The sequence below is a fragment of the Aquila chrysaetos genome, chromosome 12 (assembly GCF_900496995.4).
Source record: "Aquila chrysaetos chrysaetos chromosome 12, bAquChr1.4, whole genome shotgun sequence".
Taxonomy (NCBI): Eukaryota; Metazoa; Chordata; class Aves; order Accipitriformes; family Accipitridae; genus Aquila; species Aquila chrysaetos.
Genome location: NC_044015.1, coordinates 13,186,197 through 13,330,375, shown reverse-complemented (window position 1 = coordinate 13,330,375; position 144,179 = coordinate 13,186,197). Strand labels below are relative to the sequence as shown.

Sequence of the window (144,179 nt, the reverse complement as noted above, 5' to 3'; positions counted from 1 at the left end):
TGCGCTAAAGAGAAGCTGCCACAGTCACAGCACCCTCCACTGGGGTAAACTGGAGTAATTAAAGCAGTTTTAATGCCTATTTACACAAGCAAAGAATCTGGCTCTAACACTGGCTGTCAAAAAAAGAAAGGTGGAGGTGGTGAAATTACATAATTCCATAAAAAGCTGTTACAAACTACTGAAGTGCTGGTGCTGAAATATCTAATTATCCATCAGTATATTAACCTCTTTGCTCACAGATGTCAAGGTGTGAAATGGAAGCAGTGCATTAGGTGCAGTCACATGTTCCCCGAGCCCCTACCAACATGTAAAATTGAGTCACTGCCAGTAGATGAGTTCACATTTTAATTTGCTATGAAGGTTCAGATCATGTGTTCTCCTCTGCAAAACCCCCAAAAAGGGTTAGCCAAAGCTTTCTGCAGAAAAAAATGTATTGACAGAAAGCCTTTGGAACAAGGGAAAAGCAGAAAGAGCTTTAATGGCATGAGTACAAGTTGGATAACCCAAAACACAAGTTACACAGGCTGCTGAGTTGAGGAAGCCCAACCTCAGCTCAGCTCTCCCATGTCCAGACTATAATATTCTTGATCTTAAGCACTGTTTCTCTTCATATATTTCCTGGGAAAAAGTCTGCAGTTAAGATCTAAATAAGATAACCTAAGATAACCTTAACTGATGAAGAGGTAAGACTTAATAATTTCTTAACTATTACCAATGTTTCTATAATTCCCATACGTTATTGAGATTTAAGGGGCAAGGGTTATTTTGCTCTTTTTTTTTTTCTTAATTAGACAAAGCAGACAATTTGTACTTTATAATTTTCCCCTTGCCAACAGAAGACCTTTGAACAACAATTGCTTCTTCCAGTTCTCTCCATTTTACCTACAAACTCAAAGCTGACTTTCCTCTACTGCTGACAAAGTGAACTTGAGCAGTGGGAAGCCAGTAAATCTCAAACAGCAGTGATGCTTTATGTACCTTAAGTACTGTAAGATTAAAAATGTGGTTTTATCACAGTGTGATACCAACGTTAATAACTAGTCTGGAGCAAGAATTCAAAGCTTTCAGTATTCTATAATTGAAAGTAGCCCAATCGCACATGGACTTATCTAGGAACAGAGGAGCTCAGATCATCTTAGTCAGTATTTCACTCAAATAGGAAAGCCTGAGAAGGGCAGTGAAACATCACTCAGTCATGTACTACCAAGAGTGGCACAACAAATATGGGGTTTGCATTAGCAAATGAAGCTACATGCAAGTAACTATCAGACACCATCTGATTACAAAGTGAGGCATGCAGAAAATTTCATTTGTGGCACTTGGTGAAAGCAGAGAGAACATTAAAATTTTAAATTTTCAGCCCACCAACAATAATTTTACCTGCAAATACATCTTCAGTTGTCACAGAACCAAGCAATTATTTTTCTTTTAGCTTTTTTATTATTGTTTCTCCTTTTCAATAGGCTTTTGTAAGACAGTTATTTCATAAGTCTTAATTGTTGTTTCATTTTATATTTTGTCTGAACCCAATAGCTAATAACTACATCATGTTACAAAACAGCTGTCTCTCACAAGCATGGCTACAGACACTGCACATCACACTACAGAACTGGCATTCAGCTGAAGTCATCACATATCAAAAGGATGCAGAGCAACAGGAGCAAGAGAGACTTGAGGAATTACAGAGCAGGGCCTCGAGTACGTGTACACAGATGCACACAGCCTGGGAAGCCACCTGGAGGAACCACAGCTCCATGTGTGGTTACCAAGCTACAGCATCATTGGAGTAACAGACACAGGGTGGGACACTGCATGACTGGAGTGAGGGATGGACACAAGCTCGTCAGGAAAGAGAGGCAGGGATGATGAAGAGGCCAGTTGGCCTCCACATGAGGGAGCAGGTTGGATGTCATACCTCTGCTAAGGGATGGAGGATGGCTAGGTGAGAGATGTGGGTCAGAGGCAGAGGAGAGGCCAGTGGGGGTGACACTGTGGTGGGACCACCCGATCAGGGTGAGGAAATGAAAGAAAGCTTCCTTAAATAACTTGAAGAAGTTTTGACCCTGGTTCTTTAAGGGGACTTTAACTTCCCTGACATCTGCTGGAAAGCCAACATGGTGGGAGACAAGTGGTCAAGAAGATATGTAGAGGGTGTCAGGTATAACTGCCTGACACCGGTCCTGGAGCAGCCAGTGGGGCTGCTGCACAACTGAGTTTGCTGTTCACCAGCAAGGAAGCTCTGTTTGGGAATGGGATAATCCAAGGCAGCCTTGGCTGTAGTGACCATGAAATAGTGGGGATCATGATCCAGAGGGGAGAGAGAGGAAGGAGAGTAGCAGAGCAGACACCCGGGCTTCAGGAACACAGACTTTCGTTTATTCAAGGAACTGGTATTTGGGATCCCATGGGAGGCAGCTCTGAAGAGAGAGAGAGCGCTCAGGAAATCTGGCAGAGCTTTAAGGTCAGCTTCCTCCAAGTGTGAGAATGGTCCATCCCAAAACTCAGGAAAGCATGTGGATCTAATCAGGACACTGGTTTGGCTAAACTGGGAATTCACAATGGGGCTCCTACACTAAAAGACAGCACGCAGGAGCTGGGAGCAGGGGCAGGCTACAAAGGAGGACACCTTGAACATTGCCCAGGCATGCAGCGATGGCATTAACAACATCAAAGCTCACCTTGAGCTGGGGCTGCCTGGCTCGCCCATGCTGCTCCCTGGCTAGGATGATGGATAGGCCCTGGTGAAGCAGCCATTCCCTGTCGGCTCCCTGGGGAGGTGCTGCACCCTGAGAGGCACTTGTGGGGAAGACAAGAGGCAACGGGCCTCATCTGAAACAAGAGAGGTTCAGGTCAGAGGTGAGGAACAGCTTTTCCTCCATGAGGACAGCCCAGTCATGGCACAGGCTGCCCAGTGAGGTTGCACCATCACCATTCTTGGAGGTTAGCAAGTCCCATCTGGATCAAACCCTGAGCAGCCTGGTCTGACCCCAGAGCTGCCCCTGCTTTGAGCAGGAGGTTGGACAGGCACCTCCTGAGGTCACCTCTAACCTGAGTTATCCTGTGATCTACACTTAAGTTTATCATATCACAGAACATATTCCTGAATACAAACCTAAATTGAACATATCCTATAAAGCAGAAACTATACAGATGCTTTTTGAAGTTGATCAAAAAGTTTGGTCTGGGCTTTCATATGCCAGTAGAAAGTAAACTGCATAACACATGAGAAAGGTCTGTATCACCATCGTAAGACACACACAGGGCACCTAAAGTGTTATGACTTTCCCTCTTGTTTTCCCAGGAAAATCGCCTCTTGCACATAAAACACAAGATGTGGAAATTAACTTTGCACACTAAAAAGCTTTTTTTCAAACTTTATGCTGGATTAACCTATCTTATCTTCCCAGATATGAAGTCTCCCGCCAGATCTGTGATAACACCCTGCATACATACCCGCTAAATCTCCTGGCATGACATGTGTACGACTTTGCTGGCCTGCCTTGACTGTACACTTGTTTTCACAAACCTTTCGGGCCTTTTCAGGCTTTGTCTCTGTGTTCTTATGCCAGGTCTGATACAGCACTTTGAATTCAGTAGCTCCACTCAAATGTTGGTCACAATAGTCTGCATCACCCCTTCTGCAAAAAAAAGGGCACATAGGTTTGAGATATACATGTTTAATTTTAAATTTTAAGTGAAGATATTTCTTCAGCCTTGTAAGTAAAAATTATGTCATCAATAATGTCATCATTATTCCCTCATGTATATTCTTTCCAGTGAGCTCTACTAGTAAGGTGGGGAAGACAAACCTATCCAGTTTGCTAAGCAGAACAAACACTTGAATTCCAATAATTCCTTTAAAATCTCTACACTGCATATAATTCACTTAAGAATATGGAGATGCACGACATGAAAAGAGCAGGAGAAGCCAAACAACCACCAGCAAGAGCAATTTGAAAACTACACAACATTAATCTGGATGGCAACACTATTTTCGCATCTCCTTTTTAGCTGTTGCTACTATTAAACTTAGACAGAATCTGAAATGATTTCCAATAAAAGCAACACTTTCATATCTGCTCTAGAGTTCCATTAAATTGGGACCACTTTCAGTGATGGAACTGCAAGTTAATTCTTTTTATTTTCCTTAATTCCTTAATTGATTGCACCTAGAAGACAAGGTCTTTTCAGCATGCCTTGTGCATTATGCTCCAGTGGCAGGCGATGCATCCCGCTGTTCTACCACTGCTCCAAAACTGCTATCTCGCTCCAACACATGGTTCTTCCCCAGACTTTTCTGGGACTTGTACTGCTGTTGCACACTTTGCTACTCCCTTAGTCTCTAGTTCTTGTACTATATCAGGAGAAGTGCATCTCCTTTTACTTTTAGGGATTAACTAAAGCATAAAACAATCAGAAATGTAGACGCTGCTCTTTCGCAGCTGCAACCAGCTGGAAGTTGTTGATTCTGTTCATAAAGACCACGTGTCTGCAGTTGCCTCGTACAGATAGCAGCTGATTTTCTCTGTTAGAAGACATCAGAAAGCAGAACAGCAATGAACTGTGAATAATATGTCATTATATATAATGCACCAATTCTCAGGAGAAATGGACATATTTGGATCTAACAAAAATATCAGAATGTCATTTTAATAGCTTTTGGTTACTATTTCATCTCCCTCTCTCCCAGTACACACATCTGCACCTGACCTTAAAAGATCATAAAAATGTCAAGGACACAAAACTGTGCTCTCTCTGTGTTCACAGGTATGGGTCTAAATCAACTCTACGGTTACAATTACTTCTGAACAACAACAACAGAAGTCTCTTGACACAAACTGTTACCATTTTTTATTTTCCAAATCAGCCTAAATACAATCTAACGTATAGGACTCAATGCTACCTACAAGTAGCATTGGCTTTCTGTAGCTTTGTGTAAATGGCTTTCTGTGCATATACATTGCTCATTTCCTGCATGGATTTTCTGGTACTCTGTTTCATTTGTGCAAAGAAGACTAAGCACATGTTTCTGTTCCAGATCAGTCTACAGAGGAGGAGGATGCAGCGAGGGGAGCTTCAGTATATAGGGAAAAAGAGCAATTCACTCCTCCTTCCTAAATCATAATGAAGCTAGGTAGATGTAACGCAACATAAACTCAGGCAAATTCTGAAACTTCTGATGAAAGAAACCTAAGAGTATCAACCAGAAACTTGCCAGAGACCCACAGTAATAAAAAAAAAAAAAAAAAAAAAAAAAAAAAAATCAACTTATACAGACAATTATACTTTTTTTAAAAGTAAGAATATTTAAATGTAGTGGGTAACTGTCCTCGGGTGGAATTGCAGGAGTATTATTATTCAGCCATAATTTCATTCAAAAAGTCTAGTAACACCTCTTGATTTAAATGCTATACATCATTCTGCTTTTATTTTACAGTTGCTGGAAATGCCATCATAAGAAAATACTACACGCTATTTCTAGTGGTGCATGTTTATGGTTTCCTTATCCCAACAAATTGCCATATATGTAAAGAAAATCAATCTTTTCAATTCCCAAACTGTTTTAGAATTTATGTTCATTTTCCATTATAAGCATTTGACTTGGTCTATGAAAAGTCAGATGGAAAAGTCTCTACCCTTTACAATCAGGAAAAATATGCTCTTGAGCAATTTTAGACTGTGCAATATATAAGCTTTTAAAGCCCGAGATATCCCTTCACATTTTCTTTTCGATGCTTAATATCTTTTCTGTTGCTCATTTCTGATAACATTCCTGTCGAGGATAATAAGGAAAAGCAAACATTTGTTCCGCACAACTTCTGTCTTCCATCGGTAATACTGACAGGCATATAGATGTTGAAGGCAGTTTCCATCCATTCGACAAAAACCTGATACGAAACTGTAGAAGCATTTTTAGTTATATTTACCAACAGATGTTACATTTAACGATTGACATGTTTGCAAAGTAAAGAAAACAGAAATAACAATCTGGCCACACCTGCAGAAAGAAAGTAAAAAGCAAGCTGTAAAACTATCACCTCCTGAACCTTGTTATCTTGGCTTAACACACAGATTTGCAGGAAAATATAGACACATGATATATGTTTGAATTTAGGTCAAATTTAGCAATTAATTGGTTTGCTAAATACATAGCACTTCTGCTTTTAGTGTAGGCCAGGAATCTGGAAAATTGGTGAGTCATTGCCAAAAAACAGCTCAGCCTATATTATTTGACCACTTCACATCCATAAAAGTTAAGAAAATTCAAGACTGTTTGTCTGCCCTTTCATCTTCCATTTAAAAAATGCAACAATTAATTAAAACCTTGAGTCAAAGTAATAACCAAGCAAAACCCAGAGTCATGCTGCCAATATTTTCAAAAATGGCTCGTAATTTTTATTCCATTTAGCTTGTGACCAACTCTGGGGCTTATGTACCTGCTGACAGTAAGGGACCAGGAGATCCTGAAGCTGTTACTATGTTTTGTCTCTTTCCAAATAAAAGAAGTACAGCAACCATGTCCAAGAAGCTGCTGGCACGCATGAAAAATCCAGCTGCATTTTTTCTTTTGCCTGTCAGAATAACTAGGCACGCTATCAAAATTAAAGATCAGCCTTAGAAAACAAAGATGCTTAAAACTCCATCCCAACTGCAAGGAGCACTCTCATATCACAACTCAACATTGCAGAAAAAGACTAAAATAACATGAGCCTAATAGCACATCCTTAAATATGCAGCCTCTGCCAGCCCCAGCTGTGCTGGCTTAGCTGGTGAGGTTACCATCTTTTGCTCTTCTCCCCTCAGCCCCTTGCAGGTGGAGAACAAAGACCGTTTACCCACAGATTTCCCACTACAAAGGATTGCAATGGACATGATCCCACCTTGAGAGCAGGACTGGAAAGCCACCTCCTACAGTTTAAACCATTAACTTGAAAATAAAATGATGCATGGCACAATTTCTGAATAGTCTACTGGTACAGAGGGTACTGCCCATGCAGTCAGGAAGGAGGACTGCCCCCAAAATACAAGTGGACAAAAGAATATGGAAGAATTGTTCTTCTATAAAAGATTTCCCTGTTATTTCTCTCAGCACTGAGACTCTACACCAGTTCCTGGTCATCATAAATAAGAATTGGGCAGAGAAATAAGGAACTTCAGTGCAGTGCGTGAGAGGGGAGGAGTATTTCCCCAAGATTATGCTTTGAACTACTTTAAATTTAGTGCATTCTGGTCAAATTTAAAAGTAAAATGTACACTTGGAGAGCATTTTATGATCTTGAAGGATCTGCTGTTTGACAGGAATAACAGCAATGTAGGGAGGTGATATGAAGAAGTGACAGAGTGAATAAGTAATACCAACATTTTCTTCTCTAGTTTTTGACAGAAGAATTCTTAGAGGACATAGGAAAAGCTCAAATCCATAATAATTTTGAGAGTCTGCAAGTCTCTGCCAACAAGCGACAGTTATATTCCCTAATATTATGGGGAAACTTTTGCCTTGTGGAAATCTGTAACTTAGTAGGATTTCAAAAACCATATTGCATCTAAACTCATGGATGAAGTGAGATACTCATAGGTTATAGCATTCTCACTGAAAATCCTTCTTTGCTGGAAAATAATATGATTTGTAGTACTTCCTTCCCCTTTCCCTCAGGCACTGTACTCAATACATGCATACCCACCTCACAATTTTTGCACATTCAAAGATTATAGTATAAATATGCTGGGAAAGGAGACAGGGAAATAACTCCACCACTGAATTACCTCGTGAGTTTTTGCTTACACACAGGCTGAAGAATTCTTGTGGATTTCTTTATTAACAAAACTGGGAAATCTTCAGGTTTCTATTACTTGTTTTCTGCCCAACCATACTTTCAGCACTGTCACCAGCAAAACACTTCTCCCAACATATAACCACTGTCATTTGGTGATGACTCCAGAAAATGTCAAGATTTTAGAGGCTAAATCTGAATATAAGTTGAAGTTAACAGGCAAATATGGCTAGGCAAAAAGTACAATTTGTCTCTTTATCCTACTTACATGTTTCTGGTATTTTCTGTCCTGTTTCAATTATTATTTTTATATTTTAATGGGAAAAGAGGCCATTCACAGGAATTGTAATGTAATTGCAAAACTTAAATGTTACTATGCAAATATATTTTCATTTATCCTCTTTAACTCTGAAATATACCACTAAGCTGCTAATATCTAATAATCCATTTATAGAAGCTGAATGTTATCTGTAAAAATTAATTGTTTACATTCACAATGTTATACAGTAAATATAAATGCTCATTCATTATTTAAAATGTATGTATCTTCACAGAGCATTTACATCATTGCAAATTTTATGTTTTCCCTGCTCAGTTTTGGCTAACCAACTCCACAGATACGTTAGCACCATCTTTTGGCTAAACTGTATCCTGACCTATATTTATATCTTTTTCTTACAAAATCTCTTAGAAATAGGGTTGTTGTAAGGGGGCAGTGGGAAGGGTGGAAGACGCATTCAAATTCATATTGCTGCCATAAACATTCAGTGACAGTTGTGGAAAGATTTAGAAGCAAAGGGTCATGCAGTTTCTTTACCTGCTCTTTCTCCAAATGGAAGATTTAAATTGGACCATGCAATTGGGACTGACTTGGGGGACAGCCATCCACCATACCTACAAAAATGACCTCTGATATCTCCCTGGGCAATGTCTTCTGATGGTGAAGAAGAGCCAAAATAGGTATTGAAGCTCAGGCTCTGGCTGATAACCCAATTGGTCCTGATTTATATTTACACTGAGGTCCCTTTATGTTGTTGTAGCCCTAAAACATAAACTTTTCTAATTACTTTGTTGTCCTTAAAAAACTTAAATCTTAAAAAACCTTTTTTTTTTTGCTTTTCTGGATCTGGAGGGATTCTGGGTAAGCATTTATTTTCCTAACTTCAAAAATTAGGGCTCGTGGAGCACAAAGGACCCCAGAAAAGGTAGAATCATCTTGTCACAGAGGCAGAGGGCCCTCTTGGTCCAGTCTTCGTTTCACCCAAGTGAGGTGTTGTGATGGGTTGACCCTGGCTGGTTGCCAGGTGCCCACCAAAGCCGTTCTATCACTCCCCCTCCTCAGCTGGACGGGGGAGAGAAAATATAACAAAGAGCTTGTGGGTCGAGATAAGGACAGGAGAGATATCACTCATCACTTACCGTCACGGGCAAAACAGACTCAACTTGGGGAAATTAACTCACTTTATTACAAATCAACCAGAGTAGGGTAATGAGAAATAAAACCGAATCTCAGAACACCTTCCCTCCACCCCTCCCTTCTTCCCGGGCACAACTTCACTCCCGGCTTCTCTACCAACCCCCCCAGCGGCACAGGGGGACGGGGATGGGGTTTACGGTCAGTTCATCACACGTTGTTTTCTGCCGCTTCATCCTCCTCAGGGGGAGGACTCATCACACTCTTCCCTGCTCCAGCGTGGGGTCCCACCCACGGGAGACAGTCCTCCACGAACTTCTCCAATGTGGGCCCTTCCCACGGGCTGCAGTTCTTCACGAACTGCTCCAGCATGGGTCCTTTCCACGGTGTGCAGTCCTTCAGGAGCACACTGCTCCAGCGTGGGTCCCCCACGGGGTCACAAGTCCTGCCAGAAAACCTGCTCCGTGGGCTCCTCTCTCCACAGATCCGCAGGTCCTGCCAGGAACCTGCTCCAGCGCAGGGTTCCCACGGGGTCACAGCCTCCTTCGGGAAACCCACCTGCTCCGGCGTGGGGTCCTCCACGGGCTACAGGTGGATATCTGCTCCACCGTGGACCTCCATGGACTGCAGGGGGACAGCCTGCCTCACCATGGTCTTCACCACGGGCCGCAGGGGAATCTCTGCTCCGGCGCCTGGAGCATCTCCTCTCCCTCCTTCTTCACTGACCTTGGTGTCCGCAGGGTTGTTTCTCTTACATGTTCTCACTCCTCTCTCCGGCTGCCGAATCTGCCTGTCCCAACTTTTTTTTTCCTTCTTAAAAATGTTATCACAGAGGCGTTACCGCTATCGCTGATTGGCTCGGCCTTGGCCGGCGGCGGGTCCGTCTCAGAGCTGGTATTAGCTTTCTCTTGAACACAGGGGAAGCTTCTAGCAGCTTCTTACAGAAGCTACCCCTGTAACCCCCCCCGCTACCAAAACCTTGCCAACAAAACCAATACAGGTGTCTCATTCTGCTTCTACTGAGGTCTCTGGAGTTTAGTCAATGACCTCAGTGAAAACACATGTAGGGTAACCTGAACTTGCAAGGCACACTAGGATGACAAAGGTCCTTAACTACTTAATTTGCCTTTAAGAGTTATGTTTGTTCTCTCTGTGTAGATCAAAGGATAACCATTTCAGCGTTATCACCACATATATGCAAAGGGGTGCACCACCCTTTGTATGAAAGGAAGTACCATTTTAGAGCAAGATGAAAACTCTAAACTGCAAACACAGGTGATTTCTCATTAGACAAAGACAGAATTTGGTGTACATTGCTGTTGAGATCATGTCATCTGTAGAGCTATTAATCCCATCAGAATTCCCTCTACCTCACTCGTAAAAAAAATATTCTCCCAGGGCAAAACAACATAAAGTATTATGTCTTTTTAGTATGATGCTTTATATTCCAACTACCATGATATGTAATCAATTTGACATTCTGCTTTGCAAAACAGTCATCATTCATTGCCACCCTGATCTATGAGTGTAGATACATCATGATTTGCCCACGGCCTCAAGTATTGCAGCTTTTTTAATCTATAGCAGAAAGATAATTTACTGCATGACAGCAGCAAATACCAGTGCAAAACTTAACGTAAAAGAGAAGTAATAACACTTAGAGAGAAATACACGCTATGTGTATATTTAATATGGACATATTAGAAATACATGTTTGCTAATAACAATTACTGGAGTGGGGTCAGATTCTAGCAGCAGTACTGCTTTGGATTATTACCTTAGCCCACAAAACTAGACTTGTTAAACTGGACTTCGTATGCCAAATTATTGTGATGAAACTGTTCTTTGCATATTACTAATCGCAAGCTAGACTGTAGTCTGGTGGTCTGGCAGTTTTGCCATGGTTTGCAGCAGGACTATATTTACAGCGAAGTGCCATCTTGCATAAAATGGGCTGAACCTGTCCAATCTAAAGGCACTTTTATTTTCTTTAAGTTTGTCCTTTGGAGTTATTTAGAGACAATATGCAAAACTAGTAATAATTAGCTAAATTATGACTTGTGTGTAAAGCCATGCAGTTCAAAAATCTCCTTTACGCATTTGGTAGATACATACATACTCTTGGAGACAGAGGTGCAAGACAGCTGCTGTAACTGAGCACAACAGAATAGGCAGGAAGCCTATGAAGGGGTTTTGTAGTCTGAAGAAAGTCAAATAAATTTAAATAAAGGCATCTAATAAGTACTGTTAACATTGCCATAACCAGATGCCTGTTAAGATGTGAATAGCAAGTACTTAGAAAGGTATTATTTGTGTAATACAACATTTATCTATATAATTTGTATCTATATAATAGAACATACCCATACCAACAGATATTCTTTTATCTCTGCTTATGTAATCTGAATCTTCAGGCTTGAGAGATCTGGAAATCCCAAAGTAAGAATGTATGCGTGAACACGAATGTTTTAAGGCAATGTGGAACCACATCTGGAAATAGGAGCAAGGCAGTCATGTCTTAAAAGAATATTGACCTATATCTGAAGAAAATTATACCAAAATGGTTAGTCAAAAGAGAAACAGGTTATTTAAGAACAGAGGTACTGATGATAGATAGCAGCTTGAATGGACATGCTATCAAAGAAAAGAGGAGCCTTCTGTTGCAAACCAAGTAACCTTGTGTAGGGAATCACATCATTAATCCATGCATAAAAGTTGACCATAGAAACCGCAAAGGCGGCACTACGTTTAGATTGGGTATTTAAAACTATAACAAACTGCACTTAGTTGTTTCTCTAGAACTGGAAGGGCAGAACGGGTCACGTTGTTATCCCACATATGTACTACTACATATGTAAGTACTGTCTTGTTACCATTAAAGGCGAGTGTACCTTAGTATTTGGTCTACCTGTGTTCGGACTGTTTGATTGTTCTGGTCACCTACCCCTTCTGGGTGTGGTGATTAAATCTGGATGCAACTAGGAAATGTCCAGTCCTCCCAAGCCTCTCTCTGGTTTTGGTCTTCTGATATTCAAGAAGCTATGTGAATTATTGTGTTGGTGGATGTGATACCAGGAGTGAACCAGAAAGTAGACAAAAAAGCAGGAAAGTACAATAGCTTGTCTCATTCTAGCTGGCAACAATTACATTAACCAAGAATTGTACAATACCATAACTGGAGATTTATAGGATAGAAAACCCCATAGCTTGAAATTTCAAGAAGTTGGAGGAGCTTTCTGTTCCCACTATTCAGTAAATGAGGGGGGGAAGTGGTTACAGAACTACATTGCTTATACTGCCCATATTTTCCAGCAAGGGAAAATCTTCAAGGAACTAGTAGGTTTCTGCCTGCCATCTAAAGAGCCGGCATATTGTAACATTGCATCATTGACTGAAAGTACAGTGTTCATAAAATGGCTATCAAGGGACCCAGCCCGGCTGAATCTCATTCTAGTTGCTTCCAACCACATCTAGTGGAAAAGCTACCCTGACAACATACACAAATAAAATCTACTTCAGCAAAATTTAATATAGGAAAAGAGAAGAGGAAAGAACAAAAAGGAAGAAAAACATTTATCATTATGTGGGCAACTTAGAGGCAAAAACTGAAATCACCTAAAGCAACTTAGAACTGCTAGAACTGAAAAATTAGAAAAATAAGTTTTTCCTTGCATTTTGAAAGTCTAAAAAGTCTCATGACATACCTATTTGCATGAGAAAGTTTAAGTTCGAGGAGATATTTTGGACAAATAAAAAGAGATACTAAAACCTGCATGTTCCTTTAAAGGTAGTACCCTAAGTTGTTGCAATTAGTTTAAGTTCATTCAGAAATAATTTAAACTACACCAAAAAAAGTTTCTAAATGGAAATATGCTGAAATAAGGGGGAGAGAGGAATTGCAAACTTGCAGGAGGGATTTTTCTTCCTGATGCACTGACTTTACTGGTTGTTTTTTAAAACTTCTGTAAGGCTTCTAAATACATGTTTCATCCTTGTTAAATTTTTTAAGTGTAGAAGCTTTGAAATTTAAGCGAGAAGGGTACAAAACACACAGTTTTTTTTCACCTTCACAGATAATTGGCTATGAAAGCACTTATTTGAACAGAATCCAGACAATCTCAAGTACTTTGGGTACCTACTGTTAAAAGCAGTATTGTTATGCAACTTACAAATGGCAATTTTCCCATGCCAACCACAAATTATTTTTAACAGTCATTTGGCACAGTGTGTGTCTGCTGTATCATTATCATGGTAAATGTTTTGTTTATTGAAAACCCACTCTCTGTGAACAACTAAGCCAACTAACCTTAGGTATTAAATAGCACTCTTCACGTTGGCCCCTGAGCAAATGCTGTTGCGCTAATGTATTCAACTACATTATTGCAAGCAGCAGAATATTAGCTACTGCCAAACACTTAAATATTCTTTTTTAAACCAGCTATGAACATCTTAAGGAAACTGGCTCATTTGAGAGATTCGATGTCACTGTTAGAGGAGCGGAGATGACAGCATTGCCATTGCCTCCTTGTGTACAGTGAGGTACGGCATAGGGAGACACAAAGAAAAGAGTGTGTCTTGGGGTCCAGAGCTGGTTCAGCTGAGAGGGGCATGTGGACAGAGGATGGACTTTGCCATCCTTCTGATCCCCACTGTCCTTCCAAGAAGCATTGGCAGGGGAGAAGGATGGGCAAGAGAGCTGTCTGGGACATGATCTTCCTGAAGAAAAGGGAGAGAATAACCAAATTTTTTCTTGTGCATTGAGGGAGAGCTGGGAAAAACAGGTTTTGTCTCTTTACTATATTGTCCTCCACAAAAAAAACCAAACAAACAAACAAACAAAAAACCACCCACAACCAAAACCAGGAACCGTACTGGAAGACCTTAAAAAAAAGGAAAAAAAAAAAACAAACAAACAACAAACCACACAGGAGCTGTCATATTAGATGATCCATCCCCTTCTATAAACCTGAATGCTGTTTCCCTTTTGGCAGGAAAGGATCATTTTAAACATCCCTAACAGACATGCTTCACTGCTCAACATTCAAGTTTTCTTACCATATAAAACCAACTATCACAACTCAGTGAAGACCCAGGAAGAGATGAAATACTAAGCAGGCTGAGCTCTCCCCTGCTTTTAAAAATCAACCTGAACATGAAAAAAGATATCAAACTTCTCACAAGCACTACATTTCACAGGCTAAACCATAAATGTATTCAGCCATGTCAGCCTTTGAAACTTTTCATTTAGCTCTATGAAGATAAACAGTAGATCAGCATTTTCATTAAAAAGAAATGTCATGGCTCATTCCTTTCTGTGATTGAAAAGGAAGTAGCAACATCTTTCAAAACTCAGGAGAGAAACATATGCTTGCAATAAAAAATAAATAAAAATCTGATTGTTGTTCCATTAAATGTTTCAGTCTGTGATTATAATTACTTCCTGATTGGGAAGAATTCCCATGTTAAAAACCCTGTGTAATAACAGCTGAAGTAGATCAAAACAGAAATGGTAAAGCTCACTGGATCAACCAGGGCTTGCTTCCCTAGACAAGGTGCAGGGAAGGAAACTTAACTGCTAGTCATATGTTCTCCTTTTTTTATTATAATTGTGCAGGTGATGAAACTTTCATCCCCCAATACTTCTCTGTTCTCTCTCTCCAACCCTTATAATTTAGCAAAGACCTAGAATAAAACTACTTAAATAGCTTAAGTTACAGCAGATTTTGATTGAGGCAGGTCAGAAAGTCCTTACACAGGCAGTTGTAGAGGAGGAATAATATTTAACAACTAGGACTGGCCGAGACAGTGGACTCCAGCTGGCACAATGACACCAAAAATAGGTCTTTCCCTTTGTTGTCAGCAACAACCAGATTGGGATGGCTCAAAGACTAGATATGAACGAGTCATTGTCCACAAAGGAAACCACTGTCACGAAACAGGAGGCAGTGTCCCTGTGTTGGGCAGACACAGACCCTGCAGACTGTTTTGTAGGGCAATGGCCTGTGATTGAAGGCTACAAAGATATAGACCAAGGAGCAAATATAGAGCAAAGCAAATTGGGAGGGTTTTGGCAAAAGTCTTCACTGCAGATCTTTTGAGATCAAAACTTTTCACTGGAGGGTACAAGTTTCAAGGAAGGATTTGTCAAGAAATATTTCTTCAGGATGAAATGACTGGTTCAAATGAAGGGCTGATGGAGAAAATGAGGGAGGAGGAAGGAGAGCGCCTCAAGATGCAGTAGCTGACCTTCCCAACATTATAAGCAGTGTATCTAGTTCTTATCATGACCCAAAACCATAAGAAATATGTAACATGAAAAGCAGGAGATACAGCAGCTCTGTCTTACAGGCAACAAATGACAGCTCCTCTATGGTCCATGGCAGGATGACGTTAATGGGGATATAGCCAAGTCCCAGGCAAACTTAGCCAGACTGTCCTCCACCTCCCCTCACAACCTCTTGCAGCCCTCAGTAGTGCAACCTCCATGCCATTTCCATTGCTCTCCTCCCAGAAAACCCCCCTGCTAGTTGTCTGGCACAGTCCAGGATGGGAGTTGCACTTAAGCTGCTGGGTATCAAGGTGGAAGCTAATGCTTCACTTAGACTGTAGCATGGAGTGAAACACCTTGGGCGACCAGGGAAGCTGCACAGGAGCTTCTGCTTGTGTGGCATGTTACGCCAGGAAAACTAGTCAGAAGAGATAGAACAGAAACAGAAATGGCAGGTTTGGCTTTAGATCCCTGGGAGAGGTAGAAGCAATAGAGATAGGACAGGTATTAGACCAATGACTGGAAATAAGCTGCCCACATGTTAAATCCATCTTTCAGAAAGTAGGACTCCTGGGAATTTGTAAAAACATTCAAAACACAAAGAAAAATCTCACAACTGTGCATCAGTGGTTGGATGCTCCATATGGTAAGCCGGAAGGCAAAGGCCTCCAAATACCTCTTCCTGAGAAGCAGTAAAATAGCCGCTGATTACTGGACAAGAATTGCTGAGCAATCTCAAGCCAAAAGTAAGCTTCTAAAGTCCATACTTTTTTCCCTTTTACTGAAATCTTCTTGCCCATTTGGTGTGTAAACTCCAGTCAAAAGCAGAAAACACTAGCAGTCTTCACAGATCATCTTTCTGCAAGAATCCAAGCCCAAATTTGCAAACCAAAGTGAAGACCTGAAAGAGTTTTGGATGTTTATACAGGATTGTCCTCCAGCTCTTTAGTACCATAATGTAGTATACTAGTAATTTAACATAAATATATAACTGTACATAAATTGTATACACAGAGACACTCAAAAAAAGCAGCCAGAAAACCTACAGACAAGGAATTGGAAACCTTTGGTGTTGATCATGACTACTTTTTTTGTGTTAACTTTAAAATAGTAATGATTTTCTTTTATCTTAAACACACGAATGGTGAAGTAAACCAATGTCAAGTCAGATCAGAAAAATCTAAGTCACTTCAAACAATTGAGATCTGATGCATACTGTAAGTACAGTTCTGCTTTCAACAGATTAAAGTACTCTCAGATCTATTTTTTGTTCTAGTCAAAGGCAGACACCTTGCATAAAACATCAGGGGGCTTTCTTTGATCAGCTGCATATCTTTACATTTCTTGTTAAACAGTTATAAAAATAAAAAAGACTTATAAGAGGTAAACTCAGAGGATATTTATACTTTCCAAGTGACAGCTCAATTGGGGTCTTGAATTTAGTACCACTTTCAAGGTGTAAGAATAATTATTTGTACAGTAAGTTTTTGAGTTATATCTCTAGAGGAGATAAAGGAATAATCCACAGCTCTGTGCAAAACAAGTCCCACTTGGAGAGGGTTGTTACCTTCATTGAAATAAACATCTGTTTAATATCACTGGATTAGAATAGTGAGAGTTTCTGAGCATTAATAGGTCCTTTTTGTGCCACTCTGGAAGTCCACAGGAATGATAAAACTGTCTTAATTAAGTCTAAAGATTTTCTCAGCATAAGAGATTATCCCTCTGAGAGACAGCCAGAGCAGTTCTTTGTCTTCAACAATTAGATCAGATCTGAGGTATGAATGGCAAAGCCCAGAACAGGAGTTTCTAAAAATAAAGCACGGCAAGGACAGGGTGGTGTTCAGCCTCAACATATAGCCTCATTTATTGTTTTTTTTAAAGCTTTTCCAAAAATAAAACTGAATTTGAGCTATCAAGTTTTTATATTGATTTTCCTCTGTGTCATGAAAAAAGCAGGTTAATCAACTGCTAAGAAATTGCAAGGAGATTAACCAAAGAAAAGAACTTGTAATACAAAGGAAAATGGGGCTGTTATGACCCTCATACTTTGGGTGAGATAAAAGCCACGCTGGAGTGAAGAAGGTTGAGTTCTCCCTCCTTTTTTTATCTTGCAGCTCTGCAGACTTTAGCACCCACCAAAATAAATCTAACCACTCAATGGAAGGCTGCTTTTCCTTGGACCACATTTGTTTGTCAGATCACCAAGTCACACTGAGCACCACAGATGCATGGTAACAGTTTTCCTTTTCTGTGTTACCTAGGCAACTTAGTTTTAACAGTGGGAGAGAAAGAGAAGAAATTCTTCTTAAAACATCAAGAAATCAAATAACATTCTGGCAGATTAAAGGAGTTTTATCCTCGTTTATCTAAAGTACTCGTCAACGTACTCAAACTCGAAGAGATGTAGGTCAGCTGTTCTGTCCTTTCTTGAGTCATATCTGAAACCATGACAGTGTCTGCTTGCCAATCCCACCTCTCGTCTCAGAAATGCCTCATCTGAGGCATTTAGGGATTTTTCAGGAGGGCCCTGCTTTGTGTTTTAAAAGTGCTTTTTTTTCTTGTAACAGCAATATGTCAAGTACCAGGTAGCATTTCTAAAGTCTTTGTCTTTCAAGAAAAATGCTTACTGCTTACTGCTTATGCAAATAAAGGCCAGCTGAACAATTTATGTTTTGAGTTAATCAACACAGAGCAATGGATTTATACAAATGATTTTTTTGAGACTTTAGAAAGCAATTTCATCCGCATTTGCAAGACCATGGCTAGGAGCTATGTAGCTCCATTCCTTTAGTGGTCCACTCTCTACACAATTCCTGCATCTGTTTAAAGGCATGATATAAGACATATGCAGTAGTTAAATTCCAATTATACATGTGTTAAAACTACATACATGTACCTATGCCGTATACCTGCTGATATTTTACTTATTCTCTTCCCAAAAACTGGAATAGATTGTGAAATTTTTTTTAAACCAACACCAACACACGCACACTGCAGTATCTAGGCTGCCAGTTTTGCCAAGGCTGGCATTTCTGTGTTTTCTCAAACCAAGTGCAGCTTCTGTACCTAAGGTAGGCTTTCCATTAAACTGATGTAAGAGGTGAGGAATTATTCCAAACTGGTTGTACTAGACCATTATTCTCCATTTCTTTTTAGGATTGGAATTTGTATGGACTACCAAAATTTATAGAAATAATTTATAGTGCTAGAAAGATATTTTTGTCTGCACCGTTGATATTCTCAGACAAGACTGTTGGCAAGATGGCCATTTCATCTCATCCCTTGTAGGAATTTTTTCATGTCTGTGAGGTGAGGATCTCTCCACTAGGAAATCCACTGAGACTTTGTGATTAATCTTTCAGCTGCGTATCAAGCATTTAAGGACAAACATCCTCCTGGTAAACAAATCTTTTGTAGCACAGCTTGGGAAAAATAGCTCCATCATGACAATTTCCAATATTAGACATTCTCTCCTGTCCATGTTTGTGCAAAATAATTTGCAAACACTAGATACAATGGTATAGGAATGAATGATGAGAAAAACTTTTTTTTGCATTCATAGGCTTCAGTGTATTCTTTTCAAGTAGTTCAACTTGCCTATGTGTTAAAATGCTAATGCCAACCATTTGCATAGTCTCCTCTGAATAATAAATAGCAGAGACTCACTGAATAAGAATCACAGAGTGAATTCCATGTCTGCACAGGCACATCACTGACCTTACAGTCTCCTTTACTGGTTTCAGGACATTTTCTTGTTTCACTTTCTTGGGAAAGCTCAAGCGATATTTTGCTTTTATTTTAATGTTTATATTCACTATGATTTATCCTTCGTTGCACTGATCCCCACTGCGTGTGCTTCTCCACTCCTTGGAAAACATCTCTCCACCTTCCATAATTTGGTTTTCACATTGGTTTTGACAGTTCTTTCCCATATCTGCAATAAAATCCCAGATTCCAAGTAGCAATAATTGTCCAAAGAAGAAATTCTGTCTGTAGTAGCAAGCGATTACTGCAAAGCACTGGGAAGAAATGCCTTCTATCTTACAGGACTGTATCCGTGAGTAGGTGACAAATGGGAGCATGTTGGCAAACCAACCATTATTTGGACACAATAGCAATTTAACCAACCCTCACCTTTGTCAGCTGGCTTTTGGGGCCTTTGTCTATGAAAGGATGGCTACTCTATCATGCATGTAATGTATTAAATTCTTCATTACAATTATGCAAAAACAAATCTACACAGAAAACTAAGTTTCCTTCTGGCTCTAATTTTGATATCAGAGATTTTTCTAAGCTGAAAATGCAATATGAGGCCTTGGTGGAGACAGGAAACCTAACTTCATTGGGGGGGGGGGGTGATGGTAAAAGAATCATCTCTAGGATGACTAAAAAGCTATAGTTCTCCATCTCTTTCAGATTAACTGCATATGAGGCAGTACAAAACAAGCACACAAGCAAAGAGTTTGCAAAGCATGTGATTTTACCTGAAGTTTCTGCCAGGACCCAGACTCCAGACCTGCACTAGATACATGTATTTAGCCTTGCAGGCATGAGTAGCCTGGCTACTGCATGGGCATATTGGAGGTGGTGCCTGGTAGGACATGGCTGGAGGACATATTGTTTTGCAAGACAGAGCTTCTGTTGTGGAGAACCAGATTTCATGAACATATTTCAGGTAAGTGTTATAGTATTATAGCTCGACAAGATGCAGATTTGGGCCTGAACAGGAAGGACCTCACAGCTGCAACCACAGAGCATACATAACCCAAACCCAATTTAATTGTACTAATGTCAGCTAATGAGGCAGTGCAGATGAAAACCTCTTTGACAACTGTTACACATACACACACCCCCTCCAGTAAATCTTTGTGAAAAGGCTGAAACCTGGTCATAAAATCAACAGCACATATTTCATAGCTGTGAGCAAGCCAGGACATTGTCCTGAATCTTTGAGTCTTCACATCAAAAAAATAATCTCAAGCTAAAATCTGTGTTGTGCCTCAATACTGTAGGAAGTGTTGCTGCTCTGTAGGTTTTGTGGGGTGAAGGGCTGGTTATTTTCTAAAGACAGCTCATGTGTATGTCAGCTAGGTCAAAGGAATAAGTGGCCTCTAACCCAGGGTCATCAGCTTTCATTCATCTAATTATTTATCAGAGAGCATGAAAGAGCACAAATAAGAGCTGAACATACTTGGACAGAAAAAGTACAGTGTTAAACAATGCATACACTAAACTTCAGGGGTATTCACGGAATCACAGTGTGTTTGAGGTTGGCAGGCACCTCTGGAGGTCATCTGGTCTAACCCCCCCCACTCAAGCAGGGACACCTAGAGCCGGTTTCCCAGTACCATGTCCAGATGGCTTTTGAATACATCCGAGAAAGGAGACTCCACAACCTCTCTGGGCAACCTGTGCCAAGTACTCGGTCAACCTCACAGTAAACAAGTGTTTCCTGATGTTCAGAGGGAACCTCCTGTGTTTCAGCTTGTGTCCTTTGCCACCGAAAAGAGCCTGGATCCATCTTCTTCACACCCTCCCTTCAGGTATTTATATACACTGATGAGTTCGCCTCTGCGCCTTCTCTCCTCTAGAGGAACAGCCCCAGCTCTCTCTGCCTTTCCTCATAGAAGAGGTGCTCCAGTCCCTTCATCATCTTCGTATCCCTTGTCTGGACTCTCTGCAGTATGTCCATGCCTCTTTTGTACTGGACACAGGTTCAGCTATTAAGTAGGAGGATCTTGGTTTTGACTGGGAAATGAAACTGAGCACAAGAGGAGGGAGTATCTGCTCTCTCCCAGGCACAGACTTCCCCTGCACTTCAGACAGCTTAACTTCAACTTCCTCTGCTCTGTGGCTGACCTAGCAATATCCATGCACTCAGTAGGAGTGCTGGAAAATGTAAGTATCTGTAACTGAAGTATCCATGCATTTCCCTTATCAGGAAGTTTTGATTAAGTATCGTAGGTGGTTTGGTAAAGTAACTGGTACTACAAAAAAAATCATGGCGGCAGCTGCTACATAGCTACCTGGCAGCTCTTGAAATACCACTGTAAAGCAGAAAGGACACAGAATTGAACAGGAATGTTTTCAGCAGGATCCCACAAGGATTAATTGCTGATTTTCATGTTTTTATTAGTGATATGAGGAAGGAAAACTTCCCATCATACCCTCACAAAAACTTGCAGGGGAAACAAAGAATGGGGCAGGGGAAAACATGAAAGAGGAGTGCTTACTGATAAAGACTTACATTAATCTTTAGGAGACCAGGTAAAGCAAGCAGCACTCCTCTAAATACAGAGAAACATAAAATTGTACTTCTGTAAGTATATGGCAGAGCTAACAAACAGCAAACCCCATCTTGTCTTGATGCATATGGTTCAAAAAGCCTATTGATAAATCAGAGATTTTGGAAGTTTACTTGACATGGAAAGAGTCCAAGACTTCAGTCTTCTTAGTTTAACCAAAAGAGAAGTCAAAAGATGATTTAATTGTAATCTATAAACACCAATATAAGTAATTTATCTGTGGCATTGGACTCTTCAATTTTAGCCAATAAATCTATGAGAAGGCCCAAAGATACAAGAACAGCCATCAGACAAATGAAGGCAGAAAATTAGATTCATATATTTTAACAGTTCTGGTGGTGGCACTTTCAAATGATCCCAGAAATTTTTATAGCTAAATATGTTCAAAAAACCTTTTTTTTTTTTTTTAAACAGTTATGTTCTATCCCCTCTTTTTATTAAAGGCTAAACTAAATGGTCAGAATATTTCCTCATAGACTTGTCTCTTCATTTATAAAATAAAACATGTTATTTTATACCAGAGTTAGAAAGAATGGTTGGCATAGGGGGCCTTCTAAACAAAACACAGGGTTCAGAAACTTTCCATTAGTATCACTGAGATCAACTGGAGCAAATATTATCTGCCATGGGGCGAATCTTGTTGTAAGAAATTCTGTTCTTCCATACCAAAAATGTGGAATAGCTAACATGCAAATCTACTACCATCACCATCTAAAATAAACTCCACTGAGGCACCAAGACTAATATTGCCCTTGCTTTGGACAGCACTACGCATTTTACCATGGTAGAATGCTAGTAAGACCAATCACAGCTCCTTTAACTAGAAAATTTTAAAAACGGTTACATAATTCCTTGAACCAGTTTAGTCATAAGTCAATAACGTGATGATTTCCTGGAAGCTTCATGTTGCTCTCCCTTACTCTGACAATATGCAGATATGCTTCCTGTGCAAATTCAAGGGAATTTAATTATTCTCAGACTTTCCCTTTAATTCATGAGGAGGGCAAAGCTAGCTAGCCAAGACCATCAAGATACTTCATAGCTTCTAAATAACAGCGCCAAAAGTTGCTGAAATTTGCAGTCAAGGCTTTTAAAGTAGGATCCTAAGTAGAAGCAGCAGTAAAGGCCAATTTGTTCATTTCAGGTGGAAAGTGAGCTATTACAAAAGGACGGACAAAAAAATGTTAATAAAGCCTTGACTGACATTCATATTGAACCCTAGTTAAATTATATGCAGCAATATTACCTTTTAGAGAAAATAAAAGGTATTGCTGACATTGATACATCAGAGCCAAAGCTGCACAAGTCCCAGAACTGATAGGGTATTTGATATCACCCAATTGAGGGAACAGAAATTTCAAATGGCCAACACCTGCTGCATTACTGATTTGGATTCTCTTTTTTTAAGCCTGTGAGCATAATTTGAAATTTCTGTTCCATTTGTACTAGACCAAAGTTTTCTGTCAAGGCACCATCTGTAGCAATGAAATTCCCATCCAATTCCAATTCCTAACACAAACCAAACCAAACCAAATGAAAATTACACTCACAAAACAGCTATAGGAAAGTACGTAACTTCAAAATGTCAAAGTCCTTACTTATTATCTCATATTTACACCCTGTATATAATGCCCTCTGGGATGATTTGGACCAGCCACATCCAGTAAAAGCCTCAGTAAAAGCGAAAGAACAGCAATCTGAAAAAGGCTCACAGACCTGCATCCCCAAGGCATTGTCTCCAAAATCTCAGTCTATTCTTTTGGGGGCAATTGGGACTCTATGGGTCAGTTCAGCAACCACAGGTGTGCTGGTCTCAGTGTGTACAGATGACCACGTGCACTGTGCAATCAGACACAGGTGAGACAAGCAGTTAGGAGAAAAGGGAATTGTTTCTGATATGAAAGAGCATCTCTGAATTGCTCTATTTTATTTTCTTTCTTTTGTTTAGTGATCTTCTGAAGTAAATGGCTGGTGATGGGAAGAGATCCAGCAGTTTTGCATAGGTTTTTCCCAGGAGCATTCAGAAGACAATTGGATTCTCAGCCAGGTAACAAAAATAGGAATGAATATCTTACAAGGGAAGGAACTAGGGTTTTCAACACTTTTCATATTTTAAGCTGGGACAAAGCACACCACAAAGTGTTGCCTGAACACAACATGTAAGCAGAGAAACTTGTCCACATTCTTGGTTCATGGTTGCTGAGTTGTGGTAGGGAGGAAGGGAAGATGTTGTAATGCGCTCCTGAGCTCATGCCAGAGCAACTCATTACCATAGGGTAGAAGCAGGAAGAGCTCTAACCAGTAGAGTCATGCTCAGCACTTCTCTCACCTCAGTAAATGTTAATTATTTTGAGCTGGTAACCCAGAAGAACTGTTTGGCATGTGCATTTTTTTCTGTCATTTTGAAAATAATTTGAGAAATTGAATGCCTTTGATACCACTGTGGTAGTGACCATGAACTACTATTCATAGTAAGGTTACCCGCAAGGGAAGTTAAGCTTCCAGGCAGCAGAAGAGAGACCCAACCTACTGGTGAAAGCACTCTTCTTGAGGCATGAGTTGAAAACCATTCTGATAGAAGAGAAAGCTGTGCCAAGGTCTCCTACACCATGGATGACCATGAGCCCTACCTCTTTTCCCCAGATGGCTTTTATGGGACAGAAGTCCTGCAGGCATCTAATTTCAAAAGACAATTCAACGTCATGATCCTGCTGTGACCCTTCTCTGTCAGCCACAGAAAGTGTCAGGCAGAGCCAGCACAGCCTGGACTGGGGCCAAACAAGTGCTCCCAGGCTGCTTTGCTTGTCCACCTCTGTCGCAGCCTCTGTGGCCAAGAATCAAACTGCCAAATCACACCTGCCCGTGACTTCTCTCCTAATGCTACCAGACGTTAGATAGTTTTTTCAAGAGATACGGTTGGCTTGGTCAAGCCAATTTATTGAGCCATTACTACAGACAGTTAAAATTTATGAACAACTTCATATTAATTAGGTTGTATATAAATATTTTTAAATAGTGCATACAAAAATAACTAGAATAACTAGGAACTAAAGTCGCCAGGATTTGCTTTAAGAAATTTGCATTTTTCCTCTGAAAGCATGTATGTGTGACCACAGGCTTTACACCACACATATGTACTCATGGCTACTGAGGGAGACGACTTTTTGTGGCTTTTGTCCAAAGTAGCTTAACAGCTTGGAAACAACCACCATCCTCTGAGGAGCTGGATGAAGGGTTTGGTGTACATGCCTTTTATGGCCTTTGGAAAGAACATTCAAAATTGCACACAACCAGCTCTTCCACAGCATAAGTTGTCTATTATTAATTAACACTTGTGCCATGCTCAGCTGAGCCCACAAGCCTTTTTCCCTGGTCACTGCACACACTGATAATGAAGGAAAGACTGGTGCTGTGATTAAAAAGTAAGACTGGAGAGGCAAGGCAAGGCTGAGGCCACCCAGCAAGTTCCTGATACAGGAATGCAATCTGGTTTTTAAACAGCTTAACCCTGCTAAGGCCAGTATCTCCCTGCACATTGAGTCCCTGAACAACCTGAGAAGCTGCTGCTGTTCCCCTAGTGCTTTGGTTGCATAGATAGCCATTGATTTGTGATTTAAGGGTAACCAATGCAACATCACCTTCCTGAACCTGCAGACAGCCTGAAACAGTTTTTGGGCCATTTAGCAGGATATGTGGATGGTTTACCCTCCCTAAACTCCCCACTGTGATAGTGGATTGAAAGCCTACTCATTACTTTCTGCACTAGCATGTTTTACTGAAGGTCTCCTAATCAGATGGAAGGAAACAGGGTAGCAGCCCAGCTTGTGAGATAAAACTCAGGAGCTTTACAATGAGTTAGGACTAAGCTTATCTAGCAGATCAACAGTGCCGAAAGCAATAGGCTCACTCCTTGCCATCTCACTCCTGGAGCTGCTTCCTGCTGTCCCCAGCCAACATCTTAAATGGCAGTGGAGAGCAAAACCCGCAAGGAGATGGAGGATGGGATCCTGTCCCGCACCTTCTAGTGTTTGTCTACCACAAAGCTCACTTCTTCAGCAAGGAAGATTTGCAGCTTTTTTCTAGATTTGCAGGGTTTTTTCTGGATTGGTTGGATTAATGATGGCATGAGTGAAGCACAGGAGCTGGTGCAGTGGAAGCCATGACCATGTGTGACAGGACTGAAGTAAGCAGATAGGCTTGTGCTAGCCCTCCTCCTTTGGCTGTATCCTTAAATGAAAGGAAAGAGGGAGGACAAACACAACAGAAGAGATGCAAAGACACAATTCTCCTTAAAAATACATTTTTCTAAGTGCTAATGTAACAAAACAACAACAACAAAAAAGATGAAAACATGAGAACCCAACATTAAAATTAATTACAAACTTCACAACATATTCCTTTAATCCCCGTACTAATAATAGAGAATGTAAACTCATTAGAAATTCTTTGCAGGATTGAAGTCATAAACTCACAGAAGAGTTAAAAAGGACAGCCTTACTTTTTGCTGTTTTGCTCTTTAAAGTGTTGCCATGTACCGAATGCATGTAATGTGCTTAGAAAAAGGGCAAGAGAGGTCTCTGCAACCAGGAGATTTAGAAGGAAATTGCCACTTTCTACTCTTAAGTGACAATTTTGTAAATTTTAGATGTGACAGTAACAATTGAAAAAGTAAATTGGGGGGGGGGGGGGGGGGGCAGGGGGTGTTGGTGATGGGAAAGGGTTTGACACAGAAAGAGCTCCACAAGCTCAGTTACAAGAAGTTTGGTCAGGAATTTAGTATAGCTGCTATAATGCACTTCTACAGAGCAATAGTAACATCTAGTGGATGTGGGGGAAACTTTCACAGCAGGACCTTGTGGCTCTGGATTCATCATTAGGAATGAAAACACATTTAAGGAGAAAATAAGGGTATGCCCTTATCCCCCTCCCCTTTTTTTTTAAATCTATGAATATACCTACTTAAACAGCCCTAGTCAAATCTCACTGACACTTTGCCAAATTTAAATGGGATACTTTGCCATTTATGCTGGCACAAGAGGCACACGCCAAAAAAACCCACAAATTCCACAGCGGGTAGGGAGAGGATGATGGGCTGTGGGAAGGGAGAGCTTGGAGAAGATGCTAAAATCAATCTGCACACACCCAGCTTCTGCACCAAAGTACTAAAATGAGTGGCTCCCTGAATTTACGGAGTCCCAGTATGTTATTGCCTGTCCTGCAAATATGTATAGGAAGCTCAATGCAACATTTGTATCTTAGCACTTCTCTAAGGGGAGCACTATACTTTTACATGATTTACTGCTGTATTATTTGTTACAAAACAAGATTATTATAACTGACATGATGCACAGCTATGCAAGCAGAATAACCAAGCATTTTGCTGAGCTGCTCTGGCTGTGCGGTGCTAGACATAGATCTCCCTTCTCAAAATCCACAGGAAAAGGCAATAAGCATAGAGACTGGAGAGGGGGGGGACTTGCTGCAGATCACACAGGACTTTATAAAAGGCCTGAAAGTAGAAATGCTGACTCCTGCCTTAATCTAACACTGAACGCAGCTTGGTGGAGCATCGGGCAGTTTGGGTGCAAAAGGCTACGTCCCTGTTAGGAAAAGAGTGCGGTGCAGCACGAGAGGCTCCATTGAGCGCGGCAGTCAGCGCACCTTTGGCAAGATGCTTTTCCCAAGGGAGCAGCAACTGAACTGCAAACTTGCTGCCTTCCTAGGAGGAAGCCAACTTTATTAATTGCTGTCTTATAGTGTAGGCTGAAACCTTGGAAACTCAGGGGAGGGAAGCAAGGTGAATTTTTTTTCTCCATCTCTTGGAGTCAACAGTTAGCAATGGGAGAGACACTGTTCACCTGTCTCAGCTACCTGTTGAAGTCTCACCTCTGATGAGAAGAGATGGAAAAACATCAATTCTTGTAACAAAATATCTGAAAATTATCATTTGAAAAAGGAAACTAAATTAAGAAATGGATACTGGGAAATTTTTAATATTTTAGAAAGCCAAATGTGAAACCCTTCAGTTTGGATATTTTCATTAATCATTATTTTTAAATTATCTGAAAGTTTTTTCTTTTTTTGAAAAGATGCTTTGTTTTTTTACTTCAGAAGTAGCTTCTATATCAGAGTCAGTTTTCACTAAAACTCAACAATGAGTTTGTCCATACAATACAACCTGTGTCTTTCTGAATAGGAAGAACAATTTCCTATTGCCTGAAAACAAGCAGGTTTGGCTGGATCTGCAACCTTGTTTGAACGTCACTGTGCTAGAAGACATCCAATACAAGCTTTGGGAGGTCACCTTCTCCTCCTTTCTTATTTTCTTACGTATTTACTAAAACTAGGAGTTCACTTTTTGCCCCGTGGCTTCCTTTTGAGAAGCAGCATCCAGATGTTTCACATTCATAAGGGCTTCAGCGGCAAAAAATCCTCCCAGGACCCTTATCAGGCAGATTTCAACCAATCCTTATCTCTTCCTTTACTGAAAGCCTACCTAAACATGCAGCTGTTATCATGAGTTCTGCCCAGAAAGGACCACATGTTCACTGAAAGCCAGCTGTCTCCAGCCCTTTTGCTTCACCTTGGCTACATTTTTAAAGGAAATTTCTACAAATGGACTTGCAGTTTCTTTGCTGAAGGTGGTGCAATAGCAATCAGCTGGTATGAAATTCAGTCCACGTAAAAGAATTTCATCCAGTCCAGCTAAAAGATTTTCCACTATCCATACTCCATTTTTCCTCAGTTGCTGAAAGGTATATAGTCCTCAACTTTATCATGAATATTCATGTGTAGTTCAATTTTAAAGCCCCTACTATCAAATAGCTTTAGTAGATAGGATCAATCAAGATGTGAAGGCATTGGGATCTGTTCCTTCTAAGCCTTTCAGCACTCTTAGTACATACTCAAGAGACAACTACCTATTACAGCTGACTACCCAAACTTACATAAACCTTGTTGTTTTTTCCTTTTATTTTCCAATTTTTCTCTTTACAGTCACTTTACAGTAGCTCCCTGTTAGCTGGCCTGGATGACAGTCTTTACTAGGTTCTTTTCGGTGTTTCATCCTGGCTAGCCTTATAATTGCCCTATTTTAGAGGAATGGGTCACAAATATTAACGTTTTCAAGAATAACTGCTTTTTAACTATTCCATTAGTAGTGAAATATCTAGTTTTAACAAACCACTTGTAGCACTTTTTATGTTTGTTCCGGAAGATCACAAAAATGCCGTTTATCCATTGTACATATTGTTGCATCCAGATTTTACAACAGCCTTCAAGGGCAAACGACCTTACCAACACCCTACCCAACCTATTTGAGCCAAAGGAACACACTTGATACGCAGGGCCAAGAATTTACTGATAGTCTAATTAAAGTCTTGACAGTCTAATCCAAGAATTATTATTAGTCCAATTACAATGATACAGACATTTATAGTCCAAAGCATCCAATTATAACAGCTCTTTTGCAATGATGATACAATTAAAATCCATACATGCAAAACTTTCTCACAGCTACCCCTTTTTTTGGTGTCATGCCCACTCTTCACTGAATGTTGTTACAACGTCATCAGCATCCCTCACTCCTCACCAGGAAGATTATAATGCTGATAATGGGATTTCTTCCTCTTCACTCTTGAGTCTGTGCAGGTTATTTTTATGCCTTTCCTAATGGTTTGCTTACTTACTCTCTCCTCATTGGTGCAAAAATTCTATGTTATAGCAAGTTTTACTGTATATAATAGAGTTACTGTATGTTGGATACGTGTTCTTTGTTCTCTTTGTTGTACTTAAAATCAGCTTTATCCAGTGTCCATGGTTACACCGTTTAAGGACCACTCAAGGTATGTGTTTACAAGTAGTTACCATTCTGTGCCCCACACTCTCAAGGCCTCTGTAACATCTCATGCTTGTATTTCTGGGGCCCTCTCCTATAATGTTCTATTTTTTATGTGCTAATAAGTTATCATCACAAGCTACTTGCACATACACCCTTGTTCCAGGGTCACTGAATGGTGCACTCTAAAAAAGTGATCCATTAGAAGGTACACTTACACATAGACATGTGCAGACACACTGCTCTCGTACCCATTTACTAACAATACTATAATACCTACGTCAATTTCACTGGTATACCGTCAAGACTGCTCTACAACATATTGGACTCCCACGTTGCTTAGAGAGCTTATAGCAGGAAACTTCCTTCCTGCTCGTACCTCCTGGTGAACAACTCAGAGGAAAGCCACAAGCTCTAGAGGAAATACTACATTTCTCTTACTTACGCACGAAACCAACCATCTCTAGATTACTCTACTACCAGCAGCTCGTGATATTTAGTTTCCTTCAATCTTTTGGCAATTCAAGACATCCTTTCTACTCACTCCAGATCACTCTCTGAACCTCCCAACCAAGAAATTAACGGTTACTTGAAATTTTACTTAAAGAACTAAATATAAATAACTCAGGTCACCCTCTCTGGGGCAAATTTTGCAGGACCATCAGGTTTGGGTTCATTTATTCTTCTTCCTAAATGTTTGTTATCGCTCAGTTTAGGTTTTGGTCTAGCTCCGTCTGCGAAGTTTCCAGCTGTGATAAAGGAAGTGTCCAGAACAACTGGTATCTGCTCCATACATGTTTTAACACAATTAACAGCTTCTAGCAGCTTCTCATGAAAACTGGATCCCACCTATGGTGGTCTTATGCTAATTCTTAAATACTTCAAGAATTGTGAGCTGATTTTGCCAGGAATCAAATCGATGGTGGGATTTGTTCCTTCTTGGTAGTTCCTCATTGTTGGAGAAGTCAGACCACCACAGTCTGGTTTCCCCCACCAGCTCATAACACATTAGGTGTTTTCCCCTTCCCTCTACTCTCTTCCTGTCGTCCCTGAAAATATATTAGACTAGCTCTGAATAAGTGATTACTATTTTTTTTTTTTTTTTTTAATTTCCCAGAGGTAAGAAAAACCTCATTAAATTTGCCACAAAAATTTTACCGCCGGGAATAAACCAGAAGTGGCACTCAGAAATAGAAATCAGTTAAGCCAGCCAGTGGGGCCCCGTGAGACCGATTGGCTCTTACCTCAATATACCTGCTTAAGCAGGAGAACCTGGGGACCCACTGCACAAACATGCTGAGCCTGGGGAACTCTTGAGGACCGAGCCACCAAAAGAAAGAGGTCAATAAAAGCTCTGAAGTTGAAGACTACCGGAGCGAGAGACACCGGGAAGAGCCTGCATGCTCTTTTAGTTTCCACAAAAAAAAAAAAAAAAAAAAAAAAAAATTTGCATGCTAGAATATGCTAACCAAGCAAATTGCAAGTAAATGCGTTCCTGCAGAGAGGTCCTCCACTGCCCCATCCACTGGGAAAGCAATAAAGCTTTATATCACCTTGGAGGCAGCCTCGGGTTCTTCATGCAAACTGGGAGCTGACTAATAATACAGCCTTGAAAGCAAAATTCCCAAACACTCCATTTTAGGACCATCTGACTTAATATTTAGGGTTCTTCAGCTGAAATGCTCTGCAGCCCTGAGGGAGAACAGTGTGTCACATTTTACTCTTCTAGCTTTAAAGATAGATATGATATCTAGAAGAGGCTAAATTCTCTTTTACTATAAGACCAATTTAGCAACATAAATGTGCAAATGAGAATTTATCTGAAGGCATCTATATCCCATTATTCAGTGCAGGCTTGCTAGACCCCAAAGTGACACATTAGTATCATTCCCATCTTGATCTCCCTGACTCCCTCCCCTCAAAGACATAAAATTGCAATTTTGAACAAGATGTTATGAGCTGACATTATCGATAAAAGAAACATTTCTTAAGACTAATTCAGTTACTTACTGCTTACTTGGACTACAGATTGCCTCTTTCAATGCTAATCTACCTTTTCTCATTTATTGTTTGCACTAAAATAATGACCCATGGTCAAAACTGAGGTTAAAATTAGAAAGGGAAATTCATAGCATTTTCAGAGCGTTTTGTACATACAAATACATACATATTGACCTCTTGTGATACTTCCTTCAAAATTCAACTTTTCAAGATCAGATCAAAGTATTAATCAGTTAAACCGCCCTTTGAGCCACTTTCAGTTTTCCCTGACTTACCCCTTATGGGAATAAATGAGTGGAATAAAATTTCAGTCTGTATTCAGCCCACAATATACACTCAGACTTTCAAAATCCCATATTGGCTAACTAATTTCCTCAGCCGGTGCCTTGACTCTCATTTGCTCAACACAGACATTACATATTAGCTAAATTTACCTGAAATTTCTCTTTCAAATGAAATTTTTGCGTTCATGTAGCTTTTTAATCTCCAGATTAAACTATTATAATCAGTGATTTTATTTCAGCCTGTTTCCAGGCTCCTACCAAATAGGAGAGAAAATAGAAACCACTTTTTTTTTATTTTTAGCAAACTCAATTTCTACCTGTTTTTGTTTTCTTTCCCTTGTCTTTTTCCCCACACCCCCCAGGAAAACCTGGTCATTTTCTTGGTAAGGAAAAAACCAAATAGATTTGATGGAATAATTCCAATTTTACTGCTTACCACAGAGGAGCTAGAGGAGGATAAAATCAAATACTCAGAAGCAAGATACTGCAGTGTTAGAAGCCTTATGAGTGTCTGGCTGGACAAACAGAAAGATACCTCTGAGCCTCTCAACTTTTGCATGTACCAGCCAGCCAAGGAGAATACAGGTCCCTGAGATACCATATAGAAAATGGGCAATGTCACATGTCCAAGGCCATCCTAAGGGGTGGCGGTAGGATAATGTGGCTGAACAGGCTTGTTCATCATGAACATTTTAGTGTTATATAAACTTGCTGCTGTCCGCGGTACCTAGCTCAGATTACCAAAGTAATTACATTACCCAAGGTGAGTAATGAACCCTGTGAGCTCCTTTCTGTTGATGAAAACTAGTCTGCAATTCATGCCTCAAAATTCAACTCCAAGCATAATCCATTCACAACAATTTTACTTTTATGGAACAAAGCTGGTCCCATGAATTATGACTGGGGCAGCAGAAAATAGTGAGTAAGAGATTATTTTGTAGAGCTGACAGCCACCATTACAGACTTGAAATAAAGCCCTTTATTTGGTTGGGGAGGGGATGGGGTGACACAGATCATCCCATTTTCATTTTAAGAAAAATAAATAAATAAATAATCAAACCCTGGCACTTTATTCCCCAGTGTTTTGATCCTGCCGTGCTGGTATTGTTGTCAATAGGAGGCATCATGTTAGGCATCACCTAAAAAAACTAGGTCTCTCTAATATATCAGAAACTAGGGAGCTGCAGTAAAGCTGCAGTTCTCTCTCTGCAAAAGAACTGGCAAGAAGTTTGCGGATCCTGTTCAGTTTTTCAATATTACGAGACATGTAGCAGAGAAGCTTTCTCTCATTCTTTGATCAGAGAAGAAAAACTGTAGTGTGGTTAATTGGGTTGGGCTGTAGTTTATCCAATTTCCTACTTTGACTTTATACAATGTGCTTCTATAAATCCTTGGCATATAAATTGAAAATCCAATCTCAGAGCAAACCAACAACCTTATTCAACACACAAAGAAACCGTTCACAAAATGGAACGTCCTTTTCTCCGCTTCTACTAAACAACAACCCCACACTATATCCTACAGAAAATCCTCAAATTTTGTCCAAACTTCATCCTTCTCTAAAGCTGGAAGCCAGCAACTAAGCACCATGCAGCTGCTCTCTCACTCCCCCCCCCCCCACCCAGTGGGATGGGGGAGAAAATTGGGAAAAGAAGTAAAACTCATGGGTTGAGATAAGAATGGTTTAATAGAACAGAAAAGAAGAAACTAATAATGATGATGATAACACTAATAAAATGACAACAGCAATAATGAAAGGATTGGAATGTACAAATGATGCGCAGTGCAATTGCTTACCACCCACCGACCGACACCCAGCTAGTCCCCTGAGCGGCAATTCCCTGCCCCCACTTCCCAGTTCCTATACTGGATGGGACGTCACATGGTATGGAATACCCCGTTGGCCAGTTTGGATCAGCTGCCCTGGCTCCGTCCTGTGCCAACTTCTTGTGCCCCTCCAGCTTTCTCGCTGGCTGGGCATGAGAAGCTGAAAAATCCTTGACTTTAGACTAAACGCTACTTAGCAACAACTGAAAACATCAGTGTTATCAACATTCTTCGGATACTGAACTCAAAACACAGCACTGTACCAGCTACTAGGAAGACAATTAACTCTATCCCAGCTGAAACCAGGACACTGTCCTAGTTAATTTAAGCTGTAATGAGAGTAAATGATTGACCAGTCAGAGATGTACTGATTTCCAATTCTTTTTCCTTCTTAATGATTGGACAGACTCTGGGCATAACTGAGCAGAGTTCTGCTAAATGTCTTCTGAAAGGGGAAAAAGCCCACAAAAAGCAATACTGTAGCTGCAAGCTGTGCTGAGAGGAAAGCATCAGCTTACTGAGTCTTCTTCAGAGCATGCTGAAGAGAGTGTTTTGCTGCGCCTGAATAACCCTGCCATGATGAACACAGCTTGTCTGAGCCCCTCAGCAAACGAAACCCTGCTGTTTGCTGCCCACCTTCAGAGCACGCGGGGAGCAGTGCTTCACCTCTCCGATTAAAGACAGCCATAGGTTTTGTAGGGCTGAAAGCAATTCCTCTGCAGGTTGTAAAATCCGGGGCTGTTCTCAGACGTGATGGATGCTCAAGTCATACCTGCAAGAGAAATGAAGATTGCATCGGGGGCAAATGGGAGGAACATTTACACTAGATTTTCACTGGTGCAGCTTAACCCCATTACTTTTTGCTTTGCCTTCACTACTTGGATTTTCCAGCCTACCCTTTAAATATTTGTAGGCCTTCCTCCATTCCTTTAAAACTATCTATTGTTTCTTTTAATGATTCCTTAATACCTGATTAAGATAGACTAATATGAAGAAATATCCTCATGCTTTTACAAAACATCCTACAATCCTATAAACTCACGTTGTTATTAGTTGCACTGTTCTCTACCTCCTGGCAATTAATGTTGTCTCCCCCAGCTAGAGCCAAACTGCAAATAAAGAGGAACATAAAAATGTCAAAGTCCCATCCATTACAAAATGCAGAGGTTGGCACCCCTTGTTGCTGGAATTTACAGACTGCTTTTTAGTTTTATCATTTTATCTCCCTTTAATGGCAAAATCAGTTAATCCTGGGTGGCATCATAAAACTTGCAAACAGAGGCAGACCATAAGTCAGCAAGTCATTCCTAGAGCTTTGTGGCACAAAGCCTTGTTGTAAAAAGCAGCAGCAGTTAACTCCTTCCATTTCTGCTCCTCTTTCAGGGACTTCAGGCAGACTACAAAGCTGTTATTTATGTAATTAGCACCACTAACAGTGCTGCAATTCCTGCTCTTTAAAGGTAGAAAGTGGCCAGTAGGCACAAGTCCCTTAATTAGTCAGTAAAGTACATTTAGTTTTAGAGTGGGGACGTGAATGTGGTTATGAGAAAGCTCAAAGGATGATGACATTGGAGGGCTTAGATACCACGATGGCTTACATATGCAGGCACAGGGCAAAAAAGATTCATTTTAAGCTAAAATGCTCACCTTCCATCCCACCTGTGGTTATGCAGACCTCTTTCATTTACAATTCCTCAGATAACGCCCCAAGAGTCACTCAAGCACTCAACATTAAGGAACTAATGAAGAAGATTTTCATCCAAATGTTAACATGAGATCCCAAGGGAAAGCCATTACCATCTGCTCAGCCTTCTCTCTGCATGCCACTGGGGGCTCGCAGGCCCTCACGTAAAATCCTCCAACACACACCATTCTGGGAATGTCTGCTTTCCTGAGAACAGTAACAAAGGAACTGAAATGCATTGTCTTAAGCAATTATTGAAACTTTAATCAGTTATGTGAGAGTTTGGATGAATGAAAAGAAGGGCAACAGAGAACTGCACCTGTGCTTCTGTGAGTTAATAAAAAGGATGCTGAATCTCATCCTTTGATGTGTTCACATGAGGCTACTTTCTCCCTATAGGGTATAGTGTGTTTCTTTGAAAGATCTGGCACAGGCTAGTCTTAGGGACTGAAAACCCCCACAAAAATAACAAAAATAAAACAAAACAAACAAAAAAAGAACTAGACAAACCCAATCTCATCCAAAACATTAAATTCTGTTCCTGCTCACAAATATGTGGTTTACAGAGGCAGCTTTGGAATCGGTTTCAGAGATGCAGATTTTTCTCATTTCCTTGGTGTGATGTTACTAAACTTCTAGCTGATGCTGTAGGGATGTTTCAAACAAGCTGCTGCCACTCACGTTCATGGCTCTCCTCACCAATGAGCAGAACTCCAGGGCAGAGCCCATCCATCAGCCCCCCACATTTAACACCAAATGGAGGAGACCTGACCACATGGCCCAGATCTCAGCATCATATAGAGAAGCTCAAGAGTAGGATATGGAAAATGCATTGAAATCATACAACCGCGATCCAGCTGTCACTAACACCTGCAAGTTTTGCTGCCAATCTTCACAGGAGACGACCTACCTGAAGACCGCGTTGTAGAACACTGTTGTAATATTGCTTTGCTTTTAACCAAATCATTTCAGGTTCTCATTTGCATTACATTTATTTTAATATTATTTTCTTGAAAGGCCAGTGTGAAATGAACAAAGTGTGTCGAGAAGAGCCTCACAAGCCCAGCAGAAGGAATGGTCCATCTCCAGCGACCAAGAGGTGGTGCCCAGAAACCAGTAGAAGTTGCCTGCGGGACTGGTTTGAAGTGGGGGAACCGCCCAGCAGAACGCTGCTGGGATCAGGCTTATCAAGGCAGGTGAAAAACAAATATAAGAACCTGGCAGATTTTTGGTAAGCTGTATAAAAAGAGGAACAGCCCTTTCCAGCCACAATTCGCAGCTTTCCAGACAACTCAGCCTCCAAGCACCTACATCTCAGATTACTGCCACCTTGCATAGCCCAAATAAGTAATTTACTCCCTTTCCATCTTTGCTGATTGATTTATTCAAGACAGGGCCTTGGCTGCTTCTACTGGCCCCAGCTTCAGTCTTGTACACCCCTTAGAAGAACATTTGAACACAGTAAATGTGAAATCCCCTAGTAAAAAATCCTATAGGTTTTTTGAAACCCTTTTCCATGTTTCATTAAGCTGAAATTTCTCAGGTTTAAACGTGAATATCCAATATTCACATTTTAAGCACAAACTACTGGAGATTCAAAGAGTTTGACTATGCTGTCTTGAAGGCTTGGATACTCTTGATGTCTTGAGCACAAGTCTTGCATTTCTATACTACAGCATTGCAATATGGATGTGGTTGGATAAAATGTATTTATATATAGTCCAGTTTGGAGACAAACAGCCAACAGGAGCTTTCAAGGATACAATAAAAGTAGATGCACAAAATAAGACCTTTGAAGGTAATGTTAGAAGACAAAGGTCAACACTCAGAATTTGTTAGTAACAGGGTAGAAAACACTAAACGTAATATAATGTAACCTTGTGGGCTCTGCTGCCAGCCAACCATGGGGAAACCTCCATCATGACATGCCTTGGTTTTCCTGAACAGGGGAGGTGAAGGGACAGGCAACTGGCCTGGCTTGCAGCTTCAGTATATTCCCAAATGGAGAAAAATAAACCTTTCAGTGTAGGAATTAATAAAGCTAAACAAATCAAAGTGCAAGTCTATCCCTTCTTGCTCTTTCATGCTATGAACACAAGCTGATGATCAGCAATACACTGAAGGAGAAAAAAAGAAGAGAATGGGGGCATGGTATGGTTAAAATTTGTCTATGAAATTCACTGCCAAGAGATTTCACTGAGGCCAAGACATTATAAGCATTTAAAAAATAGATTTTTATACAAATAAACAAAATATTTGCAGGATTTTGAGAGATTGATAAGCCAGTACTTCAGAGTACCCAGTCCCTGACTAAGACCTGTAACTATTATGGGCTGATTTTTCTATATCTGCTTGTATTAAAGTTTTTCTGAACACAAATGAAGGACATACCAAGCTTAACCCCAATTAGCAGCAAGGAAAACATCCCATAAATCCACCCCATGATTTTATCCAGGGAAAGGAGTTGAAGCTGAAGCACTCTTTTAACAACTTTATTAAATGGTATTTGTCTAGATTCATTGCAGTCTTCCTCATGGCTGTCACTTGCCAAAATAAAAACTGTGGAGTGGGGGGCTTACCAATATTTAAACATGCTTTTGAGAAAACTCCGAGATTTCATTCTGCACCGAACCCAATGGACCCTCTTCTGTCTCCTGAAGAGGGAAAAAGAGCTCTGGAGGTTTCACGGTGTAGGCTTCACGCTGCATACACCTGCTTTAAAGCCATGTTCCATCTGGAGTGCTTTAAGTGTTTTAATTAAACTATTTTCATGGCATAATAGCAAGATAACAGAGCAGTAAAGTCAAATACAGCCACATGGTCTTCTTTCCTTTACACATGATTCCTGCAAAGTCTATGGGTTGCTTTTCATCCTGCGACTTAGGCTTTCTCTCTGTCTGCATGGTGTACACTGTTTTTCTTCTTTTTCCCCTTCATTTGCTCTCCACCTAACAGCAGGATGACAACAGACTCAAAAGCCATTAGCACAACAGGCAATCTTCATGCGATGATGGTAAAAACCAACACAGATACAAGTAGCTAGTTTGCCAGCAAGATGCTGATTTAACTGGAAATTCTGCAAATGGGAGAATATATTTATTCTCCCCATGAAGCTTAACAATACGGTTGAATTATTTCACTTAAAAAGGGAGTTTTTCATGCATATATTAATATGGCAAAAGCCTATTATATTCTTCCATTCCTTATAGCACATTTTTTTTTACTTATGTCTAAAGTCACCTCCAGCTGCCTTTGTAATTTGCTTGATCTGCTTACTAGCAAGCAATAAGTGGAAACCTCTACTGCTTCTTGTGCCTTCTACATTTTACTCCTAAGCATAAATTACTTTAGAAGAGCACTCTCCATCTTCACTATGAGATTTTTCAAGTACGGGAAAATTAATCTCTTATCCAATACATTGCGTGCTCTGTGTTTATTTACACCATTTATTGTGAGTGCCAAGCAGTGTAACAGATAAACAAATTTCTTCAAAGTACTCACAAAAATGACATTTGAATTTAAACACTTCACCCACCAGAATGAAAAGTCTTTACAGTGCCTGGAATGACATATTCCTCCACACAGCCCTGTATTACTGGGTCTGCCTTATCTTTTCTATAATTCTGATTTAGAAGACAACATACAGAGGGCAGTTGAACACTTTTGGAAGGGTCAACTGGACAGACCTTCAAGCAACTACAGTTGTATGACTGAATCATTTTGTTTAAGAGGACAAGGAGCAAAATTTGAGCATTGCTGCAAATGCAGGATATAACAGAATTTATAAAGGGGAAACAGTGAAAAAAGGCTGGACTTCTGGGCCGCTACATAGATTTTGTGTCCACACTGATGGACTAACCCAAGTAGGGTTTTATATATGGCATGGGTAGCATTTGCATTAGCACCAGTCACCCCACACATCCCAAAAGAGGGAAGGGTTTGGGGCTCAGCTCAACTCTAGAGCAGTAGCTCTCTGCTTATAAGACACTGGGCACAGCCACAATCCCACCGTGGGTCTGACCCTACTGCTCTCTTGCTCAATCCTCAACAGTCATGACAAACGATGCACCACCCCCCAAAGGAGTGCAGTGAATTCTTTGGCAACCAGGATCATTTCCAGCTCCCTCTGAAACAACCCCATTTCTGCATCCAGATGCCAAACAGCCAACAGCCAATGTTAGCTTAGTGATGGGAGGACCTGTTCTCAGCTGGGAAGTGGTCTTCTCTAGCGAGCCACATACCCAGACAGGCCCCTGCAAGCAACCAACACCTGCAGAAATGCTACGTGGTTTCCCCTCTACAGGGTGGGGGCAGGACCAGACTTAACTTGCAAATTTGCATTCACATCCATTTTAGAGCTAAAAACTGACTTTAATTAACACCCTCACTGCAATAACAAGAGTAGTCCATGTGGGTGAACTAGCCTCATCTTCGAGTCAAGGATCTGTAGAAGTCAGGAAAAAATATGTTGTTATTCCTTCCATGGTCATCACTGCAGTTAAGTGTTTGCAGAACCTTAACCACGCGGGATTTCAGCACCAAGCCTTACCCTCAACTGCCTAATCGGTTCAAACTCTTACCAAGTAACATTATATGGAACTAAGACTTTTCAGAAATAGAATTTAAAATTAACCTATTTGCACTGACAAAACTTTCTTTGGACTCTTTTTTTTTTTTTTTTTTAACATCAAATAAAAATACCCTATATTAATTCTAAAACAAGGAACTGTTAAAGTAATTGTTAAAAATTCTTACCCTTACAAAATTTGTGACCTTTGGAGACATTTCTAGTAGTTTTTACACAGTTCTGAAAGTTTCCTTAAATTCTGAAACATCTCTCATTATGGACTTATTTGGTGAATTCCAAAACAAATTTAGCTATTAATTGGAGAGAGATTGTTTTGTATAAAAATACAGATCCTGGTGTGACTGTCCTTAAGCAGAAATCCAGATGAATATGAGCTACAGTTTGATACAATATTTTGGTTGTCTTCCAGCCACAGGATTTTGTAATTTGTTGTCAGGAAGAAGAAATAAAACAGGTGACTATTACAAAACAACCTGTGAAATAATCACAGCCTTATTTACATGGGTAAATATTAACTAAGAAGGAACTAAAAGTTTGTTTAGTTCTGGGCTGGAGACTTAAAACAATGCTGTACACACCTGGGAAAAACATGATGGCTAATTAGTATTCCTGTTTGGCTGAATGACCGGGGAGTTTGAAAGCATTACTAGCTAGCAACTAGAAAAAAAAGGGCAGGATGACTTCCGTTAGTCTTTTGATGGATGTCCAGCTGTTAGAGATACCTATGGCTATGCGTGGGGAAGACATGCTGAAATTTATTCTCTTTTGCTTGGTCAACGTCTGTCCTCTTGCTCTTCTCTCATCTCTGCATCTGTGTGACTCCCCTCACTATGAAATTATGATAAAGTATGTATTTAATCAGAGATTTTCACCTACTGCTTACAAAATGCAAAAAGTCCCAGAGAAGAGCAAGCAAATTTAGGAAATAGTGGCAGGAATTTTTACTCCTGGTAAAAAAAGGGTTTGAGATCAAACCTCCCTTCATATTATCAGTGCATGTAAATAATCTATACTACATCTGAATCAACCTTATTTTTTTTAAACAGCTAACCAACAGATTTTATGTCTGAAAGTATGGTGTGTCAATGACAGCAGTTGAAGTTGTGGCAATCTGCAGTAGAGCACACCCAGAAGGCATTGCCTGAGACACAACCCAAAGCCCACAAAAAGCCGGGAGTTCCTCCACCATCTGATATTAAATCCAACACATTTTGAATGTTATGTTGGATCTGCCGCTTCTGAAGAACAACTGCTATAGATATATGTATGTATGTATTTATGTATCTACATATAAAATTCTTCTGTGTCAAAATTAAGTCCAACTACAGAGTGTCATTTTCTTTCTTGCCTACTCAGACCAGAGGGATACGTAACGATATATTAGCAATCTATCTATTAGGTCTTTACAACTGAAAATACCTAAAGGCAAGAAAAACAATAAGGCACAGAGCAAAATATTAGCAAGCCTGTGAAGGAAACCCTGTTCCCCATGGATTTACCTTCCATTCCTATGACCAAATCCTCAGCAAGGATTGATCACAGGAGTTGACTCACTTGGTGCATAGATGTCCTACGTTTTCTTTATTTTTTTAAGCCTATGGCTGAAATTCACCCAAAACTACTATCAAACCATTTGTAACAAGACAGTGGCATGGGAGTTTATTAGATGTAAAATATAAGCAGAAACCCCAGAGGACATAACTGTCCTTCAGTGGCCCAAATACAGATATGGCAGGAACCTAAGACACATGTACGCCAATGGCCCCGGCAGAGGAGATGCATCAGGATCACACGCTGCGGCTATCAACAACATGGCCAAGGCTGCTCTCCACTGTGGACACTGACTCATTGCAATTCCTACTAGATAAGAGAAAGGACGAGCAGCTCTCCCTTGACTTGTCATCACCACAAAACCACTGGAAGTCTGAATTTTCCTACTTTTAGAAGCAGAGGTTTATTTTCTTTTTATTTTTACATGCAGTTGTCCTCATTCATAACATGAGTTGCAGGCTGGCAAGGATTTTTACAGCCATAGATTGCTATGAAGCAGGTGGACTGATACGTAAGTTACTTAGAAAATAACCATACTTTAACTAACTAAACTAACAGTCTTGAACAGCACCTACAGGTGGAGCAAACCGGGGTAAGCTCAGAGGCTCAGGGCATGGAGCCACTGACAATGTCTTCTCCATGTTTTCCTTAAACTTAACTACAGAATCCACAAAACACAAACCTGTTCAACAGTGTCTTGTATCCATATACATAATTCTACTGCAAAAAAATGAGTACTTACAATTATTTTTACTGCAATACCACTGAGAAGTAGAAAACATTTTGGGATAAGATTGCTTACGACAAATTGGCAGACATGCTTTACCATAAAGGAAGACAGAAACACGTTCAGTTTTACACTGAAATCTTTTCTATTCCAAGGTTAATTAGCTTTTTTGCAGCTTGATGGACTGATTCTGTGGTGGCCTGTCCTTGAGTCACGGAAAGGACTGTTCTGTTACAGCAGGTTGCATGCTCCTCACCTGATGAGCGACCAGATTGCTCAGAGGCACTTAGTGTTAATGTCCTGCAAAAAGTGTGTTTGTGCATCCAGGAGAAATCTCATGAATCATTAAATCCCCATTTCCTGAGCTCATACATCACAGCCTTTAGCACCTTGTTCTATCTTGTGGAAGGGCTTTATCACCTCCGTGGGATGAGTGAGGCTAGAGCTTGCCCAGGCTTTCCAGAGAGCAGCACATTGCTCCCCAGGACTGTCCTTACCACACTAGATTACATCACTCTGCTAAAAACCATCAGCCTACAGCAGTGAGGAGGGGGCAGCTGGTGGTGATGCAAACACCGAAGGAGCCAAAGCGTTGGGGAGGCTCTTGAGCACTGTTTCCTCCTTCTGCTGGGAGACAAAGGCTGGATTTTTAAATTATTTTTATTTTTCCTGAACAACCTGTGTTTACTTAGAAGGCAAAAGACCGTCACTTGGGTATTACCTGTAGATTCATAAGACAAAGTTTTGTGTTTTGCAAGAGCTTTCCTCAGTGTCCTGCCACACAGGGAACTAGGAAAATATTATCAAAGGCTGTTTTCCACTGTGATGGTTTACCATCAGAAAACCGCGATTCATTTGCATCCATTAAGTCAACATATTTTTGCTAAGTGCATCTTACAACATCACAGGCAATTAAAAAAGACATTTCAATAAAGTTGAATTTTTCAATCTGACTTTTATTACATTACACAACACAGCAGAAAAGTTGGCTTTCATCACACTGTGGAACATAAATGTTGGTATTTTACATTGGAGTGAAATGTTAAAACTTTACCAAAGTGAGCTGTTTAGAAGTGGTTCTGCTACAGGACTCCAACTGCTCATTCTGATCTGAAAGGAAACCAAAGTTAAAATAGCAAATTCTCTTCAAGTCTATATGCTAGGTTCAAGTTAGCAACATTTCTGTGCATGGTTCTCTGTGCATGTTTTTCCAGCTTAGCCACCACTATATATTTTTGCAAGAAGAGCTTTGGCCTTACCCTTCCAGCCACACACACAGAAGGAGCCACTGCGTTTACAGCTTGCCTTTTTTTTGGTATTACCTCCTTCCTGTTAACTTCTGTTTAAGAAATAAAACATTGTCTGGGGGATGTTGTTTAGATGACACATGCATTCCCTGTTGACCAGATTACAGCGGTTAGCCAGGGAAGGGAACCCACCACCCATCACTTAAGCTCTCTGGCAGCCTTCATGTACCCCCACCCACATGTTCCAATTCAGGCTGCAGAACAAAGCACCATGCTCCTGGGCTTATTTTATTTCAATCAGCTCCACTGACATCAGCTGACCTGTTTTCTCCTCTGTATATCAGCCATGTCGTTGGTCCGGTCCAAATCTTTCCTGGTAAATCCCTTGAAGTCACTGCACCAAAATGTGCTTTGAAAACAAAGCATTAAATAAAAAGGGAAAAAAAAACAAAGACACTGATTAAAGACCGCTCACTGCCCGGGTTACGCTGTGTCAGGGATGGGTCAGAACTGCCTTGGTTTGACAGAATGGTAACTCATGGCAGAAGAAAGAATGGTTGGTTTTAGTGTAAAACACAATTGTAGAATAAAGTCCGTGCCTTTGAATTTTCATTCAAACTGATTGAAATTTGGCTGATATTGTGGGCAGCTAGTTATTATTGCTTACAAGAATAACATCTATATTAAAGTGTATGCTGTATGAAACACCTGAGGCTACAGCCTTCAAGACGGAGAGAGGCGTTCTACCTCTGTTAGTGTGTAAAGCGCACACCAGGCAAACTGGTATCCCTCAGTGTTTACCTATTTTCCATGTCCTCCCAGTTTTTAGCCATTTTATTAAACCTAGGTCACTTTCATCACATTTTGCTGCATGCACAGCTCACCCTTCTTGCTACTAGTACCAAATCATTTACAAGCAAAAAGACAAACACCGACCCCGTCACTCTGCTGCCTTTACTGACACATCAACTAAACATCAGGGCAATGATCCTTTTTACTTTTAATATTTTCTTTAGCTGGAAACGTGCACTGGCCCATAGGAATGATAAGAAAAGTGGGTTGTGTTTGCTCCTGAGAAATGACAGTTCTTAGCCAGATCTTCTGGCTATCCCAGCTCACAGTTGCATTACAAAGCTTTGTGTAACTAAATCAGAAAAAGGCGAAACATGCCTGGCCCTCGCATTGGTCTGGAGAACAGTGTCTCAGTGGACACTAACTGTCCACCTGCTCTCACACTGTATGTCCAAGCAGACAGTGACAGTGGGAAGACAAGCGTGTTGGGTGGGCAGGGAAGCGAGCTGAATTTTAAGCTGTTCTTCTGTAGAATAAAGAAAAACTAGCTGTGACCTTTTGCTATTTCTATTCATCATATTTCATAATGTGACCCACGGTTTCCACAACTCCTTTACTGCTGGATGCAGCCATTACCCATTAGCGACTTAATGAAGCCTACTAATTACAGGCATCTTACTAATCTAGGTGTCGTTTCCGTATCTTCTTTCAGAAGAGTGACAAGGAAAAGAGAGTGCAGATGTTCCTCTTGGGGAATTAAGAACATACAACACAGACTAACAGCTTCTGTGTCTCGCTGCCGAAGCCCATGGCCACACAGACCTCCCACGGCATGCGTGCCATCAGCACGCCATTGCTCGCAGGGTCACCACATGCCTGCTGGCAAACAGCATTTGCTTGGCGTAGCACATCAGACTAAGGAAGAAATGGTTCAGGCTCAAAAGGAAAATAAAAATAAAAGAAGAAAAGGAAATGACCGATAAAGACACAGTGAGAATTTCTGATGCCAAATGATTATCTCATTCATTTTCTGGCAAGCTCTTGTCCCACACTGCCTGAAAAAAAGAGAAAGAAAAGACATGCAAGCATGCAATAACAGAAAAAGGTCTGCGGTCTGGTGGGTTATTGAAACCTGCTCTAAACCAGCTTGAAAGAAATTTCTCCACCTAAAAATGGGGGGAAAATATGGCTTTATACAAGATGTTAAAAGGGACTTGAAGCTGAGGGAGGAACGGCAAATGAGAGTTAATCAGCATTACTAAATTTTGGACCTCTGCAAGGTCAAACAAGCACCAGTTCAAAATAGGACGAGGTTACTGGAGGCAAAACTTCTTACTTTGTGTTTTTCAACAGCTTTATTAGGCAAATGGGAACATGCTAAACACTGCGCAGGCTGTTGGGCCATCAGTTCCTCCCAGCCTTAATCATCAGCTGCAAGTACTGCAATGGGACAGCAAAACCAAATTTCGGATGTGGCCCACAGCACATGTCTCACTTCAGCACCAGTGGGGTTTTCCACCCACTGATTCAGACCTTGTTTCAGCTTCTGCTCCCACCGTGTTCACTCATCCCACCCGGGGATCCATGGGCAAACAAGGTCGCGGCTCCTCTGCAGCCATCGCCTGCATCCTGCCCGAAAGCAAGAGCCCTGGGGCTACTACAGATGGACGGACTTTCACAGCCACATCTGCCAGCGCACAGGTACTATCTCAGCCATTCAGGCTGTGCCGATTTCTGCTGACAGCTAGCACGGATTAGTTACTGTAATAAACAGTGTTTGACCGTAATAAAAAAACGTCCTGTAGCAAATCCCTGGGGTTCAGCAAAACAGGACAAGAAGGAAGGATTCTTATTAATTCTACAGCTGCAAAGTATCAGTGTTCCTAGTTCCCAAACATGCTGGCAAAACACTTGCCTCAATTTCTTTTATGTCATCACGTTAATTCCGTTTCATATTTTCCAGAACACACCCTAAACAACGTGTTGGCAACAAAACGTCTATAATGTGTTTAGCACAAGCTGAACACATGCAGAACATGCCTGCTACATTAACCTCCTTATCTGAAGCGCTGAATGACCTGCCTTACAGAAGAGGCAAGTTTCCATCTCCCGTGCAGAGCAAGCACTGGCTCCATCCATCTGTCCCTGCGACACTGTCCAGAAAGCTGAGTGAGGAGCAGATATAAGGATACATTAGAATATGGTGACAAAGAAATTGTATAACTTTACTTATGTAGTTATTCTGAGGCGGCAGAAGTTACTGTTTCACACCCAAATAAGAACCAAGCTGCCTATTTTTCCATACTCACTTTTGACTTGCCTAAAAAAATACATCTGGCTGAGAATTAGAGAGGAACACAAGGGCCAAACCCATCCCAAAGCACTTGGGTTTCTGCTTCTTGCTTGGCCACAAGCTTCAAGGAGGACACACTGGAAGAGCATTACTCTCATTAAAGGCAAAATATTTTTTGAACATGAAGTTGGGCCAATATTCAGTACCCCGAGGTTTTTCTGGCAGGTCTCAGGAAGACCTCACAAACGGGGCTGATGACTCCAGGCGCAGACAGAGCCGCGGGGAAGCCCAAAGCACCGGCAGGATGGTCCCCCTCTGCAAACATCAGGCATCCCTCCCAGCCCAGCCCTCACACCAGCACCCGCTGGCCGCACTGCAGCTGGGGCTTCTCTTTCAGCACCCTGTTTGCCCCCCCTACCTATTGCTCAGAACCAGCTGTATTTGTGGCACCCCTGGGGTCCAGGTCACCCCTCCAGCGCATGGCTGCCTGCTTTGGGTCTTCCTCTATTCCCATACATCTCCTGACAAAACCTAAAGAGAACAGAACTCTTTTGGCTTGGCCTCTGGTTCCTAATTTCTGTCTGAGCCAAGTTGGCGTGGCTTGGCACTCACAGGTTAACTGGTCACATAAGGAATTCCTGTTCCCGTTGTACCAAATAATGTAATTTTTTGGTTAGTCTAAAGATTAAAAAGTTGCTCTGTCAACTTCAGTGCTGCACTGCCTGTTCTTCGCATGCAAAATAGTCTGGTTTTGTTGTCATGGGGAATTCCTTGCCTGTGAACCATGACAGTCTTTACTTTTTACCTAGCGTGAGAAGGGCCAGTGTATATAACTTAATTGGATGAGTCACATTAATACACAGATCTAGCCCGTACGTGAAGTGCAAAAGCAGTAAGAGTGATGGGTGAATTTACAGCTTCAGGAAACGTCTACATGTTTTTGCTTTGAGTGAGCATCAGAGCAAACGTGTTATGTAAATGCATGTGGTTGCACAACTCCTCAGTGTTACTGATCTCACATCCATTTGTGTGTACAGAGCAGCTAAACAGCTCTCATCAAAAATGAGCCTATTGCTGCTCCAAAAGCAGAGATCTGTGGATGATCAGGGTCGTGTTAAAGAGAACACCGTAGCCCGTTCACACTGACTTCTCAAGCTTCATCCCACAGACAAAATAGGCCAGGTCAAACCAGAAAGCGTGTTCGTTGCCGCTCCGTTTCCCTGCCAAAATGAATTTTCTTCTCACTGATTCAAACACTCTTGAGGTCAACGCTCTCATGCTCTCATGCTTTCCGGGTCAATAGGATTTTATTCTGAGCATTCACTTCTGCTGCTAAAGCAAAAAGACAAGCAAAGATTTCAGATGCCTATCCCAGCAGCTGGAGACTGCCCGCAAGTCCTACAGAAAAAAAACCGCAATCTCAGGGCCAGGTTTGGTGCCAGGCTTCCCTGGAGCAGGACAGACGCACAGTCCACATCTGCTTTTCGGGAGTCATACTTACCTGTAAGGCTGAGCTCTTTGCAGTCACTCCGGGCTAGCATGACGGCACTTCCATATCCTGCAGGCATCACCTAAAATAATTTCTGACATCTGAAATAATTCATTCTCTAAAGCCACCTTTTACTGCCTTCTAGGTATACTACATTCGGATGGAAAGAAATATTGCAGGCATAAACCAGATGAACCAGGGACTGAAGGAAGGGAAAATGAGAAACAAAGGACTAACTTTTTAGGCTAAGGGAAAAAATGTGGTTTCACATCAGTCGTCAGAAGTGGAAGAGGTTTTTTTCTGCATTATTATTCTCCTTTGACACAATTTTTAATATAATGTGTGACTAAGACTGTAAATCCTAGTATTCTGCTCTGCAGCTGAACTGAAATAAGGTTTCAATTTCTAAGTTTCTGATCATACTAAGATGGATTTTTCCACTTTAAGTTTATGGACACAAAATTAAGAGAAGCTTTTTGTTTGAGACTGTAGTGAAACTACAGTTATGAACTTAGCAATGAGCTTCTGGGGAGCCCAAGCCACTTCAAATGTTTGAAAAAGTTAGAACTGGGGGGGGGTATGACAAATTTGATTTTAGCAGAGGAAGAGGGACTCCTGCCCTGGCAGAGAGACCCTCTGCTCCAAAATGAGAAAATCCATACTAGTACCTATACTACTGCAAGGTCCCAGCAGTGTTGGCTCACGAGAGTTTGGTGCATATTGAGACACTTGTCACTCCCTCCACAGACATTTTAGATCACAAGCTTCTGATGCCTCTAATATTGTACTCTTAGACCTGCTGGTCATAACTGACTCTTAGCCTTATTCACCATACAGTAATGGAAGAAAAATATTTACACATTTTCTATCAGAATGATGCCCCTGCATTTTGAAGTACCTGCAAATGACAGAATCCTCCTGGTTTTCAGCAATCAGAAGCAACAGGCCAGCAGCTATTTGATCTGAACAGGTTTGGAGACACTTCCCTCCTTGACCTGTTTTTTTAAGAAATCAGAGATTAAAGGCAGCAAAGACCCAACGCCCATACTGTAATTGGCCATAGTAGCTCTTAACAGAACAGCACAAGATATCTGGCAGAGTGGCAGATAACAAAATGTATAAGTAGGAATAAAAATGGATTAATGTTCTATCCCCACACACTGAACTGCTCAAAAAAGTTGTAGTTTTAACATCTAAACTAAAAAAAACCAGAATAACAAGCAAAACCTTGAATTTCCTGCCTGTGAGCTGTCCCACTAGGTTCCACACACCACTGAGCTGTTCAACATCTCTTCACAATAAAAGTGAAAATACCATGTAAATGATCAAAAAAACCTGTCTGAAAACAGTAGATGCCAAATATAGTTAGGTTTTATTTTTTATTGTCTGATAACACTGTGATAATATAAACCGTATCAAGCATGATAAGACACTTCCAGAAACAGTGTAGGTACATATTATAAAATAGAAAATAAAAATATTATGTTAACAAAAGGAAAAAAAAAATAAAAAGAAAATACTACAATAAAATAACAGTACCAGTTTCCTCCTGTATTCCAAAATTTATTGAAAATGTTTAAATTATGCAACACTAAGATAAGTTACTTTTATTTTCTCTCTTGATTTTAAACATGCACTAACTCAAACAGAAATAAAACCTATTGATCAATACAGAAAATATTATTAATCATGTAACATTGCATGTAGATTTAAGGAGGGATGATGCAGTGGCTGTTAAAAGAAATGCATTATAATTACTTCCTTCCCATGGGCTTAGAGATTTTAACAACTAAAAATAGCTCGATAATTCACAATAAAAGGGACAGCCACTGAATTAGCAATAAACTCTGATAAACGAGCAGTTATTGTAAAAATTGTCAGAAAACTATCAAACAAAAGATCAGCTATGCTTCAAATAGTCTCTGCACAAAGTGATGGCATTCATGGCGGCCATGATCTTTGCACTTGGTAGGATCCTGACAGCCCTATCAGAAAGATAGAGGGTGAAATCTGAACACTATTAACAGCAACAGAAATTCCAGTTACAGCTCTTGAAGAGAAACACGCGTGCCTTCTGACCACAATACTGCAAATAATCCTACTTAAAACGTGCTTTGTTTTCACCACGATGATAATCCTAGTGAAAGGAGTGCTTTTCTTCTCCATCTGCTGTGGAGCGTCGGACAAGTGATCCGCAGGGCAGCTGGGGATGTGTTCTTCCCCTCTCACCTCTGCAAAACCTTTGTATGTTCTCTTGCATTAACTCTCAGAGACAGCAATCTCACCTTGAACTAAATTATTCAGCCCCTACTATCTTCTTCAAACTCCAGAAGAAAGCAGCTAAGGAAAAACTGCCGGGACTGTCAGGTGCATCTGCTGAGAGTTAATCCCACGAACTTTAAAAAAATGAAACAAGCCAGCCAAACAGCCCGAAAACGTGTGTGACTCCTAGATCTTGCACACAGTGCAAGGCCATCAGTGACCTCGTCAGTTCCTTTTGCTCTTTCCCATGTTACACCCTTGCCAATTACATTATTTCAAAGGAGGCTGTAAGTTTTCAGAGGTGCGACTCCATTTTTCTATGCATTTGCAGAGTTAACACTTGTTGAGATGGTACTAAAATAATCTATGTCTATGCAGTCTTTCATTATGCAATGTACTAAAAATATATTTTTTAAAAATAGCCCTTAACACATGAACTACTTCACATTCTTACCTAGGAACTTTTTATCTATCCCCAGTAAACATTGCCACTGTCCCTTTGCAGAAATGTGATGCTTTTAACCATGATCAAATGCAAAATTGCTTTTAATTTATCTATAAACATTTTGGTCAGAAATACATGAACTAACAATAATTTAACACAGAGGTGCTACTAGCTCAAGAATTCAAGAAATGTAATTTTGTGGAACAAAAGAGAAAAAGAAAATATAAGAGGTTGGATTTTTTGCTGAGTGGATACATACATTCTTGAACAGCAGTAGTAAAGTGGGCTTCAATTTTTGTAAAAATATTTGAGATTAAAAGATTGAAGAGCAGATCCTTCTTAGCATCAGTTACAAAAGCTCCACTAGTATTAATAACCAGCTGAGGATCCTACTTATAATATCAAAGATGTATAAACCCCTTCTTTGATACCCATTTTTCATAAAAAGTGGGTTGTTTCTTTTTTAAGAGACACCACTCATGCAAGAAAAGTGAAATTTGAAACACCGCTTGATGATGGAGTTTTGGTACGGCCAATAGAGCCATTGGTTATTACTGAGCAAAACCCTTTCCAGTACAAGAAATCAACCTTAGCAGAGCTTGTAAGCAGCCAAGCGACTTTATATAATAGGGAGCTGCTGTTGCCTAGCAGAAGTTAGCAATTATTGACTTTTCAAACCAAAGTCAGAGAAAATCTTCTCATTGATACAAAGCAGAGTGGAATCTGGGCCCAAGCCCAGGTATACATTGTCTCTGTTACTAAAGTTTTATTCTATTGTGTTTCTAATTCCATCTTACATTTCAAGATATGCCCAGTTTACATCAATTAAAAATCAGACAATTCCCCCACTACGAGAAAGCCAGTGTTTACAATTTTGTAGGGAAAAGAAAAGACACTGAACCCAACAACCATAGCAAAAATATACTAATTCCATAGTTTTTAAAATAAGGATATCAGCATACTGAAATGTTTTCAATGTTTTTAGTTTAAAAAAAAGGAAGTACAAAATTATATTGAAATTTGAAAATTCACGAGAAAAAGTTTTCAGGAGTTTTGCACAGCCCTGTGCAAGAGCAGTGATGCTCTGATCATGTCTTTTTGACTCCAGTAATAGAGATAGAACCAGTTTCTTGAAGGAGTGGGACGTAAGACACATCGTCTACGTATGGTTGCTGTTAAGATTGTTCTTATTAAAGAATCTCCTTGCTTCAACACTGCTAAGAGACACGGAGCAGCGAGATGGATTCTCTTTCCTGTATTCAATGCTTTCCATCATAGCTTGCTTGATCACCTGGAAAACAGTGAACAATGTGTCATTCAGCGAAGTAACTACATCTTAATGATTTATTAACTGATAGAAAAGACCCCTTCAGATGTTAACAACTGTTGCTCCTACTTTTAACACTGCTCCATCATTGAACAAAGTGATTGCTGACTATTATTATGAATACTATTTCTTAATTATATAAAGCGCTGATTTTAATGTAGTTAATAAAGATACAACAGGATGCCACCAATGTCGAAGAAGTCACCCAAGAATATAAACCATTTAAACTGAGTCCCAATGAAATTCTGAAGGGTAAATCAAAATACTGAGAAAATCCATACTTAAAGGATATAGAAAATAATTATTATCTTGAGAAAGATTAAATCTTCACTTTTGCTTCCTTTGTCCTGAAGTAACAAGATTTCTTTACTATACTGAGAAAAAAAATCATTTCTTTATCTGGGATGATAATTTACACTTATGAATATGGCAATTCACTCTGCAGATGCTGGGATCATGGTGTCATGTTACAGCTGGTATCAATAAAAAATAATTATTACTGAGTTAGTTGATAAGAGAAATTTCCAGAGATCTTTACAGAAAATTTCCAATTTCCTTTCTTCCAGTTAGAAAATCATCATACATAAAGAATTGAGTACAAAATCCTGAACATAATGTCTACATCCTACACAGTCACCTTTACTCAGTTACCCTGCAGGGCTTTTGATGGTAAAATGGCAAAAACAACACAGAAATCAAATTAGAAAAGAATATGAATTGGAATGGATCCTAACAAGCACAGGCTCAAACATTATGAAAAGCACACATACTACACTCCAATAGTTCTTCCATTTGGAAGATGGCCACAATATTACATCAATCTTCTTAGCCCCAGAAATACCCTTCAGACATTTTTCTACTGGAAAGCACTTCTGGCCTTTTCAGCAGCATATTTGCTTAGTGGTTTATTATTGACAGGGAATCATGTATGGTAATACTTCCTACAACACTGCTATTTCAGTACTTTAGAAATAGAGGTCAAGTGAAAATACCAAATTCTCTTCACTTAATTCTCACAGTGTATCTCATGCGATTCTCTTCAGGTAAGTCCAGCCACTGTATTACCTACAGTGACTGGACTCTTCTTTCCCTCCCAGGCTGGAAGGATGCAAGTTAACCATCCCACAGTTTGTGCATGCTTCTACACAAGCTCATGAAGAACTCACTTAGGGTATACTCCAGCCCTCATTAAAATAAAGCAGTTTTTTTCCACTGACTATAATGGGCTTTGGATCCAGCCTCAACTTTGAGAATAGCAAGGAGCACAACTAAATGCAGGAAGCACTTTGTATGTCACAACAATCAGGCAAACACTGAAGTAAACCCTTGTACCTTCTGTATGGCAGATTTAGGGCTTTATTCACACCACCTACTTTCCCATTCAACAATCTAGACCCTTTAAGCCCCTTCCACACTGGCATACATACATCTATGTTATTGAGGGTGTTGAACTCCATTAGATCATGAAGCCTCTTGAAAGCCTCATTGGAATACTGGAAGTTGAAGGTAGAGAATGGTGTATTCGGATCATCAAAAATGTCAAAGTCTGCAAAATCCTTCTCTTCCTGTGTTTCTCTTGGAACACCTGCGTACAGAACAAATGTACGTCATAACAATCAGGCAGACACTGAAGTAAACCCCTGTACCTTCTGTATGGCAGATTTAGGGCTTTACAAAAATACAATCTAAACGTTAGGTCTGAGGACTTACTGTCTTATTTTTTAATGGCTCCTTTGAAATCCCTAACTACTACAGAAAGACTTAAGAGGTATTTCAGAGACAAAACATTTCTAGTATATAATCAACAGTACATTATAAAGCTTCAAAGGAACAGCTAGATTTAGCATCAGAAACTGTGCGCTCACCTGGAGCTTTGTACTTCCGGAAGTTGATGTTGGCCAAAACAAAATGAATTATAGTTGGACAGTCTTTCTCTGAAGAGGTATCCTTTGGTTTGAAAACATAGCATTCCTTCATGCCCTCTCGATCAAATACATTTGGGTCTATTTTGGGGAAAGGAAGCTTGTTCATTTTGGCCCATTTTTCAGCAAGCAAAATTTCCTGGAAAGATAACAAAGACTCAGGTGCATATAAGCATCCACTGCAAAGTGAGATTTTATGTTGAGACACACAGGTCAAAATGGTTACTAGAAGCAGTTTTATTAACTCACGCTTCTTTACAGCAGAAAGATTGATCAAATCAATCTTTGTATAGATGACCCAGTATGGCAAACTGAGCACCTAATTCAGCCTGCCCAATCTTCACCACCTGCGGTGATTCACAGGAAGGAAAGAGCTGCTCTGTCACATAAATCCTTGGGTGAATTTACAGAGCTGACAGCTAGAAAAAAACCATCCGTAATTTTACTTGCAAACTGACTATCAGTGCTATGGAAACCAATGAGAGTTAATAAACACCAATCCACGCGTTGTTATGTTCAGAGTCACATCATAGCACAGAACAGCATTTGAAAGCATGTTAAGTAAAGAAGTCTGGAAAACAGGCTTTTTTTTCCTCAGGACAACTCAGTAAACAAAATAATTTGTAAATAATGACTCAAAAGCATGTAATGAGGGTGTGTGAGAGGGAGGAGAGGGAAGGTCAACATCTTTAATCTTGGTTTTGAATGAAATAGGACCCTACTTTAGGAAACTGTTTTGGATACGCAAGAGATTAAAAGATAGTGGGTGTAAAATGATAAAACAAGAGTAGAGTCATTGACTTCAGCTGGCTGATTTCCCTCTGTGATGGAGTAATAAAAGTATATTAGAGTGCTACCATAGATATAGGCCAACTCTTGAATTGGCATTTACTCATTGTAATGCAAGCAGAACCAATGGCATTGCACAGCCAGTAAACAAAACTGGTTTCTGTCCTTTAGGCCATTAGCATACAGCCTCTGCTTTTGGACTATACCTGTGTATTAGCTGGAACTACGTCACTCTTTTTATTATACACATATTTCCGCTTCAGAAATAATGAACCATTCCCTTCAACAGTGGCTTCATGAAAACCTAAGGCACCATTTAATTTTCCCACCATTTTTTCTTGCGTAAAAGGATTTTGCCTTTTTAAAATTACAGTTTACAGAAAAACCTTCAGGATACCACTTGACTTCCAATCAATCTCTCCATGTTATGGTATGTTCCCCAAAACAACACAGAAAATTGCAGCTGATGGAGACAGAAAGCTCAATGCATAGGCTAAGAGTAACAGAGATGACTATACACAGCCTTTTGCACAGACTCCATGTGCAGAACATCAACAAAGGGAGGAAAAAGAAGATGTTTCAGAGGAGATGGCAGTGCTGTGTCAGTAAATTTAGCTGATGGGGAAAATATTCAGTCATGACAAAAAAGGAGACAAATTCTTAAATAGAAAATTAAAGGAAGAAACAAACTGTGGGATTCAGTCAATTAAGGAAAATGAAGGATCTCAGCACTAGTAAGAGTCTTCTTAGTGCTCTATTCTTCCAAGCAGTCGCCAAGAGACCCAGAGATTACAGAAGTTACTCCTTTTTTTTCTCCTGAAGCTTGTTTTTCTTTGCATTTGACAACACTGATCTAGAGTTCATTTTGCTCCTGCTGTTATTTTCTAATGTTGTTTGGGGGTTTTGTCCCTTGATAGCAAGAGGAAGGAAAAAAATATTCTGTTCTAATTGAAATTTCTCTGTAAAGCAACAAAGAATGCCAGTTGATTCTCAAACAGGCATGTTTTCTTGGTTTCCTTAAAAATTATTTTTAAAAATCCACTTGGGTTTCAAAAAAATATTGCCTCCTTTTTGAGAACCTCACAATAGTCTCATAAGAGCTGCTTTTTCTCAGTTACCAAAATGATCCAACATTAAGCCTTTCTGATCAGTTGGAGCTGTCTCGATGCGTAGGTTGTACAGGTCGTACAGACTGACAGCTGTGCTTTCCACACCTGCTACAGAAAACAACCACATCATTTAATCCAGATTTTCTGTTGTTACTTTGCTCTGGCCTGAATGGATTTAGGAATCCTACTTAAACCAGTACTGGGATTGTCCTAGTGAGATGTAACTGAACAGTTAGCCCCACTTCCAAAATGTTATATATTTAGCAATACCAGAGTGACTGAGACATATTTCTGCAAGATGATGACAGAAAACCATTCATTTAGACCCCAGCATCACAGAGGAGAACAACTGTACAAAGCTAGAGTACTAGCGCAATGGTAAATGACTTAATTGTTTAATACTGACATAAAATAAAATTCTGCAATTCAGTGTGAAGGCAAGACTTCCATAAAAACAAGAGAGCTACTACTTCAAAAGAATTACATTAGCCTTCTTTGTGTCAGTTGTCTCATGTGAGTCACGTAAACAGGAACTGAGGCAGAGTGCAATATTCTGCCTTGATGTGGAAACAAATTGCACCAATGCTGTCGATACAATAGCACTAAGGCCTTCTGGAACCATGAAATGTGCAACCAACCTGACTGCAAGAATACAACTGAGTCAACTTAAGTTTATGAACACAAAGAAAGGAATGGCCTATCTTACTCACTTTGAAAGGAGGACTGGAATCACTTGGCCTTGCTGAAAAATCAAAAGAGATGATGAGATCAACGCCTCTTTGAGGTCTTAAGATAAGTGGGTACGGCAGGTTAAATGTAAGCCCACTGTCCACTATATGAATCTTTTTGCTCTTCACATCTAGTGGCTCGTATATCCTCTCAAACTCATCAGGATCTGTGCAGAACAAATGAAAACAAAACAAAACAAAACAAAACAGGAACACATGAGTTAAGAACTGAAATTTTGATGGGCTTTCCGGTGTTTCCCCAAGTACTGAAGATTCCACAGAATTTAAAATGCACAGTAACCCAGCAAAACTTACCATGAACTCATATGTAACCTTAACTCTCATCTTGACAACTGGAGAATGAGGTAAAAAAACAGAGCTGGAAAGGACCTCAGTAAGTCAAGTACACAAACACCCTGTCCCAAGGCAGAAGGAGAGGTGGCTAGAGGCAAAACCAAAGGGGACAAATGCCCAGGTTTGACCCTAGCCTTCCCACCTTTACACCACCATCCCTAACAACCCACACACAAAGGAAGGTGTTTATGGGATGTTAAGAGACATCTCCACAATGTCCTATACCACCTGCCCAAATCTCTTCCCTCAGATTCCCCCCCAATCCCTTGGCCTTCCCAACTCCTCTTCCCCAAATATCTGAAATTGGCCTAAAAAGCCTTGATGTGGCTCTGCTCTTGCATGATGCTTGTCTGTGTCTGCTTCTGTCCATTAAAATTAGCAGTATCAAGTCTTGTTTTTCAACCTACACCAAATCTCATGACCTCATTCTCACTACTATACTACAAACAAAAAGAAATGGTAGGCCATATCCATATCTGAAATCTAAGCATTGGGCAGAATTACATGTAAGCCACTTACTGTTTTTACCGTCACATTATAGTATAAAATAGTCCCCTATCTCTAATGCCCAAACTGAGGGCTGAAGAAGATGATGTTTCCCCTTTAACCCCAATATTCCCTGGGGGCAGGTCAGAAAAAAACAAGCAATTTTTCATAAGTGTCTTTGCACTTATCCAAGTCTCTGGATACTACTAAACGATCACTGCAGTACTTAAAATTTTTCTCCTGACAGTCTTTTCTTGCTCTAGATCTTAAAAATATTTCCAGTGCATCTTTTTCCCTTTTGACTAAAAACTAATGCTCATATCTGTAGAGGGCAGTGTAATCTAAGGAATGCTGAATAGAATAATGTAATTATTTCTTGTATAATTAAATTTCCTAGCAACTACTTATTGGCAACAGAAGTAGTCTGAAAAAAAGATATTTTAATGTGAAGAAAATAAAAAATAATTCAAACTCTAGTTCCTACCATTCCAGGATCCATGAGAAAAATTTATTGTTATGAGCAGCAAAAAAAATCTCAGAACAGATATTTTGACTTTTTATTTTTGTTATTATTTATTAGAGGGCACTTTGCTAAGAAATGAGGTACCAGTTTCCTAATATTTGCCTTGATTTCTAAGGCAGAAAACACTTTCAAATTATTGCCTATTGCAAAAGGGCTAAGTGTGTTTACAGACCTATTTTAGAACCAGAAATATTTCGTAACCATGAATTAGCATAAATCAATGAAAATATATTAGTGCCTATCAAATTCATCATAATTAAAAAAACACTGGTAAAAAAATACTTACTACAGATCCTTTTATACAAGTAGATCGGTTTTGTTTTCCCCCTCCTTTTTTAAAGACAACATTTCAAACATGATTTAACCCTTGTTCTCAATAGAATTTCTAAAAATTGTAAAAACATTTTTGTTCAAGTTTTGTAACTGTCTGAAAGTCAACAGTGATCCTTTAAACAAGAATAGTACCACCTATAATAATGTTTGTGATAGGAGTGTTACTGCTTACACAAACTTCCTACCAAAAAGGCATTGAAAAACAAGACGGTTCCTATTGCTTAGAGCCTTCATGACTCTATAATCAAATTTATCATAATAATTTTATGATATTTTAAAGGCTAAAACATCATAAATTTATAATGAACACATAGACTGTTTTTATTAGTCGTGCTCTTCTGTGATTACAGGAGAAGTTCAACTTAAAGGTTTTTCTTTTTATTATAATTCATTTCAGAAGTACCTTTCTAATCTTTGAACTGAGAAGAAAAGTTCCAAAATGCAACTTGTGTCCATGTTATGGGGTCAGAATTCAAAAAGCAATTAAGATAATCCAGTATTATTTTAACAACATGACTTTAAAGGCAGACTCAGCATGTAATTTGATTTGATTTACACAGGATCTGGGCCCAGAGACCAGAAGCAACACACAATAGCTCGGTGAGACAAGGCAAGCAGGCAGACTGAACTGTGGTTCAGGACACTGCAGGTGAGCCTGCAATTGCTCCTGGGAGAGGTGTAACGTACAATAACCATCCCTGATGCTAAAAGAAGCATAACCTACTCTATAGCCTGTGCTGTAGTTATTCTGAAGGGCTGGATAAAAAAGCTTTATTCTTTTTATAGTTTACAACACACAAATCCAGGACAATCATTCTATATACTCTAGCAGCCCTGATAAGTCAACCATCATTATTCATCGAACAGTATGGAGACCAAGTGGAGTATTTATGCTCTGAGAGCCTGGGACACTAATTTTCAGCCCATGTGGACTGCTTTTATGAAAGATGCATCCATATTACAAGAAGCTTTCAGTCCATCAAACAGCAAACTGGGAGAAGCACAAGATGTTTACGAGTACAGCTCTGTGTGAAAACAGCACAGCATGCCTATCTGATTTGCAGTAATCGGATACACAAACAGATATTAAGAATTGTTCGGAAATAAAAAAGACAGCATGTTCTAGAGACCAAACTTTGTCACAGATGGCAGCTTCAGTGGAAGCATGGGAGATGAAAAGGGCATTTGCTATTGACGTGCATCTACTATAACAGAGTTTCAACAAATACTGAAAAAAGGAAGCAGAGATTATGAGTTATTTTTTCCCTATTGTTATTCACTTGGCATTTTCTCAAGTGATTTTGGTGTGTTGTAATATCAAGGCACAGAAACAGAACAACTCTGAGTTCATAATGAAATCATTCAAGGGGTGTAAAGTTTTAAAGCATATTTGAGATCAACTAAGAAAAGGCTCGGCATAAATAGAATCCATTGTAAAGCGAAGCCAAGCATTTTACTTTCAGATCAAGCAGCTGGGATCTCTGCTGTATGCACTGCAGACCCTAAATTCAATCCTCAGTAATGACTGTAACATTGGCTTAGGTTTGCCACAGTTCATCCTCTGCAGTGCAACTCAGTGGGTCTACAGAAGGTTTGAGACAACTGGAGATGTAAAGTATTATTTATGTCCTTTTTGATTCATAGAATCATAGAATCATAGAATCATTTAGGTTGGAAAAGACCTTCAAGATCATCGAGTCCAACCATTAACCAAGCCCACTAAACCATGTCCTGAAGTACCCTGTCCGCTCGCTTTTTGAATACCTCCAGGGATGGTGACTCAACCACTTCCCTGGGCAGCCCATTCCAATGTTTGACAACCCTCTCAGTAAAAAAATTTTTCCTAATATCTAACCTAAGTCTCCCTTGCCTCAACTTGAGGCCACTTCCTCTTGTCCTATCTCCAGCCACCTGACAGAAGAGACCAACACCCACCTCACTACAACCCCCTTTCAGGTAGTTGTAGAGAGCGATAAGGTCTCCCCTCAGCCTCCTCTTTTCTAGACTGAACAGCCCCAGTTCCTTCAGCTGCTCCTCATAAGACTTGTGCTCCAGGCCCCTCACCATCTATTTCTCCTTTGGAGAGTCTGGTAATAAAGAGAAAGTCCTAAAGCAATTCAGACTTCTCTTTGTACTCAAGCTGTTAGGTAAACTGCTAGTGGTAGGAATAAATATGCAAAGCTTAAATGCATCCAGTGCCTTGGTAATATATAGTATTTTAAATTTACACCAAAGTTTCCTTTCTATCCATTCCTCTGGGCTCCTAGGCTCTTACACATATTAGCAAAATTCACAGCATTGAAGTGTGGATACACCTATCACACTACTGAATGATTAAATTTTATATTAACTACTGAAATTTCAAGGGGTTTTTAACTGTTCTTGACCATAATATTGCAACTACTCATAGCTGTCAGATTTGAGTTGTTAGTTCAGGTTTATGAGTGTGGGCTTCAGCTAACACTAAAAAAATTGCAGTTATGTCAAACTTTTGCCAGACATTTTACCCAAAGAAATTTCAGGCACTCCAAAGTAATTGTCTCAGAGGTGCAGGCTCATTCTGTCAAACCAGCATTTTATTTCAATTAAAATATTTCAATTAAAATTAACAGTCAGGAAGTTGCTGGTTGATTCTGAAGCTTATCCACATCTTAATTATGCAAAATTCTCATCAACTGTCATTTTTTCCAACCATAAATTTACTACCCACTTTCCTGCCTCTTTTACAACTACTATAAATATTAAGATTACCCAGTTGTAAACACCTCTGAGATGATAAAAATATTTAGAAAGTGGAGTACAGATGGAAATTACTACACAACCACTCAAAGGGATTTGTTACATTAACAAATACACATTAGAGCGCGTCTGCTACTTAAGCTTTTAAACGACATCTGGTACTTACTATTGCATAATGACCAGTTAGGACAATCTCTTTCCTCTGAACAGAAAATAAGGGCTGAAGTGACTACTATTATTATGAGGGATGGTTGGTAGTGCTGTGCTGCTACACAAGAATATGGAGGGAACACCGCTTTCAGAGATTTGTAGTTCGTCAGCTTGATGTCTGTCAGTAGTAATTCATAATAATCCAGAAGCATTACAGTTTATATCACAGAAACTGTATGTGGAAGCTCCACCAAGTATGCATCTTCACTGTGACATAACTTCTATAGGGCAACTCACATCCTTAACTCAGTGCTCTGCTGTCTACTGAGGAAGAAAAAAAAAAGCACCAGTGCCAGAAGAATACTAAGAAATTAATTGGCTTTCACTGAGAGGATTGTAATGAACACTGTCTATAGCAAATCTTCAAAATACTAACTGAATGCGATTCCTAATTCTTTGCAGCTACTGTTCCAGACACCATATACTTCATGGAGTGGGGGAAGATATTGAACTTCTTTTGCAAATTAACATTTTTCTGAAATTCTTATTTTCCATCTGCATCCCTGCTTCCTGCTTAAGCCAACATGACATGTGGATGCATCTACACATCAGTCACACATGAAATGTGAATGCACCTGACAGATAGTCACACTGGGAAGAACATGGTGTCAGCAAAGCAAGGATCTACAATTGTGTTGTCTCTGCATATTTTCCAGAGGAAGACAAAGACAGCAGAAGAGCTACAAAATTTTTCAAAAGGGAAGCCCTACAGGAGAACACAGAAAGGTTTTATTTCCACAGAAGGCTTAGCACCAATAAAAGAAAAGGAACAACACAGGATACCCTTTGTAGAAGTCCAAGAGAGTGAGAAAGTGGCCTTAATGAAGGGCGCCATACACAAAAGCAGCTTGGGCACCTCTGCAAGCAATTCTTCCAAAACAAAGAGCCACTTCCCTTCCAAAAGATACTGAGTGTTCTGCACACTCTGACAGGGGACAGGAGAGGTAGGCAGCAGACAGAAGTCACTGTGCGGTGCCCTTTGAGACATCCAGTCACCTCACAACCTCTGCTGCTGATCAATAGTCATGACTGCCACTACAGAAACATTCTCCTGCCTTCAGGTACGTGCTGTTGTAAGCCTCATAGTTCCATGTTATCCCAATGAGAACTCACTATTTCTGGTTTTACTAATGAATATGCAGCAACATAGGCTTTCTGTGAACTAACCTGCAACAGCTGCATCTAGTTCATCATCCTCTACCGACTCCTGAGTAAGAAGGTCTGCCAGAGGAGAGAGCGGGTAACAGCTGTTGAGGTTCAATCCCAGCATGAAGTTGTGCACTTTCCCAGCACGCCCTTCCCTGGTGTTGAAAAGGGCACTATCACCCACCAAAGCCATCAGCATTCGCTGCACCCAGCTTTCTTGGCTGCTGTTCTGATATTCTTGATTTGCCTCAGCATTTTCAGTGCCTGTAGAGGAAAATGAAAATAACCAATGGTGAGACAGTTAACGTATAAAGTATAAAACCAAGATTCCTGGGTCTACTAAAATAAAGGACCTATTAAAATAAAAGGAACTGGGTCATAACCTTCTTTCAAGGAGTCATGGACTGAACGAAGGCACTTTGCTACAAAAATTTCAGAGGAATGGAGAGAAACCATCCTCTTAAATTCACAGGCCAGTGAAACTTTCCATCTGCAGTATAGCTGTGTGGATGTGTCCATCAGGCAAATACACTGGCAATGTGTTAGATGACCTGAGCTGGACTTAGTTAGTCTGGATGGAAAGGGCAACGAGCATATGGCTTTATCTGTGCTAGCACCCAGAATGCAAACTCTCCTGGGCTCAGGGAACAGACTTGAGTTGCCAAGTTCTATACTCTATGTAGACCTAAATTCATCTGGATGTGAACTGATACCCTTCTCCATCCTTTGCTGATTGCTAGAAAACTCAGCCTTCCTTAAGAAGGCAAAGTTAGTCTGCATGAAAGAGAATCCTATAGCATGGGAATTTTAAAATATCTGAAAATATCCTTACAGTAAACTGTGGACTACAATCAATATCTGGTTTTAATTAACTAAAGAGTACAATGAAACATCCAGACTTAGATGTCTATAGCTAGACGTCACAGTAAAAATGACTTGGATTGGCATCACCTTGCATTAGTAAACTGTCAAAACTTGACTTTTTGGGGTGCTTTGTAGAAGAAGATAATTCAGGCTCAGGCTTGATCCTTTAAATCCAGCACTGAAATGTGCCTCTAATCCAGGCTTTAAAGGACTTGATTTATATATAAGTAGAGAGAAAGCAAGCATCAAACACCGCGAAGTTTAGAGGTTCAACATCTGTACAATAATATTCTATAGAAGTGAGAGGGATTACCAAGTGTTTACAAATCACAGATTTGTAGGTTGTCCGCTATGGCTACAAACTATGAGAGAAATGTAGTGTTTTGCGCTGGCTGTAGTGCTTAAACAGGAAATCCGCAAATAAACACTAAAGGCAGTATCACCCTCTCCCTATTATTTTACACATAAGGGGAATTGAAGAAGTAATCATTTAACTGAGCTAATGACATAATTTCACTGTCTCATCACACAAGATTTTCTTTTCTTGTTGTAGATCCTAAAATTACAAAGAGCGGCATTCCCATCTTTGCTTTAGTTGTTAAAACATAATCAATTTCTTCAGGTGAAAATCACTGCTGTGCCCAAAAGTATCATCAAATACAGAAAGCATTATTAGGATCAGACAGAGACCCTGACCAAAATCACAGAAATCCCCAGGTGGTTTAGGTACCTAAAGATAATTTTCAGTAGGATCTTTTCTTCCCACTGCCCAATGTTCCCTTGTGGTTGTGTCTCTTCTGGGAAACTGGATTTGGGCATTGTTTAAAATATTGTGCCAAGCACTAGGAATTTCCTGTATCAATGACATTTGTAAAGGTGCTAGAAGACATCTATGAACGCTGGAAACACAAAGTAAACCATTCTCAGGTAAATATTTGATCAAGGAACCCTTGAAAACAATGGATAGTGTTAGTTTGATGGGCTGGTAAGAATTCGAACACGCCTCTGAGCTCAGTAGCTTGCTGACAACAGACTTCTGGAGATCACTGGCTCAGCAAGCCTGATTTTTGGATATATGTGACATTGCAGACCTCTGCGAAGCACTGTTGGGCTGACACCAAGACTGAAGATGTGTGATGTGAGAGAATCATTTGCTCATCAGCTTGAGCAGGAGGCATGAAGTCAAGCCAAAGGCCCTCCTGAGGTCTCTTGTTCAACATTTCTCTATTTTGCTGAGCCACTGGCTCCTTTAAGATCCTTGGGCTAGGTAATTAAGTTTTACCATTGGTATAAATGAGAGCAGAGCTCTCAGTTATAACAAACTATTGATAAGACTAAGGAAAACCAGCTAATTACCAACATTCACAAACTTGACTGTGCTACACGAAAGCTGATGAAAAAAGTAAACTATAAAATAAAATATGAGGATTTCCTTACCTTTTGGATGCTGTGATTCATCTTCACTGTCTGAACTGTCATTGCTTACAAGGTGCTTTAGCCTAATATTCTCTGTTGAAAGAAATATAAAATTACTTTAAACTGCTAGGGTTTAATTGTCAGAACAGCTAAGAATTTCAAAACAATTTGAGTCATGGAACTATCATAGTCTTCATAACAGAAAATACAGCTGAAGAGATTCTATCTGCTGTGGCCATCTCTATGTTCAGAATCTGATCAGAATATATTGGCTTTAGCCTGCAATTTTTGCAAAGCTCCTGCACTAAGCAGATTAGCTGAAGGGCTGAGAAAACAAAATTTAATCCTAAAGCAGTACCTACCACTTACCTCTGCACCACATATCTGACACATTTCATTCACCTTGATTAAAATTTAGATGTATAGCTTCTGTCCTCTCAATAACTCCTAGTAAACTAGGAAGACAATGTTAATTTCTGCTAATTACCTGCTAATTAAAAAAAAAAAAAAAGAGTAACACTTAACCTCATTCATACATATATAAATGGGTACCCTTAAAAATAGTGGGGGAAAAACAAAGGCCAAGATGGTTATGAAAGTTCTACTGGATAATGTGTGAAAAATAAAGGCCAGTGCAGTTACATGGGTAGAAAAGACAACAGTTTTCATCTCATAACATTAAGTGAGAGAAATAAAAACAGAAATGAGTGAATTTTCCTGGCAAAAATCTGCATTTTGTTAGGGTTAACAGCTTTGTTTCCAAAACAACCACACAGTCATCGTTAACTGTTCATTGCTATCTCAAGGCATTATTTCAAAGTCAAAATGAATACTGAAAAAGCAACACATTCCATTGCTCAGGTAAGATTTGTAATGGAGATGAATTCATGTGCGAATGGATTATAGGCTGACAACATTATTTTCGCTAATTATGGAGAGAAGCCCTTCTTGAAACACAGTAAATTTCCAATGTTTTATGAGCAGTCTCATCTTTGAAGCTTATATCCTACAGAGACTGGAGACAGGGGCTGAATTCCAGTGATGCAAATGTATCCAAGAGAAGACTTTTGAAAACTAAAACCCTTTATTCCCTAGTATAATGTATGCTAGGAATCACCTCTAACTGAAATTTGAAGCCAGTTAAAATAAACTGAATGAGGGTTATTTCCTAATGAACTTGAACATTGTTTTTCCCATTAAAAATTGGAAAAAAAACCCCAACTACTTTTTCTCACAGAAGGATAATGTAGATGTTGGTCTCTGGTGGCATACCCCTGCTTTGGGCTGTAATTGCCAACAAATGCTGTAAGTTCTACCAAATGCAGTATCAAAACAATGGCAATTACACTTGACACTTTTTGCTTAAGTCTAAATCTAATTCCTATAAGCACGCCTGGCTGAAAAAGAAGATTGAAGAGAGAGTCACCATACTATCAAGTGTAAAAAACCACAGCTTTATTACCCTTGGTAATGAATACTGGATACAGATGACCACCACTGTTGCTTTTTTCCTGAAGAGGATTATGCCCTCTTAGACTTACACACAACATTGAAAAAATCCCCACAGAAACAGAAGAGCTTAGTCATCATGTATTTTTCCTTAAATACAACTTCCTTTTAATACTCAGTGGGTCCTCAATCACTACTCAAATACAGTTAATGGACAAACACACACCAAAGACAAACATGTACAAATTCTTGAGCAATGATGTAGGAGAGAGGTCAAATAAAAATTAGTGACCAAAAGAGGAAGCTAACCAACAAATGCAATTTTTGGACTTCAAATCATTTCTTTAAAGCAACCCCTATGCAAAATTTATTATTTACTGCTCTAGCTGTGATTTACACATACTGGGTGCACCACTGGCTCTTCTGATGTTCACTGGCATTCTGCCATTCACTTTGGTGGTACCAAGGTTTCATTGGGACATCTTCAGCTCTGGTAATAGATTGTGGTTCAAGTCACATTAGTATTTTCATATCTAATCCCACATCAAAGACTATTTTTTAAATTATATGTCAAATGAGCCACGCATGAGAGAGAACATTCTGTCTCAACATCTTAAAAAGCAGTAACACAGACTTTTCCACTACAAAATTTATTGACAGAGATTCCCCATTAGTTGGTGTTAACACTCATGAGTTGTATCAGAAATACGAATCTGGAGGCACAGGTCTCATTTTCGTCCATAAATAAGTACATTATCAAACAGCTGAATACCATCTATTAGGAGGCAGAGACAGCTAAGGGGCTTGAGGTTTTTTTGTTGTTTTTTTTAAATTAACTCAATGTGCATTTTCTCTCCACGCTCTTCAGAAAAATCTGGCTGTCTAGTACAATTTATTTATTGGTTATATATTTTCCTGTAATGCTGTCTTCTGAATAGGTAAGAAAGTATAAAACCCCCTTTCATTATCAACTGCATTCTCGAATAAAACACAATAAAGTCTATTCAAACCAAGCTACAATTCTTTCCTTACAGTCATTACGCCATTTGTGCATTAGGAATGAAAACGAAATCATTAAATTAGTAAGCAAAGGAACAGATACCAACAGGTGACTTGTGGTTAGAATGGAACAATCTAACAATCCAGAGATGATAAAATTTGGTTTTATTTTACTAATCCCTTGAATAATACAGTCCAGTGTCAAGAGACTACACAAGTAAATATTAAGTATTTGTCAGCTTCTGATCTCCAAAACTAGCATAACAACACAAAAAAGGGAGTTGGATTCTTTTGACTTAATGAAAACAGTTGGATATATGCATGTGACTTTCAGTACCTCTGATACTGGTTCAGAAACAAAAGTGAAAGAAAGAAAATTACTAGCCCTCTTTCCCTGACCTCATCAGCATCTAGCAATGTCAGCAATTAAAGTTACTTGAATTCCACATTCTTAAAATGACTACCAGCAGACTGCCATCCTTCCACAGAGAGTGCACTGAATCTTACTAGTAATTGTTTAATATTACCTAATTCTTCTTCCATGGTGGGACCTTTATTTTGAGAATTGGAGACGCCAAGCACTCTGTTAAATAATATAGAAAATGCACTGCCCCAGACGCCTGAAAGGAAAAAAGTAAACAATAAATGGAGGCAGTAGAAGAAAAAAAACATATACTGCACTGTTTAAGCAGTTGCTTGCTCTCTGAACACACCCCTGATATTGGAACATGCTAAGTCATAAGTTCAGATGTACACACCAGAATCGAAAAAACAGGGAATGCCAGTCCATGTCTGTGAAATCTTTCAAATGGATGTCTTGCAACAAATTGAGAACTCTACTTCTTGTCTCACACTTTGTGCGATTGCATTTAGAAGCCCTTGTCCATGAACTGCTGAAATTATTTTAAAGTCTCTTTCTGTCACATACTCACCCATCAAGAAATGCAAGGGATTTTCACTATACTTCTTCACCACTGTCCCCATAAAAAATTTGCTTCCAAACAAATCAGGAGACATAAAAGTTCCATACTTTGCCATACCAATCTCATATGGACTAAATTCCACCCAGTCTGCAAAACAAGAAACAAAATGGTGCTTAGTTAGCAAACTCAACCTGAATAGAAACAGGATGAAAATACATGAATGAGTGAAACCTCTATGCAAGCAAAGAAATTTTCGTTAAATGGGAAGCTAAATAACCAAAAGGAGTATCTCCTAGGTTGTGCAGAAGTCAAAATTTTTATTTCAAATGAAGGACAGTCTAATGTCTCAGCAGAAGAGGAATTCTTATTCTCATTCTCTCTCGTCACAACAAACTTCAGTGAAAAAATATGAGCTTGTAAAAACAGAAGCATAAAAGTAGCGATCACGAATGAGAAAAACAAAATGACATCTGGTTTTCATCTCATGCTTCAATATGATTCCCTGTCACATGAAATGCAACATCGGTCTAAGTTCCAAGTTTCTTTTCTTTCACTGTGATCCTATGAAAAATGTGGAGGGCAGTGACAAAGGTGGAAGAAAAAATATTTAATATCACAAAAGTTGTGAAATATTCTAGGAGAGGCATTTGGATTCCAACAAAACCTAAAGTTTCTAGTGAAATCCAATATGAAAAGGCAAAGCTGAGAGGCAGCTGAGAAACTTACTAATACCAAACAGTGCCAAACATATTTTTGAAAGTACATGCCATTTTGTGGAATAGAGAGCTCAATAAAAATACGGAATAAAATGTTCAAATGCATTTTCTGATCTTAGCAGAAAATTTCAGAAGTAATTTACATTCTACAATGTATGACTTTTTTGAAAATGGATTTTAGCTGATTTTGAAATATTTTCTTTGATACCAGTGGAATTGCTTACTCAGAGAATTCATTTCAAAAAGAGAGCAATAACAAAAAATACCCTACGTTTTTAGTATTTCACCCATTCATCCATTTTATCTTCGATACTTTTAGTACTGATTGATTTGACTGCTTCTATAAACAAATAAGAAATAATTCTGAAATAGAAAGGCAAAAGAAACAGCTTTGAAAAGTCCCCAAAATTCACAGGATTCCATCCACTCCTCAAGATATTCAGTGCTTCTCTTGAAATGTTAAGCATCAGGTTAACCACTCGTCCTGAAAAGGAAAGATTTAATCATGACTGCTGAGAGTTTTGTTTCATGGGGCAATGCTTATCTATGCTAAGTCAAATACAACATCCTACTTTCCAAATAAACCACCCACAAATCTTCACATTTATTGAAGCAGAAGGAAATTCCTTTGAAGACCCAGTCCAGGAATTTAATGGTATTTCCCTTTAGATATATAAACAGGAATTGGCAGACGTATTCAGAACCATGTTGACAGCGAAACTGAATTTAGAATTAGAATTAATTTAATCTGTGATAGTCCGCTTTCATTTTGTATTTGCACTGAAGAAGATGATTTCTCAAATCGCATATCCTGCTTAGGGAAATAAGATTTCTGCTTTAAAATTAAAGGGCTTCAGCATTAGCTTCTGCCATTCCAGAAGCTCCTTGAGACAGTGGCCATTTAAATGAGCAGGACTTGAATGTCCCAAGAGACGAAAACTCTATACCAAGAGAAATACATAGTGTTTATATCCCAGTAAACCAGGCTAGTTTCTTGGCTGTGGCTTAATCCAAAATATAAAGTCAAACCTCTCAGCTGTGCTCACTGCATTTTGGATGTGGCCTTGATGTAAGTTTGATCATAACTCTACACTGCTTCATACCAGCTGAAGATGCAACAGATTTTTCCTGTTCTCAGGAGGGAAGACAGAGAGGTAATATTTTGCCAACATTAAGCATTTGGCAGATTCAGGATTGGGCATATATATGCATGGACTGTATTCACACATTGAGACTGGATTCACTTTACAGTCCAGCCTTGCTGCATGCGGGCAGATCAAAGCCACATACCCAATTTGTATGTGTGATGAACATGGCTAACCAAGCACCGACTGAAGGATCCCTCTGAAACCTAGAGCGTGGGATCTGAGTGCTAAGTATCCATACCTCAAGGCAGCCCTACTTCCCAAAGGAATTCTGTAGCACTTACTGGTACGGAGCAACACACACACTCACCCTCTCACAGACATAAGTTTACTATCATGATTTTCAAGAGCAAAACCCCAGTCCAAATTTTGACTGGTCTGGCATTGCAGCAGCAGCAAAGCTGGTGAACAAGGCTGTTAGGGGATGGAAGCACACAATACCAAAGCCAAACATTAAATTCCACTCCCCTTTTTAACACTGAATATCAGTACCTTCAGGTAATTTCTTATCATTAAAGAAGCTATAGTAACTAAAAAAAAAAAAAAGCTGTCTTTAACTAAATCACTGTAATTATGTTCAGTTAAAATGATTACTGCAGTTCTGGGTATGGCCAGCACCACCTGGGTCAAAAATGCTATTGGTAGAGAAAACATGCAGAGCCTGGGGCATGAAAGCTATTAGCAGCTGCATGAAATCTTGCACCATCACTCCCAGAAGGAATGTTATCTGATATAATTAATGCATTTCAACTTGAAACAACATTAAAGATCTCATCTACATCTATAATCTAGTAAATAAGAAAGTGTAAATATTCCTGTTCAAAACTTACTATATATTTCACGTCAAGAATAGCTGTTCAATTCTAAAAGGAGAAAAAAAGCTTACAATAGAAATGATCAAGATCTAGCATCCTATATAATGATATAGACGATAGCCTCAAAAAAGCAAAACCAAGATCCATTGGCAGAAGCAATACCTTTTTTAGACCAATTGGTAAGGCTAGAGAAATTAGACCAGCCTTCAGGTGCTTCTGGTCTTGCTTAGAGAAGGTCATTGTTAACTAAAGATAATTTTGTTTTTCAAACAGTAAATAAGTAACTCAAATAAAATTTTTCAGAAAACAGAAGCTCATCAAAAACCAAAATACTTTATTTTCAAAGAAAAAGGTTTCAGTTTCCTAAAGAAGAAAGTAGACTTCTCCCATGAAAAATTTAACCTAATTTACAACCTCATTTTCCATCACGAACAAAGTTTTGACAGCAACTGTTCCAAATAACCTTTTAAGGAAACGTGGATACAATGTCTGACTTATAAACCTCAGGCAAGTCACTTGGTGTTTCCCTTCTCAGTCTTATATATAACTATATAGATATACATATCCTTTTCTTTGTACAGCATCTAGCACAATTGGACCCACTCTCAATTAAGGCTACTAGATGGGATTAAAACCTATGGAATAAATAAAAGCAAAAGCCCCTTTTGTGTTACCAACAGTACTTCACACTGTGCAAGAAGTAAAAAAGAGGTAGTATATCTAATTTGTTTGTTCAATTCTAATTTCACTCTTCTTAGAAAGAGGAATAATCCTGTATGACTGAAGACATTTCCCTTTACCTGTTTGATAAACTAATGTTAAGCAGCTTTCTGCTGTTGAAGAAACACCAGCTTTCTTTTCGTCTTGACTCCTGCAATGTACTTAGCTACTTCATGGATAAGCAATACTTTTCAATTGGTAGGAAATCTTTTTTTTTTGTAACATATAGAGAACAAAACTTGGCCACCACTTAACATTTCACAGAAACCTAAAGAGGCTGTTATGGTGTTAGACTTATTTTCAGGTAAAAAAAAAAAAAAAGCTTAGAAAATGGTCTAAGAATAAGTCTCCAAACCCAAGAATGATGGAGAAATAAGAGGCCATTGACCTAAAACACAGTCTGTTTGTCTTTCCTCGGACAGGAAAAGATGCATCTTCAAAGCCAAGAAAATGCTCACTGGTATGCCATGACGAATATGTCCATTTGATGCCTGTTCTCTTCTCCACAGCCCTGTAACCCTGGTGTAAATAGTGCACCAATTGCATAAGCATCCACCTACCTAAGTATGTGATCCCTTATCCCTGAGTAACTTCTTGTTATCAGACTCTACTGTCAGATTCCCAGAAGCCGCTGAACACCAATGTGTCCATTTCCCAGTCATTTTTTAAAACCCACCAGAACAGTCCTTACGATGTGCCTGATATCCTTCAGCATCACAGCTTCCTATTCTTTTTATAAATTAAAATCTCCCTGTATTCAGTTCATAACAATGCAAATTTTGTTAAGCCCCAAAGAATGTTTCATATCATGGCAAATTCCTCCCTAATCCTTGCCATAAGACTAATAATTTCAAAGTGGACCAAGTTGCAGGATACAACTATTCTCTGAAGTATTAAAAAAATAGGCTTTTTTTGGCAGCGATGCACTCCTCTCTTCTTTTCACAAGTGACTCAGTACACAGATTGAAAACATACCTGCAAACATAAGCTCTGAGACATCTGGTTTGACATGGAGACAGGTAAAGAGTGGGAGAGCACATTGTGCATTATTGATTTTCTCTTTCATGTTGCTCAAAGTGGTGTCCATTCTCTGCATGAAAAAGAAAGACATTACGTCCAAACGGATCCTATAAAGGCCTGCTTATATTTGCAAGACTACTCATTTCTCTGAAATTCTCCAAGAAAAGAAAAATGGACAAACTCGGTTACTTCCAAGAAAAACAGAACAGAAGAATCTGTAAAAGGAAGTAATCTGCTTGAATGCCTTTTAACTGCACAATTCAGGAAGGAAGGAGTGGGAGAAGACATGATAGGAAGATGAAATAAGCATGTGTTATAGAATCCAAAATAACATGGCCAAAAAGAAAACAGTAGTGTTGGACAAAGCAATTTCTTTCCCTCTGCTACTGTAAAAGACTAAAACAAGGAAAAACCCCTCTTAGGCAGAGCGGCCATTAACGATCATGTAATGTTTTTCAATCTGTGCTGTTCCTGAAAAGTCAGCAAAGATAACTAAGAAAAGCAAATGGACTATTAAGAGGCTTACATTTGCTAACAAAGGATCTGCTTCTCCCCCAGAAAATATTCTGGCGTCTGCAATCTAGAAAGACTGAAAGTCATTATGACATAATAGTACTAAGATGTGTTATCCGTGAATAACCAAGACCCTTATTTCCATTTTTCCCTGATTGTGACAGGTTCAGATTTAAGCTAAACATCTGTGCATTTGTGTAACTCCTTAGTAAACAGGGACTTCTAACAAACTCCACATGATCATTAACACCCCTTCATCATCAGAAACTTAGCTTATATATCACAATTACTAAAAGCTGTGTTGCCTGTTTTTCAGTATTTTAAAGTGTTCAAAACCTAATGGCAATGTATACTCATGAAAGATACAAGTGTATAAAACATGTCTGTGAATCTATTAACACATTTTAATCTTACCATAAGACCAAATCCAAATTCTGCTCACCTGACTCATTTGAAGCCTGTGTGCCTGATTCAGTCAATTAGGATTTTTCAATAATAAAATACAACAGTATGAAGACCTCCTATTGTCCCATTTCTCAGAAAAACAAGTAGTAATAAATAAAGATGTGGATCTTCCACCTTGAAATTAGTATTTTTTTTAAGCAAATGCTGCTATTCTTATAGCAAAATGTGCATAAAGAGGTTACACCACTTTGTAATTTTTTGTTGAAATTGCTTGAGCAGTAATTTTAATGGATGATACACAATGTTAAGAGCTTGCTACAAGTACCCAGCGGTTGAGCTCATTTCTGTTGCACATAAATGCATCATGTTTTCCTAGCTCTTAAAGAACTGAGTACCATTCAGAAATATGTCCCAGAGCAAGGAAAGCATTTTACAAGTTTCTTATCCAGTATCTGTTCAGCTATAACTTTAAATATTTCTATTGCTAAACATGCTTTGTTAAATGTTACCAAGGTCATTTCAAAAGAATAGTAACAGCAGTTATTACGCAATAGTTTCACAACTCTAATAATCATGAAAAAATGAACTCACATTATGGATAAGTGTTTCACCTATTAGCATTCCAAAGATGTCTGTGAAGGTGACAGGCTGCCCTGAGCTTTTCTTATTCCACAGTGCTTCAATGTAGCGTTTGACTTTCTGAGGAGTGAGCAGCAGAAGTGGGTTGTGACTCACAGAGTTCATCAATTCTTGATTAATCTCTTTCGGTCCTTTTTCTGGAAAATCTGGGTGTGAATACAAAGTTGACATGTACCTGCAATGGAAAATATGCTCTGTAAGTGTCAAACCCTGGTTCAATGTCAGCTGCCTGAAATGTACAATAAGCTCATAAATAATTTGATACAATTACTGATTAAATCAGATTAATTTACTCACCATTTATACAGTAAATTGTCATTTCCTTTTTCTCAAGGCATAGAAAGCTAAACAATTTGTTTTATAAGGTGTTCCTCATTTATCTGTTTAAGGGATAATGGACAGAATCATCATAAGCTGAAAATAGAACTTCTCAAGTTGTCACAGTGCACCTAAATTTGGCAGACTGGAGGTCCTGTAAATATATACATGCAGTTCTTTCACTCTAAGATGTACCTCTCTCTGTCACTCTCCAGTTCATTATCACTATTCAAAAATTCCTAAAATATATTAGTATATGGTATGCTTTCCAGGATCTAGATGTTTTCATAATAAGGTAAAGCACTATAACTACAACCTGTGCAGAGATTTAATTGACTCTGACAATTCAGAAGAGGCCTATCAGGCAAATCTTGATTTTGTCACTGAGTAACTCTGGAAACTGAAGTTTTGTTTACTCAAAACAAAGTTTAGACACACATGCAGCTAACTGTGGTTTGCACTTGGTTGGCTTAAGTAACACTACGGGTGAAAACTCAAGATAGGCCATACTAATCTACTAGACGCTCATTTCACTATTATTTATTCAATTAGCTGGCTCAGGTATACATACCATACTGCAGGCATAATTCTGCACAGCAGTGAGATACACACTGTGCATGCTTGGCCCTGAGATCACTGCCTGGCAACTTACTTGACAGCATGATGAACCCTGTCACATGCATGATGTAAGAACTTGATTCATTAGTCCTTACGCACTCTCTAAAGCTTAGCACGCATGTCAGCTCATGGGCGGAACAAACACAGCAGCAAGCTTCCATGTGAGCAGAGAAAGGAAAATGCAGGATGAAGAATTCAGTACAAGGTTGAAGCAAGACAACAGAAACCATCAGGAAGGTAAGTGCATTGCTCCAAGGTTAGGCATGCATCTGAGCAAACAAGCGAAAACCTGCCTCTCCCACGAGGAAAGGAATTCTCCACCCTCCAGAAAAAAGAAAAGAGCATTATTCCCAAGTAATAGACTGCATGGAAAAAAAGAAAAGAAAGGGAGTGCCAAAGTGTCAATTTATTTATTCATCAAGGAAGGAACATCTGAATAGGTGACATCACCAAGACAGCAAAAGCAAATTTGTTCAAATACAACTGTTTCCAACATATGTTTCTGACTGAATGAGTTCAGATAATCTTGCTATTTTAATAGAGATTTTATAGGTTTACATTAGATCAACTATGTATTCACACCTGGGTTTTCCCAAAAAAGGACCTCATGGCCAGCTGACTGACATCTTTTCAGAACATGGACTACATACCATTCCCTAGAAACACAGTGGAAATTTTTCACACTACATTGCACTATTCAATTGCTCTTCATCCAGCCAAATGGTATCTTCCACTTTTCACAAATTTGACAAAAGTACATCCAGGTCTCTCAATAGACAGTGATAAATCCGCCCCCCCCCAACCACTAGTGATAGAAAACACATGCTCCAGGGATGCCAACCTTCTATAGTCCCATCTAAACGAGAAACTCTAGTTCATAGACACTTCTGGCATTTCAAAACCTTCTAGCATGCTGAAAGCTTTCTATCTAGCCTGGGAGGGAGGAAGCAAGTTTCACACAAGTGAAAAGTAATTGAAAAAAAGCCACACAAGGAATAGAACAGATCATTATCTATTTCAAAAGAGTTAACAACTTTGGGGTTAGAATATTCCTTAGAATGTGTGAACCAAAATTCATGTGCTTCCTTAAACCAGGGGTAAAACTCATCCCAGGCAGATTCCCTGCTCCTTTATATTTAGCTATTCCAACAAAAGCCTTTTTCCCTTACTCTTGAAGAAATGAGACATTCATATAATCTTGTAATTTAGACTGGAAAGAACCTTGAGATCTCTATTCCAAATTCCTGCTCAATGCAAAGCCAACTTAAAAGTCGGATCAGGTTGCTCAGGGCTTTGTTCAGTCAAGTTCTGCTTTCACATGAAGTATTCACTGAGTCACACAGACAGAGGATGACACCTTACCCAGACTAGTCAAGTAAGGATGGGGCAATACATTCCAGTGCTTGACCATTCCCACTGCAAAGTAATTTTCCTAATAGCTAATCAAATTTCTCTCACTGTAATTTATGGCAATTACTCCCTGTCCTTTCTCTGTGCATCTCCAAAAAGAGTCTTCTTTACAGCTACTCATTAGGTAGCTGAAGATAACAGCAAGATCTCCCACCACCACTACCTTTGCCTACTCCTCAAGGCTGAACAAATCCAGCTGCCTCCCTTTCTCATGTGCTCTAGTCCCCTAATTGCCTAGGTGGTACTTTGATGGAATTAATCCAGTTTGTCAACACCTTTCTTGTACTAGGTGGCCCTAAACTGGATTCAGATGCAGCTCCAGTATTCAAACTGGTATGGTTATGATAAAATCGTATTTTGTGACATTTGGGATACTCCCTTGAAAAGTTCAAAATTTTCTTAGGATGTAACATCCTCTACTGCAACCTCATCCATTGACATTAAAACCAAGTTTTAGACAAAAAAAAAAGGTCTGCAATTTTTCACTTAATGAAAAAAATGTAGCGTTAAGGAGTCTAAACAGTTAAGAAATTTGGACTGAATTTGTCAAATGTCTTTGGCTGATGAAAATTATACAGCTTTTAAATATGTTACATCATTTCATTTAAGAAACATCAAATAGTTTCAACATTTGTAATAAGTGTAATTTAGGACAATTTTTATAAAAGCCAAGAAGACAAAAGGCTGCAGGTTCATAGCACTGGGCAGAGAAAAGAGAAATCCTCTCATTCAGAAGAGTAGTTGAGGCAGACATAATACTGGGGTTCAAAGCATTCTCCTGCCTACAAAACCCTAAGCTCAAAATGGCCAGAGAGTGCCTTTCACACAGTGACATCACTCTGATTTTCTCCTGTTGCTGTTATTCCTGTTAATGGTCTGAAGTATTCATTAAGTCAGACAGAAGGACATCATAACTATTTGATTAGGACATTCTCATTGAGACATCTTTGAAGATTTTTAGCCCCATCTGATAACAAACTATTTTAAAAAACAATGTAATTTCTAAATTAAACAGTGACAATAGGAGTGATACAAGGCAATCCATAGCAGGATGCCCTGCAGCATGGCAGTCAGTCGGTATTCATTCCTACAAGCTGAAATACATCTGCCCAAATTTCCTCATGGTAAGAAAGAATCAGTGAACAGGTCCTAGACATCTCCAGTAAATCCACTAAGAAGGGGACTAATGAGTTTAAAATGGAGCAAAAGACCTTTCAGTGACTTTGAGAATCTATGAAAATTTCCCCAAAAGTATACAATCCATTTTGGGTTGAATGAGTCGTCATCTTCAAATCGCAAAGAATTTTTTTTTTTTTTCATTTCATCAGGAAAATAAAACAACACAAAAAATATTTTGGATTTACACCAACAGCTTGAATTCTTTATTTTTTGGTTATCAAGATGACAGAATCAGTTACACAGTCCTAGTACATACAGTATTGGCTGTTGATACAGAAATGTGGGTGCATATGTGTAGCACCTCTTTTCATCCATTCCTGCTATCAAAGCTCCTAGGAAGATCACCTGGAGACTGAGCTGTCCTCACCCTTCAAGGCATTCTGAAATACCTCCACCAGCAGACTTGCTCCACTGACCCGCTATGCTGCAAGATAGCTGCCTCCATATGTCTTTTCTGTACTGATAGTGTATGCCTAAAATTTGCTGTGAATTATAACCTTAGAAATAAAGTCAAGTCCCATGAAAATTCATTCTTGAACTTCCTGAAGAAAAACTGAAGAAAAACAAAAGAAAAAACCCTTACCACGTGGATCCTGAGAGACCAGCAATGTAAGTCGCACAGTCTAAAATTCCTGATTCATAAAGTGCTTTCATGACTCCAGCAAACCCTACCATGGCACGAAATCCACCTCCTGAACCCAATATCGCTATCACTGGTACCTGCATAGATAAGAATAGCATATCACCACAACAATTCTGATAAAGACTGAAAAGCAGTAAATAAACAATATTCATCAGTCACTGGTCAAACATACCAGCCTTGTGCAATTAGTAGGTCACCATCCAGAGATCCTCACAGCAGAGAAGAAACCTGTGCTTTTCCAAACCTGTGCACAAAAGTTCTAACAAGCCAAAAAGAAGGTATTCTGCAGTCTTTTAGTGGTACGTGTGTAAGAGAATGGCAAGATACTTTAATAAAGCCCTTCGAGATATGACTTTTAAACACTGTACGTAGAATGAAACAGTACTGTAATCCCACCCATGAAGTTACCTGTCCCTCTTAGGTTCTCTGGGCCCAAGGGCAATGTATAATATCTGTATGTCATTTACTCAGTCCCATCTGCTTCACAAAGAGCTGGATGACAAGAGTACTTTTGGATTGCAGTATGGGAGGAGAGCACTGCCGATCACGAGCAAGGGAAGCCAGGAACCAGCTGGCAGCATGAGAGGTTCTGCCAAGGTAGAAAAACTCACGGAGGGGCAGAGCAGACTTCCTTCCAGCTTCCTATTTATCTTGTACCTAGGGACCATGAGCAACCAGAAGGTGCAAAGCACCTGGCATGCAGGGACATAAAGGGAAGCTGAATGTGCCTAGTACCCATGTAGGCAAGAAGGACGATATGACTGAGGCAACACAAGGGCAGGAAGAAAGCATGAATTCCCAGGAGAGACGGAGCTGCAAGCACGCTACTTCTGGCAGTGAGAGAAGTCTCCCCTTCCACCTGCAGCTCTTTGCCTCATTTCAGAGCCCTGGTGACAGAGAAGGAACAAACACTGTCAGAGAGGATTTTGGACCAGATATCGCAGTGGCACTACAAAGTGACAGGCACAGTAGCTGATGACTCCCTCTTCCATGGGACACAGGCCAACCTGCCAGCCAGACTGATTGTTTAGGGAGGTCTGCTGCTTGCCTAGACTCCAGATCCATGATGGCATGGAGAAATGGCTGAGTCTCACCTGGCCTTCCAGATGCTACTCCTCGCTGGTCATCCATGTGGGCAACAGTGATAGAAGCAGGGGAGAGAGACCCTGAGCAGACAAGAGGTGCTCAGATGAGCAAGAATAAGGGGCACAGGCACCCGAGGCTGTAGCCTGGTGACTTGATCTTTCTAGTCTGGAAGAGGAATGGCTCAAGCAGATGCTATCAGGTGCAGGTGGTGTCACTAGTGAGACTCTTGGCTTCCTGACCATGAAGCCTTGCTTGCTGGTGAAGACGGCCCATGGGAAAATAAAGAATCCACCTGACCAACAGAGTGAGGAACAAGTTTATGAACAGACTTGCTAATTTAATGAGGAAGACTTCAGACTAACTTCAATGACAAGGACCTAAATGAGCAAAGGGTGCAAATGTTGCAAATGCAGGAGGAATGCATGGGCTAAAGTTAGTAGTGAGACCTCCATGTTCCTGCTCAGAAGGAAGAGTGTTCAGAGGCTTACCTCAAATGTCTCTATATTAATGAACAGAGACATCAAACAAGAAAAATTGGAAGTTCAAGTGCAGTCACAGGTCTATGACACAATCAGAATGCCACAGACTTGGTGGGACAGCACACATGCCTCGCACACTGCCATGGATGCGTGGAGGCGGAGAAGATAGGTGAGGAAAAAGGGTGCAAGGGGGCTGTCCTCTACAAGAAAGCAGCTCCTTGATTGCACAGAACATCAGGATACAACCAGAGACACATCTTTTGGGAGCTTCTGGGTAATGATCAGAAAGAAAGTAACGGCTCTGTTATATTGTACTTTTTATTCTCTACTACTTGCTAATAGGGCACAACATTATCACTGCACAGAATCCTCCATTTTAGGTTCCTTACAGGCACAGAAAGGTAATGCCTGATTTCTCTAATTCTTCTGGTCAAGTAGTAATATATATATATATTTTTATATATATATATAAAATAATATATATATATAAAGTCAAATACTATCATTATGACCCTCTTTAGCATCCTGTCTACTGAAATAATGTATAGAATTTCAAGTTCAGTACACTCGCACAGATTTGTGGCACTGCTTCAGACCTTAAAATACAACCAGTAAGTCTACTAATTGGGTGAATAAACCACATCAGGTCTCAGCATTATTAAGTTGTTGCCCCCACGATGCCCTGTTATTTAGAACTCTAATTGCCTGGTATCTGAAGAATTAGAATTTATTTGATGGCGGCACCACTTGTAGCAAGATTTCTAATAAAAATATACTCAGAATTTCTTTAGAATGTCTGTCCTTCTTATCCATAATCCAAAATAGAGAGGATATTAAATATAGTTACTAAATAAACTATTTAGTTACAAGACCACAGAAATTTTTAAAGCAATCCAAACACCACCTTTAATCCAAATTATATCTTTGTAACAGAGCCAAAAGCAGTAAAACTTACTAATCAGAAACAGAAGAGAGACAAAGAATATTTTGGCTAGGAGTTTAAAAACACATTTTATAATAAAAACATCTGATATTACTATATAGCACGAAGACAGTCTCAAATTTACAGCTACCTTGCAAAAACTACAGGAAAGGTAAGGAGAATTTACGTGTATCTGTACACCTACTCAGCTACCAAGAGATAGCAAAGTGAGCAAAAGCAGACCCAGTTACAAGTGACACCATATTGAATATGTATCTACAGGGGTTTTATTTTATACTTCTTTTCTTCTTACTTCCCAGCCCCGACTTCAAAGCCATTCCCTTCCACTGCAGTTTCCCCAGATATCTAGAAAGAAGACAAAATAAAATAAAAATTCACTTGCTACCATCATCAAGTGTTTTAGACTAAGCAAAGGTCCCATCTGGTTCCCAGTTTCCAAAACCAAGAAGAATTTTCCACTGTTCAATGGTGATAAGGTAACAACCTCTTGGTTGTTACGAAGCATAAAAAGAATTACACAGTTGTGCAGAAAGCCCCTATCTGATCAAACTGGTAATCAGTCAAAAATTTCACTGAAATGCAATTTAAGGTGCCAATAGATGGGATTAGTTATAAGAAAGGAAACCATGTGATTTCAGTTTCTTTCTGCAGTCTCCACACTCCAAGTCATGAAACTCCCCTGTGGACTGACAATGCACAGTCACATGGAAATGACCAAGCACAATGACCAAGTAAGTAGAAACATTTCTCAAGGCTTCCATTCCTCAAAACCTGCTTATTCTTGATGCAGTAAGATTATTTGATTATCTTCTTCATAAGTGTTAAGCTTTAGTAATAGAAACCACAAGTATTTACTGGCATCAGCATTCGTAATGCACCTCCAGAGATAGCTATCTATCAAAAAAATGACAAAACAAAGGTAAAGATTTAGGACATGCCTGTTTTGTTAAGCCAACACCCCAATAACGGAGCAGTTGCTTTGAACAGAAAAGCCACATTACTAATCACAAATTTAATAATGTATGTTAGGCTTTGAAAGCTCTTTACAAACACTACCTAATTAACCTACACAGACAAATCCCAACAGGATGAAGACGGTGGTTTGCAGGTGCAAGCCTGGAAAAAGTATGTGAGAACACTTCCAAAGCACCACTATTCAACAAACCTATTCATCAGTGAAGTGGCATGAGCACAAGGGAAAATCTGAGTTTTCTTCAGGATGCAGAGAAATCCGCAAGGACGATCAATAAAGAAAGTCAAGAAGAGTCACTAGCATCCTGATTGCAAATGCTTCCTGTATACTTAATCCACAGACATTTTGGGAATCATAGATTCCTATACTGGGGGAGGGCAGGTATACCAAGAGGTAGGTGGATGTATAGTATCTCTTCATTTCTACTTGATACCAAAGCAAAGCATGAAGAACTTCAGTCACTACTTTATTTCCAGAAATGAAATTCAATGGATGAGCTCTAGAGCAGAGGGCAGCAGCTTAAGTAAGCTTCCCACAGCAAATAAAGCTTTTAAATGATGAAAAAATAACTGAACAGAAGAATCTACTGCACTTTTACATTCATTTATTTCAGCCAACTGAATACAAGTTGACTTGTAGGCATAAGTCAGGTGATGAAGGTTAAGAGTCCTTTCCTGCTTTGCAGAGGGGAAGGTAGAGCACATTTCCAAGCAGGTAGGTTTGTTAAAGCAGCTTTTTAGCTGAAATTCAGTTTCCAACACATTTAAGGGCAAGAAATGAAACAATTTCAAATTACATACACCCATCTTACAAGTTGCCCTCTAGGATAAATAGGACAGAGGCAGGGGGGAAGTAGCTGCAGACAGAGTACAAAGGGAAAAGAACCAAGAAGCCATCTCACAACTGAGAAAGAATGGAGAAGACCTAGGATACCAAGGCATGCACGCTTCTCCATGTACGCAGGCTGGAGCAGATGCACTCCACTCTTTGAGGTGCTCTGAACCTGAAGTCCTTTGTACATAATCAGTAAAACAGGGGCAGAGGTACTAAACTCATTCAAGCAGGTTAGTAAACTTAGACCAAAAGGGTAAGTGACTCAAAAGAAAGTGATGTGGTCAGTCAACAGCAAAAATGTGAATTGAATTCAAAAGTCTTGGAGACAAAAGTCCATTGCTCTAATCCCTGGCCACACTGCCACCCTCAATTCTATATGGTTGTGCCCACTTCTGAACAACCAAAAGGCCATGCCAGCATGGCTTTCTTTTCCCTATGGTTGGTCTGCATGGCACAATGCTGAGGTACCCAAGCTAGTTTTGAACAAACCAGCTTAGATATCATCCAAACAAACTCCACTGAAAAGGATTTAACAACGCTGATGAAGTGTTTTGGCAGTACATCTGTACTGTTTCTAGGATCCATGGGGCACTGTACTGTGTGGACAAGCTCAGCAGCATACAGTTCCACTTCAGTCAATGGGTGCCTCATCTCAACGCGTGCTGATTGCTTAATCACCGAACTGGGCATGAATGTGAAAAGGATTTGGGAAGCAAGATATGTTTTAAGAAAAGCGAGCTCTGAAAAAGGCATCTCAATCATATTTTCCAGTAATCTGCCAAAAAAAAGATAAAACATACTACATCTTGTTTGGGGAATGAGTGGTGCAGATGGTTTTATCCAAATGGCCTGGAAACACAGTGCGCAAAATCTGGACAAGAATACCTGTGGTGGAAAAAAAATTGCCATGGGGTACACAGATGATTATTAAAAAATTGTTCTGCAAATCCAGTCTTAGAGAACTACATGCGTTCTTTAATTGATTATGATATTTCTATAAAATTGTTTAAAGCAAGAAAAATTATAAAAATAAACCGAGCAAATCTCATCCTCTGTGTTTTCAGAATCTGCCTCAAGATTAAGCAAGGAAATTTGGAAGTACTCACTTCCCCATCCAGGGATGTATAATTATTTCACAGGTATTAAAGTCTCAGAGCATCCCTGCAAGGCACACGTGTTGCTATTCACAGATGAAGAAACTTAGGTGAACTTTAAGTTAAATGACTTGCTTAAGATTAAACAATGACTCACAGGCAGCTAAGAATACTCATTATGTCTCCCGACTTCTGATGCCATGTTAAGACTACAAACATCCTATAAATCCTCCTGCTATCTTCCATCTGTAGCAATAAAAGTGAAAATGACAGGCTACAAGGACAAAACTCTATTTTAATTTGAACAAAAAGGTTTTTTTCATTGCTAGAAGCAGCTAAAAATTCTGACAAGTCAGCTTAGAAATACACACTTGGCATGTGAAAAACGGGAGGATCACATTACCTCAGTCCTTCCTAGGGTTGATAAGCCTACAATTAGAGATTACTGTCTGGTCTTGGAAGATGCAATTTAACTGATAAAATTTCCATATTTGAGACAGTGAGGGATACCAAGGGAAGATGATGACAAAAAGAATATGAAATCTTACCTAGCATTTACAATAATTCATGCACACATACCACCTCCATAGAACTGATACTTCAGGCACTGAGTATCACTCCAGTTCTAACTGGATCTTGGCAGAATATCTGCATCCTTTCTGAGGAAGATATTATTCTGCTGTAGAAGATCAGACCGATGTCACATTCGCAAATATCTACTCTGGTAAGATTTGCACGTGTTAAGATTAAAATAACTGAACAGAAAACTAAAAAACCTTGAAAATGTTCCTTCACAATATGCACAATTTATATCACTACAAACAAAATATGTACGACACTTGTCAAATTCTTTCATCTTCCTCAGAAAGCTCAGACAAGCACATTTTATTATGCAAGACAGAGTTCAAATGTATACAACAACAGCAGATTTACCACCTGCTCAAAACTTCATAGAAATTTAAAAGGAATTCTTCAGTGTTGGTTCCAGATTCTGCAAAAGACTGTCACATTCTGCTTCTACTAAAAATGCACAAAAGGAATCAATATCAATGAATTAATCAAGCCAGATTAACTCATTGACTCTGTTCATTGCTTGACACCCCCCCCACACACACACACAGTCTTCCTGTCACAGTTCTGGGAGCAGAACAGGAGAGGGAACAAGCAAGGAAGAAAGAGGAAGATGGAAAAACTACTACAAAACAAGTGGATCTGTACCAAGTGTATCCTTAATTAATTCAAAATAATGTGTTTTGAACATTTGCTTGGTTTATTTTTATAATTTTTCTTGCTTTAAACAATTTTATAGAAATACAATAATCAATTAAGTGTTTTATGAAATCACTGAAAAGATCAACAGGCTTTGGCACCCTTCCTCACTTTGATGTGATCCAAACCACCATCAGTCCATCTACATCTGTAGGCTTAACTTTCTGTTGGCTTGGTACAGAGCACCAGGGAGTCAATGAAAGCTGCAGTTTCTCACATTCTCTAAGAAATAAACTTCATAATGCTAATCCTATAAAATGGGCTAAAGGAAAAGAAGAAAGGAAAGAAAGAAAATAATTTCTAATCTGATTCTAACATTAAACCACCTAATTGCCTGCCTAATCTTTTAGACACGAAGGCCATACAGCCAAGGCCATTTTAAGAGCACAGGCTGGATATCAAGCATGCAAGGGCAGATTCTGCAGTTAGGCGTGTGCCCAGAGCCACTGCAAGCTTCTTGTGCAGCAGGTATTTCCCAGCCCCTTTAGGCATTTTTCAGATGACGATCTCAGCTCAGAACCAAGGGCTTAACAAAGCATGGAATTTGGAATCAGAGCAAAATGAAAAGTATGGATTTATCACCTTTGCCCAATTTTAACCTGGGCACAGCCTGCTAAAGATTAAAACAACAAAGAACCAGATAAAAGTTACAGCAGTTTAAGGTGCCAGTGCAAATGAAAAGCTGTGATTTCTATCCTATGATGGCATTTACAGAGTACTGTCCTTTTGCACATAATGGGTCTATCTTATTTAAGTGCAGCTTCATTTTGGCACAGGATTTTGTCTCCTTAAACTTTAGAACACAAGAAAAAATATTCTCCAGCATAAATATTGTATGCTTATAGAGGAAAAAGAAAGTTTTTTGCTTCTGCCATCTCTTTACATTGAACCCTTCTACCTCATATGTCTCATTCATTCTTTTGAGGGACAAATGCAGGACTCCAAAGGGGATACTAATCTTGATGTGAACTCTCCAAACTTACATCACGGGAAGTGGTCAAGTTCTTACTGTTTTCCTCTCCCAGAAATGATTTCATACTGTGCATGATATTATCTTTTCGCTGTTGCCGAAATTTCTTCTCCTCATCACATAAAGCCATGCTGAACCGGAGATCAGTTGAAGAGCTATTTTGCAAAACAGACAGGCTTTAACAAAAGGCGTAATTCAAAACAGAATTAAAAATATCACCTTTGGAAATGAGTGGTTGTAAGAATAAATTCCTCATTAACCTACATAAGATAAAATAAAAAAAATTAAAATAATATAAAGTTATGATTATTCATGTGACAAGATTGCATCAGCTGATTCCATGGAGTGATGGACGCAAAGAACAATGGTACACTGTGTCTTTAAAACATGCATTTTATATAGAAACCTCGTTGTTCAAATAGTAGTGAAAACCAAACACAAAATATGCAGCTTCTAGTGCTATATTATGTGGTCTTAAAAAGACCTAAATTAAAATATAGCAAGTGAGTTCACCACTCACATACAATTACAAATTTACAGTCTAGAAATTTGAATTCTCTGCTTATCCACTGAACAATGAACTGCAATGAAAAATTTTCATACATTCCTACCAACATACACTCTTCTTAAGTTAGAGGTTCATGTTAAGGGAGGAGAGGGTAATTTTGACTCTGTATCCATTCAGTCTTACAATCAAAAACTGTATGGATGTCAGGACAAATTGTACTGGCTGGCCACAGAAAAGACTAAGCTTTTTCCTCTAGCTTTTTCCCCACATTGTGTGATCAAAAATATATGTAGGGCTGCGTAAAGACCTCAATACTGTACTTAAATAAAAGCTACAACTTCAGCTCCCACCTCTTATTTCAGGTATCAAGGCAGGATAAACAATTTGAACTATCACCTCATTTGGACTAGTTAACTCACTGAGCCTGTATGTCATTCAAAGGGTTTGAACTAAAATACCTCCCAGCAGCACTGCCTCTAGCAGACAGCACCGAGAAGGTGTGTACAAATTCGTCCTGGTATCTGCCTCATTGAAATTCTCATATTTACAAAGATGAGCTAAAAATGTTTGCCGATACTTTGACATGTAGTCACAAGGCAGCATTTTTAAGAGTCCTTTATGAAAAACACACAACGGTGAAATGGATCTATTTAGGTATAGATAATAATTCCTCAGATTTTTTAAAAACCTATTATGCAATAAAATAATGGGATTAAGAAAAAGGGGGAAAAAGGCTGCCTAGAAGCAATGTTCCATGAAGGTATATATGATACCATGAACAAGAGTTCCACGCAGAATCCAAAATCTGCACAGCCATCCGAGAATAACAGAGCAGAACTTGATCAGATCCTTTTGTTTAACATATTTCAAAGCCTACTGCCTAAGAGCAGCAAGACATAGCCAAGTATCTTCTGTTCATTTAATGTCAGAGATAGGAAATACTTGTAATGTACAAGCCCTGGAAGGTTTAGGGGTGGTCTCAAGGACCACCCACATATGCATCTTTACTGGTACAAAATGATGAGCAGAAATTATCCCTGCGGGATGTTTGTCAGTCTCTGGAGTCATTATGAAAGAGTTCTACATTTACAGTTACAGTGCTCACCACTGCTATTTATGGTTACAGACAAAAAAAGACTCTTTAAATGCCTTGTTCTCAGTAATTAGTTTTTAGACTTAAAAGGTATTTTTCTGATTATGCCTCAAGGTCATTTTTGGTCTTTCACCTAGATAGGCTAAGAAAGAGGGAAGAAGACAGCTAGAGAGGAAACAAAAATAAAGGAAAAAAAAAAGGTAGGCATCTGCTTAGCCTTACACATGGTGAAATCCTGGCCTTACCGAGATCTTCACCTTTGACTTCAGCACTGCATGGTATTAACATTCAAATACATTTCAGGGGCAGCTTTGTAATGAGTATCCATATATGCTGAATGTTAACGTGAGATGTAAAGTTACCATAGAAGGTAAAATAATGAGGATAACAGCTGAACCTGATGTCTGTGAGTTTATTAGAGAAAAAGCCCTTGAAAAGGAAAGCACTTAGCATAAACCAGGATGAGAAATTCATATACAATGGCCTTGTTTCTGAAAATATTTGGAAAGGGCACACCTCCTAATAGAAGTAAAGGTGTTTAAGTCAGTGATGGAATTACAATGTGAAAAGAACCCTCAATTTTAAAATCTCCTGACTTTACAGTACTTGGTATTTCTATGTTAAAACAAGGAATTTTTGCACTCCATACCTGACATGTTTTTAAGAAAATTCTAACGAACAGAGTAAAATAAAAAATACCTTTGCTGCTAATACATTTTCCACCTTTTTTTAAAAAATATGAGATACTTACCATACTTCAAGAGACAATTCCAAAGTAATTTCAGTGACCTAAACAAGAAATATTTAAATATGGTTACACCACTTACAGACGGAAAAAAACACAAACGCACCTGGAACATAAACTAACTATTGCTGTCAGAATTTTTCTTTAAATCACTTTTTTTTAAAGGGGGACATTTCTGAAATACATGAATGAGTTTCTCTTCTACAGAATTTTTTTTTTTAAAAGTACACAATGTGATTCGAAAATCCACCACTACCACTGAATACAGTAGAAAATGCTGCTAGGTGCTGCTAGGTCCTGACTTTCATTCATCAGATCCCATTGTCTTGGCTTTCTTCCACTGGTAATCCCTTTTTGAGAGTGCTATTAATCTTTGGCCTGAAGGGATCTAATTGTCTTCACACACTTAGGATCCTTTGTTTCTACTGCCAGCCACAGTCTATCTTCCACTTGCTTCCCAGTTCACTGGGTAAACTTCACACTTAACTTGTACCTGAAACAGAGACTTGTAAGGGAATGACTGCTCTGTGTTCCACATGAGTCACCAAGTGTCTTTCCACAGTTAAATATGCTTAAATTATCAATCAGGAAGAGTGATTGCTTGCAAGTTTCTGAAAGATGCAAGTAAACTAATAAATGACACTACATAACGATTTCACTTGCAGACCACAGAGAACTACCTGACCGATAAGCTATGGGTTGGTCTCCTCTGCCTTTCATAGAGCACTTACAAGGGGTTGCCTGCACGCAAAATGTAAAAAAATGATGGTTAACACACCAATTGCATGCTAGGCAAAATCCAAGAGTATGAGGTTGCTAGAACTAAGACAGAATGGACAGACATTTTCATCTCCCCGAGCTCTCTCATATGCAATGGTCACCAACACATTGGTACAGCCTTGTGGGAGTGTAGCAGACTCACACACAGTGTCTTGTTTCACCCTGCCTCTAGCTATAAACGGATTATCCTCCTCATTTGTGGTATGTGATCACTAGGAACAGAGCTAGAACACCTCAGACTGAACGTTTGCTTGACACTTATACAGAGTAGTTAAGGATATGGAAGTGCAAAGCTGCCTCTGGCCTCTCACATCTCACGTACCTGCCAACAGGCCAGGTAAAATCTGGCACTCCACTCCTGCCCTCTGAAATGGGAATTGTAAATGAGGTAGCGTATTAACAGGGTGGTGGGAGAAAGAAAAGGCAAAGAAATAACAAAGGAAGAACATGAAGAAACAGAGTGAAGAGTCATTTACGGAAATACTTCAAAGACAGGGTAGTAATTACATTATTCCAGCACCTGATATTACTAATTTAGAAAGCACTTCAGAAACCATGCAGTGATCCAATGGTTGAAAAAAATGTACGCACACAGTATTAAATAAACCCTTGAAGTGAAACGTTCCAATAGGGAAATAGCATGCCATTTTCTATACCTTATACAGACTGCCACAGAAATCTCAGGAATACACGTTGTGTATACAAATTGTCTACGCTGGGCTCAACTTCACTTGATGTTCTGTTACTACTTCCTTATAAATTTAGAGTATATTTGGCTTTTTTCACTGATTTTTTTTCCCCTGTGTTCTCTACCAAGCTTTGCTGAGTGCTGATGAGAAGTTAAAGCATATCTGTTATGTGGCAAGGCCTTATATTATTGGCACAAGCTTTGCAAACTGTGTTTTCAAACTATTCATCAGCTCTTTCTCACTACCTCACCTCATGCCTGGCAGAACCAGCCATCTGCAGTCAGCCCACACTCTGGAAGTCCAAGAGTTACTGAAGCACTTAGTGAAATAAATATGCGGAAACTCAAAAATATGCAGTAACTTTAAAAAAAAAAAATTTTAAAAAATGAGGGTATCAAAATTCCAACTACCCTAAGGCTACACCTAATTAAATACTAAATCTTACATATTAAACTCTCTGATTTCCAATAAATAGGCCTTAACCAGTTATTTGCTGTAACCATACTTTCATATCACATGGAAGACAGCAGAGCAGTCACAAATCAAGACCTCTGACCATATAATAAACCAGAGTCCAAAACAGAAATGCAGACAGAATTTATACATATAGTGTATGCATACAATATATATAATATAAAGATAACCAGATGTGATGATATAACTACATGTACTGAATTATGTTCAGAATGCCCTGTGATACACTACTCTAATAAATGACAACATTTCAATACGTGCAGAACAAACTCAATTACACACAGATTTAACAACAATTTCCAGGAGTTACCGTGCAGGCAGACAATCCCTGTTAAACTGGCTCCATCTGTTTTGTATACGTGTTTAAAGAGAATAATCCAATTAATGCATTATTTCATGTTAACTAGGGTTGTGTTACAACAAGCCATTTATTGAAAGTTAAACATATAATAAAAAAGAATTTCTGTTAGCTTTCTGGAAGCCACAGGTATCAGTAGTAGAGGTAATATACTGACCAGCAAACTCTACATAACCTCTCAAGCTAACAAAGACCATTAAACTAAATTGAAACAAGTGGTGAGGAAACTGGTTTAGCAAGCGGAAGTTTGAAACTAGACTTTTTTAAAGAGAATTCTCTCAGCAGGGACACAAAGGCATTCAGTGGCACTGTTTTTCTTAATTCTCCCCTCAGCAGGGCTGTAAGAAGATAAATACAGTGCCTTTAGGCCAGCACTTTGTGTTTAACCACGGGCAACAGTGAATGCTTAGAACAGGGTATGCAGAGAACAATCCTCACCTGAGATACTCCCACCCATGCCCCCAAATATTCAGCTATTTCCTGATTGAAAGGCTGCCACCCTTACCCCCTCCATGACATATTCTAATCCCTTCTTGAATTCAAAACTTATCTCTATATTAAGAAAACAAACACATACATAGTACTGAGGCAGACTGATGGGATCAGAAATAGTCTTGTATTTCCTTTCAACTAGAAACATGTACTTCTGACGAGTATCAAGAGCAGGCCAAATGTTTTTCTTATGCTTCAACAAAATGAATGAGGGAATACTCGAGTAACATCAGACTCAGTGAGAGTCCTTAGGACACGCCACTTAGCCTTTATAAGCACCATCCTCTACTGATATGTGAAGAAGATTTATCTAACCAGAATGTGGCGCAGATAAAATTCAGATACCTGATAAAGGACTGAAACGTGGTACGTCCTGGTCTACACAATAGTTTAGGTCTCTCAGTTCAGGTGCTCTTTTAAGAACTTTCCATCATGTTCAAAGCTGCACCAACAAATGCAAAGCTATGAAAGTTGCAACTTACATCATTGAAAGTTAACTGGACCTCCTTCTTCTCTCCCAGTTTCAGAGAAGATATAGGAAATGTGGATGTGCCAAGAGTCTCATCCATAACATAATTGGCATCCATCAAAGTAACCTAGAAAAGATACACGGGTATTCAAATTTATTTTCATAAATCCCTTTTTAATTCCATACAGCCTATGCCTAAAGTAAAAAAAAAATTATACGGAAAAGTAATAGGCCCAACCCAGTTAATGCCCAATGCCAACAGACATGTTCTTTTAAAACAGGATAAGCTCATGTATAGTGTAGGTGGCACCTTCAAGGCAATTGCATGAGTATGACAGTATCATTTACAAAGGGTTTTTTATCCTAGCACCCTTCTGCCAGTAGATTTCACCATCTTTCTAAGCAGACATAGTAACTTCAAATTATACATATAAAATATACAATTACTTCAAATTTCCAGTTAGTAAAACTTCTCTATGGAGAAACTTATATAGTTTTAAATGTGATATGCCAAAACCCAGCAACTTTTCAGTGAAGACGGCATCCATACATCCTAGCCTTGTATCTGCAGCCCAAGATTTTTTATAGCAATGATTTGGCAAAAAGTGCAACATTCCAAATTACACAAAGCTTTTCTCTGTATCCAGCCAGATCTTCATGTCTCTTCTCATATTCTCCATGTCAGAGCATATACCTTTTCAAAATGTGATACTGTCCAAAGATGTATGTGGATACCGCAGAACACTGTTCAACGCTTTTACTCTAACCCATGTGGGTCTACATCTAGCAGTCTTTTTTTTTCTCCATGGCAGCCTTCCAAGTTCTGAAGTAAGATATTCAGAAAGAATTTCAAACTAACATTTCCATGGTTTCTATTAAATTTGGCTTACGATTTTTTTCCACTTTGTGGAATTCTATCTTCTAAAATATCGTATGTTTGCAGCTTGGACCATATCTTTTGCATTTAAAAAAAATTGAATCAAGATACAATCACTTGAATAACTAGTTGCTACATCTGGGTTCAGCCTCTTCTCAGCTATAAAGAATCTTCTTCATCCTGTGCCACAAGCAACCCTTTGAAATGATGAACTGTATTTTAGGACACAACTCATTATTTTAATGGCATCTACGTTATTCTGTTTCCTTGCAAACTTTATGCCCATTGATGTAATCTCTGAGGGCTGTCTTTTAAAACCAATAGCAATAACAAAAACTTCTTAATGGGATTTTGGAGAGCTTCTTACACTTTAGAGTGAAAACTGCACTTGGGATAGAGTTAAAGATTTAGATTAAAATAATCTGAGGAGTCAAGAGGATTGTGGAGTCTGTGTGAGCTTGGAAATTCACAAAGAGGTTTTCGGTGGGGAGGTGGTTTCGCATATTTGAATTCTGACACTGCACTCCATGCAGAATCCAAAGGCTCTGCCGGGCACTGCGTGTGTGTACAACAGTGGCAGAACACAAACATCAGTTTTAACCTGAAGACTATACCTTTCATGGTGAAGATATTGTTTACCGTGAACACCACATATGTGTATGCAAATATACATATCAATCAGGTCCACAGTTAACCATTATTACATGGTATCACTGGCTCTTTGCAGGTAATTTTCATGGAATGTTACAGCATGTGTCTCAGAGAACAGCAACAGCCTTTAGTTATTGTAAAGATACATTTCCAAATTCTACTTAAATTAATCTTGTGTTCTGTTACAGGAGATAGAGACTTGCAGAACCCAGCAGTATGCTATGGCCATACTGTGCTGGAAATCAACAGCTTGCCAGCTCATAAAATCCTGTACTTTATAATGACTGCATAAAACCATGCTAAAAACTGAGAAACACCTTACAAAATGTTAGCCAAATTACAAAAGATGTTTTAGTAACTGGAGGTTCTCACCCTGGTGGGAAATGAGCTAGTCACATTGTTACCACAGAAGGAACCAAATGAGGCAGGCCTCCACATGGTCAAAAATATCTGAGACCATGTAACAGTAAGAAAGGAATGCCTTACCAGCCTCTCAACTTCTTCACATCAGAATGCATAAAGATACAGAGTATAAGAGGTGGTAGTGTTCCCAAGAAGGCAGGAGGTAAGCCACTGGCCACTGCTGTTTGTGACTTTAATAACTTATCCTTTAAAAATCCTTGAACCAAATTTTGTACTCAACAAATTCATACAGTACTAGGGAAGCTGCCTAAGTGTAACTACAAGCAGAATCTGACCCAGTCTTCACACAATGCCAGTAAAACCAAGGGAATATATTTTAACTATTATTTGCTATTCCTCAGTTCACCATTCCACTTCTCTTTTGAGCATCATGAGAGCTGCTATAGATCACATCAGTTATTTAGCCAGCTGTAGCTCCTGCAGATCTTCCAAAAAAGCACAGGATCTGCAGAGAGAGAGGTAAAACTCTCTGCCCCGGGACTTTTGTTAGAATCCACAAAGTCTTTATCAGGCAAAATTGAAACAATTTTTAGTTCCCATACTGCAACAAAGGCAGCTGATGAACCCAAGTTCTTCTTTTCTTCTTCCTATTTCCATAAATGCTTTTTCACGAAGAAACCAGAATCATTCCATTCCTCTTCCTAATTCCTGATATCTATTTGCCTGAGTTGTTATTAGAAAGCAAGAACTAAGTTAGAGATTTCAAACTTTTATCAAGTTTCATGTGGCCAGTTTGCATGTCTGACCCAAACATTTAGTAAGAATCAACTCAGGTGACTGTTGCACCTGACCAGCTGGTGGAAGCTATTTTGGGTAATTTGCTTTCTGCAAAGCTGTAGGGAAGTTACTGTGAATTCCCTAGTATTGCTGTCTCTTTTGCAGGATGCATATGATAGTTCTTCATGCTCCATTGAGCTGATCATGGGATTCTTCCTCCCTGAACTGTAGAACCTACCCCTGTCCCCAAGAACACAGGGAGCCTTGTAGGAAGCACAATTCAATTTTCAGATCTTGAACAGTTTAGCCCCAAGAGATTATGGTTACTAGTGCAATGAAAAGCTTCACAGGCTTTAGCCTCTGTCGCAGTTGGCCAATTTAAACTGAAACTCAGTAAGCTCGGGTCAGAAGACTTCATGTGTTAGGGCCATCCCCTATGAAGAACCAAGCTAACAAAGGACTACAGATAACCTTAAATGCTTGCCATGCCCACTTATAAAATGGTTACACTTAACACTCACCTTTGGTACACAACCCAGAAAGGTTTAACATACTGAGACTTAATGGTGGCTTAGTCAGCTAGCCTGCACGTGGAATAAGAGTACCCAAAACATCACTGGGTGGGCTACACAGCCCTTGGCTCCAGGCATAGAGGACAGAGCAGAACCATGCTTCTACTTTCTGTCTCCTCAGGGAGAAGCAGGGAATGGGCAGAGACTTGACTTTACCCCACCTATTCACTGTCCATAATAGTTGAATCAGTGTAGGAAGCAGGGAGAAAATAATTTATGGCTGATGTGAAGAATAGTAAGCTACTAGCCCTCAGGAGCAGTCCGAGAGATGACTCAGAGGCATATCCTATAATAACTCTCAAGGCTACTCCACGAATAATGCAATTTGTACAACACCTCTTGCTTAGCACCATGCCTAAAGGCAAAAAAAAGCCTTTAATGTTTAAAAAAAAAGTTGTCATCTTGAGACAACAGATGCCATACATGTACAAGCTACTGTTACTTTAACCTTCTAGACATTACACAACTTCCATTTTCACAGATACAGCTCAGCCATGTGATTTACCTCAAGAACATTCTCTTGGTTGGGGTCCAAAATGAACTCAAAGGTCTCATTCCACACAGGATTCACATCGTTATTGAAATGTTTTGTTCTCTTCCTGCAATCAGGAGCGGATGGGATGAACAGCTCCACATAGGGATCTGGAGTATCAACTACAGAGCAAAACAGATGTTGAAGTTAGGTAAAACTCAAGTTTGGGTTGCAATAATCAATACAATTATGTGAAACCAGAGATCACCTCATGGTCTATGACAGAAAAATATTCAACTATATAAATTACAGAAATATAATGACATGAATCATACAATGATATTAACAATCTCCCAAAAAAACCCAGACATTATGCTTTTAAGAGAGGAGGAAAAAAGCCTTGAACAAACAGAATGGCACTGGGACTGATTCAAGTTTATTTGAAATATGTATGCTTCTACCAGGCAGTGGTAATTATTTTTAAAAACTTTTACCCCTTCCTCTCTTTCTAGCCTTTAATTACTTTGGCTTGTGTCACAGAAGTAAGTATTCCACAAAAACAGTCTTCAGTTAACGAAAACAAGCAGCTTGGTATACAGTTTTGGATCCTCTTTCACCTTTACTGGTTTGGCAATCATCAAGGAAATCAGTCAGACCACTTATGTACTGCTAAACACAGTGTAAGGAGAGCTGTTCAAATCTGAAACCACTGCAATTACCAGATCTTTGTGGAGGTCACCACAGAATCAAGATCTCATTTACACAGTAGATTTGAATAACAAATGCGCGGAACACTAACTGAAAATATAGAAACATATGCCAACTATAGCTAATCAGAATTATCAGAAGGAGAAAAATACACGTTGACAAAACTCATCTGATGTGTCTAATAATAGCCATTCCTGAGAGCAAAGAATGCATTGTTGGCAGCCCTAAAAATCCTACATTTCTAACCGGTTAAAGGATGTAATATTTCTCTGTCCAGTGAGGTTTCTTCTGTCCAATGAGAGTTTTTTCTGTCAAATTGTGCCAAGGCTGATGTAGTCCTTTACAGACTTCTCTACAACATTGCTCAGATGCTTCAAAGCAGAGCATGGGAAGTTATTTCATTTTGCTGATCATAAAAACCCACCTGCTCTCCTGTGGTAAAACATGCACATCTTTCCAGCATCCTCTCTTCAAAGTTTGTCCTCTGCTTTAGTGAAACATTTTCAAGCAAATACAAAACCCACCACAAACAAGAATCCTTTCCTTAAAGGTCTCTTATTGAAACAGATTAAAACCCATTACTAGGTAAAACAGGTCTGAACATTCCTCCTTGTACACACTTTAAGTCTAAACAGACTTTTTTCAACAAAGCCAAGTGTTTTTCAAGACTCTTGGATTTCAATAAAATGTTATCAGTGAGATTGCTGAGGCCCAGAACCACATGGTCATTTCAGCTGGGAGAAGGAGGAAAAGAGCAAAACAAAAAAGTTTTATAATTTCCAATAGGAATCAATTGTCTTCTGGAAAAAAAACCACCAAACAACCAAAAAAAGGCTCTTTGAAACCACTCAGGAGTTTCTGTATCTGTACCAGGGCAGAACAAAATCAATACTCAAAATGTTTGGCCTCCCAGGAATTCCAGTGGGGAAAATCAGACAGACCTAATGTACCTTCCGATGCCATCGCCAAACATAAAAGACACCAAACTTACCTACAAAGTACTTCAAATATCTCTGGAGATGCAAAATAACATGGAAGGGTCATGCTTTGAACTAAGTATTCCTCTAGCTAGGGAAACTTTAGGGACAGTAAACAAACCTTCTCCTAGACTCAGGCTCCCTCGGTTAAAATTTTGTATGTAAACAGACTTTGTGATTCACAGATTTCACTGTGTGAGGACTTCCTTGGACTGCTACAATGCTCCACAGACCTTCTTAAGGAGTTTTACACTGCGCTCCGTATCTGTGGGTCTTAGCCAGTTGCTACAATTTGGCAGGTCACACTGCTACCTGTATAATTAACAAGCAGCTATTTAAAGTCAGGGATCAGTGTACAAAGCCTTTAAATAGCAATCTTTATTAGCTCCTAAGAATTTATGTCTGATCTTGTCTCTCATTTAAAGTCAGGGGAACAGGGGAAGCAACCCCCAAGTGTATTTTAAATCTGTTTTCTCAGTGGACGATGTAACTAATTGCCAACCTTTACTGAATATGTTAGCTGCCTTGAATTACTACACAAAATTGTGCCAGAAGGAAGGAAATCAAGGCCCCTTGTAACTAAACAGCAAAATATCTACTGAAATCAGAATTGACAAGATCTCATCTGGTAAGTCTGGATATCAAGCACTACTTTGGCAATAAGCACTATAGACTTGCTCTGCCAAGAGACTGAACTTGCCTACAAAAGCTTGGTTTTTAACCAAAATAAAGGTGCTGAACAGTGTTCTGGGCAAAACGTCAATGCTTCCTTTTCCTTTCAATTTTTGTATGTGATTATGTGATCAGCCCTAACTGTAAGTTACAAAACTCTATTTTTTTATTTTAAAAACAAACAGCAAATGGTTTCCTATCTGTATTTAAAACCCTGAAGCATATGGAAACCCCATACCACTGCACAGCTGGCATACAGATGCCATTATTAACTTCCTATCAGACAGACTCCAAATAAGCGTTGAAAGAGAAACTAAACCCAAGGCACAGAACAACTAAACTTAGAAAAATCAGTCTTTGTAACTCAGTATTGCCAAGCCGCCCCCTCACTCCCTGCCTTTATTATCTTTTTTAACCCGAGGCAAAGAGTTAATCATCTGCCCTTTCATGTTTGAAAGTTTATTTTGTGCTATTTTCAATTAAGAAAACAAAAATCTCTTCTTTTGTAACTTCCTTCTTGAGATGAAGACAAAAAGTACTGGAAGACTGTGTGCTCTGATTAAGATATTGCTATAAGCTATACTGTATTAATGAAAATCTTACTCCTCATTATTATTGGTTGGGGACCAAAAACTAGCTACCAGCAATCTGGCAAGTAACACAGAAGTATTCACTTAATGTATTTCAAAATGTTAAAGTTATCAAATGCAGATAAAACAGACAGAGTGTGTATTCTTTTGTATAGAGTATTTATTTCTCTTTGTGTTTTTGCTAGTTGATTTGCCAAGTATGTTTTTCAAAAAAACTAATCTGAAAATGTAAGTGAAAAGTAGCTTGATCACTGCTGTTATGTATATTTTGATTTTAAAAGGAAGCATCTTTATGAAATGGTTTATGGGCCAAAAGCTGATATTTTGTGAGTAATCAATACAAGAGAATTATCTATGTGGAGACAACATTGTCGTGGAATTGCTCGTTTATTTTAGCAGCCTACTTCAAATACCAACCACAGACTTTTCAAAATAAGCAACGTGTAAGAATTTGTACTTCTTCCTCAGTCACTTCTGAAGAAAATGAAGTTTCTATACAGCTCAGCTAGGCTCTGGGCTATTCTTTGCACAAGCATTCTCACATGACTCCTCCATAATTTGCAGGCTAGTTATCTGCAGTGCATCTCAACTTTTTAATGTAGGTAAAGTTTGGAACGTTTGCAAATGGACAACTTGGAAGGTTTGCAAATGGACACATGCACTACCATAAGACAGTGACTGTATAGTATGATTCCATATTCCTCTCTTCCTGGCACTCTTTGACTATCTACAGTAAGTGCCTCAAAATGTGTATGCAAGTGAAATGTCATACTTCTCCCAGCGTCAAAGAGCTTCATACATAATGGCACAGATAACGCTTTGGAATAGAGAGACCAGACTCCATTAGCATTTATCAGTAAAAAACGAATATGAACTGACAATTAAGTACAAGTGTATCTAAAACCCCACCTTTACATGAAAAAATAAAATTAAGAGTTTCAGCACTGATGTCAATGGAACTAACAGAGGGTCCTTCAATTAGCAGCTTATAGCTAGATGAATTATGAAGGTGATTAACAAAATGTTCATAATAATCCTTTTGTAAGATTTACAGCATCCAACAAATCTGCAGGGGCTGAATACAGATATCCAATAACAAAAGCAGAGTCTGCATCTAAACTGTTATTTTTAAACACACTGGCTTAAGAAATGGCTGAGAGGTAGGAAGTAAGGATTCAATGACTTTTCCTTGTTTGTTTTATCTCCTGGTTAAGTAATTGCTATAGAATTCTATCTCTAAATTACATTGTGAATCATGAAATGAAACACACAATGGACATTAATTAGGATCAATCATTTTCACATTAAAAATGAGTAATGCTTTAAGCAATCTGTCTGTTAAAGAAACCTGTAAAATTTTCTACAATGACTTGAAACCATTTGATCTTATGTTACTAATTTGGTGAGATGACTGTCATCAGGCCCCCATATTAATATAATTAATATTTGAGACATATAATTTGTATTTCAGTCATTCCAGTTTCAATTATTTCAAAAGCATAAGAGACATAAATAAACTATAGAAAGCCTGTTCAAATATAAAATACCAAGGATGAAGCCACTGCCATCATACATTAAAATTCATCTCATTTGTCCATCAAAAGTTGAAAGAAATGCAAAGTACTTGAAGTATTCCAAAATCTGGTTTGCTACAAAAAAATTCTGCACCATAAGAATTTGTCTTTTTTTTTACAAGAGCACATCATAAACACTTGTGTTCATAATGGATATTAAATAAAGCTATATTAACTTTAATTTCAGTTAACATATCCATCACCATTATAGAAAGTAAATCTGGATCCAGATTTTTTGGACCCATGATCTCCAGATACCATGTTTATGCATTTACAGGAATATTCCAGCAAGTACATGGCAGAATTTCCTTAAAGAACTATGTTAGTTTGGTTCATTGGAATTTTCTGCCTTCCAGATAACCAACATCCTCCACCATTAAGTGCAGCCCCATTCATAAAATCTTACTAGGTCCCAAATGACTATCTTTGCCTACTTTCCACCATTTTTTTGGCTTACTGCACTACAGTACAACTTGATTAGCACAAAATGACATGCAGCCGAGTGGCCTGACTGAGGCCAAGCTAATAATGGGAATTGCTGGACTACCTCCCTCTCCTCCAAGGGGAAGGAAGCTAAAAAACACCAGCTGTGCCTTATACACAAGTAGGTCAGGCTGGGGAAGGGAGCTCAAGCAGGCTGTGCAGCACATACTCACTGCTGTCTGGCTGCAGGGCTCCTCTGAATTTTATGGAAGTTATCAAACCTGTTTGCCTAGAGAAACCCAAAACAGGTGGCATGAAGGCTTTTTCAACAGGTTGAACACTAACTAGTATCGATCACAGTAATCCAGCATGGCGTGAGCTTCACAAACCTCTTCCTAGGCCAGAAACATAGTTTTGTTGTGTGCTTAAAAATTATAACTGAATTTTTATTCAAATAGTGAATTTTATGCAGCTCACTGGACAATATGCTTCACAGTGGCATAGAAATATGATTTCGTCACTCTGCCACAGTCAGGTGAAAATGTAATGAATTTTAAAATCATGGTTTTTCCTAGCTGAATGTGATTTTCCAGTTTTTAAAAAGGGAATCCTTAAAAACAGTATTTATCAATAATTGTCAAATATAAATAATTCCCAAATAATTAATGTTTCCCAAACAACATATTAACAAATAAATGAATTATTAGATTTGGCTTACCCTTGCTCTGCTGCAAACTAGTGAAAGGACAGACTAACACAAGGCTCTAAAAAAAGCTGTCTCCAGTGCTCAAGAGAACATAGGCACTGTTAATTGATTAATTAATTCAGCATCAGATGGGCAAGGAGGAATGGAAAAAAGGCAGAGCTGCAAGGTCCCACATAGAGCAGCCAGCAATGCTACTTTGTCATGTGGCTGGATGGAGGGGACAGTAAACAGTCCAATTAGGATGCTGGTGCTCAGGATAAGACATCAGCTTGGTATAACCTCCCTGCCAATTCACAGGCAACAAACAAGTATGTAGTCTTTGCTGCAGAGGAGGCTGGTGGTATGATTTTGGAAATCAGGAAGTTCTTCTGCCACCTGAAGAGCGCAGGAGGAGCCCAGGAATGCCAGGAGCAGAACTGGCTGTGTCAGAGTGCCACATATAAAAGAATCTCATCACCCTCTTAGGTAATCTTTGCGTTAAAAACTACCGCAGCCACACAATCACCGCCCTCCATTCAATACCATAAAACACTGCACCAGCTAACAGCAACAAGGCTGAACTTTTGATCTGTCTTTTTAGATTCATTCTGAATTTCCATTTTCAAACAGGACTGTAGCTGAGTCTGCCATGAATTCAGGCCTCTCATTCACATGGAGCAGATATTTCTGAGAGTCTTCAGACAAATTCATAGCCCAGCAGTAACACAGATGCCAGACTGAGTCTGCAGACAAGCCAGAAGGCCACAAAGAACCTAAAATATCCAGGAGTATACACAGAGATTGCCAGTAAGGGGTCCCAAGGAGGAGGTGACAGGTTATTTGCTGCCTGTGTTTAAGGTACTATAGGGAATGCCAGGGCTTCTGACATTCATCTTCAAGAGGGACTTTGCAAAGGGGATGATGCAGTGAGAGATTTCATGAGCGGAAGGTGACTACAAGTGAAGTAAGGCAGCTCCCAAAGCAGCAGCTATGCTATGAGAAATCCTGTGATGGGGTAATAAATTTATTACAGATTATTAGTGCCTTTTATTACAGTGCTTTTCATCTCTGGCGTTACTTAAGTGAAGGAAAGAACTGAACTCCCAGCACAGGCACTGCACTACCACCCAGTTTACTGGGGTGGGACACCACTAGCAGTTTCGCTGATCCAACCTTGAAAGGAAAAAAAAAACTCAAAAAAGTCAGCTGAACCCTTCATACATTCAAACCAAATTTGTAGAAGTGCCAAGACCAAAAAAATATTCAGTTCTCTAGGTTATCTGTACAGTTCCCTTTGCAGACAGACAGCAGTGAAAAGTGACTAAAATATTAGCTTGCAATAGCCCAGAGAAAAATCTGTTTTTCTAGTAGTGTGCCAGAATCTAAGGGGTTTGGGGTTTTTTTTTAATTAATTTAAATGCCTAGTTCTTAAGAGCTTTTTCAGTGTTAAACTTGTGAAATGTCTCACTCTGCCAACAAAGACACAAGCAGCAGAGAAGGAACAGGCAGCGTGCCTGCCTAGTTCATCTATGACTGTGGGTCCATGGTAATGCCAGATCTGGGCAGTGATAATTCGGTCTAGAGTAGGTTTAGGCATATCATCACATTCCTCGTAAATTACTCAAAACCCACAATATGACTTTTATTCCAGATTTATATTAGTTAATGGAGTACAGATTATTCCTAGTCTGGCATAAGGTCTGCTAATACAAATTTAAACTGGCAACATTTTCTGTATCCGCAGAACAAGTTTACACTGGATCTGTGTTTGGTAGCAAGAGGCTTTAGAGGTTTTGGTCCTCTACCAGCAGCCCTAGAGCTTGATTTACTATATTGCTGAAGCACAGCCTCCAGGCCTTTGAGTGAGAAGAGGTTCTTCCCTTGATTTTTCAATTCAGACAATTGTCAGGAACATTTTAAAAACCTGGAGCTGTCCTAACTGGGCAGAACCGTAGCTAAGTATAGGCTCAGGTTGGCTACATAAACATCACATCTTGGCAAAACCATCATCATTGCTACTGCAAGCAATTACAGGAAACTCAAAAATAGTGACACCTGTGAATTGTTTCTGCCCCAACCTCAACGCTCAGTCGGGTTATTATAGGCATTTCATTTACAGGACTGAAAAATGGATTGCAAAGCCCTAAGTCAGAACGGTGTATGCACATCAATGTTAACAGGTCCACAAAGGAAAAGAGATGATAGCGCGTGTGAGTTCATCTGTCCAACTAAGCATGGCACAACCTAGCATTAAGCAGACATTCCCTGTATTTCAACTGTCCTGTAACACTGTTGGCTGGATGCTTTGATAGAGCATAGTTTTTCATGACAGGCTTTACAGAAGCATTCCTTACTGTAGTGATGAAATGAGGAAGGTTGATGATTATTTTCTTCCTTTTCAGAACACGTTCAGTCGGAAATACATAAATGAACACATTTATTTATTTGTAAGAACTTTTCTTTGATACAGACTGATATGTGGGACAGTTAGCATCCTGCAAAATGCGAGACAGTAACTAGAGGATGCTTCAAATCACACTTTAAAAAAAAAACCACTTCCAAAACAAATTAAAAGTCTTCTTCATGCAGTAGATAGCAACCTGCAGAACTCCTTATAAAAGGAGCTGTGGATGAGAAGACTTATGTGGATTCAAGGAAAACCAGCGAAGTTTATGCAAGAGAAACTCAGTGAAGACTACTAATTACATCGGAAGCACGTCCAGCTCAGGGAGTCCCTTACTGAAGACAGCTGAGTGCTTGGAGAGGATCAGAGGAAAGTATCACATGCCTACCCTGTTCATATTTTTCCTTTGTATCTGACTATGACTGATGTTCTTCCTGATTCTCCCTTAGGGTTGGGCTAATGCCTGATCCTAACACAACTTCAAAGGCCTCCCCAGGAAGGAGGATAAGAGGGAAAAGAAAAGAAAGTAGGAAGAAATCAAATTATTACAGAGGACAAATGGAATAAAAGGAGGGAAACCCCTCCTAAACAGAGGGAGTGAAAGGCTCAAACTGGAGAAACAGTGGCATCCACAACTCCCTGCAGGAAAGCCCCACCACAAAGTTCTGCCTGGAGACATGACAGCACATGAAACAGAAACAGTTCCCCATCACCATCAAGCTCCATTCTCCTGGGGCTGCAGTTGGTCACAGCATGGCAAGGGCCTCAAGCAGAGAGACAAGGAGGTCCTTCAATCAGAGCATCAGACAAGATAGATCCTTGGTCTAAGACAGCATGACTGCTTTGATGTTATCATTACAGAGTAACAGGAGAGCCTTCCTCTAGGATGAAAACAAGTTTTCACTAATGTTTTACAGAAACAGTCCCTGCCTCAATAACTACATGGCAAGTATTCAGAGACAGAATTTGGTTCTCATTGAAAAGATACTTTTTGAAACTGGAAAGAACAGCATGTTCTGGATCAGTTTTACCGTGGAACACATGAGCCTGCTTCAAATACAACTTTCACAACCCAGCACTGCTTCTGGCTAACCCAAAACAGGGCAAAAATATTGCATGTGTCAAGGAAACTGAAATCTAGTCTACAGCTTCCTCAATGTTAGACTGAGATCCGCAGTAGATATTTCATAAGCGGTTGTGACTTGTATTGTTCATTTTTGAAGATACGCATCTTTTAAGGACACATATTTCAGTATCAGACTATGGCTGCCGATGGAGCATGGACCACTACAAGACATGATCAACAGCAGGGCTGGTACAAAGGCTGTTGGGAAGAGTCAAATCAAAAGGGGTTACTGAAGCCCACAGAGCTTTGTCATCCTGGGACTCAGTTGCCCGTCCAGGCCACTCTAGTACAGACTGGAGCAGCATTGGTCCAAATAGGAATATTTCTATCTCCTTCCTGCAAGGTACTTCCATCCCTCCTCCTCTGCTTTGCTCTGTTAGGCACATAGTATATCTTACGGCTCCTGCCCACATGAAGATCTGCACGTGCAACTTGTAGGACTGGGAAGACTGGCCAACTCTGACCTACTTTTTCCAGGTTGTTAGGCTGGCAAAGGGGAGGAGTTTGGCTTGTTTTCTTCTTGAAGCTCCCTTAGAAAAATCAGGTCCTGCTTCAGGGCACTGCAGGAAGAGCATTATCTGATGACACTTCAACGGTTAAATCAAGCATACTGTAGCTAAGTCAGGGTGCAAGACCAGCCAGCTGTGATACAGAGAACAGCTGGATTAGTCCTGAATGAGCTGCTGTAACACAAACTGTTGTGTCCCTGCTTTAACACAAGCAGGCAAATCTCCAATTCCTTCCCTTTCAGCTAGCTGAGGTCTAAAACACTCCACACGTATACCTAAACTGCACTAGACTACTGTGACTCTGGCTTTAAATAAGCCAGCTTCAACACCAAGAGCTATGGCTCATAGTGAACACAACCCCAGAGCAAAGGCCTATGAAGAGACAAATGGTGACTGAAACTGCAGTGGACATCACTTCTTCTCTCCTTCCACAGTGCTAATGCAGAACCTACAGACAGGGCCAGGCTGGTGCTGCAGGCAGGGAAAGGTGCACACTCATCCCACGCAATGCAACAGCTTCTCATTTCCTTCGGAGAAGCAGGAGGCAACCAGGAAGCACATCAGAGACACTGCCTCAAAGGAAGAACGTCTCCTTGACTTGTGGGGGACGTCTATTGCTGGTTGCAGCAGCACAGGCTAACTGTACCAACAGCCACTTACAGGAGCTGCTTTCCATCTCCATGTTAACAAGTTTTGCAACCAGGGTTGAGCTCTGTTGACCAGACTGCTCCCAATACTTTAGCTTGTTTATCTGAGCAGCCTGACTCCAGTGAAAATACATCCTTAATTCCAAATGGCCGGACAGAAACTGGGAGTACCAGAAGCTGGTACCAGTGCCACAAGCTATCTAAACTTAAAAATAAAAATGTTTAAAGATTTTTTCCTTAAAATGCTTGAAATTACACTGTTTACTATCATAGCATCAAAAGTAGATGATGCAAATAAAAGCTGCAAATCCAAAACGGGATTAAGCAAGTTTAGTGATCATTAAGAGTAGTCATACAACTGGTCTCCTTTGTAGATGCTACCAAATGTTTTGAAAGCCAGTATACTTAAAGAAAAATAGACAAATTTTACAATGCTTCCTTTGGCCCAGTTTTCCACCAAGCCCCCTGAAAATCCAGAAGGGGAGAGATCCTATGCAAAGAACCACCACAGTCTGCAAGCATTTCTGTTCCAGAATGCTGCAGTCTGGGATTGTAGTTTTTTTCTACAAGTTCTTGTACTGTCGTGGAAGTAAGGAAAGGCTCTACAGTATGCTGCAGTATCTGGAGTAGATGCAAAACTAAACATCCACTATGTAAGAACTCATTGGACTGGAAGCAAGGTCTTCTCCAAACGCTCCAGTCAGAGAAGTGATCTTACAAGGTCTATTGACCCCTGCGACCTGCGGAAAGCTAAGCAATTAAGATAAATAAATCCTCACCAAAACCATGCAGATTTTGAGATATTCCATCTTGTGTTGGGTTTATGTGGCAGGTTGGGGCGGGGGGTGTGGGGGGTGTGAGGTGCTGCAGGGGTGGCTTCTGTGAGGAGATACCAGAAGCTGCCCCAATGTCAGACAAAGCCAGTTTTAGCTGGCTCCAAGATGGACCAGCTGCTAGCCAAGGCTGAGGCCATCAGCAGCACTGGGGGTACCTCTGTGATAACATTTAAGAAAGTATAAAAACCACAGCACAGTAGCTGTGAGAGAGGAAGGAGAAAATGTGAGAGAAGCAACTATGCAGATACCAAGTCAGTGAAGAAAGAGGGGGAGGAGGTACTCCAGGTGCTAGAGCAGAGATTCCCCCATAGTGATGCAGGCTGTCCCCCTGCAGCCCATGGGGACCATGGTGGAGCAGAGATCCACATTGAAGCCTGTGGAGGATCTCACGCTGGAGCAGGTAGATGTGCCCTGAAGGAAGTCACAGCCTGCATAAAGCCCATGCAGGAGCAGATTCCTGTTAGGAGCTGTTAGATTCCTGTAGAGAGGAGCCCACACAGGAATAAATTTTCTGGCAGGAACTGTGGCCTGTGGAGAGGAGCCATGCTGGACCAGTATGTTCCTGAAGAACTGTACCCCATGGAAATGGCCCGTGCTGGAGCAGTTCTTGAAGGACTGCAGCCCATGGGAAAGGCCCATATTGGAGAAGGTCATCAAGGACTTCATGCCATGGGAGGGATCATACACTGGAGCAGGGGCAAAGTGTGAGGAAGAAGGAGTGGCAGAGACAACATGTTATGAACTGACTGCAACCCCCATTCCCCATCACCCTGCATGGCTCGGGGGGGGGATACAGAAGAGTCAGGAGTGAAGTTGAGCCTGGGAAGAAGGGAGATGTAAGGGGGAAGGTGGTTTTAGTTTTATTTCTAACTATCCTTCTCTGTTACAATTAATCGGCAATAAATTAATTTCCTCAAATTGAGTCTGTTTTGCCTGTGACGGTAATAGGTAAGCGATCTCCCTGTCCTCATCTTGACCCATGAGAATTTTTCATCATATTTTCTCCCCCCATCCTATTGATGGAGGGGGAGTGAAAGAGCAGCTTGGTGGGCACCTGGCAGCCACCCAAGGTCAACCCACCACACATCTGCTGCAGTTGCTCATTTCATAAATCTTCCAGCCCATAAAAAGACTTAGCCAGAAGAGTTGAGCACAGCTATTAGAAAAGTAGTCACTAAAATAGAATTTAAATCTTTTGTAAAGATAGAGCTGTATTGATTGGATGTTGATAGGACAGTATCTAGAGTGAGAGAGTCACCTTAAAGGGACACCATAAAAAAAAACAGTGAAATCTGTAAAGGAAGTACTCCTATGCAAAGGCAACAGTAAATGAGTAGATATGTGAAATAAGAAGGTACTTGAATGAACTCCTGGGAAAGAGGGAGTCTGCTATCAAAACCTTCCCCCCCGACATCCTGGGTCATGCATTCTTACAGTAATTCTCATTTATCATCCCCACACACCATTCACAGAATGACAAATTGGTGTAAGTAGACTAACTTCCTTCATATGTGAAAAGCATTTGCATGGAAAATTTTTATGATGCAATTATTGCCATTTTCATTTATTTTTATGTGCTTTATCAGTGAGAAACTAAACCAGCTACTGTAGCTTAGCTACTCAGATCCTGGTATGACCCAGATTCAGATTTGATTGCTTGTCTTTGTCAGATCACTCTAGAAAAATTTTAAGCTTACAGAGACAATGGGAAATCTCAGCCAAATAAAATAAAAATAGAGGGCTGGAAGCTATGCTAGCTCCAGCTTTCTCTGTTGTTCCAGCCACCCAGATCAGCCAGGACACTAAAAATATGTCTTGAATCAGTAGTGCTGTGCATGTGAACCATTCAGTCAAGTAAACACATCACCTGTGAAAGTTACAGTGTAGTGGGCATCTATTACCTAGTTTTAAGGATGACACAACCATTTATGCTCTCCATTAATGAAGAGCTCAAGAAATCTTGAAAAACTTGCTTAAAATACTGTGTATCTCCCCAGCCTAGGCTTGAGAAGACAGACGTGTGGATAACTATGCCACAGAAATCAGGCCTTCCATGACCACCCACAGAGTTGGGGCATCATGCACACCAGACCTCTCATCTAAAATTCCTTGAGCAGACATGGACCTCAAATCCTTAAGATGAAAAATATCACACAAACAGCAAAATAAGCACTTCCACATATTTAATAAACTTAGATTTACTCAGCTAATCCAGAAAGTCTTGGAAAGACTGATATGGAAAAAAGAAGAAAAGCAGAACATTATACAAAATCTCCCATGTTTACCAGGACCTCCATCACCACCACAATGTAGAATTACCTCTCTTGCCCACAGAGCAGTCATTGTCTACACAAACTGGAACAACAACAACAGAATAAATTAGGAGAAATCTACCAGAAGAGTCAACAGTTTGGTAGTGTCTGTCATGGGAGAGCAACACTCAGGTATCCAACCCAACCAAGGCATCTCATATTATGTAATGACAGCCACCCTCCCTGGCAGGGAATCCTATCCTTGAGATCAGAAACCCAACATAAAAGTTCAAAAATTCCTTCAAAAAAAAAAAAAAGAAAGATATATATATATATATATATATATTGGCTGGCACGATCAGCTGTAAAGATCCTCCACTGCTTATAGCTTCATGCTTCTTTAAGTAATTAACATGATTAATGATTTGATCAAATAGCTTCCAGGCTCCAACACACCAAGCTTTGTATATATGTGGGAAATAAAAACATTTTTCATTTTCCCAAAATAAAAACAGAAGCAATAATCCGGTTTTTTCACTTCAGGGGATTTGCCAGGACTCCAAGAAGCAGCCCCAGGAACTTGGAAGCTCGTTCAGAGATGCCCCAGACTGCAGGTGCCTCAGGTTACAGAGCACTCGTAACTGCCTCAGACAGGAAACCAAGCAGGTTTCAGTGGCCCTTGAGCATAGTTCTGTCAGGTTTTATCAAAATAAAAAGTTCTTCCTGAGTAGCTTTTTGGTTTTGATGATTTGGTAAGATAAGAGTTTTGTCTGGAAAGAAGTCCAATTATATTGATGGATAATATTTGGAATTTATACTACAGGACCATACTTGTCCAGGGGGTGGGGGTGGGAGAAAATAAAAGAATGCCATCGTCTTCCAGCTTTCTTCACCCTTTCCATAGTCCCTTTAATATCATATCATAGGGTTCCCATTTCAACCCCCTTTCTTCCCTTCCCGTGTTTCCTACACTGTCTCATGACAGAGACCTCTGTGTTCAAGAACCTGTGTTTTTCCATTTAACCCATCTTCTTACACATGCAAACCTGTGGGCCCCTTGTTCTACTCTTTACAGCACTTTTCCCAAGGTTATCTTATGTAAAGACCCTCTCAGAGGCCACCAACATAACACTCCACTGCATCTTCTCTGTGTGCTCCTTTCCTTCACCCCACAGCAGATGCTAAACAGATTCCTAATTCCTTCTTCTCCCCTTCTGGCAGGGCTCCCCTCTCTCCCCTCATACTTGGGGTTCTTGAACACTCCCCTTCCAACTATCCCTCCCACTTACCCCCCCAAGTTTAATATCAAACAGTAGACACTACTTATGAAAAAAACCTATCAACCCACTGAAGCAAAGCTGTGTGTCAGAACAGCTGCTGTAGTTTGACCTGAAAGCAGTTTCCAGGAACATGCTGGGAGAGAAAAAACTGCCTGTCAAACAAGCCTGATAAGAGAGCAGGAGGCACTGCACATCCTCCCAGCCCCAGCCTGCAAGTCAGGCTATGCAACACTCTGCATGAAGCACCAGGGAAAGGGAGAGACAACCTGACAGCAAAATAATCATAATCAAGGAAGCGGCTATATTCTTTTTACAGATTCAGCCAATATATTATTCTCTCCCTCTTCCCCCCTTACAAGCAGACAAGAGTTTTTATGAGTCATTCTTCCTAGTGGTTTCCTGTTCAGCTACTAAGTCCAGAGGCTCAGAAGCCTAACAGAAAGGGGAAGAAGTACTGGTGTCTCATATAGCTCTCCACCATGAGATCTGCTCATCCGTTTTGGCTTTTTTTTTTTTTTGATTCTTCTTACTGCATTGACTCAGCAGAGCTCTGGGCTTCTTTCTTTTTAAGTGCTCCCACCACCAAACCACAGCCTTTTGAAGATACAGCAATTGCCAGTTTCACTATACTCATAACAGCACTTCCAACTGAGCCAAAAAACTAAGTGTAGGTGTTGCTTGCTTGTAGGCAAATTGCTTACAACTCAGTCAGCTTTTTTGGATCAATGGAAAGAAGGAGCGGCAAATTTGCTTTCTGTGTTAGAGTGACTGAGCAATGAAATGGGTACATTGCCCTAGCTTTAACAAGGAAGACAAAAAAAAAAACCAAACCCACACCAACCCACTAACAATCATTCAATGCATGACAAGCTTGATGTGTCATCTCCCCCTGCCTATGGCAACAGTCTCCTAGAAAAAAAGAAGAGACAAAATAGAAAGAGATATACTCACGCATGTCACCAATTGCTCCTTTTGTGACATTTGTGGCTTTCCTTACTGTCACAGTGAATACGTGTGAATACTGGTGTTCCACCTGGAAATCAGAGAGTTAAAGGTGATTAAGCTCCAGAACCAAAAAGCAACTATCAAAATAGGTTTCATTTTGTCCAAAAACTGAGAGAGAGAAATCACCCAGTCAAAATGTAAGTGAAACTCATACTGGATAGAGCATCTTAAAGCAGAACTGCACCCTGTAGCTTTACTGAAAGGTCAGACCTTATACTAGGGTTGCTTGATTTTCCGGCAGCCACACCTACTAATCTCAATGAATAACACTCCTCCTCTCTACCAAACCTGCTGTAAGGCATTTAGTCAGTCAGGGATAACTTGGTATGGTAAGAAAAAAATAAAGAGGGGGCTATTTTATAGTGTGCTTGCCTTTGTAATTACCTTCCCTCAGTAAAAAGAATGGGTGCAATTACTTCAAAGTATATGTTCTGGAACAGATATAAATATGCTGCACACACAAGGGATATAGTTAGTAATGCATGGAATATATTTTCTTAGTAGACATCAATATTCAAAGTGCAAGTGTCCTTAAGACAATGGAGGGAAGGTGAAAAGCAAGCTGTTAAAACATTCACAAGCAAATTTCATGCAGTTTCTGGAGCTTCCTGTTTCCTGCAAAGCCCAAGCACACAGCAGGAGTTGCCTTTCTAAGAGCAGATCTGTCCCAAATGAACTAGGGAAGTAGAAAAAGATGAAATTAAGAACAAAAGTAAAAACTTTAATGAAAAGAGGTCAGTAACTCACATCTATTGTTACTTTGTCTATATAGCTGTAAGTTTGACCAATCTACTGAATACCGTTATGAGAACCACCACTGCATATTGCAAGGCAGACAACATTGGCCTTCACCGGGACACAGTACAGAGGTTGCGGGTAAGTTTTAAGTTCTATGTATTAGAGCCAGGATCGGATCTCACACAATTGCCTCTCAGCACTTAGATCTATCTACACTGCTATCTTAAAGCCAGCCTTAAGGCACTCAAGCTGTCTAACTGCCCACAGTGCCTAGACATTGATTCACGTGCTTGTACAATGTGGAGGCACCAGCCTGCTCTCCTGCAACAGAAATTCAGGCACCAGAAGGTGCTTTCGTGCTATATTGTCATCTGGATACTTCCTTTTTTTTTTTTTTTTCCTTAAAAAAAAAACAACAAACCCAAACAACTTTTTAAAGGAACAAACAGATATGCCAACAAAACACTTCAACCCATACATGGCTTAGTTTTCAACAGTGGCACGTGCCTCCATTTAAGCTACTGCTATTTCAACTGCCAGACTTTATAAGGGCCTTCAGCTGGTTCTTATAGCTACTTCAGAACTGGTTGTTTCAGCCAAGCCTCATTTATTTCACATCTACAAACACACTTACACCCAAAGACTAGAACCAAACTGGATCCTTCCAATACAAATAAACAAAAAAATGAGTTTCTTATATGTTATATATCATTTTCTCAAAAAAAGAAAAAAGCCAAAAACAATCTTCTAAAAACAGCAAAAGTGGCTTGTGAATGCTTAAGTAACAGTTGAGTCAGGACACATTAAAAACAACGCAAATGATACCAACACAAACTCCTCCACAAGTCTGCAGTCTAGAGGTCTGTAAAGGCATAGCCACATCACCGTGCCAAAATATCTAGGAGAAAATGCCCACAGTGATACTGAAGGTATGACTTCACTGGAGACACTGGCTGACCCAGACACTGAATTGTCATATCTTTATTAAGGCTGTAATCACCCACATATTGTGACAACTGCTGGAGGCTCATTTCATGATAGTCTGCCCAGCAGTAAATTTCAGCTCTGTAATTTTTCCCCTGTAAGCTGTAGGAGTTGTCTGGTTCAAAGAACAAGTAAGTAGGCAGGGGGGAGACTGTGACAACGTAAACTATTACCTTACAAGCGGTATACTGAAATTGTCATTGCACAGCAAGTGGTTCACTAACTGCAGTAAAAATGGAATCCAGACTCTAACTGATTCTCCCAACCAGGACTGTTAACTCACCTCAAAAGTATCAAAGCCAACAGAAGGGGTTTAGATGTGGAAATTCAAAGTTGTTAAGAAGCAACACCTATTAAACAGCCTGCCTTGTGCTGACATGGAACACATACAAATGATTTCATGACATCCATCACCATTTGTATTGCAGCTTCTAAGAGTGGATGGATGAATGAGAAAGAAGATGGGACTTCTCCCTGAACAAACTTCTGCCTCTGCCACATGGAGGAAAAAAAAAAAAAAGAAAAAAAAAAAAAAGGCATCCAGAGTTTTCCATCACAGCTACGTAAAGTTACCCCAGTTCTGTCATTTACCCTGCTTCAAGAATTTTTACAAGCTGTGAATCTCCAGGAAACAACGACTCTCACTGTCCCTTGTTTTCAGTTTGCTTCTTGAAAGTGCTCAAAGCTGTTTTATCGGTGTGTGCCACTTTCACACACATCAGATCGCTGAAGCGTTGGTTTCACAATGCAGCACTGGCCTCAGAGTTTGTTCATACAGACTGATGTAGTTCCTTTGTCATATACAACCTTATAATTAAGAGAAACAGCCCAAAGTACAAACACACCACCCTTCTCCTTATTCTTAGCTGTTAAGAAAGAGCCTGCCACCACTAGAGACCACAGATCAGAGATCACTGAACATTTAGCAACAAAGAGGAGGATGGAGTTATAATTAAGTTACAAGCATGGGACACAGGCATGCTGGATTTAGTTCTCAGCTCCTATGTGGAATTTATGTGCAATTCTGGTGCCCCAGAGTCCTGGCTGTAAAATGGGGATGCTACAAGACGCTCACTGACAAAAAGCACTTCTGTGAAGTAAAATTCTTGCATCTCCTAGTCCTGTTCATGAAACTCATGTGCCTAAATAAAATGCCCACCACCAAAACAAGGCCAAACCATCACTTACTACTGTATTCTCATTACAGCAGTACAGAGATCATCACTACTTTCTATTACAAGTCGATAACTGTTTTGCTAATACTATCATGAGAACTGCTTTCTATTGGTTTAAGCAGCAAACCCCCTCACATTCCAGCTGTTGTTCTGCCAAGAAAGTTAAGTCTGGTTTAAGATCTGGTATCCTCCGAAATGAATGCAAGTACACAGAGGTCTGGTAGAACAGAAAAACATTATCTTCTTTCCCTGCGCCTCACCCAAAATAACACAGAGGCTTATAATTATAAAGTTATTAATATTTGGCCATAATCACACACTTGGAAGAAATTTGCAACTACTAAAATAAACTATCTCCCTCTTAGGAAAAAATACAGAGATACACAGGAAGCTCAAAAGTCTCTTTTCTTACCCCAAAATAAATGTTTTTCATGCAACTTAAGTGCAATTAGAAATTAAGGCAATATTCCACTTAAGATCCAGTTTCTAAGGGTATTAAAAGGCCTAAATGTCCATATTAACAGCTAACACAACTTTCAGAAGCATTTTTTGGTTAGTTTTTGGAAAGACTGAGTTCTAAAGAAGTTAGATGCCCCCTGAAAATACCACAAGAAATGTACTGACTCTGATTACCTTTTTAAATCCAGCCCTTGCTAGTTTAGATGACTAAGCTGCATTTTCTAAAGTAACTTATGTTCACCTTAAGCCTTGATAAAAATCTGTACATTGCCAACTCCTCAATTACTTCTGAAAAATAGACGATGGTATATAAATCACTTAAACGTTGCAACACTGAGTGGAGCAACATCTGCATACCTTTAAAAAAAAAATCTAGGCCAGGTTAAAAATTTCAGAAGCTCACAATTAAATCAAAAACCTAAATCCTATCATCCAAAGTGACCTAGCTTTACATATGTGTTTCATTTAACTTCCTCTTTCTCCATAAATTTAGAGAAGAAAGGAGAGGGGGGAAAAAAAAAAAATAGTTTTCAATATGCACTCTCTGAACATGGGTTTTTCTGAATTACAGAAACTCCTGTGGACAGTATTCACTCTCTACTGGTTCAATACACAAGGTTTTCCAAGTATCCTGCACAGCCATGGTTCAATATCTCCCGTTCTCACACCACAGCTCTCCATCTCTTCTAAATCCTCCTCCTGCCTCCTTTGTTCTTCTTCCACCTTTGACTGCTTTTTATTCCTTCCAGTAAAATTTCTCTAATTATCTGATTTCCTATATTTTACATATCACACATGCATTTGTATGTACATAAACACCATTAACATCCCACTATGGGACTGGGAAACAGAACAAGGTGCTAATATCTCCTGTAACACAATTGGGTTTTACCTACAAACTTTCCACACTTACGGAGAAAGCAGGGGATTTGCATGCATTGAATACAATACTTTTCATATCCCAGAATGCCAAGTCACAAAATGTAACTCAATCAGGAGATATACTTGCACACAAAATACCAATCAGGAAGCTCTGGTATAGATAGATTGTGTAATAAGTATTTATTACTTTTACATCCTTAATGTTAAGGACACTTGAGATGACAATTAGGCTAGACAAATGAAAATGTTTGCCTGTTTTCTTAAGTAACAGATCTTCATTAAGTCCATGTTCTTCTTTCACTGGGTTTTACAGTTAAGACAAACATTTGTGCATACATACACACAAATTATCTTGAAGTGATTTCTCCCATTGTTATAATATTTATCCCCCATATCAATATAACTGAAGATGTATTATGCATTTTAATTCTTCATTCTCTGAAACTAAAGCATTTTTGGTACAGTCAGTTCTGTCTGTACCTGCAATAACTTTGTGAATGTCTTATTTCACTCCTCCAAGTCTTCCATAAAATGAGAAAAAAAAAATAAAGAGATCAGAAAACACATAATAGTTAACAGAACAACTTTTGGAAAATGCAGAATTCTTTTGAGTCTTTTAATGCCAAACATCATTAAAAATCCAAGATTTTTGCATTGATATGAGCCTGCTGCCCTTGACTGTTCTAAGTTTTAGTAAAGCTTTCCATGCAATTTCAATTTCTGAATTAAGAAGCCTCAGAGATTTCTGTTCACTTTTCAAGCAATTATAGGTTCAGCTCTTGCATTAACAGTGTTCCTTCCTGCATTACCAACATTCCCACAACAGCAGTTCAACATTGCCAGAGGACTGTAACTACATATACTTCTAAGGCTCCATTTTGTTCATTATGGTATATATATTGATATCAAAAAAGATCTTTTATGTGAATGATTCAATGAAATATAACCGAGACCCCTCCCAAAAAGGTGCAGATCAGATCACGCATTCCATCCAGGAGAGGGCACTGATGCAGAAAGGATTAAGTGTATTGTTTTAACACTGTTAAATACAGACGTCAACCTGAAACTTGTCTTTAGAGCAGCGTTCACAAAACTACAGAGTGAGTAAAACACAAGTTTGACATCTGCTGGCTGCAAACACATGTAAAGGATATGACTGTGTGGGGTAGAAACCACATAAATGATAAGAGATCATTTCGAGGAAGCATATGCTGTATTTTTAGCAACGTAGAAGTTCAACATTATGACAAGTGTATGGTAACTATCTTTGAGTACTTATCACCTTTCCTGCCATGAGATTCTGGGACTGTTACGAAAAGTGCTTGATATGAACACACCCAGCTTGTTTCAAGATTTCAATTTGAGCAGGAATTGCAATTTCAGTGTTTACTTTGGAAAGTCACTCAAGCAAAGATACATGTGAGTATTACAGCTGAAAGACAGCATTCAACAAGCTGCTGAGCCACTCCACTGGCCTGCCACACAAAGGGCAGTTCTGCTCCCATTTCCCTTCTCCTCCTTCCCTTGCCCCTACTTCTCTACTTTTACAGGTTGTGCTCACATGATTGCACCCTTCCCTTGGGCCAGCTCTGACAGCAGAGAACTAATCTTTTGCACTGAACTGTTTTTCTGCCAATTCAGTGTCAATTGGCTCACTCTGACCAGATATGTTTGAGAGCTGGTACAAGGGATGCAGCAGGAACATTGGAATAAAGCAGGAAGGAGGGAGCAGGAGTTTTTGGCAGCAGTGCGTTGTTGAGTGACACAGATCATTTCACTGACCTTTACCTAGAGTTTGCTGGCTGTGTTTTGAAGAGTCTCTTTGAATCAACATCACTGCTACACACTGGTTTAAGATCTAAATATCAAAAATTGCCAACTTATCCCTCTATCCATACAGGTGAAAAGGGAAAAAAAAAAAAAAAAAAAAAAAAAAAAAAGAGTTATTCGGTAACTAGAATCGTATAAAAAAAAAAAACCTGTACTGCAAGGGAGAAAGTTAGACACATGATGTTACTTTTGTAGACTACAGTTCAGTTTGACAATCAGTGTGTGGAAAAGCTTGTATGAAACAGTCAACTACAGGCACTTTGATGAAACAACTTGAACGGGCAAGTCCTTTAAACTGATACCTTATGACACTGTACCCATGAAGTTGTTAGGAGCCTGTATTCCATTTTGACTTACACATGAGCAGCTACACTCAAAGCCACGATATGCTTTTGAAAAGCTAACTTGAATCTTTCAAATTTCATTCAAATAAATTTCTGAAAAATTTGCTCTAACCATGCTTACCATTTCTTTAAGGAATTAGTCATAACTCTAACGCTGTGTGCTTATTTAGAGTAACTTCTAATAGGATCAATTATACAAGACTATAGATTATACAAGACAGTATACATAGAAGATTCAAAGCTACTTACCACAATGTGTTGATAGGGATCTATGACAGACATTTTTGCCTTAATTCGTATTCAAGACAACTGTCAAATGTCTATTTCAATTCTACACAGAAGAGGCTTCCCAGTTCTTCAGAGTTCAGTATGACAGATCCTTTAACTATTAAATAAAGAAAAAAATGTAAGTAAAATTCTTATGTTCTTTTAAACTATATTTTGTAACAGAGCAAATTAGTTCCTCCACTTTAGGAAGGTTCCTACAATTCATTTGTTTACCATAAACTTAATTTCACACAAGCTATGGAGGTAGAGATATTTACTTGCCTGAACTAGAGAAATTTCTTGTGCTTATTTCCTCTACCTCAGAGTAAGAGCACAAACCAAATATCTTGAATTCCAGTCATCCAAGTGTTTCTAGCAGCTCTACAAATAAACAAAAAGAATAGCACAATTATATTTATCCATTACATACTTTCAAATGTATATGCTTCCATGCATTACAGTGCTAGTAAAAACAAAACAAAACAAAAAAAAACCAACAAAAAAACAGTGTTTAGTTAATAGCCTTTTTACTGTAGTAACAAGTTCTTGGTTCCCATGCTTCGCTTCTATATTAAGATGCTCACATGGTCAGGACAGGACAGAGATGAAGTTTCTCTTTGTATCCTCCTTTCAAGGATATGTCCTGTACTCACACCAAGGGACATGAATTTTAGAACTGAAAAGCCAGTTGGAGAGCACAAGCACAATAGTCAGCAACTTGCACCAGACAACCGCAACCCTTCGTAGTAAAGATCTGTTAAGCCATTTAAACGCAGCTGTTCATACCACCTTCACTTTGAAAGCTTTTTCCACAAACAGCAAATTCCCAAAGTCGCACCTAACTGTGCCTAAGAAAATAACAGAAAACAAATTCCAGCATCTAATCTGCAGCAATAGCACAGGACTTAACAGCTGCTCATTTAACTATAAACTAGCAGCAATAGTGCCCTCTGTAAACCTGGGAATTCCAACTAAAGCTGTGTACAGCCTCCCCGGCCACCCCAGCCATCTAGAGATTCACAAGAGGCTTTGACGGGCAAACTGCAAACCAGCTGCCAGGATTTAAACAGGTTCTTCATAGGCCACTGTTTTCTGAACACTTTGTGAGGATTTCTACTGAAATCAGGGGCCACCAGAGGCCTTAAACTTCAGAACTGTTTCCAATCATCAAAGTAAAATACACTAAGAGAGGTTATTCCTTTCTGCATCTCTAAAAAAACAGGGAAACTGCTGGACAGGATCAGTTCTTAGATTGAGCTGGACCATAGCCAGACGTGAACCATTAGCAGAAGCTTCAGAGTGAAAAGAAAAAAAACACCACGTGGGGTTTGGTCTCAAGGAAATGATTCCTAACCCTCAATTTTGAAAGGGCAGAATAAACCCTAAGGAATGATCATTTATGTCACTCCCAATACCCTTGCTCTTGAGCAATTATACGCAGGCATTTCCATAAAAATTTTGTTTCGTTATGATCACTAGAACATTACGATATCCCTTCTTTAATCCTGCTGGCCCTAACAATAGCTTGAGGCTAGAAATTACCCTGGGTTTATTTATTTGGTTTTATCTAAGGAAGTCTGAATAAGAAAGACTTTAACATACATTCAGTTCATAGTTTTCATTCAAGGCAGCTCAATACTAGAACAACAGGAACAAGACATCTTTATCATAGAAAGCAGGCAGCCTTTCAGACTTAAAGGAAGATCTCTAACATATATCCACCATTATTTCTCCTACTGCAATAATAATTGCAAAGACTTATTTTTATTAACATTGTCAGCCAAATTCAGCTGTGGTGTAAACAGACAGATGGGAGGGAAATAACATTGTGTTTATAGACATAACTGTATAGCTGGTTTGTTATATTCAAGTTTATTTTACCTTGGGTCCTACTTAAAGTAGGAGAACCTTGGTAAACAAGCCCTGACATACCAGTTTTTGAGGAACTGTTGCAAACTTCAAAGGCAATCAAGAAAAAGCAACAGTGAGGGTTATCCAAACACTGTAATGAAGAGGAAATTTGTAAGTCATAAAACAGAAAATACACCATTTCCCCTAACTGCACAGTCAACTACCAACAAGTTACCACGCTCATTTTAAGATGATACACGAAACCAAGCTGAGGATACTGCTCTATCTGCAGAAATAAGAAAATGGGTTAGGCCTAGGATAGGCCTAGGATAAGAAGCCTGGTTCGAGTTACTTGTCTAGCATCCTAGAGGCAGAGTTCCAGTTCTCCAGATCATCACTCAACTAGTCAACTGGCTTAGACATGAGATCATCCTCTCTTTTCCTATAACCCCCCACCTCATCTATTTCAACATCTGCAGGGAATACATTTGTGATCCTGCAAACAACAGTCTCTTTGGCTACAGAGCCGTAATGAATCCCCAAGCACCATCTGTCCTCCATGTTGAATGAGGCAAGGATCATGCAGACAGACAAATATGCAATCATATAATTAACAACTGTATCACAAACACACATGCACAAACTACAAGCTAAAGACATACAGGCAGAGTCTCTGAATAAGGAGAAAAGGGCCAGGGAACAAGAAGACCCTGATGTGATACACAAAGCCTAATATCCTGGTTTTCTACACAGCTCCAACCAACAGCATGACAGATCCCAGCCTAGTCATGCTGCTATTTCTCCAAATTGGAGCTCTTGATTTGGTGTCTTAATCACAGTCTTTCAGTATGTGACAAACAGAAGCAGGTACCCAAAGACAGGCATCCAGTGCTATTGATTTCAGACATGTGAGTGTACCTGGGGCTGGCAGATGGACGGGTATCCATGCTCTGCCAGAAGCCAGCAAGACATCTGAAGTGGTAGCAGACATCTGGGTTTAAGTGACTTGAATACTTATGTCATTTACAGAGGATTTAATTCAAATCAGAGTTACCTGATCCTAGCATAATTACACCACACCCTCTGCAAGCCTGCACTACATTATCAATGGAGTTTGGGTTAAGCACGCTAATATATTTCTGTATCTAAAATCTTAGTGCAGCAGAGAAGCCAAAACACAGCACAAACAGAAGCTCATGAAGAGCTGCAAAGAAAGTCTTGAAAAATATTTACTTCAAACATCTGCAGTAAATAGAGCTGTGATCCCAGAATTATCTCACTTAACACTGCCACTATACACTGTCCATCCCACAAAGCCTAATGGAAAAATCATCAACTAATTAAGGACTGTATCACAAGCACGTACAAAGAACTGAACTCGAGCTGAAGCTCGTGGCAGGCCAGCCCTTGATAGATTGCAGGAGAAGTAGTGCCTCTAAGCAGATCTTCAAGGACACTTTAATATTATTAACACATATTGTTTTGTTTCCCTGATATCTGGTGGTATCGCATCGTCTGTGAACTGTGCCATTCCCAGGGCTGATAGCATTCCTTCCTGAAGGACTATCAAAACACATCGCAGGCAGTGCCTCTGCAACACCACAAGCATAAATTCTGTCAATTCATACAGAACCGCCAAAATTAACTAAACCAGCAAGACTGATTAACGATATATTTCTTAATGTTTTATCGACAAATGTCCAAGTCTACAAATTGTCTGAGTTTACAAAATACCAGAGCAAACACAGCCTCTTGAACAGGCCACAGTTTAGCTTGGTCACATAATACAGAGACAGCTTTCTACTAAATTCCTAAATCTCACTTTCACCCAAAAGTCAACACTACTTTTGTCAGGCCAAGAGCATTTAATTGTCAGGCACAGTTTCAGACATCAAAAGTAACAAGCTATTAGTTGATTGGTGGATTGCTGTTTAAATCAAGACTCTTGTGTGATCTTAGCTCATTTTCACTTGTGGTGACAGACTGAAATGGATAAGGGATTACTGTCTCTAAAGTCGGACACTACCAGAGCAATTCCACAAAAACAAGTTACACACACATGCACGGACAGCGATTATTACTGGAACATTTTCATTCTCAGTGTTGATCCAGTAAACTCCTACAGATAATTCAGTTTTATAGGATATATCAAGGACAAAAGACAAGACGAATAATGAGATGTTCGTATTTCATGCTGAGTACGAGCTTACTCCACAGTTAGTCTTACTGAGCGGAAAAGCTCTGAAAATGAGTAAAACATAACACAGTATAAATATCACCACCAGAATACATCCTCAAGATTAGAAGAAAAATCATAAAAGGGAGATTGTTTATATCAAGCTGGCCAGTTCTTACAAATCAGAGACACAGACAATTAAAAAAAGTGAGTAAGTGCAACTCACTGGTACAGTCATTAATGCTTAATCTAATCTAATGTGATAAGAGTAAGAGGTACACAATAAGCTAAATATTGACTCAGGCTTTTGGTATGAATGTCACCATCCATTTTTATCAAATCAGATTACAGAATTTTATTTGGTTACAGATTGATCCTGTGATAGTATAACAGAAATAATAAATAATCTGTTTCTACATGATTTTGCCTAGCATCCTGGAAAATCACAGTAACGTTATTTCTTAATTTAGGTCTTCCCACACAAGAAACAAGGTTTACACCTTACTTTGTGTAGAGCACCCATCACTCCATTTTCAACAAAAATGAAAAAGTATATGCTTTGCTGACGTGCACTGACTGTTCTTCCCATGCCTTGCCAGGAGAGCATGGGTGGAAGGAAGGAGTCTGAGCAGAAAAGCAAAAAGCTCAACCTTTGTGCCACATTTTTGGAGGATGCTCTGGGGTGAAGTTTGGCAAGGAAGTTGACACAGCATAAACAGCTAGACAGGAGATTTTAAGATTGGGAAACCACATTTGACTTCCTGCTAAAGAGGACATAACAGATGAAAAGATCGTGAATCTCTTTTTGAAAGATGACCTGTCAGCCTGTAACCAATTACTGAAACTACAGGTGACACAGAGTAACTAAGATTTCCTTTCAATGGAAGGAGAGTACTATAAAATACCCTAGCAGGGCTGAAACTCTGGAAACATCGCAGAAATCTTGAGCAAGGTGTCCTGGTTTCAGCTGGGATAGAGTTAATTGTCCTCCTGGTAGCTGGTACAGTGCTATGTTTTTGAGTTAGGTATGAGAAGAATGTTGATAACACTGATGTTTTCAGTTGTTGCTAAGTAATGTTTAGTCTAAAGTCAAGGATTTTCCAGCTTCTCATGCCCAGCCAGCAAGAAAGCTGGAGGGGCACAAGAAGTTGGCACAGGACGGAGCCAGGGCAGCTGACCCAAACTGGCCAAGGGGTGTTCCATACCATGTGACATCACATCTAGTGTACAAACTGGTGGGAGTAGGGGCAGGGGGATCGTCGCTCAGGGACTAACTGGGCGTTCATCAGCAGGTAGTGAGCAATTGCACTGTGCATCATTTGTATATTCCAATCCTCTTCTTATTATTAGTGTTGTCATTTTATTAGTGTTATCATTATCATTATTAGTTTCTTTTCTGTTCTATTAAACTGTTCTTATCTCAACCCATGAGTTTTACTTCTTTTCCCGATTTTCTCCCCCATCCCACTGCAGGGGTGGGGGGGTGGGGGGGAGGGAGAGTGAGCAGCTGCATGGTGCTTAGTTGCCGGCTGGGGTTAAACCACGACACAAGGTTAATTTACACCTTATCTAGTGCTGGAGGCTACTTTAGAGGCCAAAAATGAGGAAGACAGAAGTGGTACAATAACCAGGCCAGTTCTCTATATACAGCTGCCCAGCACCTCCTGGAGAGCTCCATGTTACAGTAACTTCCTATGACAGGAGGCAAGCCTTACTGAGTCAGCAGAAATCAGACATGCTCCTGAAAGAAACTTAATTAAGCTGGATTTAGTCCAAGAGGAAGAAGAAAATCCCTATCTTACATTCTACAAGGAATGGCCTTACTAACAGGAATATTCAAGAGGCTGGAAGCATTTCTGCCTGAATACCTGCATCTATTTCACATCGGTCATGGAAGTTCCCAGTACATTTCCTAACCAGCCAAGTACTGTATTTTCACTATGAACACTAACTACAAGCCTGAAGGAAGAGGCAGCTGATTCAGGGCATGATGGTTTATCTTACAATTATACTGCTTACGCAAAGGCAAGTTAACAAGAAACACTCACTGCAACAGTTTGTGAGAGGTTAGGAGAAAAAGCCATGTCATCATACATGATTTTACTTACAGAAATATTAGAAAGTGGAACTGAGTAAATCCAAAGTAAGAAGTTAATGTATTCTGAGAATGAAAGAGTTCCTTGAGTTAATACCTTTACATAAAACTTTTCTCCAATGTCTTGTATTTCACTTCACTTGAAATTGCACTAGAACTAAAAACCAGCCTTGAATGTAAAAAAAAAAAAAAAAAAAAAGGTAATTTGAGGGACTCCAAGAATATTTTTTAAAAATGGCAAAGATCACTGTCTTTTTCTACAGAAATCCAAGCCACAAGACAGATCAGATTAGGTGGCAGAGTCTCAAAATTTGTCAAAAAAAAAAAAAAATCTCAAGCAGCTGATCAGTAATCCCCACTGTGTAGGTCAGACACCCTGTAGCTTATGTGGGAACCAGCTAGCTTGTTTTTCCAACAAGAAGGCCAAAAATCAAAGAAGAATGTGAAAAATCTGGTGGAAGTTCAATAAAAAGAAGAATTATTAGGATATATTCCCTGTAAAAACAATTACAGTACACTAATCAAGTCCACCTATTATTTATATCATTTCAAGAAGAACATCTATGCAGGTTATTTGTTATATGCACACTGCAAATAAGAAAAAGCAAGATTAAAAAATGCCCAGCATTTCTGTACATAAGGATTTCAGAATGTAGTTATTCCACAAATAAACGTTTTATGTATGACAGTCACTTGTTTAAGTGTATTCTTACTTTTCGAAGCCCAACTTAAGGCAGCAGAGAACAAAACCTCACACTTCAAGATAATAGGTGCGCCAAGTACCTAGCATGTTTGAGGTGTCAAGCCAGGCTCTCCAAAATGGAAAAACTCAATACCAGTGGCAGCTTTAGAAGTGCTGCCAAAAATGAAAACAAATAATAACTGCTAAAATTCAATTATATACATCTCAAGTGCAACACCTGACTGGACAGAGTTGTTTGTTGAATATATCTCTTTAAAACTTAGGTGAAGGGAAGAAAAAAAAAAAATCTCCCCTGCATTTCATTCTTACCTGGATCTTTGACAAAACTTTTCATTTCCTCTACTGTGCTGCAGTGTGCTGGTCAGGAGCTGTTCCCTGCCAAAACCACCAGGAACCCACTTTAAGAAGCCTCATTGGTACTGTGAAAAGAACTGTTGCTGAATGTGTTAGGGTACTACATTTAGACTCCAAAGATCTCAATCCAAATCCTTTACTCTCCCCTGGTGACAACAGGGATGTCATCCAATTCCTAAATATTCCTGGGCCAATGCCTTTTAAAGATTTTATTAAAATACTGAGAGTTTGGTTATTACATATCTTTAACTTACCTACACCTTCACTCTCACTCCTCCTTTTGCTTCCCTGCTGTAAGATAGGGATGGTTTAAAATAAAACACTTTAGGGAAAATATTAGAATAAAATTTTATTTAAATATTTACGTTTGACTTTTTGGGGAAGAGACAAGCACGCAAAGCTGCTCTCAGGCTGCAATTGCAGTTGACAATCCTTCTGCATTACAGTTATGCAGTGGTTACACACAAAAGAACAACCACAATAATAGCTAAAAATGCAAGGAGCTGGTGAAATTAACAGCTGGCTTTGTTCAGATAACACGTCAACAATAAAACAAATTTAGCTGAAAGTTAGGTGAATGTTGCCTTTAAATATCTTTTTTAATTCTTTTTCAATTCAGTTAGTATCCAGAGCAAGTTATCCAAACTGCTCTTTTTTTCCGAATTTCCTGGCATTTCGGTGCCAACTGTAATGCCAGCCAGCACACACAGGCTACTGTCATGCTGCCACTGGAGGGATGGAGAAAGGACTGCACACAAAAGGTGTGTTTCATCATCTTACACTCAGTGTCTGTACAACATGACTCAACATTACAACTTTTATGTTCTGGTTTGGGACTGTTTACTCAAAACATGAGCTCTGGTCACTGTCTGCAATAAAGGGGACAATTGTGCTGCACTTCCTTTGGTCTATATGGTCATAACATTAAAAGCATGACAAAGTAGTTAGAGTGACTCAAGGAAATTTGTCAGGACTTTCTAGTAAAAGGAGTCATGAAGAAACTTCTGACGCTGAGATTTTTCAGCCTCTTTTAAATGACGTGAGTAAAATTTATATGGAAATATTTTATGGCTATTGCCAAGCTGGAGTCTGAGTAAGTAACATAAATGTATGTTTCACACAAACACATAGACACAAAGGCAAATACAGCCATCCCTACTGCATATATTATACTCTTGAGGGGAGAGGCTAAGTGGTAAACTTGTACTATGAAAGATTTCTTTGTATTTTTCATATATAATTTTATAATCAACTGATTTAATAAATAAATACTAGACCTAGCAGGATAGCCCAACTGCCCTATGCATTTTCTTGAGAAGTCTCCAGTTGGACACTTTTGCAGTAGAAAGTGCATCAATACCAACGGTCTTCATCATGTATCTAACACCCAGCTTCCACACAAAGCCACACGGCTTGGCGCAAAGCCTGCCTGACCCCACACAGCCAAGCCTCTAGCCAAAGAGGCCTTCAGTCCAGGATTTGAGCAGTTACAAAAAAGCTCCCAAGTTCAAACACCAGCTTGTGTTTGAAGCCAAACTTACATCAGCAAAGCATTTACTCAGGGGTTTTGATTTTTCTCTACAAATTCAAGTAAGACTTTGTTGCAGCTCCTCTGCAGGCCTCCTCTCCTGCCTGGAAAGAGCAAGCAGCAAGCTGTCTTCCTGCTCAGAGACTGCACAAGGGAGCGGCACGTTATTCTGCCCCTTCTTGAGTTTCCTCTTTCTGGACCATGCCTCTCATGACTTCTCTGAAGCTCTCTCTGTCCCCCCGTCATCTCTGCCATCTGTGCTCCAGCCAACAAGTGCCTGCGCCTGCTCTTTTCCCAGGCCTACAGTGGCAGCATCAAAAGGGCTTGAATCTTCTGCTCCACCATTTCAGCTGAGTTCAGAGTAACAGCAAAAACAGCAAGCTGCTGTAAGAGCTGTAGTGCAATCTCTCTGCTGATTTAGGAAGAAAGTTTTGAACTGGGCGACACTTGCTTTATTTTCAGCCAACTATCTCAAGTGCTACTGTTATCAAGACAGTGAAGCCCCGAGAGGATGAGGGGAAGGACCTAAACCACTATTAATGGATGCACAACATTACCAACTAAGGTTTTGGAGATGGGTTAAAACTGAAAATAACATTTTGATTTAATACAATTATTGGAAATTTTTCTATTTATCATAAGCAAGAAAATATGTCAAACCTTACTGTAATCTGATTCTACCAGTACTAAGAGGTTAGCTACACCAATGGTTACATAAAGCAAACAAAAACCACAAAACTAACAAAAAAGCAGTAACTGCTAACTACCCAGACCATAAATGTGGCCTTCAGTAATGTGATACAAACAATCTAATACACTAAGGACCCACAAACAATGACTCAAGAAGCAAATGGACAGCAATCAAAGCCAGGAAGCAAACCCAAATTTACATATTCCCTTGTTAAAACAGCTTTGCAAAATTAGGGACATAAGGGGGACTTTCATGCTCTGCTCTGAGGCATAGAGGATCGGTCAGCCAGAGAGAGTTCAGCAAAACTTAAATGAACTATGACTACTCTCTTACCAAACTGTCTAAGCTTTTAATTTAACTATTTCTTAAAGACACCAAGGGCTTACTACCTCCCTTGCAAACTCAAACTCTCTCTCAGCATCTTAAAACACCAGTTGATGTGCCAGCTCTGTGCTGAAAGGGAAATGACTGACACATATTACAGGACAAAGGAATACACAGTGGAGACGTTCAAGCACTTTTCAGCAAGACTTTTTCTTCAGAAAAATGTCAATTTGTCAAAGCAAAAAGGTGTCATTAGAGAACTACACCAGTTTTTCAGTAAAACACTTTTTGGGAGAGTTTAATCACACTTATACTCAAACGGAAGTTAATTCAAAACAGCCAGTCTGTATGTGGCCAGGTCACTCTCAGTTGGGCGAGACTAATGTTCACCTTCCCACACTATTCATTTCAGAGCAGGCATATGAATTTTGGTCTCCCTCATCCCTGATGCTTGTTCTTTCTCTGGCCCTTCATTTATGCACAAAAAGTGATACCAAGAAGCAGGACTGCCCCACAACCAACCACATATTCTGCTCTAGCATAAAAAAAAAAAAAAAATATATATATATCAGTCAAATTCTTCATCTTAAATATATAGAAAACAGGTTGGACACTGCTCTCCACCTGCGCGCACCAGTGTGTTAGCCAGCACTGTCCTGCTGTGCTCCACTTAACACCATTTTTTCTGAGCTTCTTTCAGAAACACTTACACAGCGTTATAGCTGATCATAGACAGACCTACGTAAAGGAGTAATTTTAAAGAGAAGAAGGAACTGGAGGGAGAAGCCAGGCTCGGTTCATATGATCCTCCTTACTTTGCACTCACTGGTAAAAAAAGTGTTACAAGCAACAAAACTTGTTTTCCCTCTGCTTTAGCCATATCAAACATCTTTTTTATGCTTGCATTATTTCAGTTCCTAAATTATAAGAGATAATCCTCAGAACACATAAAAGATAAGCAAAAAACCCCACCCATGCCTTAATTCTTTTCAGACAAACAAACAACACGTAATAAAATTCACCGTAATGATAGTGGCCACTTTTTTACAACACTGTGGATTTGGGAGGGGAGAATGTCTAAGGTGAGACTACGAGACATGATTTCAGGTTTTTATACATAATTTTGATTCAGATTTGACTGTCGTGGTTTAACCCCAGCCAGCAACAAAGCACCACGCAGCCGCTCACTCACTCCCCCCTCACCCAGTGGGATGGGGGAGAAAATCGGGAAAAAGAAGCAAAACCCACGGGTTGAGAAAAGAACAGTTTAATAGAACAGAAAAGAAGAAATGAATAATGATAATGATAACACTAATAAAATGACAACAGCAATAATGAAAGGATTGGAATGTACAAACGATGCGCAGTGCAATTGCTCACCACCCACCGACCGACACCCACCTAGTCCCCGAGCGGCGATTCCCCCCCCCCACTTCCCTGTTCCTATACTGGATGGGACGTCACATGGTATGGAATACCCTGTTGGCCAGTTTGGGTCAGGTGCCCTGGCTCTGTCCTGTGCCAACTTCTTGTGGCCCTCCAGCCCTCTCGCTGGCCGGGCATGAGAAGCTGAAAAAATCCTTGACATTAGTCTAAACACTACTAGCAACAACTGAAAACATCGGTGTTATCAACATTCTTCACATACTGAACTCAAAACATAGCACTGTACCAGCTACTAGGAAGACAGTTAACTCTATCCCAGCTGAAACTAGGACATTGACTTAATGACTACGAAGAAGCTGTTTTATTTCTCTGTATCAAAAACACCCTTACAAAAATTAAACCTATATTCACTAAGCCACAGGAGAGTTGAGAACGTTGAAGAGCTCATTAAATTAATAAATTAGGGATTCTTGGAAAAAGGAATTTAAGTATAAAAGCAAAATAATACTTGAAAGTATGCCATAGTTAAATGTAATTGGTCACTTACCAGAAAGGTCTGTGTGAGCATGTGCTATTCAAAGTGGAAAATGCCAGAGAAATGCAAGATACTGGCAGATTTTGCAATTAGTAAAGAACTGGTTTTCATTACTGTCAGCACAGACATCACACCAACATCCTACTGGAACATTAAATTGCCTGGTTAAAAAAAAAAAAAAAAGTCTGCAAGTATCATCACTGAACACACACAAACCCATAAAAATAAACTGGATATAAGAAAAGCTAGGACTTGCTTCCTAGTATCTTCCTCATAGATGTTGTATAAGCTACTATTCTCATTTTTCTTGAGGTTTTCCACTAGCATTGTCCTTGATTCATAGTTGCAGGGTTTTGGTTACATGAAGAAAAAGTATTTTTCCATATAAGAGGACAGCCCCAAAACACCTTGGTTGTGAAAACTTAGCAGATTCATGCCTTTATCAAAAGATAAAGGGGTGTTGCACTAAGTGCTACGGTTAGAAACTCATTATCAATTCTCTTTGGATTAGGACGAAAAAGGACTCAAACAAAACAGCAGCATAAGAATGGTTAGTTTCATATTTTATAGATATTTCCCAGGTCAAGATATGATCATTATTGCAGATGTTTATTTAAGCAGGCATCCATATTTATGAAATGTTAAAGAATAGAAGTGCCTCAAAAGTGCATTATCTTTTACAATTCTCCATTAGAGGTTATTTTTAGAAGACGGTACACAAGAGTAACAACCAGAAAATTTCTAATTAGTTACATTCCACAAGTCTACACAGTCACCTTCTCCCCAAAATGATTTGTAGTTCTGTGTTTTGTCTTTTTTCGTAACACAACTGCAACGTTAGGCAGCAGCTGCTGATTTTGCATAGAGTTACACTTTTGCATGTTGACTACAAAGGCACAATTTTTTCTGACAGAGCATGCAAAGTAACGGTTCAGGCCACAGCAAGAGCTTCTCAGTGCCTGGTACAACAATTGCCCGTGAGTGTTGTTTGTTTTCCTACTGACATTAATGGAGTTTGGAACAGGCCAAAATTAATCTACTTGGGAGCATTTACTTTTAGCATCCAATTGATAATGCAGTAAGTTAAATGCATGAAAAATACAGTTCTAGTACTTAAGCCCCGTTTACAATCTATATCCTTGAGACACAGACACAGCAACAGGGAGGAAAAAAAAAAAAAAAAAGAAAAAAAAAATCAACCAAAAAAACCCCAACACACACACACACACTTAACCTACAAAGCTTTCCAAAAGCCAGATCTTTCTATTTAATGGTCTGGCCAATGCAATGGACCAGACAGGATGAGACAGCCTATACATATGCGTTCACTGTGCTTCTTACTCCATCATCTCCATCTACCCCAACATTCCACTTATCAGTCTTGTTCATCATGCATGTCTTCTAAAACGCAATCCCTTGGGGACTGTGACTGCCACTTATTACAAGAAATATACATTTGTACAGATCTTATTATAATCTGCATGTGTGTACAAACAAATATATAACTTTATAATCACTGTAAATACAAAAGGATAATTTATTATGAAAGTGCACATTCCTACAGATCTTGGCTAAGGATATAAGCACTCTTGTAACTGACTGATAATACTACTAAGAAAAGAAATAAAAGTTTTACTGATTTATGCTGAGATCATTTTAAGGAAAATATTAGATAAATATCAAACATGAGTCAGTTCAATGGCTTTACTATCAGATAACCACAAAACACACAAATGTGACTGAGTCAAATCATGTATAGTTCTGAACTTGTGTATGTGGAAGATGTGACCCTATATTTTCTGTCTCCTTCCTAAATCTGCATATTTAGGGATGGAAGCTGGAACGATGGAGAGACAAGGATTCTTGTTTGCAAAAAGCCTACTTTATATTTTGAAAATACGCTTTCAGCATCCTGAGGTGATGAAAATAAAAATGAGCAACATTTAATTTAGTAATTAAGCCTATAAACATCTGCCAAAGTAGTTTTGTTATCAGCAGACAAAAAGCAGCACTGTATTCTTTGCTCTAAGCTCTAGGATGCACCATTACCAATGCTACCACTCATGTGAAAGGAAATTGCATCTCAAAAGAGTGCTTGCAAACAGAGCTGTGCAGCCTGCACAAGAGACTACTGCGCTCAGACACACAGACAGACACCAGAGGCAGGATTCACCTCACTTAACTTCAAACACCTACCACACAGAAGTCTTCATCTGTGCTTAGCCAGCACAGAGAGAGGCAATTCTAGCACAGAATTTATGTGGCTTGTTGGATATCTGCTTTAGAATCACATTAACTTTACCCTGGAAGCGCCTGTTTTTCCTCCAGGGATTACTTGTAGAGTCTGGGCAACTCACTCACACATTGACTTCTACAATGTCTCTATTTGTCAGTCCAGATCTCAAAAGCTTCCGTCACTGCGCACACCGACAGTCTTGGAAACCTCAGCACACAGCAAAACCATGAGCTGAGATGTAAAGTGTCATCTCAGCAACCATCTTTATGGGAAAGGAAAACGTATTGGGAGAAAAACTGCAGTGTCCGTGCCCCCGGCCACGCCTGCCAGCTGATACAGGACCAACACAGGCTTCAGAGTTACCAATGGCAACAGCTCATGGCTTTCATTATGAACCTTAGAGAAAACGAATAAAAACTGTACAGTGATGGCCACATCATCTGTCAATATATGTCTGATATTTTTCCCCTCACCAACACTGTGGTCTTTTTTTTTTGTAGAAATCATCTCATTCTATACAATACTTTCATGCTGAAGAACTAATTGATATTTCTAAGGAAAGTCCACCAATTCTCAACTGCAATATTGCCACAGTATTTTCCATTTTAAAAAATTATGCTGAAGTTTAAATGCTCATTAGTTACTTTTACTTTCCCTACAACCTGTTTAAAACAACAAAAATTTTTTTTTTGGAGCTTCCTGGTGCTTTGTTTGCTCCTGCTTTGTGGACCACTTTCACATCTCCTAGAGACCACCTCCTGTCCCTGTACCATGGGCTGAGTAACGCTGCTCCAGACGTTGACACACGGGCTACTGGAAATTGGTACAGTCAGGAAATTCGTATCATTTCTCTGAGGTAAACAGTAAATGAAAGCCCTCAGGAAAGTCTGAATACCAGGGTGTTTTTTTGTTTTTTTGGGTTGTGTTTTGGTTTTTTTAAGAAAAAAAAAAAAAAGAGAGAGTTCTTTTGAAAGTATTCTGTTACTACATCACATTATTATAACCTAGGGCAGTGATGAGATCATTTCCATTACTAAGACAGGTTCTGGGATTTGTTTTTCAGACTAGTGAGAAAGGCGCAGTTATATCAGAGGCATAGTGAACACACACAGGAGTTCATCACCTCTCAGGATGATAGCCAATTCTGCTGCCACTGCCTATGACAAAGAGAAATACTTCCACAGATTACATGGAGCTTCTGTTTAGAAAGAGGCAAATGAAACAAAAACAGGCCAGTTGTAAACTCAATTTAAAAATGTGTCTCATGACTGGTCCCCTAGGCTTTAGCTGGGAGCTGAAACACCCGCTGAACCATAGCTGTAGGAAAATACTTGATTTTGTTGCTTAAATCATCTCTGGACTGTAAGTGACATATTTTTGACATGTACTTGTCTTTAAAGCAACCACTGAAACGTGGGCTTCCCCATCAATGTCAAGTAAACAATTAGTCAAGAATTTGGTTTTGCTCCCTGAAGGTCAGTCCCCTTCTTAGGATACTGCTCTGAAGGATAAGACGACTTTGATCTACATCAGTGCTTTTTATCAGGTAAAGAATAAATTTGAACTTAATCTCCCATCTCACAACTCCACACGCTAACCATGGGCCATACCTGTGCTGGTTCTGGCTGGGATAGAGTTAATTTTCTTCACAGTAGCTAGTATGGGGCTGTGTTTTGGATGTGTGCTGGAAACAGTGCTGGTAATACAGGAATGTTTGTAAGCACTGCTCAGCAGGAATGAAGAATCAAGGCCTTTTCTGCTTCTCACACCACCCCACCAGCAAGCAGGCTGGGTGTGTACAGGAAGCTGGGAGGGGACACAGCTGGGACGGCTGACCCCAACAGACCAAAGGGATATTCCAGACCATATGACATCATGCTCAGCATATAGAGCTGGGGGAAGAAGAATGAACGGGGGGATGTTCAGAGTGATGGTGTTTGTCTTCCCAAGTAACCCTTGTGTGTGATGGAGCCCTGCTTTCCTGGAGATGGCTGAACACCTGCCTGCCAATGGGAAGTGCTGAATGAATTCCTTGTTTTGCTTTGCTTGCGTGCGTGGCTTTAGCTTTACCTATTAAACTGTCTTTATGTCAGCCCACAAGAGTTTTCTCACTTTTACCCTCTGATTCTCTCCCCCATCCCACTGTGAGGGAGGTGAGCGAGCAGCTGTGTGGGGCTTAGTTGCCAGCTAGGGTTAAACCAGAACAGTACCATACTCTGAGCTTCTACCTGTTCTGCTAGAAGGTTTCCATTGGAAACCAAGTATTTTCTCATATTTTGTAGTCAGTTTTCATACACTTGAACTTCTGGGTACAAGCAGGAGACACCTCCTCCTCTGGCTGCTACACAAGTCTATCTCCAACATTTTCCAGGCCAAGCCATTCAAGTAACTTAATTCAATCTGAATTCACAGTTCTCAAGTCTCTAGAACGGCTCCAGTTCTACTGTCAAGGCTGTCCTCTTCCAACCTATATGGAAGTAACCAAAGTTGCCACATACCTGAATATTGCACATCAATTAAAATAGACTCAAACAGAGACATTTCCCATCACCTCTGAAGCAATGTGCACCTGGAAAGTCATTGCTACATTGCACTGTATTCAGTCCCTTGGTACAGTCAGGAATAAATGCCAAGGAAGAGAGTAGAGGCCACCCAAGATGTTGGTGAAGCCTGCTCAATGGCTTTGCAGGAATACTTCTGAAGGAAATAGTGAGGGCTCACTCCATACTCATTATTTTTCCCCCTATGTATGACTAAAAGTTATGAACTGAAGTATACTAAGGCAAAAACAGATTGGCTGAAACATTTCCTACGGTAGCTATTTTAGGTCAGATGACAAAAGTCATCTATTCAAAGTACCATGAAAATCCAAGGACACCTTATGATAACTATGGTCAGTAAAATACATTCAAGTTAAGATGAAATAAAGTATGCAACCTTAGTGAACAGCAGCATTGGAATTTTTTTTTTTTGGTCTAATTCTTCCAAGAAAAACAAGTCATAAACAGCACTTGGTGCCAAGAATCAAACTGGTATTTTTCCAGTGCAGATTAACTGGCCATGCATGAGGAGATTAAATTATGTGATTCAGGCATAAATAAGTATTTCCATTTCTCTTTTGTTATGTATCCCTGCCATAGTAGAACAAGAGAGTGCAGAAAGGTGGTCATAAAGGGATAATGTGGTGATTTTGAGAGACATTGGCAGAGGAGCACTTAACTCTACACGGTATATTCAAAACCTTCCCCCTAACAGAAAGAAAATAAAATAAGCACATCAGTTTTAGGTTCATGTTTTCACTCTGAAATTCTTAGTAGTCTGAACAACTCTTGGTAACCACAAAGAAGCTGATCCTATGAATCAGTTGTTTCATACACTAAGTATCTGAGCCTACTGAGGTGCAGAAGACCATCTTCCTGCCAGGAACATCCACTGCAGTTAGAAGTCCTACCCACATCATTGCTCCTCACTTGGGATTAGATCTTTATCTAGTTGCAGAGTTTTCATGCTTTCATCTGCAAGGAGCCTCCAAATTGGAAGTTTCACACTCCACAGTTCAGGTGGCGAAAGGGATTTTCCCCAAAGGTATGACACGAGGTGCCAACAGACAAGTTGTGACCAGCTCTGCAGGGGTCACACAGCCAACAGGTGCTGGAGCCTCAGCAGCTCCAGTTCACAGCCCTGCACAGCAGTTCAAACCCCCTGTCAGTGGCTGCTCGAGGGAAGGTGACAGACTTCGTACCAATGTAAACCCCTGAGCTACTGGGGCAGGGCGGGGGGGGGGGGGGGGGGTGCACAACCACCAGCACTGGAACTGGTCATACCACTGAGGCAGCAGCTTCTCCAAATGATGCAGCAGGACCAACCAGAGGTCAACCAGGACGACAAATTAACCTCCACCATTAAAAGTGTGCAAGTTTGTTCCCAAAGAAGAACACGTAACCCCATGAAAACAAGATATTATGGTCTGTGATCATACTTCTAATATATGCTAACAAATGCCTGCTGTAAGTCACAAACAGGAACTCTTACACACTTTTTTTTTGGTATCAGACCCAAAAGAAAAGCCGCTGTCACAGACATTTTGTGAAATTTTTCCTTAACAGATGTATTGTTTTACTTCCCTATAAATTTCAAAATGATTGCTTCATCACACATGCTATGCAGGGATAAGCAAATGAGATGGCAGAGTTCGCAGTAACTGTTGTCAAAAGCAGTTCCAGTGACACTGAGCGAAGGCAAGCACGAACCTAGCACCCCAAGACCGAGGGACTGATAATGAGTAATGCAGTTTACGTAACTTTTGCGGTCCCTCCTTCCACTTGCTGTACCATCACCACGGGTATGCCCTCGTACCTCTCGCCACACACGTTGCGCTGCTCGGGCACAGGTGGCCAGCGTTGCGAACGTTTTTGTCACCCCTCCCTGCCCCCTTTTACCTCACGAAAGCTTCGTTTTGCGCGCATATTGCTTGAGGAGGGCGGACGCTGTACGGCGACCGCGTTTCTGACAGTGAAGGCGAGCGGACAGCGCGCCTTCCTCGGCAGCCACGGCCGCGCTGCCCGCAGCGGGGCGCGAGCAGGGCCGGGCGCGCAGCGCGGCGGCAGGTGCCTGACGCGGCGCCCGCGGGAAGACGCCGCTCCCCCCTCCCCCGGCCCCAGCCCCGGCCGCCCTTCTCGGCGCCCCTCACAGAAGGGGGCTCGACCGGGCCCCTGCCCTGCCACGGGGGCAGGGAGAGAGGGAAGGCGGCCGGCACCCCTCCTCACCGCCGCGCTCTGGCCCGCCCCTGCGGGTGCTTCAGCTGCCTCAGCCCGGGCCCTCCGCACCCTGCCTGCCCGCCTGCCCGCGGAGCCGGGCGCAGCAGCCGCCCACCCCCCCGCCCTGTCAGGCCTCGCCTCGCCTCCCACGCCGCGGAGGAGCTGCTGTTGAGCGCGTAAGAAGGAGGCACCGCGCTTACGGTCGCCTGGTGTCCCGCGGGCTCGGCCATCCCTCTCGGCTGGGGCAGGGTCCCGTTCCCCATTGCAGGCATACGGCACTTTTCACCCGCGCGGCGGGGGAGGCGCCAGCCGTCAGCTGACCGCCGCCTCTTAAGGAGGCGTGAGGCACCGGCCGGCCGGCCGGGGTGGCTGGGGGGCGGAAAGCGCCGGGGATTGGCATAGCTTTCTGTCTTCGGCCGCTCGGGCGGAACGTACGGCGATGGCGAGGCGGCGGTCAGGCTCCACGGAGGGTGAAGGGTGAAGGCAGTCTCGAGGAGCGGCCGGCAGCCTTAAGGGCGACCTGCCCGCCCAACAGCCGCGGCCCGCGCTCCCGTGAGGAGAGGGGTGGCGGCGGCGGCGGCGGCGGCCGCCGGGCGGGCGGTACGGGCGGTGCTGGCCCTCCTCGGGGTTTCCCGGCTCTCCGCGGGGCCTCTTCACGAGCAGCGTTAATGTTGAAGCCGTAGAAAGCAACCAGGTACTGACTGTGACCAAAAAAAAAAAAAATTCATTTGTCTAACAGGCGGCTAAATGGAAGTTTGCGTTAAAATAACTTACAGAAAAAAATCCACATCTTCCATTGCTGCAGTGACAATCTGTGGATAGTCATGTGGGAATAAATGTGTGTTATGCAATACTGCATTTATCTGCCCCCGAGTGCCGCCAGCAGCACTGCGTTGGGTGCTGTGGGACCACGCGAGAAGCTGCTCGTGGTGGCCGAGCCCCTGCTTAGCAGCCGGTCCCCAGCGTGTTAGGGCGGCAGTGCGGTCCCCAGCAGTGCCTGGGAGGCTGAAGTGCCCGAGTCCTGCCTGTCACCGGTGTCAATCTCCCGACCTGACACAGCCGCCTCACCCCGTGACCGCTTCCCAATGCAGCTGGAAGAGCACCAGCCCCCTGGTCTGTGACCGAGCAAGATGCTTTGGGCCTCATGCCAGGGGTTTATCAGGACTCAAAAAGCATCCAAAATTCTCAGAACTATGGACAGGAACAGCAATTCTGTCCATTAAACGCAACATTTGCCACAAATCCTTTTAAAACTGTCAGGTGATGCTTCCCTTCCCTTCCATGGGCTTGAATTACAAAAAAACGCATCCAGGTGGGAGAGTGACAGAATGAAATTATGCCCACATTGATGCAGATATACCTAAATTGGTAGCACAGTAAATCAGTAAACCATTTGGATCCAGAAGCTCTATACCAACAGTGTACACTAACAACCAGGAACACGGGGTATTAGTTTGGGGTCAGTGCCCCATACTCATGGCTACACTGCCTGGGCCCAGCCTAGCATACCTGCATGGCTCTGCAGTGAGCCACACACATGGGCTTGCTGGATGCCTGTGAGGTCTCTGTGTCTTGGTCCACATAGAAATCCTTCAGCTCAGTGAGAAGAAAGTCTCTGAGTGCAGAATCTGACTTCCAAGTATTTTACCATTCTAAGGCTTACAAATGCAAAGCAGCACACATGGAAGTCATTCCTTGTCACTGTAAGTCTTTTCACTGTCAGGCTAGTGCTTCCCCTTATACTTCATCATTATTAAATATTTTAGTCTGAACCACACCCCCATCACGCCTTATTCAAATTATGTCACTGGCTTCTCATGTCGCACATACAAAGTTAAAAGTCGCACATTTTGGCTGTGTGCAATGGCCTTTCCTGGAGGAAGGGGAAGTGAGAAGGAGTGGATTAAGGGAAGCGGCTGGCTGGTTTTGGTGGTTTTTAATGGCAACACAATTTTTATTAATTCTATCACTTTTGCCCTTTGTGAAGATTTAAGATGACCTTAAAGTCCCCTTCCATATTTTTTCTGTTTTGCTTTGAAGGATTTAAAACTGAAGTATTTTGAAATACACTGAAGTATATTTATAAATTGAAGTATTGTATTACTTGCTGCATCATTAACACCCCAAAAAATATCTCCCATCTGGGTTTGTGGACTTCACAGTGAGTCAGTGGGAGAACCAGACAGGCTTGAACCTCAGCTGCTGCTCACCCATAACTAGCGCTCTCACCACAACAGATCTCAAAGCAGCCAGTTCTTCTCTAGATGCACCAAAAGATGAGACTGAGTTTCACTTCGATATTGACATCAAGCTCTTTCCAAATACCCACTTTTGTTGGAATTTGCTGGGGCCTTGCATGTACTTAGCATCTAAATAGGAACTAACTTCTTTGAAAAATGTAGCCATAAAAAAAGCAAAGATAAAAGTAAAAAAACTGCTTAAATGACAACTAGGACCTCCTCAAAGCACAGAAAAACAAAGGGTACACTTCCACAAGTAAGAGGTAAATAAGGGGCATTCACATTCTTTTAACAAGGTTCCTTAATGTGTAGTAAACTAGTAGCCACAATTAGAGGACAGCAAGCCACTCCTCGGTACAAAGCAATGCAAGCCAGAAACCTCATTTTCTCCATGCACTGCAAGAGCTGAGCAGCTCTGGCCATTACTTTTAACTTAGTTTTCTGTCTCATCTTGTAAGGAAAAAAGGCATGGTAGGAAAGTGCTGTCCTGTAAGTGCTGCCACAAAGAAGGGCAAGCTTATGTTTAGAAAGCAAACCTAGGACTGCCAGCTCAGAAAGCACTTACTTGATGTGGACAACCTCTTCACCCACTTCCTCATCATGCCTATTTGAGGGAACATTAAGCAGAAAAATGCAGCAAAACCACGATGGTGTCATTATTCAGGTCCTTTTGACTTCCACGTCAACTGCTGTCTGAAGATCACCATCGACTCGTCTTTTGGTAGGAAAGGACTATTTAAAATGTGTCAGAAGAGCTCAATAATGGTCTTGAGACATGTAGAAATGACAAAAGGCATGAATATGATTGCTCTTAGCAAGTTCGTTACTTTCTTCCCTTTGACTGGTGATTGACTGGCAAGGCTGAGGGTATGACCACCTTTCCTGTGCTCTAAATCCCCCAAATTGTCTTATTTTGAAGTGTTCAAGACACGTACTATATACTGCTGAGCGCTGGCAGAGTTTCCAGAAGCTGCGTATGTTTCAGAGGTGACCGTAAGCACCCACCATTCCAGCGCAGGTATGAGCTGTGTTCCTGGGGGTCTTGTCACTCGACTTTCTCCCAGGCATCTCCACCCTGGTGCACTCCTGCTCCAGCCATGTGCAGACTTCTGTGGAGCCACATGTTGCTCACAGGCTTGATTAGCTGTCCCTGAACTGCGCCAAGGAAGGGTTATCTGCAAACCGAGGCTTAATCTCCAACTCTCTTTCTTGGCATTTTAAATTTAGGGAAAACACAATTCCCAGGGTATGGCTCTGGTTATATTCTTTCTTTGTGATTTTACAGATAGCAAATGCAAAAATAAACACAAAACCCAGCAAGCAGGGGAACTCCAGTATTTCCATCAAAACTCCCTGACTTAGTTCTGAATAGCAAAACTCTGATTTCTCCCTGTCCTAGGAAACAAGGCAGACTCTTGATAAGGAGCTGACTAACTAGCCAGCAAAAATTCCTCTTCCCTTCTTTTGACACAAGAAGAAATGCTTTCTTTAAGTTATGACTGTTCCTGTTATTTCATATAATATTATGAAAGTTATTTTTGGTCTTAATCCTATTTCTTCAAGAAAATTATGGGTAGGGTTTCATGATATTTTTTTTCCTGTGACAAAACAAGTTTAGCAGATGCTTTCCCTCATCTCTCATTCTTCCACACACACTGCGGGTCCTTACCTCATCGTGCCTGTGTAAGATTTTGTGGGGTGCCTCATCAACTAATCTCTGAATGATACGGGTTAAGAAACCTCCTTCCATTCTCTTTTATGTGAAGTTTGTTGGGTTGGGGGGGGGGGGGGGGGCGGTTCAGACGATTTCAACCCACTAACAACTACCTGCTGCTGCTGTTCATTCTGCAATACCCCACAGTGTGAGATGTCAGTTCTGCCCTCCACTGATCAACACATGCTGTATATATGTTGCGATCTGCCAGAGCCCGCAAGCCATGAGCTGCCTTCTTAGCTTTTGTCCCTGACAGCGGCTGGTCCACAATGGAAACAAGCCATGAACTGTGGTGAGGCAATTAGAGGGTGTGGGAAACAGCATTGTGAAGTACAAAGCAGACAAAGGTCTTTTCTGAGGCAGACTTGCAAGGGAAGGTATGACAAATTACAGAGGCTGTTTTAGTGTGCTGCGAGAGCGTCAAAGCTCAGACACAACTTTAGGCAAACCATGGAAAAGCAAGACCAGGCATATCAGAACAAACAAGCAACTAAGTAAACAAAAAGGAATATTTTGTCAGATGCTTAACACAAGCCCAGTATTTTCTTCCAGTCATTTTTAAGCACAGACACTTCACAATGTATCAGAAAAAAGTGACCCCTTGATCAGGCTTACAAACCCCAGCTATTCCATAGAGGACTACCTCCTGCTCTACATCCCTGAGGCCTCCATGAGGCCTGAGACATTTGCTCTTGTCAAGATAAAATATCTCTCTTTCTGTGATGAAAATAATTTAATCCATTGTATATAACTCCACGATGGAGGGGGAGGGGGAGGTGTAAATCTTGCTATTGAGATTGCTTCTAGTGAAAAATAGCCATTTGCTTATCAATTGCATAACCTGAAATGGTGTAACTCGGTCCCTGCCAAAAGCTGGATTTTCAGCTAGCAGCATTTATCCAGTGCCTCCTATGTGTCATTTGGCAGAAAAAACGATCTCTTAATTGCCAGTTTGCTCCTCTAAGACAATTTAAGAGACATAACAGTACAGCAGAAAAGTGAAATTTCCTCTAAGCCAGTTTGCCTCTGCACTTACTCCCCCACATCCACATGCAAACATTTCCCCTATCTCTTAAAAAATAACTAATCATTCTGGAGGACTTTCCACTGTGAATGAGGAAAATTTGCACTTGAAGGGAATTCTGCTCAGGTGCCTGATTACTTGGCAGACTCCTTCTTTCTGTCCCTCCTTCCACCTGCATGGTGGTTTTCTGTGGTTGTGGCCAAGTCACCCATGACAGTTATGGAAACAAACATGAAGGGCTAAAATAACAGCAGGTTTCAGACACAATCCTGTGATCCTGAAATATCTTCTGAGAGCTTGAACTGCAGCACATCGGGTGAAACCTTCATATTAAGGAAGAAGTTAGTCTCTGTAATTGTTTGCTATTATATCTATAATGTCTGACCTCATAAAATGATAGGATCGTAGGATAACTCTGGCTGGAAGGTACCTCAGGAAGTTTCTGGTCCAATCTCCTGCTCAAAGCAGAGGCAGCTCTGGTGTCAGACAAGGTTGCCCAGGGCTTGATCCAGTGGGAACTTGAAAACCTCCGAGGACAGAGATGACACAACCTCTCTGGTCAGCCTGCACCATGGCTGGACTGTCACTGTGGATAAAAAGTTTCTCTTTAGATCCACTCTGTACCCCTCTTGTTTCAACTCACATCCATTATCTAAGGTCTCCCTGTCATGTACTGCTGTGAAGGACCTGGCTCCATCTTCTCAATCCCCTCCCCGCAGGCAGAGTTGTTCTACTTCACATTGGATCGTGAACAGGTGAACAGCCGACTCTATCACAAAGTGACACATCACTTGGATTCCTCCCAAATCAGTGCAACCTGAAGGGCCAGCTGAACACTCTGCATAGCCCACTTGTGAACTACCAGGTCAGTTTAAGTAATCTTACAGCAGTTGATATTTCAAGGTAGTTTTACATTATTTAAAACTCCTACATGGTATTACCAGCTTCTTTGCCACATGCTTGACAGGAAAATCACGTGACCTTTCAACAAATTAGAATAATTATACACTAAGGCTGATCTTATTTATACTACTACCACTTAAAAGCATTCATTTTAAAGGAGATGAGTACAGGGCCCAATATTTTATTAAATTATACCCTGGAGCACCATTTACATTACGGAATTAAATAAAGTTGCCTCAGACTAAACAAAAATCAGTTACAAAAAGAAGCAACAGACAAAAAAAAAATAATTTTTAACAACAAGAATGGTATGGAGCTCATTATTCTAAAGATCTGCTGTCCTCACTGTAATATCCCACCTTCCTTCTTGCCCACTATCTTGTCTTCAACTGTGACCAGTAGTGTAGGAAGCAGAAAGTGTATAATGTGCTCCTTTCGCCAACAGCAATGTGCAGACTAGGGACTTCCTCCCCTTGGGGCTGCACCAGGACCATGATTTTTAAATAGCTGTCTAATCTTTTTGATGGAATACTTTCAGTCTCTGTACCTTCCTATGTCTACAAATTCCACAATTTGAGTCTATAGAAAACTTACTTTATTTTGTTTGTTTGTCTACAGGTTGGTCATTTACTGGCTGAAGCTGAGTTTTCGTGCTGTAAGTAACAGTAATTTCCTGTACACCTTTTCCAAATCACTGATCACTTACAGACTTTTATCTGTCACCTCTTTTCCAAGCTGAAGAATCCATGTTTGTTTAGGTTTTTTCTCAAGGTGCGTAAGTCACTGGTCTTTCATTTACATTTTTTGTCTTCTATATTCTTCATAAGACAGCCAAGTAGAATGACGTGTCATTCAAAACATGGGCTAACTATGAGTTCACACAGTAACAATGGTTTTGTTTGTTTTCTGTTTCCTTCCTAACTATTTTTAACTTGCTACTTGCCTTTTGCTGACTGCTGAGCTAGCCACAGTGATGACCAGCTCTCCTTCCTAAACAGTAATACTGAATTTGGATCTACATCTGTGTATAGGTACTGCAGTTCTAGCAACACAGAATAATTCTGCTAGCTGCAAAGTTGGTTCCTTCACTATTAAACCTTTTTTCCCCTGAATGAATATATTGAATAGCACAGGCTCCAGCAAGAGATGCCACTGGTTATTGCTCTCAGTTACAAAAATTGAACACTCCTTCCTATACTTTTTCCCTTCTTTTAACAGTTATTAATCCACGAGAGGACTGTGGATATTTTACCTTCTTTTTCAAAAATCCCATTTTATCAAATTGGATCACCTAAAGGGTGGCTGACATCTTCAAGGCAGATTTGTGAGGCATGATTTCCCCTTGAAAAAATTATGTTGTTATCACATATTTATATGTATAATTTAATATTGCCTGGGAAGAAGTAAGAACTCACTGCTCTAGAAGTCTGAGCTCTGCCCTACAACCATCATTAAAAAAATCAGTAGTACATGGGCTACTGGCCTCGGCATGAAACTGAGTCAGGTGATAGGCTGCACACATCAAAATTAGCGGTTTAGAATTTTGCTACATAAGCTATGCCTATATTTGTGTTATCAATCTGTCCCAAAATTCTTTTACTAAGACTTTCCCTCTAACCCCATCCCATGAAGAATGGCTCCACTGTGGGAATCTCATTGAATTCTGCTGTATGGAGGATGGATACATTAAATTTATTTAGATTTCCTACAATTTGCTGTCATCTTAGAGTGCTCCTGTTACACCTTGTACACATCTAAAGGAACAGAAAAAGACAGTGTAAACAGAAAACTATATAAAATACATTTCAGTTTGAAATTCAAACTAGAAGTCAGTAACTAATGAAGACTTCATGACCTGAAAAAACTGCATCAACACAAAAACGAAAAGAAGTTAAGTTGACCCCACCTCTAAACAGTACAGTGGTTCAAAACATTCAAAGCAAAGTATCCAGGAGTGTGGAAGGCCACGTTACTGAAAAGCAGAGAAGTACACATTGGGACTGTACTCTGTTCATCATAGCAATAACAAGAATATAAATATAGGGCATTCAGGGACTTCATCATGTCCCATCCTTTACAG

The 144,179-nt window shown here is 40.0% G+C and overlaps 1 protein-coding gene across 5 annotated transcripts; it reads right to left on the bottom strand.

Moving 5' to 3' along the window:
• Positions 1–50,482: 50,482 nt before the first annotated feature.
• Positions 50,483–136,535, bottom strand: PLA2G4A (phospholipase A2 group IVA). Of its 5 annotated transcripts, XM_041127863.1 has the most exons (20): positions 136,419–136,484; positions 129,238–129,386; positions 117,865–117,963; positions 117,565–117,700; positions 110,850–110,931; positions 95,249–95,397; positions 91,517–91,630; positions 88,248–88,285; positions 85,909–86,050; positions 78,188–78,324; positions 74,032–74,254; positions 72,478–72,592; positions 68,116–68,253; positions 67,711–67,803; positions 64,757–64,828; positions 62,477–62,719; positions 56,647–56,831; positions 53,982–54,177; positions 53,544–53,701; positions 50,483–52,080 (listed from the first exon to the last, which is right to left on the bottom strand). In XM_041127863.1, exons 4-20 carry the CDS (start codon positions 117,595–117,597, stop codon positions 51,949–51,951), a joined length of 2,250 nt encoding a protein of 749 aa, XP_040983797.1. In that variant the 5' UTR covers positions 117,598–117,700; positions 117,865–117,963; positions 129,238–129,386; positions 136,419–136,484; the 3' UTR covers positions 50,483–51,948. The 5 variants fall into 5 exon arrangements, with proteins under 5 accessions (XP_040983797.1, XP_029887658.1, XP_029887660.1 ...); XM_030031798.2 differs by lacking the exon at positions 129,238–129,386 and having other exon boundaries at positions 136,419–136,535; XM_030031800.2 differs by lacking the exons at positions 129,238–129,386; positions 136,419–136,484 and adding an exon at positions 135,901–135,919.
• Between the last annotated feature and the right edge of the window lie 7,644 nt (positions 136,536–144,179).

Excerpts from the sequence above, each read along its gene's own strand:
- PLA2G4A (XM_030031798.2), bottom strand. The coding sequence starts at position 117,597 with ATGTCTGTCATAGATCCCTATCAACACATTGTG. Across the intron at positions 54,178-56,646 it reads ATTCCAGTCCTCCTTTCAAA|GAAATTTTGCTTGCTGAAAA; the intron begins GTGAGTAAGATA and ends TTATCTTTCCAG. Across the intron at positions 53,702-53,981 it reads CCGGAAGTACAAAGCTCCAG|GTGTTCCAAGAGAAACACAG; the intron begins GTGAGCGCACAG and ends TTCTGTACGCAG.